Below are 144,179 nucleotides of genomic sequence, written 5' to 3'. Positions count from 1 at the left end.
GACACCTACACTGCAGTACAACTACAAAAAAGACTCATTCAGGAATCTAATGGTTTATGCAAATAGTGGGATGGAGCAATTTCCAAACATTTCCTGAATATAAAATTCACTACCTCTCCTCCCTGTGCTACAATGCTAATACTGCTGTACGCTATAGCTGCTACTATGTGGTGTTGTAACATGAGTAGTGTAAAATAAAAGTGGAAAAGCAAAACAGTTTTAACCCATCATTTATGTCTATTACCATTAACTAGTTAAAGTGTCATGAAGCTTGCATAGTAGAAATTTCTGGAACCTGGAGTGATACCGGCACGTTTTTTGTTCCTCATCGAGCACTGCATATGAGGTTTGAGTAACAACGGTGATTCTTTCTCCACTTCAGTCTGTTCTTGTCCTGTTTGGTGTCTGCTCGAAACCAGAGTATGACAGAGGAGCACAGGACAGACTCAAGGACTGCAGTATAGAACTGGATCAGCAGCTCCTTTGGCTTGAAGAACTGTCGCAGGATGTATATCCTCTGCATAGCCTTTCTGAGGTTAGCTGGATGTGGATACAAAGAGCTGGGAGAGTTCGGAGGATACGATTTCTCAACATGTCAGATATTAATGCTTCCTAAGGCATCAAATTGTTCTGCTTTGTATGTCATTTGTCATATCATATTGATGCCACATGGTACCCTTTGGCGTTTCTATTGGACACTCCAGAAGTCCCACTATTTGACCCCCTGGGAACAACTGCGTGCAGTATTAATGCTGCGGATACACTTTGGCATCTGCATTGAATGACGAGCATCAATGACCAACATTACCTTAAGGGTCACCATGTAACGCAGTAGGTCCTGACAAAAGCACCTACTGACCAGTTTGCTGTGTGGGGGGGGGGGTCCAGGAGAGGGAAGTATGAAGACCTGGCGTGTAAGGGGGGAGGTGGCAGAGGGAGTTCACCTTGAGTGTGTCCTTTGACCTGCCTGTACTTTACATACTACAGTCTTTACAGATTTAAGGTTTTGCTTATAGCTCAGCTGGAGATGAAGCATCCAGTGGTCTGAGTGACCCAGGTTAACATAAGAGTCAGTTAGACTTGTTGACTCGTGTCAATTGGCCACTTTGACTTTTGTACCACAAAACAGCACTTTAAAACAAAAAAGAGAGAAAAAAACAACAGCAAGACAGTAACGGCTTTACTAAACCAATCTACACAGGCAGGCATCGTGTTAGTCCCTCCATCCATGAGCACCTCTGTAATCAGTGATAAGTTACCAAACAGAGGCTGTATTAAAAACTCTCTGGTCTCAGTACCAGTAAAATGTTCCCACTTTAGAAATGACCTCTCTAATTTAGGAATCACTGCACCTGTGCACTCAAATAATTTCACACTCAGATGCTCTGATTTTTACCGGCAAATGTGTGTGAAATGTTCACAAATGTGGAGCCGTGGCTGCAGTGAAGTTCTGGCAAAAAAGAATCTTTAAACACAATGAAAGTGAAACTCTGTTTTAGCATTAGTGCCTATTTCAGGTGTTGTGTTCAATGTCACTTTTGTCAGCAAGAATATTTTATTCACTGCCATTTGGAGTAAAATGATTTGAATACATGACAAAAAAGCTGCTCCAGCTTGCAAACGGACAGACACTGAATTAGAATAGATGCCATTCCTCGTTGGTTTTAGTGTCTTTATGGGATTGTTGAAAATCCGACTAATATAGAAAGGGATTGAAGCAATTTGTGGCTACTGAGGTTGGACCAGGATGCGTCGGACAACTTTTAATAAATCATAATAACAAAAGGATGATAAGTAAACAAAACAAGAGAAAGAACATGAAAGGGCATAATGTGGCGGAAAGGCCAAGCATATGGGAAGATGCAATATCCTAAAGCAAGTCAATTTTGTCCTTGACTTAGCAGCAGCATACGAAGGCTGCAGTAACATATGCTCTACTGTAATGAGAGAAGGACAGATGGTGGTCGTTGTTAAGGGTTTTATCTCAACTTTAGCTCTGGGTTGCTCTTGTGACTTTACAAGAGGGTGGGAATACTAGCCAGGAGTAGTGGAGGGGATGGGGAGGGGCACAATTAATATTGGATTTAATGATTGATATAGAATATTTAACTTTTATTTGATATCATAAAGTGTATACATGCACAGTTTTCATAAAAGTTAGACGTTTCTTCTCTTACAATCTATTGCTTTGTTCTCATCATTTGCAGTTATTTTTAGCGAGCAGGTAACTTACAGGGAGCTTTTTCAGAGTTCTGTCATTTAAAAGCAGCTGGCTGCGACTCAGCTGGCTGCAAAAATGTTGCGCTGTAAAACAAATCGGTTAATAAGAGGGAATTGCAGTCCTCTGCAACTAAACACAACACAATTGTGTTTTTAATCGGAAATGTACTCAGTGGATGGATTATGGGCCATGCAATTTATCAGTGAATGTAGCGTAATATTCATTAACAGAAAGTGACATATTAATAGGTGTAAAAATGTAAATAAAGCCTTAACGCCACCACCCTTTCCTACGACCCACAGAGCCGCTTGTCTAACTAGCACTGCCACTTAAGGATGGATGCTATTTCTTACAATGGCTCTATAATGTGGGGTTAGCTTAATGCTATTTTTCACCATAAATACCCCAAAACAATGCATTACAACTGTGCAAACGTAGAAGTTTAAGGTCAGGCACAAATCCATCAGAGCTTGCTTTAGGTTTAGAGTAGTAAGTAAACATGCAGGGGATAATTTAGACTTTAGGGGACCCCAGGCCCAGATATGCAGTCCCCCGTGCTCCAGCCTCACCAGTTCCCTGGCTGAGAATATTATTGGTAATAAGTAAGTTGCTGGCAGGGTCTCTACATTTTTTGTTATCTTCATTTTTTGTGGAAAAGCCACAAGTGAAGATTCTTCTGTTCTGCATTTATCTTAAATTTAATACACCCCTCTAGAGGAAACTAAAACAAATCTGCCCTTTCACTCAGGGTCTATTTTTCAATTTTTTTCAGTGAGGGTTTATATGATTTCATTATCCATTTACAAGACAATTTCTGTTGCATAATAATGGGACATAATCACTGAATTGGATGCTTTTGCATCTCCTTATTTTGAAAAGTAAAAGAAATATATTTTTCCATCAACATAATATTTAATGCACAGTTGGTACAAATTAAATGTTCAAGGGTGATGGAAATGTTGCATTAAATTAAAACAAATGAATTGACATTTTCATTTTTATTATTTTACTATACATTTTTACTTTTGATGATAAAACATCATTTGTACCAGCTGACTGTGCATTATTGCAATGTTAGATTAATAATATTGTGGTATGCTTATGTTTGCATCCCTCTACATGCAATTCAAATGTTAGCCAGGCCCCTAAACCAGACAACAATCTTCCTAAACCAAGTAAAGTAAGTTTCTATGCTGTTTAAAAAAATTGATTGATTAGTGCAGAAGCAAAACAACAGCCACTTTGGCTAATAGATGAAGTTTAAACTTTAGCAAAATTAGTCAATTAATTTTAAGGCCAATGATTTTAAGTTTTGTAAATAAGTATATCTGATGTACATTATTATGTGTTGATTTAATCACTGCATATTGACATGTGATCAGTATTAATTATGTCTGTGAAGATTCTCACTCGTTGGAATAAGAGTCAGAAGGTCTTCAAGACCTACATGTAGGTTGAACTGCCACTGAACAGCTGTGGCTGGAGTCATTATGTTTTCCGGTTGCCTGTCTGTACATTGTACAGTGTGGCAGTGTCAACTCTTACTACAGATGGACGCTCTAGGTACCATTTGCACGGTGGTCCTTGTACTAGGATAGTTGCTTATATAAAACTCACTGTCCAGGCCTCCTGTGAAGGTCAACTGTGTGCCGGTTGGATCAAACAGAATGTTCACACAATGCACAGACCCCTCATTACTCAATGCCGAGTCACCTGGAGAACAGCAGTGCTAAAACATTTATTATGGCTGCCCTTGACGCTCTACATGGCTGCTATAAAGTCATTGAGCATAATAAAAATGACACTCAGAAACAACAGACACGGCACTTGAGCTTATAGTATAAGCATTGACATTCACAGAACACTTACATATTAGGGGGCACATGAAGGACTTTTGTTCAATTGTGCATAGACAGATGACAGAATCAAACAACCCTGAAGTTACAGGATAGTCAGACTAGTAATGAGGCCACTAGGCTACAACACAGGCAAACCAATGGGCACAATACACACAAGAATAAATAGATTGAGCAATCTGCCGTTAAAGTGCATGGACAGTTACACTGTGTGTGGTTAGCAATTCCCAGTATCTCTGATTAAAAAAAAAAACTGTTGATGAAAAGAAAAAAAGCTTCTGTTCAGCAGCAGTAAGAAAATATTGATAAGAGTAATTTCAGAGTGTCAAGCTGGGAGTGATCTTGAGATTGTAGTGCTATCAGCAGCATTATTTAATCTTTTTGTATCCTCCAGTCAGCTATGGAGAAATGATTTTGTCTTTTAAAAATTGATCTTCAAAATTTATACTTGCTGTAGAAGTGGAAAAGGAGCCACCAAGGTTATATCAAATGTTATTTGGTGCTGGACAAGTTAAATTTGTTTTTCCTCGTGTTGTCAAATAAGGGTTTGAGGTCAAAAGAAAGAAGAAGAAAGTGATAAGCTAAACGCACAAATAAGAGTGACGTGGTACATGAGCATTAGGATTGATATAATATGTAATAACAACAAAAATAAATAGTATGCTGTTAATTAAGAATCTTCAGCATAAGACATTTGATTTAATTACTCTGAATAAACCATAATTATAATTTATTATGTAAAAAATTATGAAAAACCTTGTTCCCTCTGTTCCCCATGTTACGTTATGTAACTAACAGAAAACAAAATCCCAAACTTGTACAAATAGCTTTCGACAACTGAAGGGCCTATAAATACTGTGCTCAACACAACACCAGTTACAGAGCCCGGTTACTTTTTTAACACACTTTAAATGTCTATGTAAGACTTGGCCGAGTAGTGGAGGACACATACACAGGGACTATTCTTCACTCAGAGTGAGATTTATACACAGTAAACCAGACGACCCAATAAAATAAAATATACATATACTAAAATAATAATTAAAATAAACAGCAAAATAAACCCAAAACCTAAACCTCAACAGAAAGGGAAAAACACAACAAAAAACAAGCACAAAGTACCATATATTTTACGAAGTGCGTATTGAAGCTCGTTTCGATGATGTTTGTGATGACGTCTGAAATCAGCGGGACGTACCATGAACAAAAGACACCCCCTATTTTATTATTTCTCCTTCCCTTGTGGCCATTAAGCCTTAAATCTCATAAGAATACACACTAATATTAATATAGGTTCATATTTGCTAACATCATGAAAAGTAGATTTATTTAATTCAGTTCAAAAACTATACACAAGCCATAATACAATGGCCATGAATGAAACCTCCCACTTCCTGTTTGATAGTCTGGACCTGTGACCTGTTGGTGGATGAACTGGAGCACACGTGAACATTTGGCGAGAATAACATTGACAATGGTTATTAGAAAATGTGTCTATGGGATTATCTGGTGCATTCAACTGTATTCTGCTGGCTAGATGGTAAAAACTAAAAGAATAGGAGATAGTAGTATTACATGACAAACCTGCACCTACTCTCTGCAGGGCAATCACAGTCTGCGATTGCATTGATTTGACCATTTTGGAGAATTCTGGGACTATGAAATCATACCACTATTGCCGTGGTTCAGCATTCTTCTAGGATTATGTCCCGTAGGACATTTCTGATGTAACAGTATTTTGGATTAGAAGCTCTACAGTCAAACATATTTGGTCTGTTTTTGGAGAGGAGGGCTGTTGACATTGCTTCTACATTTACTGCCGTTTACATTCCTAGAGGGCCTGTAGCACTCATTAAATCCCATCCTCGCAAAAAGAAAAAGGGCACATAGCCGCAACAATTATTACAAGTACATCTATACCCACTGAAAGGTAAGTGTGATTGCTGCGGGTTCTGCAGCTTTCTTCTCTCCTGGCTTTTCACTGGCTACATTTTTAACACATTTGCCGCTTTAAAGCGTAATATACACAGTGGTTCACTTGCTAAGCAGGACCAATTTTTACTTGATGAATGCACTTGTCGCTGGTAAAATGTTGCTTGCAAAGCTATTGATTTTGGTTTCTGCAGCCTTGGTCCCACAAGCCTCCTGCTCTAAAATCAGGGCAGCAGAACAAACACCCATGGAAGCGTAAAACGGCACAGTCCCACAGGGAAACAAGCATAGTAATAAAGGGTAGCAAACAAAGCAAAAACAACACATCCACATGGCACAATGACACGCATGCAATGCAGCAGCTCCCATTCAATATGCAGTTTCATTTTTCATGCCTGGGAAATAGCTTTTCTAATCTGCATTCTCTTTATGACAAAGTGTTTCCCATTCCCCACTCAGATAATGTAGAAGCTGTTGTAATAATACGAAGCAGAAAAGGAGATCCCAAGGTGAGTGTGGGATAGCCCATGTATCATAGCCCAGCCATTATCTTCACGCCAATTGATGAGCCATCAGGCTCTAGTAAAAATAAATTGCTGCACTTCACAGTTCAGTGGAGGGAGACAGGCCTTTATGTGAAGCAAAAACTCAGCTGGTGACCTAACGTGCTGCTCCATACATCGGAGGGCAAGCCCACACTTATACACACATGAAATACCATGCAGCCCTTTCCCTATGTTTCAACATCAGTACTGCACTGACTCTGCGTCTGTTTTGACTTTTCCAGCGGGTGTTGGTAGTTTGGACTTACAAAGTACATTGCGTGATTTAAAGGATTTTAACTATTTATCTTCTACAACAGGCTGAAAATGGAAAGCAGTTGGAAAATCCGATAGCGAGTGTGAGGCAGTCTGTCCGTCCTGCTCCATCCAGCCCGACCCACCCCCTGCTCAACTCTGGTCTGCTTCACTCATGCTCATTGCCTCAGGTGCTCATCAGTATTAAATTCTAATAATTGGGAATGCACCAATGTCTGGATCTGCATCATTCCACGCAAAGATAAGATGTGGAGCAATTTTCAACATTTTTAAATACTGTAGCTTTAGGGACATTACCCACCAACCAATCAGTCAGCATTAATCACCTCCTTGCCACTGGGGAGTGTCTGCTGGCCTAGTTTTTTTTGGTGTGTCCTGCATCGCTGGCACTAGTCAGCAGCCACATGTGCAGCTTTTTAGCCAATTTAGCATGTTAAATTGGTGGGGGGTCCGTCAAATCAAAGCACGAAAACAACACCGATGTCACTTATAATTTCTTATCAGACAAATCTTCAATCAGAAGCGTGAAAATTGGATGCTAATGTTGCTTTGTATATCCATGGCCCCAGCTCTTGCACCTTCCCCTTTTCTCACACAGTAGCAGAACGTACATGTTAGTTGATGGTAGTCTTTGTGGTGTGTTCAAGTGTCTCTTGTTAACGTAGAAAAAAGAGGATGTGAGGAAACACACCACTTGCTTTTCTTAAACACTTGTTTTTTTCAAGTTGGCTTGATGTGTATCTGCCCTTTATTTCTATTGTCTATACAACAGCTTTCAGAAAATGATCTGAAATGGTAAGATTTCAATTTATATGAATCAGATAAAAGTACCTTGAAATATGACAACAAAGCAAAGTTAAGTTTTATTTGATGAATTGTATGTAGCTTATTTTTTTCCAAACTCTAGCTAAGGATTTTAAACTTGTCCATGACCCCTTCAATGACCCCATGTTTTTCTAGATCCCAACATTAAGTACATACCTACCAGATAACAATCCTAATGTTCAGGATATGCAAATTAGTGCATGCAATCTAGCAACATATAATTTTTAAACCAGGCTTTTTTTTGTTTTGATTTTGTATCCAAAACTTGTCTTATGCCTCAAATAGATTTGTTGTTTTAGAACTGCAATGATGGCCGTGAATATTTATTTCATGGTCTCTTTACTAGAATACAATGTAGTAAATGTGTACACACTATTAAAAAACACAAATATGATAATAAAAGAAACAGCTCTGTGTAGGGTAACATTAATTTCAAGCCAAACCATGACATTTTTTGAAACATAACCAGATTTATTTTACCTAAACATAACCCATGTGTATTTATACTTAGACCCAACCAAGCCCTTATTAGAGTTGTAATCAAAAAGCCACTATGCCAGTGGCCACTTTAATGCCACTGTAAGAGACAGCAGCTGTAATAAATGCATCAAACGGTTGCAAGCTCAACAGATGCCTGCTTGGATGGTGGTCCTCTTTCAAGAAATCCTTTTTGGGGTCCTATGAAATCTTAGCGTATGGTTTAGCGTAGAACGTATGGTTGTTTAATGAGGCAGTAAAATGCTGCATTAGTCCCTCTTTGATCGGCCCTTTTGAAAAGTATGAGAAAATCCATTCTGATTTCTGAGAGAAAACCTGTTTTTATCACCCTTCCTTCTGCAAAGTCGTATGCACTGTGACAAGGCTTCTATCTCCATTTCGGCGTCACTGAATGTTTCCCAGCAGTCATCAGTAAAATTAGCACTGGGTTGATATGGAGGAAAACACCACCTCCACACATTCAAGGGTCTGTGGGAGGTCCTGGGTTTAGTTCTCTTTCCCATTAAGCAATAGCTTAATGCCCAGACTGTTGCTGGACCATTAACCAAATCCATCTCCCCAACATGGATGTCAGGCCTTAAAGACAGCAGGTGCTCGTATCTGAAAACAGCATATTTTTAAAGCCGTCACTGCAGGGCAGAAGGGCTTATGCACACCACCGTAGGGAAGCAGCAGGGTTTTCATGGCAGAGTTAGAAGATCCTTTGGACTGTGTTGTGAAAAATCAAATATGGCCAGAGACAAAAGCCGTCTTTGAAACACATTACTGTGCATTTAAGCCAGATATTTGTCTCTTGTCCTGCATGAAAGCAGAGAAAATCTACTTTCAGCTCTAATATTATTGCATTTGATGGCTTTTATGAGACATCAGCACCTTCATGGAGTACTGCAGTTTATATTTAGAAGGACTCAAGATGCCAAGAGAACAAACAGATGAGGTTGCAGTGACAGCAGTGTCAGCACAAGAGCAAGCGCTATAGCTTTGTTTGCTTGTACAAACGATTCTCATTAAATCACACAGAGAATAAAGCAAATGGTGGAGAGAGGAAGACAACGACGAGAAAACAAGGCACGTCATCCCAGTCTTATATATAAGTGAGCCAGCGACTTAAATTGCTGCTTGTTTTATGAAAAAGAGTAATGACAAGTTGACAGAGCAATCAAAGCGCAGTGTCTCCGATGGAGAAAGCGGCCATTAGTGTGTGTGTTCAACCGACCCAAATTGGTTATTTCAATGGCACAATTCCAGAGGCAGACAAACAAAGTGGAACACAGTATTCAAAATCTAGAAGTTACAAGAGTAAAAAGTTAATAATCTCACACACCTTAAATAACAAGGTTTTGATACTGTCCCCCGTGACTTGCTTGTCAATCGTGTCACAGAAACTCACAGATTAAACTCACTTTGCAGCTTTATGGTTTAGATACTTTAGATTTATTGGAGAATGCACCAAAACTGTAGCCACCTGTCCAGCAGCCCTCTAGGGACACTGAAAGGGACACTGATACGAAACAAAAATGATTACGTAAGGCAAAGCTCCAGTTTGTATTAAAGTTTCACTTCTTATGAGGGATCGCGCCTAATGTCTTTACACTAAGCTCAACATAATGACAACATTACCGCGTCTGTGTCACAGTAAGGTTGGTCGTGCACCAAGCATTTGTTGGTTCGATCCCCGGATCCTCCGGTCACACGTCAAAGTGTCCTTGAGCAAGACACTGAACCCCAACTTAGCTGTGAGCATTGGCCAGCTGCATAGCAGCTCCCCCATCAGGGTGTGAGTGTGTGTGTGTGTGAGTGCGAATGGTTAAAATAAGAAGCAGTGTAAAGCACTTTGAGTGCCAATAGGTCGAAGAGCGTTATATAATTTACCATAGCTTATTTTCCAATGGTTTTATACTGCAGCACCCAACAGAACAATTATTGCTTCTTAATTGTTTATCCCAGAATATAAATTCCTAAGATGTTAATATCTTAAAATGCTAAAATAGTACGGTCCAGCTTTAGTTGCCATGGATCAGAGGGAACAACAGAAATCAGGTTGAAGCTGCATGTGTACTCTATCTGCCTCTCTGTGTGTTTTGAGACACAAGTTTGTTTGTTTTTTGGTTTCAAGATTTGGTTTTCAAATTTGATTTAATTTGATTCAATCTGAAATGAACATTTTTTAAATTGATAAATCAGCAAACAGGAACTGATATTTTGTAAATGTTGTACCATGAAGGCTGGACAACAAGACTGTCAGGATCTTTGTCCTTCTGTTAATTTTGCTCGGTTGGTTATTTGGTTTTGGGCTTGCATGACTTTCTGTTTTAAATTAAACCTACTTCAGCCTTATTTCTGCCATGTGTCTGGGTTTGGGTCATCTTCAGTGGGCCTCAGGCTTTTAGTGTGCCATAACCGTGATAATGGAATTCCGATTAGGAGCAGTATCCTAATGATTTGAGATCACAGCACACTCTGAGCACCTATTATGCAGCTGTCAAACAGCTGTTATCTAGGAATTTGGGTGTGTTACCACATCATATGCGGCACCTTGTAGTACATTTCGAGAAGCAGTAATTGGGTGTGCATGCTGACACCTGCTGACATTAGGCTTTGCCATGGCAAAAGGACATGATGTATGACAAGCAATTTGAATGTTAATATGCTAGTCAGTGGTCAGTTATCAATCATTATCATGGCTGTAATTAAAGTTCAATCAGCCACTACTTACCAGTAGGTTTGTTATCATTAACAATGGGAATTTTAGTGACATCTAGCAGTAAATAATAGGAGAGGATCAAGAGTGGGAGTGAGATACACATGCTGTCAAGAAGTCACCTTTGAACATTCCCTGGTATTTGTCAGCTTTTTAGAATGTTCCTGGGGCTGATGGCCTTGACCAATGATTTTCTCTAACCATAGTTAAGCCAAACTGCTTCATCTCAAGGTCCATCTTATGCAGTAACTAACAAGTCCCGGAGAATGTCAACTACTTCATACCTATGTTGGTAGCTGTTTTCTGCAAGCAGATATTCCTGGTGAATCCATACACACATAAAGACATTTTTTAAATTATAGCTGAAGTTAAAACTAATTAATTTAAAGAAGCTGTTGTGCCGTTTGGTTAAAGCGAGCACTCACAGTCTTATTTACGATTCCCATTCTTCCATACGAATATGATCGTATTAATCAAAAGTGAAGTGTAGTAACAAACTGACATGTCTGAAAATAGTTTTCTAAAAATACCAGAGCCATTGTCTCAGGAATGATAGCTGCACAATACAAGGCTCTTTGCTACTCATTCTCACACTGACAGGCATAAATGAAAGCTTACAGCAGTTGTTTGTAATGCAAATTAAAATATATGAATTTGTTTTAGCACAATGCAAAAATTTAAATCTGTAAAACGATGGGTAGGTTCACTGTCACACTAGAACTAAGGTTTACATCCATATTTAGGCACAGCTTCAATGTCAACCTATACATGCACTGTCTTTAGTCACTGTGAACCTGTGTTAAAGCAGGCCGCAATCTTTCCCTAAGCTTTTTTTTATTGCCCAAACATCAACAAGTCTACCGAGGCTGAAATGGGCTAAATATTCAAATTAGCAACATGTCTCAACATACTAATAAAAGATTTTTTAAAAGTATGTTTGCTTTTTAGTTGTGTCCTAAGCTAATGTGCAGCAGACATGGTTGAATATTTGGTCTGCCTCCGAAATCCAGACTAAACTGTCTTCAGGAATATTGAATGGATTAAGAAATAATTAGTAAGTATTATTAGCGACCTAAAGATGAAGCTGACTTTTTAGATTGTTAAATAATTTTGTGAAAATTCTCAACAGCTGCTAAGAAGGGATGTAGCGATTTAACTTAAATATATTAGTTGGAACCTGATCTTTTTCACCTGTACCTAAAAACCACCACTTTTTAAGAGGACTGTGCACTGGCACCGCAACAAGCTTAAAAAATAACTGATTGAGATTGTTCAAGTCCTTTCAGCAAATACGAAAAAATACGGTCATTTTAAAGCGACGGCACTAATGGCAGCACATTCCTTGAAACCCAACAGGAACAGCTACAGTGTCAGAGACATCCCTGATTAAATTAGCAAAATACTAACAGCTGCAAAAAACAAACACCTATTTACATGGAAGCTTGCTTCCTTGGCATTAAACAAACACTAATTAAATCCATCACCACCAGTCCTGTTGATTGAATCAATGGCTCAGCCCTGATAGTGAATAATTGGATCAGTTTCTTGGGTAGCATTAATTTTCCTTGGAGGCTTGTATTTTTACTGTTTTTCCTTCAGTTGAAACTTTAGTTCCTGAATATATTAGGGACACATCATGTCTACATGTCTAAGGGACATGCGGTCAGATCCACACCATCTGAGCTGTGGATCTGATCAAGGACTAACAACTTGACGACAACAACTCAACGACTAACAACTTTTAAACCCGCTTTGTGAAAAAAGAGGTCATTTCTTAATTAAAAACAGTTGGCATTCCACAAGTCTACAAATGTCGTGAAAAATGTAAACATCAAATGATATGACTGACAACTTGCAACATTTCTAATCATGTAGGCCTAATTATACATGTCCAATATTTGCAAGTTGACATAATTATTTTTTTAGGTTATTCTTCTTACTGTATGTGAGGGTGTTTAAGGCTGCGTTAAATGCACTGGGAGTAAACCCTGCTGCCCCTTTATACAAAACCATCGCAAGTCACACAGGTCTTTAAAATTGCAGCTCTTGTGTCCTTTATGTACTACGTCTACGCGTAATCCTTTCTTTGTTTCTCTTATAATTGTGGTGGTGCTCAGGAACATGTAGAAAGTAGATCATGTCAGACAATATTTTATTAAAATCTTTGATTCGGCTAATTAAATTCCTTTTTATTTTCTTATACATCCCTGATAGAATAGAGAGAATAGAGTGGAAAGGGTTATACAATATCATCAATTCACTTGGGAACCAGTGAGGAAGAGGAGTCAGGGGAGGGAGCACAGGGACAGAATGAAACATGGAGAGCTTTGCATAATGTTTCTGCTGGACTTACCAAACAGAAAGCAGATTTACATCACACCTTTAAACAGAAACGCATCTCTGTCCTCTGTCCTCCTCTTGGGTTCATTATTGAAAATGTCAGCAAATGTCTTTTATGTAAATCAGACTCAAGTTGTACATAAATGAAATGACAACATATGAGACAATATTCATTAGTCTGGTTACAGACACCTTGTACACCTGTACAATTTAATGCGATCCAATACAGCAGTTCTGCCACGAATTCTACTTTTACAATGTTATAATTTCTCAGTTTTAAAGTTAAACCTGTTAGAAAGGTGATAATTCTACTCCCTGTTTATTATGTGGTTGGTTGGCCACACTATTTTAAATTAATGAAGCGGCCAAAACATTAGATGCACATTTTTTTATAATGAACTCCAGTACGACTTCACTGCCCGCTGTTCAATTGAATTCAATTCAACTTCATTAATAAAGTGCCAATTTACAACAAAGTCCTCTCATGGCTCTTTACAGAATAAAGTCAAGACTATAAAGATGTATGGAGAGAACCCAACAATTCCCCCTTGAGCAACAGTGCAGAGGAAAAACTCCCTTTAACGGAAGAAACCTCCAGCAGAACCAGGCTCAGGGTGGGCGGCCATTTGCCTTGAGAACTTATTATTCATGATTGACATTCTACCACACTATACTCATAGCCACAACTTTATCCAGCACAGCTAGTTATGTACAGTTTCAGCCTATCACAGAGGATGTAGGCTACTAACACTGATATGTGAAAGGAGCAATTAGCAATAGACACATCATGATCATATCTCCATGTTTTGTAATTTGAGGCAAAATATCACTTGAATAAATTAAGTGTTGCATTAGGTATCAGTGATTCACGTGGATGGTGGGCCTACAAGTTAGACAACTGTCACATCACTACCTTCAGCTTCAGTCCAGAGTTCATGTGGATAGATTCAGGCAAAACCAGCACTTGGTACAAGGGTTAATAAGCACTTTAATTCTAATGTCACTGTGAAGTTTTTCTGCATTAACCCAGCCCACAATCCTTCTCTAACTTCAACTAATCGCTGCTGCAAGTGCGTAAACACAACTATAAAATTCGGCATCAATGTGTTTGTAACTTGTCATTTATATTACTTAAAAATATATCCCCATTATACCAATATAAATAGTTTGGTCCTTGTTTTGTTCTCAATAGTAATTATACCAAACATTTAACTAAATTGGTTCCCACACATCGAAACATTGCTGAATAAAGCTGCAAGTGATTGAAACAAGATACTTCAATCCTGACAGTACTGAGTATTCATCTGATTTTGTAGAATGCCCTTGTAAGTATCACAAGTAAAAGTATTTCAATTGATTCACGTAAAAATGAATACAAGGAACTTCTTCTCTGACCATAAGCCAGTCATAGTCTGGGGAGTCACCTTTGCTGGCCTATTTTCTGGGCATCACAGGGTTTTGAGGTTGTGATTGGGAATCACACCTCCCAGCTGAGGATTAAAAATAAGGACAGTGTCTATTAATGGCCAACCCAGTTGTCTGGAAACCGAGCAAAACAACCTAAATCTGTACCAGCAGACATCCAAGGGGGATGGGGGTGGGGGGGAGGTTGTCTAGACTGTGACTCAGGTGCTGCACTGACATACATCTTAAGAAGTTCACTGCCTCTAGTCACTGTCCCTCAGAAAAACCTTCGGCCTGGACATATATTTGCGTGACTGACACCTGCCATTGTGGCTCACGTGTTCACTGCTGCCTCAGTGGAAGGTCGGCTGAGGCCTGATGGGGACTCTCCATGTCACTCAAGGACATTTAGGCTGCTTGAGTCCCCCTGAACACAGGCCAGCGCTCCGAGGACGAATGCTGTGCGGTACAGCCAAGCAGCTGCTAACCAAACACACACTCAGTCTGAATGGGAAAAGAATCCATCTCGGAGAATTCTGATCCTTTGAATTTGTGGCTGTAATCTTTTTAATATGTACTTATAGTGTTGAAATGACACCTGAGTGATTTGCTGAAGCAGGAAGCAGTCATTTTAACTTTACCTTAGACTGAGTGTGTGCCGTTGAAGCGTTCAAGCAAGTATTAATATCTCCCGTGTTAAATTACTGTACCCTACAAGCAATATGTTTCAACATGTCCTGTTATTCACTTAGCGTGTTAAATGCTTCTGTCACTGCTGCAGGGGCATTCATTTTAAATGCAAGCAGTTCTTACCATTCCCGTTACCAAATTATAATGCTGACAATGCTTATTACTCAGTATTTGTCATGTCACAGCTCTTTGAACAGAATACTGCAATACTATACTGTTCATTTCAGGCATAAAAAGTGTATTTTAGGTCATGTTTTTTATTAATCTTTCTCTAAATCTTTTGCTACCCACTTCGATGCACTACTGCAATTGAGCAGGCCTTTCAAAAACTCCACTTGGTCATTTATATTTATTTATGTAATTTGCTGGTTTGGTCTTATTGTAATCATGAATATGTTATCGACATAACGACTTGCAGTAAATACAACATTTTCACTAAGTCAAACCATGTTCTTTTATTTGTGCCCAAACCTTCAATAAACACTGTTTGCACAGTTGATATCCAGAATTTTCAGCTGTTTAAGAGACAGGGGGCCTGGTGGCTCAGTGGTGGAACATTGGGCCGGGATGCAGAAGCCAGCGGGCTTGAATCCCAACCCGCCAGGTGTGGCCCTGTACAGCCACTAAGGCCCACCTTGGTGCTGGTCCCGAGCCCGGATAAAAATGGGAGGGTTGCGGCAGGAAGCGCATCCGGCGTAAACATTCGTGACAAATCAATGTGTGGAACACTGTGGCAACCCCTGGAGGGACAAGCCGAAAGCCGTTGATCTAAGAGACTGAGATGGCAACTGGCATTTTTGTGTTTCACAACCCAGTGTTGTCACTAAAGAGGAGGTGTGTCTATCTGATGATTACAGCAAAGATGAACAAGTTAATCCAGGTTAGAGAGACACTAGAGAGATGGAGATTCCCTGTATCTAGAGACAGATAATTGTTTTTGTGTCTGGGGATTGTTAGGTAGTTCCCATTGACTACCCTATATCAAAATATCTGGCTGAAAAATGCCTCCAGATGATATCATTTGATGTCATATGATGCAGTTTGTAATCACGGTCAACCTGCTTTTCCAGAGCTCCCCCAGATGTTATCATCTGAATTCCTAATGATGAAAAAAAGCATTCATGTACATTTACGTCCTTAACTGAACAAGCTGAAGTCTGGTTAAAGCAAGTAGAGAAATATATTAGAGCAAATGCAGTTGACCACAACACTATTTGCAGGGAATTTGCCGGGAATCAAACTAACAACCTTGGGTTTGGTGGACAACTTGCTCTACCTCCTTATCCAGAGTCTCCCCTTCTCCAATTTGTATCTTTGCTTAAAGGGGATGAAAGTTTCAATTGTGACTGACTACGTTGTCATAGCCTCTAACATGACCACCTTTTAAATATGGTAATACTTTTTTTTTTGGTTTGATCCACATTTGTATTCAAGTGTCGCAAGGAATTACCACAGAGACAGGCTGCACCATGCATGAGTTCATGAAAAGTGTTTAAACCCTAGTCATGTATGCATGTGCAATTATTATATATAATCATAATAATAATCATTTGTGTGATATAACTTAAAGTCTATATTTTCTGCTCGTTTCCTTGCTGTTCCATTCTAGATGCACAAAACTGATGCCAGAAAAAGTATTTTACTAAAGTGCAGTACTTGTTATGTGCTCGGCTTCCTAAATACTTATATTATCAATGAGAGTGCCAGTCTTGAGAGAGGTGTCAACTTGAGGTCGCCACCACTCATTTGACCTTTGAACTCAATCCTGCCACGTGTTATTCTCCAGAGAATAAACTAAGTTGGTGGTTGAGCCACATGTAGGTTTCTCCTGTCAATAAATTACTAGACAATGCTCCACTCCTGTATTCACAACTCACTGCACCGGTGGATTTCAACAGCACACTACATCACTCACACTGACCGGCTCCTCGGGGGGCTGTCAGCTGTGTCAGGAGGTTTGATTTAACTGCTTTCAAGATTAGGCAGCTCATGGCTTCCATGCTTTCATTGTATCCAGTTTGATATATATGAACTGTGACATATATTTGTGTCATATAGATAGTCGGGGCGGCTATAGGCTATGTTGGTAAGGCAGTCGTCCACAGACCACGGGGTCAGTGATTCAATCCCCAGTCCTTGCTACATGTCAAAGTGTCCTTGGGCAAGACACTGCACCTTGCATTGCAGTCACTGCCATCGTTGTGTCTGTTAATGGGGATCAACCTTGTAAAGCCCTTTGGATATAAGTGCTATATAAGTGGCCATTAACCATATAGTTAATTACCATCTTGTGAGTTTTCATTTCATTCAACGTCTTGTACCAACATTTTTAGACGCCAAGAAAATGTAAAGAAATTGTAAGCTCCATGTTTGCGTTGCACTTCCATTGTGCATTCACAACAATGTCAATGTGGCAACTTACAAAGTGTGAATGTCCACTTAAAATCGTTATTAACGTAAATACATCGATTGATCTGATATGATATATTGTTATTATTGTAATGCATTTTCAAGTGCCCAGCCCACATGGGCTTACAAGACACTACTTTACAAAAAGAGCCAGATCCTATTTAATATATAAATATTTTTTTTTTTTGCTTAAACAGCTAATATCTAGAAAACTTGGAATAAATACAACCAATAAAAAACTGTCTGGCTCCGTTCTGAATTGCGTTTGACATCTTCTACAAATACTCCTTAAATTCCCATTTTCCCACAGAACAGTTAAGAGGAACACATGGTTTATACAGTTGGGTGTAACTTGATTAACCTGTAAGATCTCTACGTTCTTTTAATTTATCAACCACAGACAATAACTTATTATGGTATATATAACATAATCTAGTGTTAATCTAGCGTTAGAGAAACAAATGTTACTTTGTGGTAGTCACCTACTGAATGTCCTTTACAACAACAGCAGGAAGTTGTTTCACATTAGTATCAATCCTCAGTCACCTGTAGAAACATCATCTACCCCAACCCACCAAGTCTGCAAGCCCGGTAGATACTAGGGAGGGTTGCGTCAGAAAGGGCATCTGGCCTAAAAACTGTGCCAAATCAACATGCGGACAATGATCCAATGATCCCAATCGCCTGTGGCGACTCTGAACTAAGCCGAAAGCACAAAAAAACAAAACACCTGTTTAACTCCTGATGAACCTAAAGCTCTTTGCTGGTAAATGTTCCACTATTGAAACAAGCTAGGCACAATATGCACAATATGTCTGTTGATGGATGGTGGATTGATCAGTTAGTCCCTCTGGGAATTTGTGATATCGTGATTGCAACAATATTGCGATTCAAGATATTATAGAAACATTGCAATATACATCACACTTTTAGGGCGCGACAATCACAAAAATGTAAATGAAATACTGGAAGGACAGATCAGGGCTGCTTTGGCTGACAAGAGTGGCAGGAATGTAAAATCAAACAAAATCAGCTAAAAAAGTGTTAACTAGAGGAGTTTTATTTATTCAGGAAAAAATGAAAATGTTATTGGTTTACTGTATACCTACGAAGATATTTCAAATTTAATATTGACATGTTGCTGAAGCTGAAGATGATTGATGAGTCATTAAAAATCTCTATTCAGTTTTTTATAAAAAGACTTATTTTGGTGCTGTGTGTTTAGTGGTGCAACAATTTTACCTACTGTATGTCAGCAAATGCAGACTTCAGGTGACGTCTCACAGAGTGACCTCGCTCACTGGCTGCTAATCAAGTCTGACTGACCTTGCCTACCTGTAACCCTCGGTTGGCGTCACGCTCTATTTGTCAGCTGACCGAGCCCAATGATTATCGGGTCCCTAACTGTTAGATCCGGCGTTGTGCTGTGCCTCTGTACTGACAAGGCTGGTTTGGTTGCTGGCACAAATCAAGGTGAGGGGAGTGCAGCGGAAGGGGGCTACGATCAAGTTGCCTTCTATTATTAGACAGGGATTAGTATGGAACGAAAAGAGATGACACACAAGTTGAGACTTATTTATAACGAAACAGAAAGCAGTTGATACAAAAAGGAAAAACAAAGAAGTTAAGATCACAGGAAATGTGATGTTGGATGATAATAGGGAAGAATGGGCAGAGGTTTAAGGGGGGGGTCAACAGCTTAATGACCATTTTCACACACCACTGGTCTGGAAGAACAACCTTGGACACCTTGGCAAAGCCCAGGAAAAGCTATTCATATATCTGGCATTTTACAAGGCTTATTAACTAACATATTCAGCTGAATAAACTGCCCGCAGTTGACGTTCATTGGCAGTGATGGCCACCTGCATCAAAAGCCTGAGGCAGGTCCCTCAAACCATACCGCCACGGTAATTAGCAGCTACCAGCTGTCAACCACAAGCTTAACAAGAGACCACTGCTCCCAATTATACACAAGAACAGCCAGTCATAACTACACCATATCCTTGAAAAAAGGTTCAAATCTATGTATGTTAAACGAAACCAATAGGATGGTGTTTTTTTTTTACCAGGTTCCAAAAACTTAAACTCAGTGCAGGAAGTCAGTCTTAATTAGTTATTTTAGTTACTTTCCTATTGATTTATTTCAGAACCTCATAATTCTTCCTTTATTTTTTGCAGGTGATGTAGTTTATTTGGCTTCAGTGGAACTGTGACCTTCAGCATCCAATGGGCCGTTTTGTAGTGTGAAGTGGCCGGGATGAGAGTCAGCACCTCCAAGTCTGAGACCGTAGTCCTCTGCTGGCAAACAGTTCCCTTTGAATTAAAAGTGAGTCAGGAAGAGCTGGAAAAGTTGCTGAGAAGAGTAACGTCTGGATGAACAGCAGAGAATGGATAGATTGATGGACGGATGTCAACATGGCAGGGACCCAAAATAGCTGCCTGTTATCTGATTTTTCCAATGTCCTGAGAATAGAATACCACTAAACCTTATCTCATTTGCTGCTTTTTCTTTAGCTTGAACACTTACTAAATCAACCCATAGTCAGAACTCAGCTATCAGCTGTAATTTGCATCATCGGGGACAAGTCAAGAGCATTGGGTGTTGGATTGCCAGAAGAAAGAAGAGTAAATGTTATGGTGATGGCTAAATAGTGCCCACGTTGTCTCACTCAGAAATAAGACACTTAAGTAAAATTGCAAACAGTAAATATACAGCAGCTCTAGCTTAGCCCGGCTGTCTGGCACACCATCAGGTAACAGCAGGTGCTGGTGTCTCAGAGCTGTGATTGTGTTTTGAACAAGGTATTTCCTGAAGGCTCACCTCCTGCTTCTGTCTCTCACAGCAGCTAGAATCCATGTGGGTCAGATTAAAATAGAAATGACAGTGTTTTTTTGTTTTGTTTTTTGCCTTACTCATATGAAGCTTAGACAATATTTTTCAGATTTTCCCATTGGGAAATTAAACTGATTGTCAGTGACAGGAAAGAACTAACTTCTTTCCTTTATCTTCTATTTTTGATTTCAGATATATACCTTGTCTCAAATAAGATGTAAAGACATATGAAAGCATGAAAGCAGACTGATTTCAGCATGATGACTGTTATCCTTTTATTTCCAGCTCTGCACTTTACAAACTATATTGTGGATCCAGTACATTCAGAGATTTGTTTATTATTACTGTTGGACCCGAGGTGTTATGTAGCATTAAAGGGCTCTTTCCTGTGTTGAGTTTGCCGGGGGGGAAATGTGTTAGGTTGTCCACTGCTTTGTGTAATTTCTGTAAAATATCTAACGTTGGTATAATGAAATCAAGGTTGAAATTGGCTAGAGAAACAAAATACTATTCTAGTAGGTTGCCTCATGAGGAAAAAATTTTTTTTTGCAGAACTGATGTTTTAATAATTTATGGGCTGCATGGTATACGTGGCTTGGAGACTAACTTTGGTGCAGGGCTCTCATATTATATTATTATCTAGCAATAATTTCCAGGTTGCCCCCACCTTAATTCCCACCAACGAGCCAGAGGCCTGTTGATAGGAAGAAAAGTGCTGCTGCTTTATGCTTGGTGCGAGACAACAGTGAGGGAAGTGGGCATGAATGTTGAATGTAAAGAACAGGGGTTCATGTAAAGACTGAGAGCAGATGGAGAAACAATTGAAGCAACATGCAGAGCATAGGACTTATAAAAAGAAAGTCATAGTTTGAAGCTTGATCGCATGACTTGCTTTGATAAGGTACAAATTTCTATTAGCTTGTGTTGGTTGACAAACAATGGGATGGAGGGGATGGAGACGAACAGCATTCAATAAACACAGCAATCAGACCATGATGCTTTAGCCAGGAGTGACGCCCTGAACAAGGTCTCCAAATGTTTAATTAATAAACTAGTAACGGATTGATGCCGTTAGTTACTTTTTTAAATACATGGAAAATTCAACCCAAACTATGTGGCATTAACAGATATGTGTTTTATTTAAAAAAAAAAAACATTTTGAGATTATTATGAAATCACTATTGTACAGAAACCTTAATGATAACCTTTAATTATCATTTCATCACAACATAACTACAACACCTGTACATACGTCCACTGTTTCTGCACATGCACATTAGTACAGAGCATACATTAAAGCATTTTCCATGGACAATAGAGGAACATACAGTATCTCTGGCTTGTTGGAAGTTTTCACCTCACTAAATAGTACATTTGTTTAGTTTTATTGATATCTTATAACTTAGTATAAATAAGCAACCACAAACAAGATTTTCTTGACAACTCAGCGAGAGGCACTGAAGATGACTGCTGCTACTGACCCCAGAGACAAAACTGAATCTATTGAGCTTTACAACACTGGTGTTGACTCATTACTCATGAATATGCATGCTTCATGGTTGTCTGTGTGTTTGTGCTGATGAAGGCATTTACAGTAAGAGGCTCTGGAGATGTCAAGGATGTTGGTAATGTTCTTTCCATCTGTGTGGGAGAACGGGCAAGGAGAATTCACACAAGAGCTGGCATGCACAGAGCAGTTTAAACGCACATACAGTAACCAGAAGCTATCGAACTATTGTTTGTACAAGGGATAAAGGTGGACTAGCTTTTTGCTGCAGCGGCAACTTTTCAAACTTCGTACAACTAAATTCAAACCGTCTCCAATCCTTGCTGCGGGAGAATTATCTCCCAAGCCTGACTTCTTCGTGCAAACAGAGGCTGCAGGAGACTATGAAGAAAAGGTACAACACTGCTGGCTTTTACTGCCTAGTCCTGCTTCAGGAGACTTTAACCATCGTGCAAGCAGCCGTGGTTACTCTGCTGATTGGTGAGATATCATCAACTTCATAAACAAAAACAACAAAAAACTGTTTTGGAGCTTCTAATACAAGTGGGGGAACATCTTGAAGATGTAGGCCCTCAGCCGCAGCAACATTTCCATGCCTACTGAATAAGTCAAAGTGACCTCCTGCTGGAGTTCGATCCTTTTAAGCAATGCAAGAGGTGGTGAGATCGGAGGATCTCGTCTCTGTGCTTGCTGCAATGAGGAACCAGCTCAGAAATCTAGATGTTTGTTCTGTGTCTGGAGGAAATGCTTCTATGAAAACAAGCTGCAGTTTCTTTAAGAAATTCGAAAGGCTGTGCTGCGAGAAATTTTCAAAGAAGTCTAACATCTTCTGTAAATTCTTTAACTGTTACAAGGTAAATGACTCATCAACACATTTGAATGTCACAGGGTCAGCTATAGAGTGAGATTTTAGTAGAAACAAGGTCACTGGAATAGAGGAGACCTATTGATGGAGAAGATGAGGCAGATGTTTATGTAATAGTTGGCATTTCATTATTGTATTTACTGGAATAAGGGCAGCACAGTTGCAGAGGGTCAGAACTCATAGCCTCACAGCTACAAACATTCATTAATTAGATCCAGGTATCTGTGACTTTTGAGTTTGCATGTTCTCCCCCTGCTTGCCTGGGTTTTCTCAGGGTGCTCACCAACTTAGTAACTAAGGGGAAGCAGAAACGAACAAACTGAACATAAAGCGAAGACTGATGAAGGGGACGAATAAACGTGAGGGTCAGGTAGAGCACGGAAGGAGAATGTTCAAAAACACAGAATATCCACATAAATGATCCCAGTTCAGCGAGTAGGAAGGAGAAACAATCAGCCAAGGAACAGTGGGGAGAGCTAGGTATAAATGCACGGGGGCAGAAACCAATCAGGGTTAATGAGCAACAAGAAGCTACAGAAACTGCGTGTAGGTGTGAGTGTGAATGGTTGTCGGGCCTTTGGTAGACTGGTGGTCATTTGTCTGGCTAATCATAATTGGTTTTTATTAAATAAAACAATATGTAACTTTTATTTATACTGGTTTGTCTTCTTCGTGGTGCCATAGTGTATATTAGTGATTTTCCAGTAACATCAACAAAGCACAAACTACATTCTGTGTTCACTTGTGCTGCATTAGGACAAGACCTCAAGTGAAAGGCACAACACTAACACATCTTCTGTTCATTATCCGTGTTGCTGTTTATCTGCCATGTTCTCCATTTACTGCTACACAGATAAAAGGTCAGTGAGCTAATTCTTTGATTACTGTCATCAAAAACCTGAAAACTCCCACTAAGAAACAAAGGCCTATGAGAAAATGAGAACCAAGAAATGCAACTGAGCTCTACATCCCTTACACCATGCACCTGTGTTGGTTCCTCAAGTTCTGTTTGATGATTTGACGATTTTCAGTGAGATATAATATGTGCGTGCGGCAGTGCTCACCAAATGTGCACGGAAGGTAGGAATGTTACTGTAGTCAACATCCTTTGACATCCTAGGCAGCAATGACAACCTTTAGATGTCTTGTGAATGATTCTTTTGGGAGTTTCTTAATATTTGGACGGGGAGTGTAAGTGCCCAGCCATTTTCAGGTCTCTGGAGCAACGCTCTATTGGGGTTCAGGTCTGGACTCTGGCTGGAGTTACATGCTTATTGTTGGCTCTGTAAAATATTTTATATCTCCACACACAGAGACACAAATGCATACATTACCTTTTCTCGTGTCAGTTCAACAGAAAATAGTTCTAAAACCTTCTAAAATGCAAAGCTTTTATTCTGAAAGAGTAACACTAAAGTTAGGTTATAAAATGACATGCACAGTCACGTCATCACAGTGCAACAGAATCTTTTTTCCCTCTAAATCCAGTAATTTAGACCTGCCGCAAAATAGTTTATCAAGTCGCCGCACGGATGTTAGAGAGTAATTAACTACAAAATATGTTCGTGTAGTGAGTCAGAGGGGGGTTGATGCCTGAACTGCCTACCAGAGGCTTTCAATAGCCCACAATACCTATGCAATACATGTTTTTAATATGTTTCCCGTGTATTCGATGCTTTTTTGTGAGCTTACAAAACAGGCAGTAATAAAAAACTGTAAAAGGTGCAACCAGGGTCCAATTCAAGGTCACTCTGTAGTGTGTTCATTCTGGTGTATGAACTTAAACATACATTTTCTGTTGTCATGTAAACAACCATTGTGGTGTATAGTATTTAGACTTTGGATCATTGGTACAAACAGGTTATTTGTCCTGACAGCAGGACAAGTCTTCTTACTTTACACCTCATAGATCGTAGCTTTTGGCTTGTCCCTTCAGGGGTCGTGTTTTCAGGCTGGATGCCCCTCCTGCTGCAACCTTCCCATTAGTTTTTTTCTGGGCTCGGGAGCGGCAGGGTGCACCTTGGTGTATTTGGCGGGATGGGGTGGGATTCGAGCCTGTGGCCTATGGCATCCCAGCTCAATGCTTTACCATTGAATATCACTGACACAATGTGTTTATTGTAAATTTGTGTGAGCTTAATAAAGTTGGATATTAAAGTTGGAAAGTAAAGCTGGATATGTCAAAGCACATAATGTGTGTATTACATAATAAACCAGACTGTATTTAAAATAAATTTGCAATAGATTTATGTTTAAATATTTGGACAGCATCATAGAACAAGCAGAGGGACGTACTGTTAAACTGAGGAATCATGTTGTTTTTCTAAAAGATAATTAATGGGAAACCAGGCTAAAGGTGGTTTATTGTTGATTAAATGTCAGATTAGCTCACGATCTTAGAAATTCAGAGGATTTCAGCTGAATTGAGGTCAATAAACCTGCAGCATGGGATGTCAAAACAGCTCACGTCTAGGAGCAAAAGGTGAAGAGGTCTCTGTGTTTGGCAGCCTGATATTTTCTAGGTGGAAACATTACATACAGTACCTTTTAGTCAAGCTCACCTCATTGTAGGAAATTGTACCAGTTGTTAAAAAAATGCAGAAAGGGAAGGTCTGCCAAATGCCTCCATGTGTGATGTCCTTTTTTTACACAGAGCAAGGAAACCAAAGCAACCAATGCCTTTTTTTTTCATTCAACATGATTTTCAAATTAAGTTTACCATAATAAGAAATGCCTTCAAACTAAGCACTTGAGTTATTTGGGACTTCATTTGCAGATGATCACTTGCAAACAGGATGATATTAGCCACTTGTCTTGGTCGAGACGTTTGGGAAATCCAAACAGACAGTCTCAGGCAGACACACATACACCCACTCAAAGGGTCTCTGAAGACGGCAGGAAGCCTCGACAGCACATGCGGGTCGCAAACCAATTGATTACTGTGTCCTCTCTCTGCGTTCTCTCACTGGGCTGAGGGGCCAGACGGCACAGAATTCCAATATGTGACACGCTGCTGACAATGACAATAATAAGGGTGGATAGCGTGACTGAGGGTTGGAGATAATAGCAGTTAGAAAGTCTGAACTTTATGACAGTCTTAGTATTAGCTCAGAGAAATGACATCTGCATCATTTTTTTTTTTTTTCTTCGTTTCAGCTTATCCCGTGACTTCAGGGTCACCGCAGCAGATCATTCTCTGCATGTTGATTTGGCACAGTTGTTACACCTGACAGTTTTTGCCCTTCATCTCCATCTCCTACATCTCCATCAAATATCCTCCCATTTTTGTCTTTCTGTCCCATTTACTCTCTGTGAGACCGCAGAGACTCAAAAGACATTAAAAGCCGCTTCATGTGCACTATAAGGCTTAATGGATAGTAGGGGTAAGACATGCAATATGCATGCTGTACAATTGGGTTCATGCAAAAAACATGTGACCTAAGGAAGGAGTTTTGCACAGGACAGACAAGCTAGTCGACCTTCATAGACTCGAGGACATTTCTACGCTGAATTAGAAAATGTACACTGTAAAAAAGATAAAAACTTAAAAAACATATATATTTTCCAAGCAGCTTTTATGTATTGGTGGAACTTGTGCATATTTATATTTGGGCAAACTCTTACTTAAGCCCCTCTTCATTCACTCTAAAATATGAAACATGTCACAGCAGATTGGAGAGAGACAGAAAAAAATTGGGAAGATACATGCAACTGATCTACAATGGGAACTGTCTTAATTTTAAAAAATCCACAGAGTAAAGCAACTTATTTAAGACGTCTACTAGGCTCTTTGTGTTAGTAACATTTACTGTTAGACCTTAGGCAGACTTCTAGGTGAACATGGCATATAAACATGCATTCTCTGACAGAAATCTACTTTGGGAAACAAGGTTTAATTCATTCCCTACCCTGATTTTGGAAACCAATTTTCCTGTTTACATGAAGGTTAAAAAAAAATCAGCTTAACCAAGAAAGTTGACTGTAATCTGGTTACTTATTGTAAGTCTACGTAAACACACTCCCTAAACCAGGTATTATTACAGTATTATGATATATACCAAAGTTATGGACGGATTTACACACAGTATTACTAGTCTCATTATAGGTTTATAATTTTGACTTTTGCACGCTGGCTGCAGACAGTGAATGGAATGACGCAGCATTGTACGACACATTCTAAAAACACATTCTACACGACAACTAGAAAATCCTTCTGGAGAAAGCCCTTGCTCACCGCCCAGCTCCTCATACCTCTCAGCCATCGAAGCCATTCTAGAGTCAAGACTCCTTTCTAGCCAGTCACCAGAGCCCATGCAACTTGGGCCGATCTCGCCTCTCTCCCAAGTAAAGGGAGAGACGACTCAAGAAGGGTTTGTGGTTTTATTGCAGCCCATCAGGTCATGAAGCTTCTTCTTGTCCAGCAAAAGTATCGCTCTTTGTCTGAGTCTTTTGACTCACGCTCCCTAACCCACGTTTTGATCGGTGTTGCTCCCTGTCAAGTTCCCATAGCTGCTCTTATAGACTCTGGTGTGGATACCAACTTCATAGACAATCAGATATTTGTCTCAATCTTTAACTCAGCCCACTACCTCAGCCACTCCAGGTCTTTTCACTTAACAACCAGCTCCTCCATAGAGTACAGTTCAAGACTAAGCTGGTTCCCATCTCTATCGCTAATTATTTAGAAAACCTTGTGTTCCATGTCATTGACTCACCTCTTCATCCTTTGGTGCTTGGCATTTCATGGCTAGAACACAGCTTATGTTGACATTGAGGAAGAGGCCACTCAAGCCTTTGCCCGTGCACCAGCATCCTCCCCATTAACAATCCCTAGGAGACCCTGGTCCCACATCACTTTGGACACTACTGGACTTTCCCCTTCAAATGAAATGATGACTATCCTCAAAGGAGTTGACCGCTTCTCAAAAATGGCTCACTTCATACCCCTTCCCAAGCTACCCAGTTCCAAAGAAATTGCTGTCATTCTCCTCACTCATTCCGTCCTCAGTCATTCCGTCTTCATACGGCCTCCCCCGTGATGTAGCCTCAGACAGAGGACCCCCTCTCCCGGTCAATTCTGTTGGGAATCTCAGTCAGCTTGTACTCCGGTTTTCATCTGCAATCGAACAGTCTATCAGAGAGCCTGAACCAGGAATTGGAGAAAAGCCTGCACGTGTTATGTGCCCGGGACCCCTTCTACATGGTCGTTGTGGGGTCGTCTATGGTAAATGGTCATTTATATAGTGCTTTTATCCAAAGCACTTTACAGTGTTGCTTCTCATTCACACATTCACACGCAGATGGTGGTGGCTGCCATACAGGGTGTTCACCTGACCCACCGGGACAAACTTGGGGTTCAGTGTCAAGAGGGACCGGAGATCGAACCACTGGAGTACTGCCTTAGCAGCTGAGCTACAGCCATTGGCATAATCTTTTCTGCTCACTTAAAGGTTCTAGAGTCGTCTGCCTTTTTAATGAAAAGTAAGGGCCAACTAGCCGTAATACATTTGCCACAATATTTATACAATTGAATATACTTTCAGAGTTCAGAGTATACTTTCCATATACAGAATGATATACTTTATTTTGATAAAAAAAAAAAAAAAAATCACATTGTAAATTATTTGTGTGTGTGTGTGTGTGTGTGTGTGTGTGTGTGTGTGTGTGTGTGTGTGTGTGTGTGTGTGTGTGTGTGTGTGTCTCAATGCACTTTAGAGTTTGGCTAGTCAGTGGTTTATTAGTGTGCTCTTGCATATTTCCATTTATGACTCAGCATCACAACTCTGGCTTTTCCCATAAAAAGAAAAATTGCCCGTCAATCAGTTACAGTTTCTTGGAATCACTAAGTAAAAAGCTTCTCTGTGCTGCTGGATGAGTAGCTGATGGCTTTTCAATTGCAGTTTGATCTACCTGTGATTATGTGGAGGGTGCCATTAGGATTGACTTTGTTCCCCAACAGCCAGTGTCCTTGAAACAGATGTCGGCAGTGCCAGGGATGGATAGAGAAAACACACTGCGCAGTGATGAGGTCCACAGTGAATTTACATTTAGATTTTCCAGCTGTGGAAAACCAAAGAAATTGGGTCTTGCTGTGGGAAGGTTGCCAGTTTGTAATCCTCAGTGACTTAAGCAGCTAAGTCACTGAGGCAAAGTGAATGAAGAATGTGCACAGTAAAATGTATCCTAGACCAAGACAATTAACTTCTAACTGTTCAGTACCAAGGATGTAGAATCACATTTCCAGAAAAGTTTGGATGTTGTGTAAAATGGAAGTAAAAACAGAAAACTGATCTGCAAACCATTTAATATTTATACTTGGAAACTTGAAAGTTTTAATTTGGTTTGGAGAACACACAAAAGACTTGACCTTGTTGTGTTCATTTTTTTTTATTCAGTTTTTTTTTACTGAACAGTTGTATTATAACGGACATACAAAGGAATAGATACATTGTTTTTTGTTATTGACACAGTTCAGTCGCCTCTGTGTAAGTGAATACCTGTTACTGTACACTCACGGTACTTACTATTAAATAATAAAATAAAAATACCAAATTTGCCTCTGGATTTTTATTACACAACAACACAATTTGCTTTTGTTTAACCTTCCCCACTTGTGTCTGAGGGTTATTTTTATTTATTTTATTCATTGGTTTATTTGGACAGTCCTAAACTGCTTCAGAATTGCATATAGAGCTACATATAATCACTCAGCTTGTTGAGAGCCAATATGGTCCTATTCAGGCTTGCGACCGAAGCTGCTTTGGCAGGTGATCGTGATCTTGACCATCCTGGACTTAAGGGAGTGAGGGAAATAGAAGACGAAACAGAGGCCAGTTCAGGGAGAGGGATTCACTAAGGGAATGTTAAGGGGTGATGATAAACATGACACTGTTATTATGCATGATAATACAGATTCTGAGACCTTAGATTTCTCTCTTTCATGGCAAAAACACTGCTTTATTCAAAGTGTATTAGGGATAAAACAGACCAGTTTTGTTCTCTTGTCATAAGAAGTGTACTAAGTTGCCCTACCGCCTGATTTTGAGGGAGTTATCCAAATGAGCAGTTTATCTTTCTCACTCATCAAGAACTCTTGCATTCGAGGGGTCAAGAGTGTCCACAGTCAGACTGCATTAAAACCGTTATTTTGCTCTTTTTGTATTTAAAGCAGGATTGTAGTGGATGAAGATTTTATGTAATTAAAACAAGAGATAGAGGAAGTACTCACAGTACTCCTTTAACTTTTAGGGCAGAGACACACCGAGCCAACAGCAAGGAACTAGCAGTGACAAAGGCCGACTGTTCAGTATCCTCACACTGCCTTCGCCTCACACGAGAAGCACTTCAATACACCCCGAAGAATACAGTAAAAATGCCAACTAGTACATATGTCATGTGCCTGGGGGGCCTGGTGGCTCAATGGGTAGAGCATCAGGTTGGGATGGAGAAGGCAGCAGGATTGAATCGCAACCCATCAGGTGGGGCCCCGCCCAGCCACCAAGGACAACCTTGGTGCCGAGCCCAGACCAAATGGGGGAGTTGCGGTGGGAAGGGCTAAGGGCTATCAACCCAAATGAAGGTGCAGAACATATTCGGCTGTGGCAACCCTTTTAGGCACAAGCCGAAAACCTTTGACCTTTTTTTGACATATGTTATGCGCCTGCATGAAAGGTAATACTATAACTCTCCTTATCAGCATGTGGCAGTAGTCTGTATTAGTCATCTCAATGATGGCTCAGCATTGGCTGAACGCTGGCTGTCAGTTTACGAACAGTAAGTGAGATCTCTGCTCACTACAAGTTCTAAGTCATAAGATTTTAATTTCTACATGACTTTCCCACACATGTTGGAATAGAGAAAGAATTAATCACATAGATTGGACTCAAACACATAGTTAAGATACGCAACAGGTTGCCTCAAACATCCAAGCCACCTCGAGTTGGCACGGATGCAGTAACTTTACTACATCCAGTACTGACAGTGTAGCACTAAAACTCCAGCTATCCTACAATGAAAGCGTGGTATAATAAGAGTTACAAACCCCCCAAAATTCAATCCACATTCTTATGTTGGTGAGGAGTTTAACTATATTAATAATTATTGTGTCTTCATTTATGATCTGAAACACAATGGTCATTTGTTAACATGAAATCTTTGCTTCAAGGGGAAAATCCAGCTTAGAGTGGGAAGCAAACTACAAGGACATCACTGAGCACCTGTGATATGAGCTTTTCAACCGCCTGGAGAGAGGAAAATTGAGTATGAGGAGGGGGGAGCATGAGCTGTTGGATGATATTATTTTAATTGGCAAAAGGGAAATAAAAGAAAAGAAAGAGACAAAAGGAGAGTGAAAAGAAATCTGCAGCAGAGAGAAAAACCTGTAGCAACGGGACATTATTGCAGCTGCAGTCTGCAGTGTTGTGCTCTGCAGAGGACACCAGAGCACCACATACATACTGTACACACAGCACACACACAGACATGCTGTTTGCATTTGGGTAAAAGTAAAAGCCAGCATCAGCATTCTGACTGCAATCCAGAGGGTTGAGGTCAGCATGCAGGTCGTAGTTCATTCAAAGGTTTCACACCTGCACTGCTTCTGCTGGACACCTGTGATAAGACGACATGCACAGACACACAGAGACACACACACACACAGAATACAAGAGATTTTAAAGTAAGCTCATGCATTTTATACCCTGCAGCAGATGTCACAGCTTCTGACAGGCACCACACTGGCAAGTTGCAAATGCTAATCTTGCTTCTGCAAGTATTTAAATGTGCACCGTACGCCCTGCTGAGGAAGCTAGTTTACGGTGAGCTAATGTCACACAGACAGCACTACGTAAATGTTTAAGACTTATAAAATAAAATGAGGACGCTTTCAAAAATAGTTTTTATCAATTTGCCTCACACACTGACTACAGAAAAATTATGAAATGAACGTGTGGTGTGATCAAAAAAAAAAATTGAACTGCACCATTTCTCCTCGGTACGGTTGCTCAGTGTTTTGATGTCAGGTGAGAGGTTTTAAACATTTCAGAGAACTTTTCACATTTCTTTTCAATCTCCTCAGTATCTGTAATCTCAAATTGACTTCATGGTGTTGTTGTTGTTGTTGTATGTGCAGGGTCAACAGATTTGAAATATGTTCAAACAAAAGTATCGTCAGGCTTTCAGCTTGTCCCTTGAGGGTTTGCCACAGCAGAAGATGTTTCACATGTTGATTTGGTATGTGTTTTTTGGGCCAGATGCCATCTCTGCTGGAACCCTCCAATTTTTATCCCTGCTCAGGACCAGCACCAAGGTTGCTCACCTGGTGGGGAGGAATTTGAACCTGCTGCTTCTGCATGCCACCCCAAAGCTCTACCACTAAACCACCAGGGCCCCCATGTACAGACAAAACTATAAAGAGTAAATCGTGAAATACATAAAGCATCATCAAATAGTGGCAGGTGATGACATAAGACCTAATGGAACAATAGAATGTGTATGAATGGTTGTCTGTCTGTGTTGGCCCTGAGATGGACAGGATACCTGTCCAAGGTGTACCCCACCTCTCGGCCAATGACAGCTGATAATAGTTAAGATAATGCGTTGATCTATGATAGATAGAAAGATAAACAAATAGATACTTTATTAATCCCAAGGGAAATTCGATTTTCCAAATGCTCAGTTAAATCACTGTAAAAGTCACAGCACCACAATCACACAGTAACAGTAAAGCAATCACGTTAAAACGAATTTAAAAAGAAATACAAGCAATACCAGTAAACAGTGCTGTAATAAGATCTATTTACATCAGTCCAATGCTGCTCTTCCTCCCGTCCTCATTGATGCATTAAAAGGTCTTATGGCTCTGGGCAGGAAAGAGCTGCTGAGGCTTTCAGTGGAGCAGTTCATAGAGAGCAGGAGCTCCTCCGAAAGTCCTTCACAAGGGACCTGTATTCGGCCTCATATCCCCCCTCTGATACACCTGACGATGGCAGTGTCATCTGAAAACTTTTGCACATGACACAGTCCCGTGCTATACTTAAAATAAGCTGTTAAAAAGGTAAAGAGGAGAGGGCTCAGTACAGTCTCCTGTGGCACCTCTGTTCTACTGGTCGTCATGTCAGATGTAATAATTCCTAGCCTGAGATAATCGGTATTCCAGGACACGAGGAGTGGGTGTCGACCTGCATGGCGGTGAGTTTGTTCTTTAGGCAGAGAGGCTACTGTATAGTGTTAAAAGCTCTGGAGAAATCTAAATGTGAGAATTCTCACAGCTCCACTCTCCCTACATTCTACTCTCCACAGTTCATCTTGACATTGAGGAAGAGGCCACTCAAGCCTTTGCCCGTGCACCAGCATCCTCCGCATTAACAATCCCTAGGAGACACTGGTCCCACGTCCCTACGGACACTACTGGACTTTCCCTTCAAATGAAATGATGACTATCGTCACAGGAGTTGACCGCTTCTCAAAAATGGCTCAATTCATACCCCTCATCCCAAGCTACCCAGTTCCAAAGAAATTGCTGTCATTCTCCTCACTCATTCCGTCCTCACTCATTCCGTCTTCATACGGACTCCCCCGTGACGTAGCCTCAGACGGAGGACCCCCCACTCACGGCAAAATCTGTTGGGAATCTCAGTCAGCTTGTACTCCGGTTTTCATTTGCAATGGAACTGTCTATCAGAGAGCCTGAACCAGGAATTGGAGAAAAGCCTGCAGGTGTTATATGGCCGGGACTTTATCCAAAGCACAATGTTGCTTCTCATTCACACATTCACACGCCGATGGCGGTGGCTGCCATACAGGGTGTTCACCTGACCCACCGGGACAAACTTGGGGTTCAGTGTCAAGAGGGACCGGAGATTGAACCACTGGAGTACTGCCTTAGCAGCTGAGCTAAAGCCACTGCCATAATCTTTTCTGCTCACTTAAAGGTTCTGGAGTTGTCTGCCTTTTTAATAAAAAGTAGGGGCAAACTAGCCGTAACACATTTGCCACATTATTTATACAATTGAATATACTTTCAGAGTTCAGAGTATACTTTCCATATACAGAATGATATACTTTATTTTGATAAAAAATAAATAAATAAATAAATCACATTGTAAATTATGTGTGTGTGTGTTTGTGTGTGTGTGTGTGTGTGTCTCAATGCACTTTAGTGTTTGCTCTAGTCAGTGGTTTATTACTGTTCTCTTAAATATTTCTATTTATGACTCAGCTTCACAATGTGCCTTTTCTCATAAAAAGAAAAATTGCCTGTTAATCAGTTATAGTTTCTTGGAATCAAGAAGTCAAAAGCTTTTCTCTGCTGCTAGTCACCACAATGCACATTGTCTGATAACCCCATGGTCCTTGGATTTTCCTGGCTCAAGAAACAGAACCCCCACATAGACTGGTCTTCCCACAAAAAAATAGACTGGGAAACTCCTATCATAACTCTTGTATCCTCTCAGCCCCATTTCCCGGTTGCCACCCTCCTCCCGAAAACAGTTCTCTCACACCAGCGTTGTCTCTCATTCCCCCCACCTATCATGACCTCGCGCCAGCCTTCAACAAGGAGAAGGCACTGGCACTCGCCCCCAATCACCCATACGACTGCGCCATAGCCTTTCAGCCTGGAGCGTCACTACCTGCTGGCCACCTATACAACTCTCTCGCCCCGAGAGGGAAGCCATGGAGAAATACATCTCTTCTGCCTGTCCACCTCCCCAGTCGCTGCTGGCTTCTTTTTCGTCGGCAAAAAGGATAAGACCACCATCACTAAATAATATCACTATCAAAAACAAACACCATCTCCCTCTGCTTAATTCTGCATTTGAGTCTTTACAGGGAGCATCAATCTTTTCCAGACTAGACCCCTGCAATGCCTACCACATGGTCCGGATCCGTGAGGGAGATGAGTGGAAGACCACCTTCAATACACCACTGAGTCAGTTTGAATATCTGATGCTGCCTTTTGGCCTGACTAATGCTCCAGCAACCTTCCAGTCTCTTATCAACCGTCTTCTGCGGGACTTCATTAACAGGTGTGTTTTTGTCTAGATGGTATATTAATGTTCTCACGGAATCTCCATGAACATCAACAACATGTCCAGCAGGTATTACAGATTACTCTTTGTCAAAGCAGATAAGTGTGAGTTCCATGTAAAGACTGTGTCTTTCTTAGGATTTCTCATTGGTGAGGGGAAGGTGAGATCCGATCCAGAACAGAGTGGCCAAGACTGGAAACAAGGAAACAACTGCAACGTTCCCTGGGCTTCGCCAATTTCTACCGACGTTTCATCAAAAACTACAGCACAGTGGCCGCCCCCCTAACCAAACTAATGTCCCCCATCAAGTCGTTTCACTGGACCTAGAGTGCAGAGAGTGCCTTCACCCACCTTAAAGAGCTGTTCACCTCCCCACCAAACCTGACACAGCCTGACATCTCTTGTCAGTTTGTTGTAGAGCTGGATGCCTCAGATGTCAGCACAGGTGCGGTCCTCTCCCAGCGCAGAAAAATGCAACCTTAAACTGCGGCTCTGCGCCTTCTTCTCGCGTCAACTGTGCCTTGCAGAGAGGAACTACTCAGTGGGGGATCGCGAGCTCCTGGCGGTGAAGCTGGCACGGGAGGAGTGGCGTCATTGGTTAGAGGGGGCGACACAACCATTCATTGTCTGGATCGATCACAAGAGCCTCGCTCACCTAACGACTGCCAAACGCCTCAACTCTCATCAAGCCTAATGGTCACTCTTCTTTGACCGTTTCAGCTTTTCCCTCACCTACCACCCCGGGTCTAAAAACATCAACGCTTTGTCCTGCATCCACGCCCCAGAGACATCTTCCCATGACCCTGAACCCATTCTCCCTCCATCGTTTGTTGTGGGGGCCCTCACCTGGGAGATTAAGAGCCCAGCAACAGGAGCCCGACCCCGGCACCGGACCCCCTGGTCTCCTATTTGTCCCATCCCAGGTCTCTCCCAGGTTCCCCAGTGGGCTCACTGCTCCAAGCTCTCCTGTCACCCTGGGGCAGACCGCTCCATAGACCTCCTCCGCACCTGCCATGGTCACACATCGCCCTGGACTTCGTCACTGGACTCCCGCCGTCTCAAGGAAGCACAACTATTCTCTTTAGCGCACCTGGGACTGCAGCGCCGGCCACACCTGCATGCAATCATTCACCTTGAAGACAGCTGTTCATACATCGGTTTCCTGCACGCCACAAGTTGCCAAATCATCTCACTATCCACCTCAAACCTCCGGTCGCCCTGCTGCACCCAGTCATCCCCCCGTGCCCAACTTCTCGTCTACACACCACCTAATTTCCCAGCTTCCACCCGGACTGTCCCTCCCCAGACATCGCTCTCCGCCTGCACTCTATCTGGAATAATAATGCTGGATTTTTCAAATGGCATTGTAGATATCTGAAATTGATGGACCAATACATGTAAATGGCAGTAGTAATGTAATTTGTCCTAGACAAAATGTCATAGTGGAGACCTGAAATGTTCTTATGACCAGGATGAACTGAATTACAGATATCTACAACAGATATTTAGTCTAACAGTTTATTGTTAAATCTACTTGCTGTAGATGAACTAATTCTCGGTCAGGAGCAGTTATCCAGGCAGATTCTTTCCCTGTTTCCTGTCTTTGTACCAAGCTAAGCTTAGACGCTTTTAACCTTATTTAATATATAAACTAAAATGGAAAAAATAAGTTCAAAATATGCAATAAAAGTATAGCATAGACACGGTGAACTTTGTTTATCAGAGCTAATTAGTAAATTCAGATGGTGGAGATGCTGGTATTATCACTATATTAACCTGTCAAACCTACCATTTAGCCCAATGCACTGTTGGGCCTATAGATTACATTCATGTAATTATGAGAGAAGGACACACTGCTGCCTTCAAATATTTTTTCTTGTGGCCATGGTATCGCAATGAAATATTCCCATTGGGGCCCAAAACCCCTTTTCTCAATTAAAGATACTATTCAAAAAAATGCCTGTAAAACTGTTGAAAGGACACCTCAAACTAAAAACAAGGTAATTTTTCCAATTCCATTTTCCATCCATGGAGTTCATTTGTGTACAACTTTCCTAGAGCCCAGAAACCTTTATATTCATGATGTCATCACAGTGTAAAGCACATGAAGCAGGCAACATGTGCACACTGGGTTTGTGCAAAACAAATAACAATGACAACGGTCTGCAGAAAGCCAGAAAACTTGCTTGTCTTATGCACCAGGCGAATACTTTTCAGTCACATTACTGGATCCTATGTTTGCATTCAGTATCCAGCTCTCATAATTCTGTATTCTGCTCTTTCTTTTCATTACACACTTATCGCTGTGTTTTTGTTTGTAAAATATCACGTTCATTTTATTAAATTTGTAAGACCGAACCACTGCACTCTGTAATGTGCAAATTTTCAAGTTCTTAAGATCTGAAGATTTCAATGTAATCTCACAGTAAATGTGCGTATGTGTCTAGGATTTTTGACATGTGCAACTAGGAGTCGACTTATTACTTCACTGAAGCCCAAAAAAATAAATCATTTTGGTGTGTAAATTGGGTATAAATGTTAGGAATAAGACATAAAACCATTTAATGTATAACATTTCATCACCCTGAAATAAATCATGATATAAAAGGGATTAAGGCCAATGCAGAAAGTTAAACACAGATAAGCAGTGACTACTGTGATTACCGTTCAAATGACACTTTCTAATCACCTTGTGATTACAGGGTCGGAGCTGATCCTAAACCGAGTAATAGAAAGATGTGAGAAAATTGTTGGTGGTGATGGTGTATAAGCTGTCAGCGTGTCAGCAGGTGTTTGACCGTGCGTGACAAGCACTGAAATGGCTGCTAATTGATTATGATACGATAGATGGGGAAAATATACAATTGCTGCTTTCACCGCGAGTGGCTAGTTATTTTTAAACAGCAACACATCTGCAACATATGATAGAGAAACGGCAACTCCAAAACAGGCAGAGTGCAAAAATCAAGAAACAGGCAACACTGTCCAAAGACAAACTGGCTGGTATGAACTTTATACTAAGGTGCTACTGATGGAAAAGAGGAAAAAGATGTGCAGGTGGGCATGAGATATCAGCTGACACAAAATGCTGGAAGCATTCGTGAATGTGGAAATTGCAAAGCTTGCCGAGAATGACTAAATGCCTCAGAATGAACTGTGACACTACCACCCCCCCCCCCCCCCCCCCCTCCCCCTTCATTCATAATCACGCATTCCCAAGTGTTTGAAACCTTACTTAACATTGCTAGTGAAGAGCCTCATTAGTGAAATTAGACATGATTAGTTTCCCCATTCAAGTCCTTTCATCAGAGCAGGCTTCCCTCAATTTGGTCAGATTTAATTTCCATTCATCAAAATAAAGTTTATGACAATATCAACATCTGTGCTCTTTGTGCCGCTTTGCAATCAAGTCTGCCTCCTGTGTGCTGGCACAATGGGAGGGAGGAGGTGAACAGATAAAAAACCCAAACAGAGGAACTGAGATGGAGCGGGAAAGTAGACAAACACCCTTTAGAGATCTCTGAAAGGTCAGAGTTTTTCAACAACAATATTTTATATATTTGATTCATATATATTTTACACTACTGTCTTATTTTTGTTCTGTGATGTTTGAGGAATATTGTGAATTTAAATGTTTAAATTCACTGTTTCTTGTTTTTAAACACCATGTGCTACAAAACATAAACTGATTAATAAATTCTCTGTATAATTCTCAAGTACCTATTCACTTTTACAGTCAGGTGGAAGCCACACTAATTATTTGGCTGATCCAAACTTGACTGTGGCTTTTGTGAGTCGCAGTGGCTCCTTGTGTGTCCTTTCTAATATCATGGTTATTCCTCTCTGGCATTTTCATCACGGTACATCATTTATGTCGAAGTTCAGCCCTGAGCCTACATAGCCCTGTCTAGCTCCTCGGACCCCTACTAGTTCTCCATTTATGCCAGCGGTCCTCAATCCTGGTCCTTAAGGACCCCTGCTCTGCTGGTTTTCAAACTATCCCTGTCCCAACCACGTGGTTTAGGAGTGTTTAGTCACTCAGTTCATCTTCCCCCAGGCTTCTACTTAAACGCCCTACTTTCTTGATAAAATATCACTGTAGCATTAACGTTTTACATTTTCCAAACAATTTTACCGAACATCCCTAACTTTTTGTGAGTACTGTTGGTTAATTATTTTCTTTACCTCTCATAAGTGTTGCTTTTTAAAAGATAAAGCTGTGTCAATGTTGCACATTCATATTTCTAGGGCAACTGAAATAAAATGGCAGCTCTGCTCTTTATTTAATGTCTTTATTTAACGTTGAATCGTAGTTGCCAAGAATATCTACAAAAGAAATGTGGAAATGTAATGTACTTTCTCTGTATTGATGTGTGGAAAAAGAAACTTGCAATATTAAGTTCATTTGAAAGTCTGGAACATACTGTATGCTGTATGTGCTTTGGTACTAAAATGCATTTTGATCAAATGGGCCTTTGGACGGTGTGGTATGAACTGCTAGAAGCATACTGCACACTGACACTGTATTCTTTGATATTCTCAGACATGTGAGGCTGCAAATAACACCATACATATGCACTAGGTTCTTGTTTGTTTTCTTTAAAAGCTTCCAGTTGACATTTATAATGTGCAATTTTTTCCAACCTTTAAATTGTTTGTCTTTTTTCAACAGCATAACCTTGGGTTGAAATGTTCCCCTCTGAAATTGATTTAAATCATTAGCTGGCAAAATCAAATTCAAGTATAAAGAAATAACGTAACATATGCTACATACAACTGTATTAAACTAAGATGATCCAATGATTTTCATTTCAACAGGCCAATTAACAAAACAGTTGCCTTCCTGTTTAGTCTTTTTCTTTTTCTTTTATTTTTTAGCTAAAGATTCCCAAAAGGTCCTGAGTAATTTATCACAACCCCATTTTAGGTCTGCCTCTTACTTTGAAAAGCTGTCTAACCTCTGTAACCAACAGTTTCTCCAACATGTAGTAGCAATAACAGGTTTTTGGTTATTCATTAATATGTGTCATACATGCGTTTGCACATACACACACATGTTTCTATACCAGCCTGTATACCGTGTGTGTGTGTGTGCGTGTGTTTGTGTTTGTGTGTGAACCATGAAAAAGAAGATGCAATCTGAACTGTTGATGGGTTTAATGATTTAATTCAGAGCCCACAGTAGTTCGGTGTTCCAGCCCACACGCACGCACACACACACACACACACACACGCATGCACACACACACACTGTTGCTTTGACAGCATGATAAATTGGAGGTGTGTAGAAATACAAAGAGGCACAGACACAATCGGACACCCACACACAAACATTCACACATCCATTTATTCAATCACCTACAGTGAACACAGTGCATATACAGACGCAACTAAACATGCAGTCAGTTGTGTGCACGCTGGACCACTAAGGCTTTGTGTTCATACAGTTATGGGCATATTTCATGGAAAATAGTGTAAGAAACACATTTCTACTAAGATTTTATTTTATTTTATTTGCTTTCATAATTTTGGAGCTAAAATCTAAAATAAATTGGAGCTATCGTAAATCTTGATGAGAGGTCAGTGGAGACTGAGGCAAGACGAGTCAGCAGAATCTGTCTTCTGCAAAAATGCTAAGTGTGAAAGAGATTTTTAGTAAGCAGATGCACTCTTTTGTGTCTTTTTTCTTTTTAAGACTGTCTCTTCTTCTAGAAACCCCTCTAAATGGGACAATCTAGTGTTTATTAGGTGTCTTCCTCTCGACTCACCCACAGATTTATGTTGTTGCAAAACCCAGCAAGGGTTATCCTCTCTGTGGTCGCTCAGTCCTCCTCCTGCACCCCCCACCCCCCCCCCCTCAAGACAATCAAATGACCTTCACCCAGACAGATTGTTCCAGCCGCAATGAGTCACCTTCACCAGAGTGATGATGAGTGTTGGAGGGTTGTTTAATGACACGAGAAAGAGACAGCAAAACAGATGTGAAGGGAAAGTTTGGAATGCTTCAGGGGGCATGAAGTGGGTGTTAAAAAGGTAAAAATGACTGTTTCATTGATATTTGGGATGCGTGCTCCTTTGTTTGCGAAGGTCCATGTATGGATGTTATCAACCTATTCAGTGATTGTGTATTTTTTACCTGCCTTGGGCACAGTATCATGCAATATTATGCTCTTCATTGTCATTGTTCCAATACTAAATACACACCTACAACTTTGTTACAATTAGGCCCAAGAAATACATTTATTGATCAAAAACATCTATATTAGACATATAAACTATAAGCTTAAGGTTGAGAATATTTTTGCATGGGAACATTTAAGATTAGAAGGATAAGGAGGAAAAATCTGGATTTCATTGTTTTCTCAAGTTTCTCTTCCCATAAACAGCTATAGAATGTAAAACAATGTTTTGTTATAATGATGATGATACTGAAGATAATGTGATGAATGTATTTTGGCTTAGGGGTGTGGGAACTGAAACCTTTGAGAGAAGATGGAAATAAAGGAAGAGTGGGAGAGAGGGGATCAAAAGAATGAGTTGTGAGCAGGATACAGGTAAAAACGGTGAAGTGTCATAACATGGGGAAAAAAAACTATATTGCTGCACAGAGGAATCCTCTTTAGCCGGGAGGGCTATGTATTCCCATAAAATGCAATGTCAACATGGTTGTGGGTCGGCTGTGACAAGTGCCGATGATTAATGAGGCTAGGAATGACCGCTTCAATGTCATCAAATGAGTGGCAATATTATTAATTGACAAGGCCACTTTACAGTGCATTTCAGAGGTCGTTAGAATCTCCTGCGTTTACCTCCAGCAAACACAATCACCCCTGCTATCAGTGTCACTGATGCCATTATTAATTGAAAACGGCAGGCAGTGGCAAATCCAGGTGGGTGTTCATAAATCACATATTCAGTTATTGAAGATTCCGTCCCTACAGATTTTCGCTGGTGTTTTTTTATTTTTTTTTTTTTTTTATTGTTCAAAACAAATTGCGATACATGTTGCAGAATGTGCAGAGCTCACGGGGGGGGGGGGGGGGGGGGTTGTTGATTTAATTCAACACTGCAAATTCCTGGGGGGACTGAAAAATATTATAGGGGTACTGCAAATTTTGAAGTTTAGGAAATTCTTAGGGTTGAAGACTAGAATTCAACAAATGCTTCACCTCTATAGTCGACGTCGGTTCAAAACTCAGACAGATTTATGCTTGTGTTGCAATGTATAAAAATTCCTTTTGATGAACATCAATTTAATGAATGATTAATTGCAGCCAGTTATTTTAGCCACTTCTCAAAGATGTCTTGCAGGTTTTGGCATCCTTTTGCTAAAAGTTCATTTTATCTTTATTGGATTTGAAAGGCGACACCTCTGAGTTAGCGGAAAAAAAAATCAGAGGTCTACATGTAAAGTGTAAGCAAATTTTTAACTGCATGAATGTCATGAGAACAGAACCTTTTTTGTGTATCAAAGGGATAGTTTACGGTAACTTTTTCACTCCGCAGATTCCAACTTTGACATTTACATAAATTATACTTATTCTGCAATGTCTCTTGGCAGCATCTATGTTGTTTCCAGACACGATACTATAAATGGCAGTGTCAAAAACTTCAGCTAACCAATGAAGCAGGCTAGATTAAGAGGTGCTACTAAGGCCCTTCAGATTTGAGAAGGCAATCAGCATCAAGGAGGTTTATGTACCTCTTCGCTTTATCTGCCGCTCAGCAGAAAAAACGTTATGCAGAGATCTGGCCTCGGCAACTTTGTTCACTCCTTATAAACCGGCGTAGATCCACATTTGGATTTGAGCAGCGTTATAGTCAAAACAATCCAACAAAAAGTAAAGAAGTCCTCAAAGCCTATAAGCTTAGCACAGCAAAATCTGTGTGACCTTTAAACACTGTACCACAATAAATATCTCATCAGACTATCAAACTGTTTTACTGGTTTTGTGTTAAAAAAAAATGCTCCACAAAACATGATTTGCACATTGTTACAGAAAAAGATTTGCTGCAGTGTCAAAATTAACAAATGTTGTCTCCAAGTTTAAAATGCTTTGCAGATGTAGTCACCTGGAGTCTAGGGCTTATGAATTACTGCTGTAGTTAAACAGCCTGCACTGACTGGGGAACTGTGAGTTAGTGAGGGATGATAGTATTAGTCCCTCTACACCACTTTCACACTTTGACAAAGTCACTTAAACCTTAACTGCTCCATGTTAGTTCCTCAGTAGATCCTAATACACTGTAGTTGTGGTTGTACTGGGCTCTTCCCACGTGGAAACAACATGGCTCTGAATGAAAAAGCCACTGAACATGCCCACAGCCGTGAACCAAGAGATTGAAACGTAATGTACAGTAAAAATGGGTGCACGTGCTGACCGGTGGTTGGTCTGAAGGTGATTTATTGTATGTGTAAGGGGGGTTGGGAGGGGTCAGCACAAGTGTGAAGGTGTGTTAGTTTTCTGCAAAGAACAGACCGAGAGGACGATTGGCGCTTTGGGCTATGACACAGAGGTATGTTTTATCGAGTTGAAAATCCTCTCTGCACAGACTGTATCTGCTACCTGCAAGTCCCACTCTCATAAGGACATTGCTTTCTATTTCCCCCTGCAGGTGCAGTGATGTGTTAGAGCGTCAGTGAAGCTCAGAGGCCAAAAAGATGCTAACTCTGCACAGGGTTTCCTCCATCCCCCACACAGCAGCATTGACTTCTATCATCTACCTTCTCTTTTTTTTTTTGCAACCCCCTTGCTGAGCTGCACTGTCCCTGTGGAATAAAAGCTCTTTTCATGTGGTTGAGTGGTGGAAGAAACCCAGAAGGCTATCTGTGGCTCTCACTCACTCTCTCCTGCGCAACTTTAAATCCAGTGCTTCAGGGGATTGTTATGTACTGCATCTGCAGATTCAGAATACATGCTTGAAGCACAAGCACTACCGAATGTTCATATACTCCTTACATTGATACATTATTATAAAAAAAAAAACGCTCCAGCTTGTTTGCTTAGCGATGCTTTGCTCCAGGAAAAGCGCCTAAATATCGCTTTGGGGTCATTTTTGAGAGGCAGCATGCTGGTGTAGTTTAATGATTAAGTATTAAAATTGGCCTGAGGGTTTCATCAGTTTCTGTTTAATAGATCAAAGTCATTGAAGCCCCATCCTCGGAACCTTGGAACTGAAAAGTTTTTTGGTTGCTTTGGAATATTATATTGGAAAGCCAAATTAACTGCTATGTCTAAATTTCAGTCTCCACAGGGTTTACTGTGCCCACCTCCAGTATTACATGTCCTCTACTGCTACTTCCTCACTAATCCCTGCATTGTCACTAATGTGATATAAACAAACTATGGTTTGCTTTTACTTCCAAGCCCCATATCATCAGTGTACTATCGGTGTAAATAGCCTCTAATTTTATAAGTTTTGTTTGATTTTGATCACAATGCCCATGATGTCTGTGCTACTTTCTCTGTATTTGTGTATTTTGGAAGAGAGACCCTTTGTTTGCATGCTCGCATTCTGGGCTAATAAATCTGATTCTGCTCTCAAATACAATTGTCAGTTCATCCACCATTAATGTTTTGAAAGTGACATGCCTCGTATTAAAGATGTTGAAAATTAAAAAAACTAGGGTTTTAGAAAAGGCAAATACAGTAAGTGTACATTTGTTAAATGAGTCACAAATGGTTCAGTTAGGTACCACAGAAGATCCTTATTGGTCCCAAATGGGGCTCTTTTGATTGTAGACTGACTGATAGATGAATCCTTCATTGAACGAGAATAGGGTGTGATGGTCAGTTAATGGCAGCCAACTTGGGTTAAGTGGCTTTACTATGAACAGTAGAGGACTCATTAGGGTCTGGTCAGTGGGGAACAGTGGACTCGAAGCTGAATCAATAAGTGACATTCACTACCAAACTCTCATTAAGCAAATCCTGTACGTTTTCTTTTCCCCACCGAGTCCCATTAATAAGCAGATAAAAAAGGTTTTTTTGGGTTTTTTTTTTTTTATTAAAGATTTCTGGAGAGTGAATGGCCTGAGAGGCTGCTAAATTTAGCTAAAACAAGATTAGAGGTCATTAGAGGAGATGCTAAAGCAAAGAAGAGCATCAATCCAGGGACAAAGGTCTCTGTTGTTGTTCTGGATATAATTAGACCGAGTCTTTGTGCATCTTAGTGTTTAACTGTCAATCAACTAATAAAGCAAAGACAGTACCCGCTATGAACACCCTGCGGTGCAGCACTGGGTGGATTCAGCAGGTTTAGCTGTGCTGTCGTAGAGGAAGGAGGAGACGTTTATTAACTGTCACTTTTCCCCCAGTGTTATTGATAGAGCAGGGACAGAAATAGAAACATAAAGCCTTATTATGAGCAGGTATATTTGAGGATATAAGCAACACTTTGCTGATGTTCCTTGTGCTGTGAGCTCTTTTCAGAGAAACAGACATGCTTTCTTTTTATGTCAGTGTCAAAATGAGATGCTGGTTTGATGTATCAAATGTAATAAATTAGATCCAGATCAACTTCTTCCAACTTGTAAAACATTTGCTGCTACAATTTCTTTGTGGTACTGAGTTATAGCACACTTGTCTAAATTTATTTGCATATAAGTTTCATAACTTGGCATTTATAGCTCGACAGTTGCACAGTCGGACTTAGCTTTCGTCATTTTACTATAGAAAAAGTAATATCCGAATTATTGTATTCAGCCTCCAAGCTAAGCTAAGAAGCTGACTTCTGGTGACTCTAACACGACGGGACACATCAGGGTGCTCTGCTAATGCTCTGCTAGTTAGCTAAGTTAAGCTAAGCAAAAGAAATAATGTGATACCAACCGTCTCTTCACCACAATTACAGCTACACTAGCAGCATTTAGCTAACGATATTTAATATATTATATTTAATCATTAATATCCCCACTGCTCCACTTACCATTATCTTGCTTTTTTTCTCAGAAAGATACATCCTTCATTTACATCAGCTGGTTTTCGTGGTTTCATTAGACCTGATTGTTTACACTGAAGCATGTGCTACTTGCAGCGACGGAGGGCCGGGGTCCTCTTAGGGAGGTCTGCAACTGATAGTGTAATTGCAAACTTTGTACACAGTCAGTGCTGTACATAGTTTAACTTTTGTCAGCCCTCGACGGGGCCCCCTACCAGCCTGGGGCCCCAAGCAGTTGCCTGCGTTGCCTGCTGACACTCAGCGCCTCTGATTACAGGATGAAAACATGCAGAACCTTGACCCTAGACTATGCTACCATACAATTAGATTTTAAATCTAATGCATCTTAGCGCATTACTTTTTTACATTTCTGAGGTGTGTGAGCCCACTGGTACACGCTACATACTGTAGAGGCAATTCTGTGTTTCCTTCTACAGCACAGCCCAAGCACGGCCCTTTTTTTCTCCAATCTATTTGCTATTGCAGCTACCATGAAATGTTACTGCCACAATGTCAATTTAAAATTCACCACACAGGAAAAAGAAGAAAGACAAAATTAATGATATGCAATAGTGGGCTATAAATGTAAAGACAGGGAGGAGAGGAGATAAGGGGGAAGTAGAGTAGAGTCAGTCTACAGCAGCTTAAAGAACCAATCTTTATCAAAAAGGAACATTTTAAGCCTCGTTGAAAATGTACAGAGGATGTCTGCCTCCCGGATCTAAGCTGGGAGCAAGGGCCACATTACAGAAACATTCTAATGTGCAGGATCTATCCTGTTTGATAACTCTGGTAAATGGAGTTAGGACCTGTTTTAAGGAAAAAGGCCATTACAGAGGAACCGTTCCTCCATCAATATTCTTATCCTATCACAAGCTCCCTACCTCCAAAAATTTAGGAGAGCTCCCTAACGATGTGTTGCAATCTGATGACAATCACCAGACGGCAGTTAGATGAGCGACTACGACCAGCAGCAACATGGATGCAATGCAACTGACAAATGAACTTTTTTCATTGCTAAAAGAGATTTTGTTCATTGGAATCAAGGAAACTTTCTACCACGACTGTCGGATACCCAGTGCAATTAAAATGATTAATGGATTTTTGTTTTCTATCAAAGCCCCCAATAGAGAAGGTGAGACAAAATATATCTTCTAGACACACTTCTCTATATCATGCCAGAACACCTTTAACAGAAGGTAGAATATTATTAGTAGTAATTATCGACAGTATCAGATACAAAGCTCACAAAACATGCAGGATGATACAAATGCATCTTTTTCAGAATCTAGAAGAACAGGTGTCATGAAATAAATACATTTTAAACTGAAAACAGGCCAAATGTCTCAACAAATGAGACTCTGTCTCATATCTTTTCCGTGGTATTCAATGCTGTGATAGAGATTGTAAAGGCAACTACTCCCAATAAGCTTTTCACACATCAGTTCAGATTCTGGTGCCCGCTCATGACATGCAACCCTGTTACACAGGAGTATCAGTGTCACTGGAAAACCACATGAAAACTCCACGTTCCCGACTTAATAAGTGTGCATAAAATGACATTATTTGAGCATCCTAGTACAACATCTGCCTGCTGTTTGTGTGTGTGGAGGTCTTTGTGGAGGCACTGATGAATGGCTCTGATTAGCAGAAAGGACGACAGCGGAGCCTCTGGAGTGCCCTGCAGGATTACAGGACATCACCAGCATTTAGGAAACAACCATTCAGGCAGAAAATCACTTTCAGAAAGGGACGCAGCATCGCAGCATTGGCGCTGTCACAGTTTCAGACACTGAGGAAAAATGTAGAATGTGGCTCTTTTTCTTTGAATGCCAGCAGGACACTTAGCCACCTAATAGGCACCTAATAACTCCAGTGCAAAAAAGAGGTCTAACCATGAAACAACTCATTAACACAGGAGTTACTAGTTGCCCGGGTCCGAGGATATGACAATGATATTTTAACTGCAGTGTTTTGTGAATTCATTAAAAACTAATAAAATTTTAAAAAGTCTTTCATCTGTTAAAAAGGTAGTGGTGGCATTAAAAACTTGAAAAGCCATTAAGATCATGTCATTAAGGTTGACCCTGTTTCCTCACATTACATGATAGACTTTGTTCAGTAGGACCCCCCTCCATTTTAACTTATTAGCATGGTTTACATTATTACTCTCAATGGTTCCATTTTATGAATGACCGGGACTTTGTGTAAATCAGTAGTTACACATCTGAATGTAAAAAATGGCATGTGGAATCCCCCAAGGCTCCATTCTCAGGCCTCATCTACTCAACATCTCCATATATTTTAGGTTATAGCACAGATTCTTGGAAGCATGTTAATGCAGAAGACCAAGTTCTAGATAATGATATCAACAGGTGATTATGATCCTATTTTAATATTAATGTTCTACCTTACATTTTAAATACACAGAAATACATTAAATACAGAGAAAATTTGTATCATTAAATATGTCGAAAAGATGTGACATCTTTGATATGACGTCTTGTTTTTGTACTGAACATTTAAAGCAAAGCAAAGCAAAGCAGCTTTTACAGCATAGCAGCAATTGCAGGTAAATCAAGTGAACGTTTCAACCACTCGAACATGATCATGTGGATAATGGTGACAAAACAAGAAGAGGTCAAGTGTTTGGTGAAAAATGAACCAGACACTGTTAAAGAAAGGGGGGCAAAAATAGGATGTGAGAGATGAAGAGTGACACATTCCCTCAGGAAATTAAACCCTTGTACAGAATGCATTTTACAGTAGCAAGGTCAGGTTATTGAAGAACACGGCACTATGATTCTAATTGATCTCCCAACGTCCAGATATGATACATGCATGTGCAATTATGCCTTCGACTTGATACTTAATACCTTCTGCTTTTATATAACTGCTAACCAACCAAGTATTTCAAATTTTGTGTATCGTTTGACACTTTTCTAGCCTCATTTGTCCTTGGTTTGGCTTGAAACCAGAGCCATGAAAAATTTCAAATTCAGCAACTTGTTTAACAACATCGGCTCTTAATTCCATTAACTCAAAAAGTTTTATGTACAGACAGGTTTAAAGTATCATCCTGTTATTGAGTCACTATAGGTTACTCTCTCCCCACTCACCACAGACTTACATTTCTAAAGGGAATTGCTTGGAGTCCAATCAAGGGCTAAGTGGTCACTGTGGGGCCTTTAATTAAGTCCTTCCAGCGGTGAGGATTTACTGTTCTGGAAAAAGAAAAGAAGGAGTACACAGTATTTTCCTGCCCACTTAGTAGTAATCCATTAAGTAGTTATGTTACCCCCAAACTGTGCGTACATATGACGAGTCACACTTTTGCAATGCATGTAACAGCTGTATCTACAGTGTATCTGAATGTCTGAATTGGAAATGAGCTCCCATAGTGTGTGGCGCCTCAACATTTGATGTATTAAGCGCTTTAAAGAAAAATGGCTTGTGCTGCATTTTTGCCTCTCCATGGCTGTGCCAACCATGAGCCATTTAATAAAACTCTTTTAAATTACGGTAGATAAAGGCCTTCTGCAAATGCTAGTACAGCCTAGCTGATAGTGTGCCACAATAGACAGTTGTTTATCTCAAGTCACAGCAGCAGCAGAGGTTGTTCTGAACATAATTGGAATCATGCAAGCAGACAATAATTGGATTTTTAAGTAACGATTTGTTCAGAAATAGTGCAGGGACACGAATTGTATAGTGGCCTCGGGTCGAAGCTTTGTCATTTGGATCGGCGAGTACTGTGAATCCAGAAAGCTCACAACACTCAAAAGGAGCATCCATTCCATCCCATTATCATGAACTGTTTATCCCGTTCAGGCTCAAATTGGGCTGGTGCCTATCTCAGCTCTTAAAACAAACAAATACTAAAATATAGAAATAGAGTAATCCAGCATGTTTTGCTCAGGGGCCTGTTTGGCAGTGTAGTGAATGAGGTTTTTACTCATGCCAAGAAATTATTCAGGTGCAGAGGTAGTGATTGTACATGCCCTACTTTTTATGCTGCTTCTCCATTTCTGTTCCCCTAACTGTAAGAGGTGCTTAGAAAATCAGGGCTCTACCTAATACGGAAGATAACTTAAGTTCTGGGTCAACAATGACACGTTCTTATGAATAGAAAGACTGCGAGGGGTTTGATGATGTAAACCCAAGACTACACCAATAGTGTCAACCACATGTTAATCCCAATCCTAGGCTGTAATTTATAATTCAGTGATGAGCTATTTACTAAAAGAGGTTGAATTAGGTTTAATCCTTGTGTATCCTTGAAACTAGTCAACAAGCAGCGGGCTGTTGGGCTGGGTAATAAATGCCGTCACACCTAAGAGCATTAGCAGACATATTTAAAAAGTTTTCATTCAGCGAGTGAATTAAAATAAAAAATATTCTATCCAAGACTGGACCGTCAACAAAGTCATCAGTTGCCCCACAGCCCAAACCAAGGAGGTACCAAAGGACAATGAATGGTGCCGTCCATTAAAAAAAGGTTCTCTAGCTTGTGCTCTTTAAAGAGAAATAAAAACAATAGAGAAAATGAAGAAATAGAAAGAGGAAGTAGACAAGGTTTTTCTGTCCATACAGGCATTTAGTCCAGTAATTTGTTCGCACTCAGGTAACTTTACTTTCCACTGTCTGTTTAATTTTACTTCCTAAGAAAATACTGGTTTGCTTAAACGTGACACCGCCCCTGTGTGGACACGTATATCTGCATATCTCCAAACATGCATTTCTTTGTGCACGTGCAGAACACAAAAAAATAATTCTGGCCTAAAGGGTCAAATATATTGAAGCCTAATATGATTTTTTTTTTAAAAAAGGCTTCTGGTCTCTATTATAACGAAGGTCTTTCTTGAAGGGACATCCTCACATTATGAAGAAAAAAGTTTGACTGACTAACAAACTGTTAACTTATCCTATAAAGCCCCTAAAATCTGTCTCATTTTAGGTTTTTAATAATCGGGTTTTGACCAGAGCCATAAGAATTATTTGATAAATACAAATGCTCAACCGACAAATTTAACAATGAAAACAGTTGTTAGTTGCACCTTTAGTTATGCCATAACACTCCATACTTGCAAAGTTAATGGAAAAGAAAGACAAACTGTTTGAAGTGTTTTGAAGCTACAACATGTTTAATAATGGCAGCAATTAAATTTGTGCATCTATTGTTAAATTCCGGGAAAAGAACATTGAACAGATATTATGCAGTAATAGTGACCTTCAAATGGCACCATGCATCCGCTGTTTTGCATTGTTTGCTGGGGGGGACCACATTCTGACGATGGAAGTTTACATTCTTGTGGAATATTGTGCAGCTTTTATAACAGTCTTTATTTTAAAAAAAAGGGGAAAATTATTAGAAATCATTTTTCAAAGGATACAAAATCAAAAGAAAAAATCTGCTGTCTGTAATCAGCAAAGGTATGAGCATCATGACATTATTTATTTATAATTCATTGAACATTGGCATTTGGAAATGTTTATTTCCTTTTTCCAACCATCAGCATAGGCAGCAGTCACACTAACCCAAGCCGCAAATTTTCTCTAACCCTAAAAAAAAAAAACAATTTTGTGCCCAAATCTTAAAACTGTTCCCAACTTATGGTGGGTATCAAACTAGCTGTAGCATGACACTCAAAATAAACGCTCCTAAGGTGCAGTGGTATTCCAAGACTCCAGGCAGGTCTGAGCCAACGAAGCCCATCGGCCAATGGGGCCAAAGATCATCATATCTCTACAAAAAAAGTTGCATAATTGTTGTTTTGCCAATTCAAATGCTTTAATGACTTATTTGAAAATAATTTAATAAATTGTATATTTTGCAGTTTACTTTGAAGGACTTGAAAAATACCCATGTAGCTGAAATTGACAGTGAGAGAGGACTCAAGGTCAGCATGCCTGCCACCAATGTCCTAAATCTTGTCCTTTTAGTCACTGTGCAACATTTTCACAGGGCAACAAAAACAGTCAGATGATCTAGAGCAGCCATTTTCATGCGCCTCTTCTTTTCATTCTTATGGAAGCACAACAGATGGAGAATTAACAAGAACACCAGCTATTTAAAACTAACCAGTGACCAGTAACCAATGAGCAGCTACCAGTGCTACCAGAGCAACCAGTGTGTCTGGCCTGTATTTGCACTCAGCATGAAGCACAAGGCAAAATGTGGGTTTTCCCCATTCATGAAACCAACACTGAGTCATCTCTGCAAGTGCTTTTGGTCACTCAGCCACCTGCAGGAATTCTACAACTCTCATGTTGCCTGTTGCCTCCACTGTTCCTAAAATAACCAGGCATCATAATCATCATTCTCAACCCCAGCAGTCCTCGCCTCTCTTCAACCCCGCCACATGGTTACAGTTAAGAGCATAAATCAGGCGCAGCCGCTGCTGTGGGAGCTGTACAGGCAGACAGGAGGCACACATGCACATCACACCGCCGCGGCTCGTCGCTGCTACTGCAGCCGGTGCAGCGAAGGAGAGTCACGGCTCGTTTTTTCTATCCGAGGGAGGCGGAATGGCTTGAGAAGAGGCACCACACACTCGTGTCGATTGGCTGATGCACCATGGTTTTCTGACTGTCTGCCTGCCCCTGTGTGTGTGTGTGTGTGCGTGTGTGTGTGTGTGTGTGTGTGTTTATGTGTGTGTGTGTGTGTGTGTCCGTCGGTCTTTGCTGCGAATTGCTGCAGTGCTGTTTTTCCAGGTGTGTGTGTGTGTGAGTGAGTAAGTGAATGAGTGTGTGCATGTGCGTGTGAACGTGTATGCATGGTGGTGGTGGTGTTGTAGCCTGGCGTATTCTCTTACGAATTGGACTAAGCCGGGGAACGGAGTCTGATGTCACATGTGCTTCATCGGAGGAGACGGGGCATCTGCAAGCTGGATTTTGTGGAGGATGCTGCGGCAAGTGATATACAGAGGGCTCAAAGCTTCGTTCTACTGGCTGGGCTTATTCGTTAGCAGACATCCCGTTTTCTTCCTCACCGTCCCCGCCGTCCTCACCATCATTTTCGGATCTACCGTGCTCAGCCGATTCAAGCCGGAGACGGATCTGGAGGTGCTGGTCGCCCCGACTCACAGCCTCGCCAAGATCGAGCGGAGTCTCGCCAACAGCCTGTTTCCCATCGACCAGTCGAAGCATAAGCTGTACTCGGATTTGCACACCCCGGGTAGATATGGCAGGCTGATCCTGCTGGCCAAGTCCGGAGGAAACATCCTAGAGCTGGCCGACCAGGTCCTGCAGGTCCACAAGCAGGTGCTGGATTTGCGCGTAAATTACAAGGGGTTCAATTACACGTTCGCGCACCTCTGCGTCTTGAGCCACAGGGACAAGCGCTGCCTCCTGGATGATATCATCACCATCTTCGAAGATATCAGACAGGCGGTGCTTTCCAACAGCACTTTCCACAAGGTGCCCGTGAGCTATCCGAACACAACGTTAAAGGTGAGATTTTGCTGCACACTCGCGTATGCATGTCACCCAGGCCTGTGCACACTCGACCCCCCCCCCCCCCCCCCCCCCCCCACACACACACACACACACCCGCCTCTCTTTTTAAAATGTTTTTTTTTTTATCTCCCCATCTCAGTCGAGGTGACGGTGCAGCAGCAGTCAGCATGTGCATAGCTGGCCCTGGGAGTTTGCCATAATTTCTGAATGAAGTGGGCTTGTTACATATATCAGCCAGTGAGGGAACTCTCTCCATTACACAGAAAGCTTTGCAGCTTTTACCCTCCTATGTTGGTGCAGGTGAATTGATTGGCTACATGTAGCCCCTGACTGCTCTGCTCTATGCTTACACACACTCACTCATATCCGCACACACACACACACACACACACACATTGGGATATCCTCTTTTTTGATGCAGTGTCTCCCTCTTGCTTTCCCCTGGCTGCACATGCAGCATGACATTGCTACAGCAGCTGAAAAACTCAGCCACCCCCCCGCCCCCCCCCCCCCCCCCCCCCCCCCCCCCCCCCCCCCCCCCCCCCACCTCACACGCTTGTCCTCCTGTCTTGTTGAATCATGTCGTGGGATCTGACTGCACACATGCAGCTGCAGCGGTCTCACACACTGGCAGTTCTAAACAGGGAAACATGTCAAGATGCTGCATGCAGACGTACCTACAGCAAATTCACAAGTACACAAGGTGCAGATGTGGTCTGCGGGTGCAGCAGGTGCCATGAGTCGGATCAGGTGTTTGTGAGCGCAGGTGGCCTTTAAATCACTGTCACATGATAAGGTGAAATGTGACAGGGATGAGGTTGTGGAGTTATTGTGCACTACGCGCACTATGTTCTTTGTGAGACAAAATATGGTTTTATTCAAAACAAATCTCTATTGTAGACTTGATGAATAGAATCTAGGCATTTACACACACACATCACTACAATGACCAGCCTATTCAGCACTGCTTGAATAGGTTGCTACTTTAGACTGACTTCTTTCATAATAAGCTCCACTTGCAATGGCATGGAGCACAAGCCTGGTCTCCAGCCGGCGAGGTTGTAACTTCCACTGAGACCTGCCACAGCAGTGTACACCATTCATCGTCCTCTTACACAGCGCTTGGCTTCTAATAGTAAAGTTTAGGTGACACAAAAATTCTTTTATTTGACAAGTGGGAGTTGTCTCGTCAAACTTTAAATTGAGCATTTTTTTTTTTCTGCCTGAGCCAGTTTATTCCATTTTAAGTATTATATCGGTGCCTGAAAAGAGCAATAAACGTTTATTGCCTGACTTCTTATGGAATTCTTTTAGATGAGTCCCTTAACGAGTTGAATACCCCGTAAGCTAAATAAACTCTTTAAAAGCACATGAAAGTGTCTGCAAATACAGTGTCGCAAATCTGAAAATACAGGCCTGTTTCTTTTTAACAATGGACATTTTAAAGATTGCTTCATTGTTTTATTACCCTTGTCATTATCAAAGTATTCAATGGCCCATTATACCCGTGGTTTAGTAGGTCTCTACTCTACTCTGCCTGTACCTATTGTCGGGTCATTATGCACTTTCATGCTCTGGACCTTCCTTATCCTGCTTACAGTACTGAATTTTGTTACTTTTAAGGAACAAAACCTAAAAGGTTTAAGTCATGAAAATGAATTGAGGTAAAATAAACTAACAACATTAACAAAAACTACAATGATTTTAGCATGAAAACAGAAAACAATCCAGTGTCACACAAGGTCGACTGCCACTCTTGCTTTTGTCATATTCACTGCAATCACTTAATGTCTTCAGATTACCACTCTTCTACACATGGTAGGTATCCTCCTAAACCATATCTAAGGACATAATAATGACCATTGAATCACAATATAAAAGTCATTAGTAGTTTTATTTTTTTAGAGAGCTTCATTTCACTGTTTCTGATTTTTGAATATGCCTTTTTGTCATGTGTGTCTAACGGAGCTCTTTCAAACAAGAAACATGAACAGCATCCTTAGAGGTTTTGGCTCATGCGCCCCCTGACCTCTTGGGACCTTGGGACCTCATCGCAATAATTACTCATGAATTAGGTTGGATGTAATCATGAACCCACACTCAGCTTTATGGGGCTTTATAGTGAGTTTCAGCTCACTACATTTACATTTACATTTACATTTCGTCATTTAGCTGACGCTTTTATCCAAAGCGACTTACAAGTGAGGTACAAGGCAGCAAAAATCAAGTCAAGACGAAGACATCAAAGCAAAGTCCTATCAGAAAAGTGTTGCGGAAGAGTTCTGTTTTAAGCAGTTTTTTGAATATTGGGAGAGAGTCTGCTGAGCGTGCAGATTTTGGTAGCTCATTCCACCATCGTGGGATCATTTTGCTTGGTGTCTTCTGTGCGGTGCACTATGTAGTGATGGTAAATGTTCTGCACTTATTTAACGTTTTTCTACCTGTTGCCACTGTCGAGATTGGTGGACAACCCCTCTACCTCCCTGCACCACAGTTGCCCTGTTGACAGTGGTCCAGTCCATAAATTTACAGCTTTTGGTTCACTGTCACCACTGTTGTGATGCCCTTTTTTTTTTTTTTGGCAGGGCAGGAAGCTATTATCTAAACAAACAGACACTTAGTGATTAGCTGCTGAGGTTTGTGGCCTCTCTATAGTGATTCTTGTATAAACTCAACCCACATTATCAGTACAATTTTGTGAACTCTTCTACTCCTACAACTGTAGGGATATCATTAAGTTCGTAGGGCTTGATTGAGTCATTAGAAAAAAAATTGAGTCATGCAGAAAAAAACTGCAAACACGTTGGACAAAACGAGCAACATAACAGCGTAAGCAATGATTGTTAAGGACCAGTGAGATGCTTTAACAGACACAGGAGTCACTGCGATGCAGTAGTCCACTATGCAGCGCTGATGGATGAACAGGGTCTACAAGAAAACCTTACTTGGTCCTTACAACAAAAAGTCCACATCTGAAGTAGCAGAGACATACCAAGAGGTTGAAATAATTCTATTTTCCTTTTTTTTAATGACATAATAATTTGATGTGGGCATCATTCTTTTATCTTTTTGCAGAAGATGAGTTTATGTCTGGTCAAAAAGGGGGTATTGCAAGTACACTGATTTATTTTGGGTCTCTCACTAAAAGTCCTACTTAATCAGAGACTGCTAATCAGGACCTTAGTATCCACCATGATTGTTGGTACTGTACAACTGTCCAGATCCAGATTTTGTCACTAAACCTTAAGCATGTTGATAACACTACCAACAATTCCTTCCCTCAGTTGGGGAGTGGGCTGTTGTTTTCTTTAAGACTTCAATATGATCAGTCATCTCATAAGATGTCAGGACTTTGTCAAGCACAGCCACTAATCTAAATAGTAGTTGGGGTAAATCTGCTAATAAAATTAGCCACTTATGTTTATGTGTCTTTCTACATAAATACATTTATAAATGATCATTAACTTTGCAACTTGGATGACAGTATTTTAATCTCTGATGAGACCCTCCTCAGCATTCCTGTGCTCTCCATATTCCGGACTCCTTCTCTCTGTCTGCCGGTCTAACAAGCTGTCTGGGCTAATTCCTTTGTCTGACTTCTTATTCCTCATCCTGCTCTTTGATGTCACAACCAAGGTTTATTTCTGTGCTTGTTACACAGACATAATCTTGGTTACAAGTCCTAGTTTTTGTTGAGTTGAACTTTAGCTCTCCTCCCAAGAGAAACAGCTTAAAATATATATTCCTTGTTTTGATCCAGCTGCTGTGTCTTCAGTTGTACAATCTTATTTTTCAGCTGCCAAGTAATACAAGAATAAAAATACATTAAAGGACATTAAAGTCTCTAGTAGAAGAAGGAGAAAATAAACCTGATATGGATTTGAACATTATCAATATTTTATAAATAAGCAGAATTCTCAAAAAATGTAAGATGTAACAAATGTAAAACGTTGTATTTACAAGTTCTTGTACATTCTTGTACAAGACATTCAGGGCAGGTCTACAATAGTTTTTTCAGTTGGGGATCCCAGGGCACATACTGAAAGCAGAGTCAAAATACGATAAATATCATATTTAAAACAGAGACAGTATTACTTTAATAGTTTTTTCACTGTAGCATGGGCTAATTTAACTAATGTTAATGTTAAGTACTGCTAATAAATGATTCCTGTTTGTAACTCCAAACAATCATAAACAGGTGGAAGAGGTGCAATAATCATCTGCAACTGCTACACAATGTCAGTGTGCAAAAAAAAAAAAAAAATATATATATATATATATACACCTTGAAAGTACTAAATAAATTACCTAATTACTTAATATTGTTATTGCTATGATGATTATTAATTTCGGCCCAAATTTGCCCAGATTTTCTATTGCTGAATCAGTTATTTAGAAGACAGAGTCTGGCAGTAGAGCACCATGTTTGGCCTATTAAATGTTTGGGGGGGGGTTGTGCCATACTTGACCACCTCTCAAGTCCCACCCCTGCTGCCAACAGTAACCACTCCTCATGCTAATATCCACTCATTGATGGGAGTTTGTTGAGTAGCTGTTGATAGCAACACATCAATAATAGGAAACAGCTAAGACGGGCATGATGTACTGGTATTACAGTAGTATACAGTAGTAGTATGGGTGACTGTGGCGGCAGAGCAGTCGTCCACCAATCCCACAGTGTCATGTCAATGTGTCCTCGAGCAATACACTGAACCCCAAGTGGCTCCCAGGTAGTGTTGGCCAGGTGCATAGATGCTCCCCCATCAGTGTGTGAGTGCCAACGGGTAAATGAGAAGCAGTGTAAAGCCCTTTGAGTAACAGTAGGTAGAAATACACTATTCGCACACCATTTACCATCCAAATCCAATAGGGAGTAAAGTTGGGCTTATCTGCCTTTTGACTAACTTCAGCATCCAGCATTGCCTAGGTTGAAGGACTCATTGATATTAATTTCTATATTTATTTGCTTATTGCATCCTCCCCTAATATAGTTTATGAAATTCTCTGTTTTGCAAATCAAAAAGTCTTGATTGCAAAGGATGTTCAGCCAAATCCAGCATTTACACGCCATTTAATGCGAGCCTGCAGCCATGGTTTGGTAGGTCAGACATGGTAAATTGCATTTGCTTTTTGGCACAGGACTTTGAGATAAGATGAGGTTTGTGTGTCGATCACTTCTCAGTTTTGTAACTTTAGTTACTGCTGTCACTTTAGTGGATGTATGTTTTAACGCACCCTGCAATCTTCCCTTAACCCGAACCTTTACTTTAAATGGGTTTAAATCTGACCAAAAGCATGTCGTTTTTTTCGCCAAAAATAAATGTTAGGTAAAGCAGATATTGCACAATAATGACCTACTGAGTAAGCAGGTGGAGTAGGTCCCTACTGACCCATATCTATGGTGCTGTTAACATCACATGATGGCCATATAATGACAAGATAACATACAAAACAGATGGGAAGTTTCACTCACTTATTCAATCTTATAACTGTGTTTACATTAGTCATTGTATCTCCGTGCGGTTAGTAATTAGCCGTCAGCAGTCTATTTCAGTCAATTTGTTTGCAGTAGCAGTCGATTGGAGTACAAACAAGTATTTATATGCATATTGAGGAGTTGTAATTTTTATAAGACGACTTGCAACGAGAATGGAATCACTTGAGTTTGTGATTTGTCACAATGAAATTTTGTGTTAAATTTTTATTGATGTGATAATTATGGGCATTAAAAACAAGCGACTTTAGAAGTTCTGGACTTTATACCTGAAAGCTGTGGTTGCCAAAATGGATTTATAAACACAGGTAAAGAGACACAGGTGTGCAAATTCTACATTACATTTAATCTAACAGTGATATTAGATAAGAGAGGACAGTGTAATTGAATGCTGAGTTAAATTATTGTGTAGTTGAGTTGTACGCTGCACGGAAATGTCAAGCTAAGGTCGACTTTTTTTTTTTTTTTTACCCCTCATTCTTCATTAAAAATCATAAAACTGGAAATAATAGTTCCAGGAAACCAGCTGATATGCAGAAACATGTTGGTGATAGTTGAAATGCTGCAGTAGAGACAGTGGGATCAGACAATGACAAAAAGACAGGACGATTTACAGGAATTGGCTGATGGGTTCAGGTTTGTGTGGTTTGCCTTATGTTGCATTTGGGTATATGGTGACAACATTTTTTTTTTTTTAACTTGCTTCAGCTTGTTGTCCACAGAAGTCACTTTGTGGTGGCAGCATGTTTAGAAAATAGTCCAGATGTCCCTCTCCTCACATAATTCCTCCAACATGTCCTGGGTCCAGTTTATGGTCTCCTACCAATTGGGTGTAAAGGAAGACCACCAGTGGAAGGCACACATTCTAACCAGGTGCCTCAATGGGGTCCTTTTGATGTGAAGGAGCAGCAGTTTCATTCTATGCTCCTTCTGGATGTCCAAAGACTTTGGATCTTGAGCGGAAACTAATGACCATAGATGGGGGCTGGAACACAGCTCATCTGGTAATTTGAGAGCTCTGTCTTATAGCTCAGCTTCCTCCTCACCACAACAATTTGGTACAGCGTCCACATTACTGGTGAGGCTGCACCAATCCACCTGTCAATCTCGGGCTTTATTATACCCTCACTTGTGTACAAGACCCGCAGTATAGTCAAACTCCTTCCCTTGGTGCAGTGACTCACTCCCAACATGAAGGCAACTAACCAGCATTACCAGCATCACACCCCCTGATGGAGCTAACAAGCATCACAACCCTTTAGCATCATAATCATAAAAAACCTTTAATTTGTTCGGTACTTAGAAATGCCTGTTTTGGTTTACACCTGCTTCAAACTGGACCCTTTCAACTACACCACAGGGTCATTGTGTAAGGTCATTTGTGTTTTGGAAGCTTCACATAAGGCATAAAGCATGAAGCACAAATGTATTGTGAACTGACATGTGGGCTGTGTTGACAGATGGATTAATTGAAATAGGAGCAGAGGTAAAATTAAGAAATGCCACTGTGTTATACTTTTGACATGTAGAATCGCTGGTGTGCTCTTTAACTAAAGGGTTTACATTACATTTACATTTAGTCATTTAGCAGACGCTTTTATCCAAAGCGACTTACAAGTGAGGTTTGCAGGTTTGCGCTATACCTTCAAGAAACATTTAAGAAACAAACAAACAAACAAACAAAACTACCTGGAAACAAATGTCTTTTCTCAGAAAGCTTGAAGTGTTATACCCCCTTGTCCGCCCCCTTTTCACATAGTATGTCAGCTCATGCCATTTGCCTTTTTAAAAGCTGCCACCAACAAAAGAAAGCAGATATCGAGCTTTTTTGCAAAGCAGAACCGAACATTCTGTCGATAGTTTATGAAAAATGTGTTGCTCTGATTGCATCTTATCATCCATTATGTTAGAGCTCGAAAGCGTATGCAGAAGTTTGTAAATTGTTGTTTCGTGGCTGTTGAGTTTCATTGGAAATGCTTCAGCGAAGTTGGAAAGTCAGTGTGGCAGATTAATTTGAGCTGTGCAATTACACAGTCGAAATGGGGGCTAAAGCTTTCCAAGTTCCCTTAGCAATAACTGAGTGATTACATTACATTTGTACTGAAATGACAGATGCGAAGCACTGTGTAGGGTTGTTCTGAAAGTAAAAATGCAGAAGAAAATAATGTTGCTTTATATGTCATATGTTAAAGCCAGTCATTTATAAAGTGTGAGGCTTTGACAGAAAACCTGGCTGTTGACTTATGAACATGATAAGATTCGAAGGAGCAGTGCTCACCACTGCTTATTTATCCTGCTGCCCACATAAAGCCAGCAGCACAATAACTCACCCCTTTTTTTTTTCTTTCTTTCTTTCTTTTGTTTCACTGCAGTAAATAGTTTACAGAAATTGAAACTAAAATCTCTGGGGTTTTATCAAACATGAGACGTACATCAAACTCCCTGCTGAGAAACACAATACGGAAGTTTGACCCTGCTAGATTATCGTGTTCAGAACAAGCCAAATCAGATGTACAATAAGCCACAAAGTTACGCTGACACCGTTCAGGTTGCAGCAATATCAAATATCATGCAGGATGTCTAGGTTTGTTGCAGTGTTCATTAAACGGGCAGAGAACATATAATGTCAGTGAAATATAGAATTATATAGCTTAAGTATAATAGCCAATACTCTTTTGTTTGGCTATAAAGTTATTAAAAATGTTGAGTGGTAAAAGATGAAGAGTAAGAAAAGAGACTTTAGCTTGAGATTAACAACATTCGGAAAATCTAATATATAAATGAGTAAATAAATACATTGTTTTCCAGAGGCTCAGTGCAAAAGTAATGCAACACTTTGTTTAATGACCTACAATGGCAGCAGCACTAAGTTACCATGGGAATGCTTTGCTGAATGACCACAGAAAGGCAGAACACAGCCTCCAACTTACTGACAGCAAGGCAGGGGGAACCTCAGAAGATGCTGCCCATGTCCTCCAAAGGTTTACACACAGTCTGTTGTGTGATTAAAAATATTGGTTGAGAAAATTATGTTTTGTGATTCTGTATAGATTCTCAAAAAATATATATATCAAAATTGTAACCCCCTGTATCAATGTATGTATTGTATCACCAGATTCTTGCCAATACACAGTTGCAGAGTTGAATATATTTATTTCATATGTGATATTAAAAAGTATCAATAGTGCATAAAGGGCCATACTGTGATGGTTCATCAATGCCAATGTCCACCTTAGTCCCAGCTGTCTCACTGAACTCTTCACAACTCTGCAAACTGTTACTGCACACATTATCTCCAAGCTCCTTGCATGTTTAGAATTAAACTAAACCTTACTATGGATCAAGAAAGGAGTTGAACAGTGAATCTGGCACTAGAACAAAACTCTGCTGTCTATGGAACCTTCCTGCATGTTGAAGAGCTGGCTGCCTCCCAGTCATTGATGTCAAAGTGTTCGCTGTCAAAGACAACACGTTGTTTTTGAAATAACTCAAGTGCCGCTGTGCGCACTGACATTGTCCCTTCACCAGAGCTAATTTCAGATATTTCTAAATTTAATATCCCCTGCAGGATGGCCGCGTGTCCTTCATCGGCCACCAGCTTGGCGGCGTGTCCTTCTCGCCCAACAGCAGAGACCAGCAGGTCAAGTACGCCCGTGCTGTCCAGATCACTTACTACCTCCGCAACCATGGCCCCGTGGTGCAGGATGCCATTGCAGAACGCTGGGAGAATGAGTTCTGCGCCCTGGTCAGCCGGCTGTCCACGGCCGAGGTACCCCACGGGCCCGACCAGCTCCACATCAAGTCACTTACCTCCTTCAGCCTGTGGCAGGACTTCCACCAGACTGGTGTGCTGGCAAAGGGGGAGGTGTTGGTCAGCCTGGTGCTGGTGCTCCTTGCTGCCACAATATCCAGCTCCATGCGGGACTGTCTTAGGGGAAAGCCGTTCTTGGGCCTCCTGGGAGTGCTGACGATCTGCATCGCTAACGTTACGGCTGCAGGGATCTTCTTCATATCGGATGGGAAATTCAACTCTACGCTGCTGGGGATCCCTTTCTTTGCCATGGGTGAGTGAGAGTGCGAGTTGTGACTGAGATTGACTTTGTGTTTTGTATCTGTGTGTGTGTGTGTGTGTGTGTGTGTGTGCACGTAGTGGTTGGTTAAGGGGCTTATCAGCAGTTGGCATTGTGTTGATTGAGTACTGGATTAGCAGAACTGCAACGGGCTTTTCCTCAGAGGGGATGCCGACAGTTCATTGTTGTGTAGTTACAAAATAGAATTAACATTTCCGTTTGTCAGGCAATTTAAAATATTCGTCTTTGTGAGCTTTACATTGCAACACATCCAGTTGTTGTGCAGTGTTTTCATTATTCCACTTAGCTTCAGGTGATGTTATCTACACTGTGGAAGTAATAACAATGTGTATTAAACCATGAGAAATAAGTACATGTATTGTAACACAAAGCCATCACACATCAGAATCCCAGAGGTCTGTTAAGGCATTTACAAATGGATTTATTTCTGAATTCCAGTAGAGTTGGTATTGACCCCTTGTTTGCAGAAGCTGGTTGTTAAGAATAGATTTACAGGAGTGAGTGCAGTAAAAATGTCAGGTCGAGCAAAAAACAAAAAACAAAAAAAAAAACCCAGGGTGTAAGTTGGGTTTTGACTTTTGTGGAGATGTTTTATTTGCAGTCGACCTTTATGCACAGTTGGGCATCTTTGAACTTGGCCTCTGGTCTTTTCCGTTCTAAATGCAGAGATGTATTAATCATCCAACTATTTATGTACATTTACGAATGTAAATATAGATTATAACATATTACTAATGTGCTGAAACAGTTTTTGCTTTGTCCGTCTGCCAATCTCATTCTTGTGAGCCTGATTTCCCGAGAAGGCCTCAAAGGAATTTCTTCAATCTTGGCACAAACATCCAGGTGAACTCCAACATTAACTGACTGGATTTAATAGTCAAAGGTCAAGGTCACTTTGAACTGCATCTGTCCCATTCTTTATCAACACAATATCTCAGGATTGCCTTAAAGGAATAGAGATTTTTTTTTTAACCTGGTATTAAAAGAAACTTAATTGCTATTCATACATCTGGAACAGGCTGCAGGTCATTAAAGTTCACTTTGACCTGACCTGTTGCTTTCAGGATCTCTCATGGGGAAATCTTGTCAACCATAGAAAACATTTAATTACAAATATGATTCATGTTGTCTGGCAACACTGAAGAAAGACTTGAGCGAATTACACACATGTAAATAAAATCCAAATGCAGACTGGGAGAAAGTATCATCAAATTATTTGTAACGCAAAACCTCAAACTGCAAAAATACTCCAGCTATTGAATCTACAAAATACAAATATGCTTCCAAGTTATCTCCTTTAAGAACTTGTAAAGAAGGCCGGTCACCAGAACAACAACAAACTGATAAAACTAATTGGAATATGAGCCTGGAAAGACATAATTCTTAACTGGTTTACTGAGGCATACAGCTTTTATTACAGATTTATTATTATTGCCCCTTTTGTTCTGTTTTGTTTGATATGTAAATCTGATTAGCTGTGCATTAGTTTAACTTTGATGTTAAATGAAAGCCAAAGAATGATTTAAAATAACATGGGAGTAAATTTGCAGTGTGACTTAGACATTAGGATTAAGTTAAAAATGTATTCTTTCGTGAATTAACTGATTTCTTTTTTTTTTTTTTTATTTAAAAAGCCTGAAAAAACGTAAATATGTTACGTTACTTATGTAAATCAATACTCGGGTGTGTGGTTTCGTCTAATCAACAAGTCAATCTATGATAAGCCTCGTGTCATGCTAATGAAAATAACTTTTTTATGTTAATAATCAGTTGATATTCAAGCACACACAAAGAAATATAATCATCACAATGTATTTTTTTTTTCTTTCTTTCTCATCCTGTACACTTTAGGTTTTTCCTTTCCTTTTTTTTTCCTCTCTTCACTTCTTCAGTTTGTCCTTTTTTACACAGCAATATATCTTTCATTTCCTCCCTATGCACTCCTAAGGTCACTGGATCCCTGGGGCTTTGGTACAGCTCTGCTGCAGCCTGGCTGACATTGCTGAAGTTTAAGTAAGACTCAGAAACAGGAGCATGGATCTGCTCCCTGTGAAAAAACAGGAGAGGAAAGGAAAGAAGGGAGGGGTGGAAGGCCTTGAAAAGTAAAGTCAAGTAGAAAAAGGACAAGCAAAAAAATGGACAGAGTAAAAAAAAAAAAAGCCAGGGGATAGGCAGAGACAAAGGAGAGTGCAGTGGAGGAAATGGAATGACAGAAGGAGGAGGTGTGGACGGGCAACAGAGATGGAGAAGACTTGATTAAGTCTGTAATTTCATGTGACAAAACCTCCGAGGCAGTAGATGTCCACCCTTCTCTTGGGAAGTCGTGACAGAGACACACCCCTGTCATTATATCAACCCCACATCAGGACACACACCGGCAAATGAAATGGATAGTGATACCCAGACTGTCGCGGGAGTGTGGCGCCCCCTGTTGAGAAGTCTGTGCTGCTCAGACTGTGTTAAGGGGAAAACTCGGATTTTAAATGAATTAACTGTTAAATATTTTTGTAGAATTTATAATTATCATATAAGCAGCACAGAGTCCATCCAGTGCACCATTGTAATTCAACATCTTGTCTTACCTGTCACTCTAGATAATTATTCTATTTCAATAAATTCATGAATTCCAGGCTCTTGTGAAACTAGTTCATGTACACAAACCTCGGACGGTGCTATTCAGAGGTGACTGGACTGACTTGAAGTTCTTGAATATGTTCTGCCTCTTGTCCAAACAGCTACCTCGGTTCTACTTAACTGGTTGGGAGTCCCCAGCATTTTCAACAACCTCAAGGGTAGTTGAGATCACTTGTGGAAAGTTGTTTGACTCGACCCCATCATGCGTGGCCTCAGAGTTTGATTTATTATGAGTGGTTCATAAGTGGGGATGTAAACCACCTCTACTGCTGAGTCGCTACAATTCGAAATATAGATGGTCCTTTTTACTCCTCTTTCAAACTACCGGTCTTCTCTGGGCTGAATATGGGCATTGCTGTTTTTTTTTTGAGGACAATCATGTGCCATTGTTTTGATGACCATGTCAGAACTGAACAAGCCTTTCAGATAAGAAGTAAAATGTCTTCAACAAGTCCAGTTGCCACTGAATAGCATCACTGACATAACTATGACCTGGATGACTAAGAATTTGCAGTCATGTACAGATACGCTTCTCTACAGGGCTGTAGAAAAAAAAACTGTAATTTGCCCTGAATCCATAATGTCGTACTGGGAATTCATTTTGCCTCAAAATATTTTTCCTAGCGCTATTTATTGGCATGTTTGGACCCTGCGTCCTCCTTTTCTGTCACAGCAAAAAGCAGTGCCACGCATTTGGCATTTGAATTCACTTTTCTCTGTTTGTGTTAGTCACGTGAAATCTTGAAATGAAACAGTGGCATGGCAATACCGTGATATACATAACATAAAATATGTTATAAAATGAATCTTTGGTGAATATTTTGCATTTTAACTTTACTGTGGTAGTTTTGAACCAATGACCAAGCCTCCGGATACTAGCTGGCCACAAACTGACAAACATATTTGCTGAAGAGCTGCAGAAACTCCTGAGTCTCCTGCATAGTCCCATGATTCATTTATGCTGGTGATATACACCATGGACCTAATTATCTTATCGGAATATAGTCCCATGGCTTCTTCGTTGATTTTTGCTCGCTTTATCTCCTCTATGGAGACTATATTATCACTTGGGATCATAATGTGCTATTTCAAGCCCCTGTATGTAAAATTATTATGTTACGTTACAGTTACACTTAGTCATTTTGGCAGTTGCTTTTATCCAAAGCTACTCACAAGTGAGGTACAAGCAAGCGATTGAAGTCAAGGAGAAAACATTAAACCAAAGAGCTATGAGAAGACACGTTCCCTTTTTTTGAGATTGAAGTGGAAAGCTAGTTGAGGAAGAGATATGTTTTCAACAGTTTTTGAATATTATGAGTGAGGCTGCTGAGTGTGCAGAGTTTGGTAGCTCGTTCCTTCATTGTGTGACCATTATAGGCTGAAGAGTTTTGCTTGGCATCTTTTGCTGCAAGGTGAACGTACTACCGGATTCCGTTCTTTGACAGAGCTCATTGGATAGGAGCGTTTGGAGACCCGGACGGGCGAGTTCCGTTAGGCAGGGGCTGTTAAATTGACCACTCTGCAGGCGAGTCAGAGCTTTAACGCTGATGTCAGCAGCTACAGGAAGCCAGTGCAGAGATCTGAGGAGTAGTGTGACGTGTCCCTAGAGACAAGAGAGATGTGGTCAGTAAAACCCAGTTGGTCTTCAATGATCACCCCTCATGATTTCTGTTAGACTTTGTGGGAACAATCAATGAGGATCCAAAATTATTATACACATTATGAAACACAATATAGACTCTTTTGTTCGGCTTTGTTTCTTTTAGATGTGATCTATATCAATTTTACTTGATTGACACATTTTAGAAAGGTGCATCTCTGCCTGTTCATGCACATGTTGAGAAAAGATGCCCTGCTCTGTAACATCACAGGAAAATCCACCCTACTTCAATGCTGCCTCCTCAAAATTTAATACAAAAATACAAGAAAACTGCAAACGTGATTAAGTTTTTGTAGCGAGCACAATGACTTATTCATTATGTTCAGATGGAACGTATTTTTGGAACGAATGAAACGGTACCTAAGTTTGGTTCCTAAGTCTTGTGTTTGGTTGGGTTCAGGCAAGAAAACCACTGACATTAGGGCTAGACAACAACTGTGGATGTGTTTAAACATGATAAAGCACGTTTTGTGTCAAATGACCGATATTTGCCAGCCTTCGATCTTCCTCTTCCCCTAACCAGCTGCTGTACCTGCCGAAACACAACGATAAAATTAAATAATGCTGTAGTCCCACAAACTGGACATTGTACCACAGGATTATATAATATGGCAGAAAACGTATTATTTCGCTGCAAGATCTGATATTTTGGGAGAGAAAAAAACATTGTCTGGTAACATTTTGATGTGTTTAGTATCTATGTGTTTGCAACTCACCATTTATGTTAAATGTCAACATATTGTTAACACAAAATGTAATGTGGTTGAACTTTCTGGAAATAGTAGTCACATTTGCAGATTAGTTGTATAAGAACATCATTTTTTGGAGACTGGGTTCCCCAGTGATACATCTTCAGTTTAGGAGTTTTTTGTGTCAGTTTTCACATAAAACTTTGTTAAAATAGAAAATAAACTAGACCATAAGTCTGACATTAAATTTTTTATTTTTTATTTTTATACCCAGCCTTACAAAGCATCTAACAGTATAAGTTTAAGTTCACGTAAGTGCCAACAAAGTGATTTTTGCAGCGTTGTGTCACAGTTTTCCTGGTACACACATTTTTATTGTTTTATTTTGGATTTGATTTATTGAAATGTCAAGAGAGACATTTTCTCTGCTTTGAAGCTGGATTTGGTTTGCTAAATGTAAAGCAGTGTAATGATTTTCCTTTATCTATTTTTATCAAAGCCTCCTCTCACATCATAGTAAAACTAATCCATTATTCTCTCTGAACAACCCAGCTAATGTCATCTCTGGCCTTTGAGTGATGTAAAGGAAGAAACCCTGCACAGAGCAGGTATCACCACGTGTCGGGGGACCTTTGTTTAATATGGAGCAGCTTTTCCTCTTGCTTGTCTCCCCTGTGTCTTTATCTGCCACGTCATCTGTGAGCTGGCCAATTACTGCTCAGCTGAGCTTGTCACTTCCTTCTCTCTCTGGATACGTGATGGCTGTTAGAAGTGTAAAAACAGGCAGGGAGAGCAGTAGAGGAAAGAAAAGCGGAGCAGGATTCCTGATACATGCTGTGACTTTACGGAGGAAGTGAAGGCTCGGCCTCTCCTCATGGTCTGACGGGCTCAAATCAAATCAGTGCATTGACCTTCCCAAAGTGTATGTTATTTACTTAACACAACATGCAGCTACTGTACATCCCACTAGGACATGATGGTACTCCACGGTGCTGAGCTGTAATCCAATCTTTTTCACCTCAGCCTTATTTTACTCACAGTGAGAGCTGAGAGAGTTCCAAATAGCTGCCTTACATGAAGTGTGTTTAGGAATATGTAGCTTAGTCGAGGTGGAAAATAGGACACATTTGCACTTTTACACCAAACATCTAATTTGTAGTCCCATCGGAATTGGAGTTTATGTACCTTAGTGTAGAAAAATCGTATCATCACATAAGATGGAGCATAAAAATACATTTCAGCCTTATGAACATGTATCTGTGAGAAATATTCTCAGCATAAAGTCCACGTATTTTGTTGCTCGTGAGCAATACCACATACTGAAGATGGTCTGGGGATATAACTGAAAGCCCTTCATTGATGATAATTTAAAGTTTCTTCAATTTAATGTAAGTTCGTCTGCAGCAAGTTAACCTAAACTAAATGGTGTATTGTCATGAGTTATGAGTTCTGAAAATGTTGCACTAACTCAATTAGGTTAATTAAACTAGAGAAAACCCATTAAGAAAACTCAAATAAGTGGATTTAACTCTTTAGATACAACTGTTACAAACTGATTTTGGTAATAGCAAAAACAAAAATGTGATTTATTTTTCCCCTGGTTACATAAAATAATAAAACTTCATATATGTCAAATCTGCAAGTAGGAACCAATAGAAATTAAGTAGGAGATACTTCTGAAAATGCCCAATGTTCAAGACACATTAGAGATAACAGCAGTCAAAGTTTATCTCCTAAGTCCCAAGAGTTTGTCTGAATGGCCTTTTCATGACAATAATGTCCCTGGTTGCCACAATATAACTAGTCCTTCAACCTAAATTATCATATATATCATTAGTCCCTGTCCTCTCTTGCAGCTCACAGATGCATTTGGTAAAAGAGGACTCCAATGGCAGCATGCTTCTGTTGGTCTCAGACACCTTTGATGCACCAGGCACCAAAATGGTGGATACTGTTTTTTTTTTTATGATACATTGGCCATTTGGTGCTGCTGATGCATCCTGCATCCATGGGTGTATCCTGCCTCGCCCTATGACAGCTGGGTCAGGCTCCAGAGCCCCCACGACCCTAAAAAGGATAAGCAATTACATTATGAATGAATGCATGTTACTTGTGTTAGTATTTACATACTAGTTACTTAACTAGTATAAATTAGGTTGGTTATAAGTAAGAAGATCGCCAGTCACCAATTGTGACCATCTCTGCTGATACTAAAATGCCTACTGAACACTGGTTTCTGTTTCTACAAGTAAGGCTGGATGATTGATGATTGATCTATAAAAGTTACTGCCGTGAGTGACTGTGGGATGACAGACAGCATCAGGGTCAATATTAGGGTCCGTAGGGAGGCATTAATATAACTCTATGAGGATATGATCCCAAATGGTTAAAGACTTAAAGCAAGTTGGTACGTTTTCCTTGAGGAATTGTAATCTTCCCGTTGGCAACAGACAGGCGGATTTTTCTCTAGGAGCACGAATTATTCCTGCTTCAAATTACAGTATCATGTTTTAGGACTGATTTCTTATTGCTTTTTCCACTCATTTCTTCCATTCACAGTTCATAGCTAAAATGTAAAATAAAATAGGCGTTAAGCAGAATGTGTCACTGCACCTCAAACTGAAGATGGTGAAATTTACAGTTGGGTGTATTTATAGTGCAAGGAACCTCCATTTTTTCATTTTGTCACAAGTACAACTTATTGCAGTTTCTGGAAGGAAAAGTCAAACAACAAGAATGATACAATTTGTGGCTGTGCCATCTCTCTGTGTTCCCATGGCGATCTGGAAATACGTAGGTAAATGCAGTAGGATAGCTAACGCTTTCTGAAAAGAGGAGGTTTCATTCTGCTATGGTTAATGGCCACTTATATGGCACTTTTATCCCAAGCGTTTTACAATGCTGCTTCTCATTCACCCATTCATACACTCACACACTCACACACCAATGGCAGGGGCTGCCATCCAAGGTGCTCACCTGACCCACCTGGAGCAACTCGGTGTTCGATGTCTTGCCCAAGGATACTTTGACATGAAGCCGGGACCGGGGTTTGAGCCACTGACCCCTTGGTCCGGGGATGACTGCCATACCAACCCCTGTTATATTCTACTGCCTGTACTATAAATGTCACACACTGTACCACAGTGGCAGATAGATGGTGATGGTGGTGGTTTTGCTTAAACAAAGCAAATTCTAACCCCATGTGCTTAATATTTGCAGATGTCAAAGCGACTGTCTTGTTTTTAATAATGATTTTACTGAGAAAATCTCCAGATTTGCTTGAAATGAATGTTTTTTTTTTAATAGTCCAATGAATAATTTTTAATAATCTTTTGCAACCAACACACAGTTGTGTGTTTTCTGAACACACTGATTACTGTGGTGTTTGCACATCACCTCCAATTATAGCCACGAAAATTGCATTGCCTTTGCTATAAGAGATGGTCTGAGTACGTTTTGAGTTGGCTCCAAATTGCACTGCGCCACTTAATCAGCAGAAACCCAAGTTAAGCCAAGCAGTAGTCAATAGCATAGTCATTAGTTTCCCAAATATATGGACAGAAACTAAAGGAATGAATAGGCTACAAATTTGACCTAATGATGATAAAACTTAAAGGCATCATCATAGTTATTATACTTCACCAGTAATAAATGTCTTCTGCAATCCTGGTCAATCTGCAGTAGCCATTCAGGTTATCTTACATTGGAATTGAGACTTTAAACAGAAGTTTATGATACAAACCGAGGTGGAGATTATGGGAAGTGTACGATCCAGTGTTGTTTGAGCTTGACCGCAGAGAAAGGCCCAACTGTCAGGATTTTTCACTTACATTATTTTTTGCATTTCCAACCAGAATAAAAATGTGTTGAATTTGTTTCAAATCCCTTTAAGTCCTGTCTCAGTAACATCATTGTTATGTTTGAGTTTTATTTTCCCCCCCCCCCATTGAATTTTGACTTGGGTACAGCTGTTTGCTCCGACGCTTCAGGAGTTGACTTTGATAGCATCTTCTGCATCTTCAAAAAGTCTCCAATTGAGCACAAATTCCCAGCAGATGTCTGCTGCTCAGCCTCTGATTCCAACAGCAGTTACCCAACAGAGACACAACTGATATCTGGCTTTATAGCCATATTAATCAGACCTTTGGTATCATAGATGAGTTATTTGTGTTTCCTACTGCCACCAACCCTGACTCAGTTGACCTAGGATCAATAGGAGGTTCTTTACATGTGTAACAGCTTAAGTGAGTGCTTGTGTCGGGGTGTGTGTATCGTAGATTTAGATGGAAGATGATCAGCCATTATTTTCATTGAGCACATATACATATTACACATAGATGTTACAATCAAATTCTTTTCCCTGCAAGGAGTTTTCCCGGGTAGCTATCGCTGAGCTCGCCTGGAGGATGGGCTGGGATTTGACCCTGCAACTTCTGCATCCCATCCTGCGGCTCTTCCCATTATGCTACCATGCTGCACAAATAAAAAGATTGTATGTGTTAAATAAAAAGATGAGCCATCCAGTCCTTATATAACAGAGTAGTGTCTGTATTCTACTACGAAGACACATTACTTTGTAATTATATGCTGGACTTTTACAGACTTTTCACAATCCAGTTGGGGTTTTCATGGGCAGGATGTCAAGGTGGACTTGGAGGAGAGTCTCTGGCTGGGGACTTCACAAAACCACTTTTCTGCTATTTGCAGATGATGTGGTTCTGTTGGCCCCATCACTTAGAATGCAATCCAGTTTGCAGCCAGGTGTGAAGCGGCTGGAATGAGAGTCACCTACACATCTGAGGCCATGATTCTCTGCCCCAAAATAGTGAATTGTTCCCTTTGGGTTAGGAATAAGTTGCTGCCCCAGGTTAAAGAATTTAAGTATCTATCATGATCAGGCACTCATACTCACTTCCTGTCTTGGACTTTTATTTTGTACCCCTTTCCTCCCCTTCCTGATCCCAGTTTATTTCTCCAGGTTCATCACTCCTCACCCTTCACATACTTTTTTTTACCTGTTCCCCTGCCTGTTTAAACCCAGCTCTCCCCTCTGTTCCCCGTCAGATCCTTTTCTTGGTTTCGTCTTGTTATCCATGCGACACCCTGTCTTCCAGTTCTCCTATTGAGATTCTTAGTATCTATTCACCTGGTTTATGTTCAGGCTTCTGTGTTTGTATTAAGAGTTATATTTGTTAGTTTCACTGTCCCTAGTTTTTTGGCTACCACCCGTTTAATTCATTTTTATCTTCCATTCCGCTTTTTCCGTTTGTCTATTCAGCTTTTGTTACATTCCTTAGTCCTCCTCTTATAGGAATGAGTTTATGTTTTCTTTTAGTTATAATAAATAAATTTTTTCTTACCATATCACCTCTTTTCTAGTTGCACTTGGGTCCACCCTCAATACCAATCTTTGACAGTATCTCCAGGTCTTGTTCACAAATTTGGGTAAAATGAACCATGAGACTGACTGGTAGCTTGTACCATTGTACTGTTGTGGTGAAGAGGAAGCAAAGTCACGAGACAAAGCTCTCAATTTATCAGTCAGTCTACATTTCAACTCGTGTTGTCATGAGCTTTGGATAGTGACAGAAAGTAAGAACGAAAATAGAAGTAAGGAAACGATTTTCCACTGTAGGGTGGCTGGCCGTAGACATTATGGTCCGGAATTAAGAAATCTGGAGGGAGTAGAAACAAAGGAGCCAATTGAGGTGGTTTGAACATCTTTTAAGCGTTCCTCCTTAGGAAGACCCAGAGCACAAGATTATATACAGATCAGCCACAACATTAATACTGGTAGTCTTAAAAATTTTATACACAGCAAAATGTGATACACTGAAAAAGTGCACATACTAAATACTCAAATAAAAGTATTGGCCTGAAAAATTCTCCACTACAAGTACCACTTCAAGTCTATTACTAAGTGAAAATACTAATACTACTATAATACTACTAATTTACCAGACTGCAGTAAATCTGATCAACACAACAGGTATCCTAACTCAGCTTCTTATTATAGATCCCTTCAAGTGTACATCCAATGCAATGAATGAGGTTTCGCTATCATGCCTTATAATATAGGAGACAGGGAGTAATATGGACCTAATGTCACTGCTGCTCATGTCAGGTTTGTGTCATGGTAGAGTGGCTTTCCCATGTTCAAGCTTTGAATGAAAAGACAAATTATGACAAACAATAATGAAAAGTATTTGTCATATTTGGTACCAAGATATCCAACAATGAATTGTTGTTGGCATATAGTTATTTAAATGCAAGAGACCCAAGTTTGGTTATACTTTTTTAATAGGGGGTTAAATTAGCTGGTTACTGAGTAAATAGCTGATTTAAGTGTTATCATGTCCACAGTTATGAAAGAGTAGGTCAACTAATATCTCTGCATTGTTATTATCAGTGAGCTGTGTGATAAATTGGCAACATATAGTGGTCATGGTAAATACAAAAGAGCAAGAATGGTAGTGAGTGATATAAGTCACTTTTACATCATGTTGTATTAACCCGAACCATGACCTCCTCCTAACCCTTTCGTGCTAACCCCAAATGCGATATCAGCACTTAACCTCACAAGATAAAGACCTACTGAGCCTGCTAGCATGTGAAAAATATGCCCAGTGCCCCATTTGTATGCGGGTGATTACAAGATTGGTTTGATAGCATCTAAAGTGAGTAAAATAAAACAGCTTTTATTAAAAATGGAGTGATGTTTATCACCATATCGACTGTACTGTACATAGTATTACTAAGATAAATCAGAATATCCTCGTGCCCCCCGCAGGCACTGCATTAAACAGTTCTATAGTGGAAAACGTTGCTTGGAACTCAGGAACACCTCTTATGAAAACTTGCTTTAGAGTCCGACAAGACTTACAGCTGCAGTATGTGGCTTTTTTTCTATTATTTTCTTATTATATTATATTTCTAATTATATAACCTTGTATATTTTCATAATGTGGAGACGTGCCATTAAAGGCTTCTGAAACCCAGTCTGGCACCAGTGCAGAGATATTTGCTTCTAAAGATTTTCAAATGTAAATCGACCTTTTAACCAATCAGAGCGTCAGAGATCAGAGATTTTTTTCTATTTGACTAGTAAGAATTTCTAGCATTCTCATTTATTGTGGGACTCATACTTGTTGCCTAAGATATGAGTTACATATCTTACCTTTCTTTTTTTATGTATGTTTTTTGTAGATTCAATAGAATATAACCAAACTTTTTTGTTTTGAATCACATTGAGCCATCCTAAACTATTTTAAGCCACCAAATCCAATAAAAAGCAATATAAACAATAAGATAACTAAAATTTGCAATGACATACTTTATTTTCTGCAAATCAGCTTTATGAAATCGTGGTGTACATTTTGTTTATTTACTCATGAAATTTCCCAAAATCTTATAATCAGTATTGTGTTTTGGTTGTGTGTTGTATGAACATAACACAGGAATAATTAACAAGTGACATTATGCCACCTCCTTCATTTCATCCTCATTAGATTTGCCATTTGGGTGCGACTGTGAATATCAACCAGGACGAGAGACATTTTTACTGATGTGAGTCAATAAGCAGGTGTGTTGGGGTTAATAATACATTTCTAATGGATTATTAACCCCATTCAGCAGAAAGGGGGATCTTCAAGCTACCAGCCCTCCAAACAATGCTAAATATAGCATCGAAGAGTCGTCAGGTCTTTAATCTTTAATGGACAGACAGCAAAAACTCTTTTAGTCATCATGCATCAGCCTTCCAGTGAATGCATGTTGTGGTTGTGTTGTGCAGGGCATGTCACTAATTGCTTGTGAAGTAATTTCACACCAGAAAATGAGCCTGTGACAGCAATATTTCTGCAATAATTACCATACTCTTGATGCTACATGTAGGTTTTTTGTTACAGTTACTTAAAATAATAATGACTTGGAACAATTTAGAAACATTAAAAGGCCTTTGTTTAATTCGGTATCTGTGTCACATCTTCTCATCTCGCGTAGTGACAGCAAACTACTCCTGGGTTTATGCTTCGCGAAGCCCTTTTCCACTTCTTATTTTCTGCTATTAGAATTCAGTGAAAATCCTTGAAAACAGCTCAGCACAACCGCAACAAAATGCTAAACAGCAAAAACAGACACTTTAATGCACTATCAAAGAGCAGGATCTCTAGTGAATTAATTAACTCCTAGGATCTGATGTAAAAGACATTTCTGCCTGAGTCAAGGGGAACCACTGCATAAAAAGACCAACATAAACATCTGCACTTTGGTGTTTGAAAGTTTGCAAACCCTTAAGATTTCTGCATAAGTATGAGCTAAAATGTGATCAGGGGCCTATATTTACGAAAGCAACTCAGAATCAGAATCACTCCTAGTGAAACTAAAAGACTAACAACCCTCCTACACGTATCAGCTGGACTGGAAAAATCATTTATGAAGACTCCTACTCTGACTTTCAGAAAACTAGGGCGACAGACGCTCACCAATGGCCCTGCGTTGGCTGACAGCACAATTTGGCTTGTTGTGTCACGGCCCTAAGTAGAAATGGCCTAAAATCCTTCCAAGCTGATGAACAAAGCTAATAAACTATTACTGGAAACATTTATTTAAAGGCATTGCTGCAATTTAATAAATAAATACATGTATTTTTTTTCTCTTTTTTTTTATTAGATATTATTGCATATTTGAAGATATCCTCCAATGAGAGAATCGTTTAATATAAACCATTTCTTTTTTTGCATTCTTTTATCAGTTTGAAGTGCCACATCCAAAGTAATGACATTTTGTCAGGTGGCTTTGATAGTTTGATCGCTCTTAATCAATCTTGCTTTATAGATGTTGCTTTTCATATTGAAAATAATCAGGGTCACTACACTTTTACAAACAGACAGAGAAGCTTCTTTTGATTGTTAAAACAACCGTGCTGATGGAGACTAAGAGACAAACAGAAAGGAAGACAGACAAAAATAAGAAACATGCTTTGCTGGAGAAAAGCATGAGCTAAAGAGGACTTTAAAATGGAAATTACCTGATTTGCTGTTTCACACCGGGGGGGTAGTTTCAGAAAATCGGTTTCAAACCCTGCACGACTTTTTTTCCTCAAAATCCAAGAAACGTTGCCACTAAGTGTGTGCGTTTGTTTGTGTACATCAATGTGTGTGTTATTAAAAAGTATTAAAAGCAGAAGAGCAGTATCAAAATGTTTGCTTGTGATACTGATTTAAATTCATAGAAGTCTGCATCAGTGCACCCCCAGCCTGACCCACAGACTTAAGCCAATTTTCAGACATGCACTGGTATTCAGGACTTTATTCTTGAGCCCCCAGGTGCAATGTCTTTATTATTATGTGCATGAGCTTGCCCGTGCAGCACGCTGCTAAGTCCTGAATTGCTTGTAGAATTGAAAGCGAGCAAATGTGTTGATGACCACGGCTCCTATGTCCCGCAAACAAAACCTTGTTTTCCACAGCCTAAGTTCATGTTCCTAAATCATGCCTCCTGTGGACGCTGATCTGCACTGACATCGAGCAGATTTTCACACAAGAGGGTGGATGTGTGAAATGCAACATTGTCCGCAGTTAATATGCATAACAGGCTTTATACTTCCTGCCACGTAGGTCTTTGTGCACTACTATTTTATATATGATTGAAATTTCTCTATAAATAAATTATTTTTCAAAGAATGTTTAGAAGCCCAAGCCCCTGAGTTTATTATTTTTCATTATTTGCCGGGTGATTCTTTGAATGAGAATGTCCTGGAATCTGTATAATGATTCTGCCTTATAGTTATTACTTCTGGATGTAACCTACTGCTGCAGGGTTAAGTTTCACCTCCAGTGAAGACAGAGTATTAGCAATCCACATCGGGAATATGGGAATGTGTGCTTGAAATTATAACTGTGAAATAGTTGGAATTACCTTCACTGATCATCCAAACATTGATTTTGATGTGAATATTGCTTTTGGGCTCAACCGTGTTGCACCTCATCTTCACTCGCCCCATCGGCCTATTTGGAGATTTCCTCTTTGCGTCATTGGCTCCTCTGTCATATCCACCTGTGTAATGAGAATGCACGGTTGGAAGAATCCACAGTGGGCGGGTGCAGCCAGCACGCTTTCCCACCACGTGATGGATGCGTTTCCCCACAGAAGTATCAGAGCAGTAATTTATTTTAATGACTCAGTGGCTTTTTAGTGTGGGCTAGGGGGAGGAGGGGAGGGCAAATGCAGCCAGGGCCTCCATTATAGAAGTGCCAGGGTCAGGCTGTGAGACTATAAGGCCCCACCCCTCCCCACCCACCTCTCTTCTTGCCAGAAAATAGTCTGCACCTGGTGACAAATTGCCCTCCATTAGGACAGGTACCTATATCTGGGAGAGGCTTGAGATATAATCCCTCATGCCTCTTCATTCTTTTCTTCTGAACTATGGCTTCTAATCTTTCTTTCTTTCTCTTTAGATCCATCTTTCCTTCCTGGGAAGCAGACAGAACAGACAGTCCCCGATCAGAAATGAACAGTCAATTCGATAAACAGTTGCACGGCAGCAAAGTTGTGTTTACACCTGCTCTCCGTGTGCAAAAGTCAAAATTAGAAATTGTTATCACATAAACCAGTATTTATAGTTTTGGAAATAGCAGGAGTCCCTGTACTAAAAGAAACAGCTAGTGCCAGAAAAACTGAGGTCACAAGTCTAAGTGCTTGCTGAGTCTCAAATAAAGTGCATAATTATAGTCAAGCCTGCCGGAAATAAAAGCATGCACAACCTTCTCTGGGTCCGTGAACGAGAGGATCACGACCTGATTTTGGTGATATGCCTCAATTTAATAAATCAAGCCTGCACTGTTCTAGTAACCTGAGCATCACATTACAGCTCAAAGCAAAGAGAAAAGACACCAAGATTACATCCTTCTCATTCACAAAGAGCAACCAGATGACACATTATACAATAGAAACTGGCACTGAAGCCAGGAGTAATATTAAGAAAAGGCTTTAATGTAGAGTCATTCAAATGGACATTCAGCTCTTAATGTACTAATAATGCAATGGAAGTTATAATAGAAGGCAGATTAATAGCAACTAAGTCACCAGCCACTGTGACTAGTAATAAAAGTTACTAGTAACTACTGTCCCTGAACACACCTCACCTGCAAGATGCAGCTGACGTTACATTGGTGTTTCTTTAACGTAAACTTCACACACAAAGAGAAGTAATTCAGTTACAGTCCAGTTACAACTAAATAAGAAGAAATGTCCACACCAACAACCAGGCTGTGTTTAAGGTGCAGATAAATATTCAATCAGCTGTTTGATACACTTACTAGCATCAAGAAGTGGCCAAGCAGCTGGCCAATGCTCACCAGGAGCAACTAAGTTGAGGTTCAGTACCTTGCTCAAGGGCACTTTGACATGTGGCCGGAGGAGCCGGCAATTGAACCAGCCACTGGGCGGATTTGGGGGATGACGGCCCTACTTTGAATGTTGGGACTATGACAGGGAAGGCTAGAGAGCTGATTGACATGATGCAGAGAAGGAAGGTGGGCATACTGTGTGTCCAGAAGACCTGGTGGAAAAGGTAGCAAGGCTAGAAGCTTAGGAGCAGGGTTCAAGTTGTTCTACCATGGGTCAGATAGGAAGACAAATGGAGCAGGAGTTATCCTGAAAGAGGAGTTGGTGAGGAATGTTCTAGAGGTGATTAGAGTATCAGACAGGGTGATGAGCCTGAAGCTGGAAATTTAAGGCGTGATGTCCAATGTTGTTAGTGGTTATGAACCACAGGTAGGATGTGAGTTAGAAGAGAAGGAGAAATTCTGGAGTGAGTTAGATGAAGTGATGCAGAGCATCCCCATCCCCCAACCCCAGAGTATTGGTAGGGGAGAGTGTAGCCAGACAACACAGGTTGGTGGTGTGTAAAATGACTCTAGTGGTGAGGAAGATGAAGAGGACTAAGGCAGAGCAGAGGATGAAGTGGTGGAAGTTGAAAAAGGAAGAATGTTGTGTAGTTTTCAGGGAGGAGTTGAGACAGAGTCTGGGTGGTTTGGAGGTGCTTCCAGATGACTGGACCACTACAGCTAATTTGATCAGGGAGACAGGTAGGAGGGGACTCTGTGTGTCATCTGGAAAGAGGAAAGTGGACAAGGAGACTTGGTGGTGGAACGAGGAAGTTCAGGAGTGTATACAGAGAAAGAGGGTAGCTAAGAAGATGTGGGACACTGAGAGGACTGAAGAGAGTAGACAGGAGCACAGGGAGATACAGCGTAAGGTGAAGGTAGAGGTGGCAAAGGCCAAACAAAGAGCATACGAGGACTTGTATGTTAGGTTGGACACTAAAGAGGGAGAGGTGGATTTGTACAGGTTGGTGAGACAAAGAGATAGAGATGGGAAGGATGTGCAGCAGGTTAGTGTGATTAAAGATAAGGATGCAGTCTGTCTGGATAGAGGTGACAGAGACACTCTCCACCGTCCTAAGCTGCAGAATCCCCGAATCTCCATCTCTCCATTTACTGGAAACATCTAAGAAGTTGATCTTCTCCAAGTTAAATATAAAACCCCAGTACTCATCTCTTAAACAATCACCAAGAAAAGAGTTTTTCAAAACTGGAAATCTAAAACCTCGCTACATATCAGTCACCATAGAGAAACCATTAACTACATACAAAAAATATGCAGCAAACTTCGATGAAGCTTGGAGCCCATTCTCAGAACATTTTAACTGAAACAAAATGCCTGGGACTGAGGCCACGCACATATCCACACACACACCCCGCCACAAACAGGAAAACATTAGACTAGTCATTTTTTAATAAATACCATCACTCTTATTAATATCCATCATTATTACTATTAGCAGTTGTAATTGATTATGATTATAGATATTATTATTTCTTTTTTTTAATCAATATTATTCTTATTTGTATTCTTATTAAGTGGTAGTAGTAGCTTTCCTTTCCCCGCCCCCTTTTTTAATATTGCACCTTTGTGTGTGTTCTCTAAACACTATCATTATATCATCATTATATTATTTAACTATGACATGTTTTGTATCCTATCTATTTATTTGCTAATGTTATTTTCAGCCTATTGGTTAATATTAGTTTTATTTTCATCATTATTATTACTACCATTATTATTGATATTGCTTTGAACTTTATTCATTTAATTCTTTGCTAAATATATTTATATGTGTGTGTCTGTATTTGATTTTATTCTTTGTTCTGTTTTAGCTCATTTATATGAATGTACTATCAGTTTTCTCACTAATAAGTATTATATAATATATATGCTTAGAACATGTTTATATCCCTAGTACTGTATGTATATCTCTACCCCTGTACTTTCCCATCCCCATCCCAATTTCTTTTATGATTATACCCTTTCTGCTCATCCGCACTAGTCCTCCTAACTTCTCCAACCCCGATGCACCAACACAAGCAAACATGCACTGTACATAGGTAACACATGCCTTGTTTTTCTGCCGTATCTCACACTGCTGTCATGCTGTTATGTTTTGTATTGTGCAGTTTTTACTGTTTTTTTTTGGGGGGGGGGGGGGGGGGGGGGGGGATAAAAGGAAAGAAAAAAGGATGAGTATGGAAATGTATTGACAGGTGCCAGGAGTGTGATGGGAAGATGGAAGGAGAACTTTGAAGAGTTGATGAATGAGGAAAATGAAAGAACGAAGAGTAGAAGAGGTGACTGGTGTGGAGCAGGAAGTAGCAAAGATTAGTAAGAGTGAAGTGAGGAGGACGTTGAAGAAGATGAAGAGTGGAAAGGCAGTTGGTCCTGATGACAAACCTGTGCAGGTATGAAGGTGTCTAGGAGAGGTGGCAGTAGAGTTTCTGACTAGTTTGTTTAACAAGATCTTGGAAAGTTAGAGGATGTCAGAGGACTGGGGGAGAAGTGTACTGGTGCCAATTTCTAAGAACTCTTAGGGAGTGACGAGGATGGACAGGATCAGTAATGAGGACATCAGAGGGACAACTCATGTTAGATGTTTCAGAGATAAAGTCAGAGAGGCCAGATTGAGGTGGTTTGGACATGTTCAGAGGAGAAACTGTGAATATATCAGTAGAAGGATGCTGAGGTTGGATCTGCCAGGCAGGAGGTCTAGAGGAAGACCAAAGAGTAGATTTATGGATGTAGTGAGGGAGGACATGAAGTTAGTTGGTGTGAGAGAAGAGGATGCAGAAGACAGAGTTAGATGGAGGCACATGATTCGCTGTGGAGACTCCTGAAAGCGAACAGCAGAAAGGAAAAGAAAAAGATAAATAACATTCCTAGTTATGCTTCAGTAGAACCTACCGGCATTTGCTATGTCATATCCATAGCAAATATGACGAAAGTGTCAATAGGTAGGTAACAAAATAAAGGACTTCGTAATTAAAAGTAGCTGTTTTTCATGTTTTGAAAACTGTAGTCAGTATTGTTACTTTAGTAATTTAAATTATTATTTTTCCCTGAAAGTAAATAAATCAGTTTTTCAATTAAACCTATTAAACTTAACCAAGACATTTTGGGGTCTAAACCTAACCAGTAAGCAGTAATAGTGTCTAAAGTTCGCCATGTTGTAACCATGACAACAAGGATCTGACACATCATAAGAACCTACTGAGCCTACTAGCACATATATAGGTGTAGGGACCAAGTAAACAAACCTTTGGTCCTGATAACAATGAAAAACTGAATCATGTTACAACATTCAGAGCAGGTGGATGCAATGGGAAAACGTGATCAAGTCACAGGCAAAAGGTCAACATCCTAAGCCACTGATTGGCCCTGAAGACAAGTAAAAATAAATATGGCTAGTTAGCCTTGGTATTACCAAGTTCTGTACTGTGCTATAAAAAAACATTAGTTGCTTAATCCATCGCTAATTTATTATGTTAGTATTAATATGTTTTACATTTACACAGCTTGAAAAATACATTTTAATGTTTTTTTGGGTATCTAAAAACAAACTCCAGTCCCTGCATTCAGCTACTCATAGATATTGATTGCCTAGTGCTGAAGTCCTTCACTGAGCTTCCAGGAAGTGTGTTACACCACCTGCAGCCTCATATATAGGAGGACAAGAGGAGAAAAAATGAAGCAGACCTGTTCATTTTCTGCCTCTGCATGTGTTTGTGTGGGTGTCTGTGTGTGGGTGAAGATGGCGAGAGCAACAACAAATGAGAGTCTGGTCTTCCCTGCAGACTCATAGCTGTTACGGTGTGTGTGTGTGTGTGTGTCACAGTGACACTGGTTTAGTTTTATCACTGTAATAATCGTGGCTAATGGGAACGCAGTCTCTCTCACTGCCTCGGTTGCTGTGTAACTGTAACTCATTCTCCCACAGCTCCTACCTTCGTCGTCCTTTCGAATTTCCTCAGAGTCAGAGACCCCGGTAAAACTTGGATGTTCAGTTTTGCAGCTGCTGGCATTCAGACGTTGAGAGAATTGTTGATTTCCTTCAAAGCTGATTAGCATCGAGCTTCGGTCGTGCTTCAGGCCATGTGTTCTTCTCCCTTCTCTTTTTTCACTTTCCCATTGATTACGACTGGCACTCTGGCTTTTGTGGTTTTCCTTATTTCTCATGTGGATGAAGGTTCATGAGCACATGGGTTGCACCAGCTATGATTGTGTGGAAAACAGCCAAATAAATTTTGATTTTAATCCCACTGCCAATCATTACTGTTATATTTACAGTAAAACACTACTTTTTTTGATTAATATATAAAAATGTTCAAGTACATATGGCAATGGTTTTCTTGGGTGGTTTACGGCTATTTTTCTGTTTAACATCAAGTCAATTCATTATCAATTCATTTTATCAAGGTGTCCTGGTTTCCTGAGAGGCACGTGGCTGCAGAAAATGATCAGAGTGCCAACAACATTCAACTTTTGACCTTGGCTAGAAGTTGTTAACCCTTACCAGAAGTCTTTTTAGTTTCAGGTAGGGTTATCATTAAATAGATGCATTTCCCAAACCATAACAATTCGACCTTATTGTCTAAGGACTTTGTATTCATACAACTGGTAAAAACCACTCACCACAAGAGGAGTTAATCATGATAAAAGTTAAGACTACTCCTCTTACCGAACAAAACCCCCAAACTATTAAATGTGGATTATTAAATATCAGATCTCTCTCTTCTAAATCTGTTAGTAAATGAGTTAATAAATGATCATCAATTCGATTTATTTTGTCTTCTTGAAAGTTGGTTGCAGCAGGAAGAATATGTCAATTTAAATGAGTCAAACCCCCCAAGTCATATTAATTATCATGTTCCTAGAAGCACAGGCCGAGGTGGAGGAGTAGCAGCAATCTTCCATTCAAGCTTATCAATAAATCCTAGACCTAAACATAGTTATAACTCATTTGAGAGTCTTACTCTTAGCCTTTCACACTCAAACTGGAAAACTCAAAAACCAATTCTATTTGTTATCGTGTACCGTCCTCCAGTCCCTTATTCAGAGTTTTTGATTGAATTTTCTGATTTTCTATCTGATTTAGTGCTTAGTAGAGATAAAGTCATTATAGTGGGTGACTTTCACATTCATGTAGATGCTGACAGTAACTGGCTCAACCATGCATTTAATTCATAATTAGATTTAATTGCTTTTACCCAAAATGTAAATATGTTAACTCCACTATAGCAGATGCTATAGAAATCTCAGAGACATGATGTCCAACCATATTGTTACTCTAGATGGCATAAGTCTGGCCTCCAGTACTACTTCAAGGAACCTTGGAGTTATTTTTGACCAGGATTTCTCCTTTACCCCACATATAAAACAAATCTGTAGAACAGCCTTCTTCCACCTACGGAACATTGCCAAAATTAGTAGCATCCTGTCTCAAAGTGATGCCGAAAAACTGGTCCATGCATTTGTTACCTCTAGGTTGGACTACTGTAATTCCCTACTTTCAGGATGCCCCAGTAACTCCCTAAAGAGCCTGCAATTAATCCAAAATGCTGCAGTAAGAGTGCTGACTGGAACTAGCAAGAGAGATCATATTTCACCTTCACTAGCTTCAATCCATTGGCTTCCCATTAAATCTAGAATAGAATTTAAAACCCTGCTTCTTACATATAAAGCTCTGAATGGTCAGACTCCATCATATATAGAAGACCTCATAGCACCATATCATCCCAGTAGACCACTTTGCTCTCAGAATGCAGGCCTACTTGTAGTTCCCGGAATTTCCAAAGGTAGAATGGGAAGCAGAGCCTTTAGCTATCAAGCTCCTCTCCTGTGGAACCAGCTCCCAGTTCAGATTCGGGAAGCAGACACCCTCTCTACTTTTAAGTCTAGGTGCTGCTATAGGCTTAGACTGCTGGGGGACCCACCTCCTCTTGTCCCTCTCTCCTCTCCTCTCACCACACAATTGTCACTACTGTATGACATTAACTCTGTTTTATCCCGTAATTGTCTTTCTCCTTATCTGTCCCTCTCTCTGTCCTTCTCTGCAGTTTGCCCCGGCTTTGAAACTGTGTGTTTTCCAGTGCGCAGCTACTGGTCCTACCAACCTGTCCAATGTTTTGTTGTTGGTTTTGTTGCTCTTTTTCTTTTCTCTCTCCACTTTCGACTCACCCCAACCGGTCAAGGCCGATGTCCGCCCACCCTGAGCCTGATTCTACTGGTTTATTCCGTTAAAGGGAGTTTTTCCTCTCCACTGTTGCTCCAGGGGGAATTGTCGGATTCTCTTTATACATCTTTATAGTCTTGACTTATTCTGTAAAGTGCCTTGAGATGACTTTGTTGTGAATTGGCGCTATATAAATAAAGTTGAATTGAACTGAACTGAATTGAAAAGAAATCTAGCCGACTCATAGGCCATAGGCCTAATTCTTTATAGTTAATTAACTTTATTTATTCTGTGTAAAACAAGGGGGAATTTATAATGCTGACTTCCCTGTCCATCTGCTAGATCTGAAAGGAATATTTCAAAGTTGATCTTGGCATCTTGATCTTGAGGACTACACAGATGGGCAAAATCCAGTGTTGAGTTCTTACAGAAATATTTAGGTGGCTGATGACATTAATTCTAGTCTTCCAAAATGTATACTACAACCGATTTCTCCTTCATTAGAAAAGCAGCCCTGGCATTTTACAAGTAAATGAACAGTGTGTGTGAGTGGGCGGGTGTTCTTGTGCAAGAGATTTTGCGCAGTGGAGCATGTGCCTTTTGAAAGTCGTCTAGCTGTGTCTGTATATTTTTGAATGGTGAAAATCCCACATATTTGACTCACATGAATTGGCCTTCTGCAGACAGATTTGGATGCTGCTTGCTGATGCATGGTAGAGAGGACAGAGTACAACTCTATCTCACATTCTGTATGAAGTGTTGCATATAAATTTTCAGCAGCCATCCGAGTGCTAATAAAATACCAACCTCAGAAGGTTGCATATGCTCTTTGAAAGATTTGTATTATAGGGTGTTCAGAACACAGCAGTGTCTAGCCTGCTAATTGGGCTTTAGAATTAGGGGATGTCATTGCTGATTTTATTGGTAATCCTCCAGTAAATATGATCTGGAAAACCAAAAAATATACAGCCTCAATTCCAAAAAAAAAAAAAAAAAACATAAATAAAAACAGAATGCAATGATTTGCAAATCTCATAAACCCATTTTTGATTCACAATAGAACATAAAGAACATATCAGATGTTGAAACTGAGACAGTTTATCATTTCATGGAAAATATGAGCTCATTTTAAATTTGATGGCAGCAACACATCTCAAAAAAGTTGGAACAGGGGCGACAAAAGGCTGAAAAAGTAACTGCTGCAACTCAAAAGCAAATGGAGGTGCATTCAACAACTAATTAGGTTAATTGGCAACAGGTCAGTAACATGACTGGGTATAAAAGGAGCATTTCAGAGAGACAGAGCCTCTCAAATGTAAAAATGGGCAGAGTTTTACCAATCTGTGACAAACTGAGCCACAAAATTTTGGAACAAAAATGTTCCTCAACGTAAAATTGTCAAGATTTTGAAGATCCCATCATCTACAGTATATAAATATCATCAAAAGATACAGAGATTCAGGAGAAATCTCTGTGCTCAAGGGACAAAGCCGAAGGTCAAAACTGGATGCATGTGATCTTCTGGCCCTAAGGCAATGTTGCATTACAAACAGGCCTGATTCTCTACTGGACATCACTGCATGGTCTCAGGAATCACATCCAGAAATCACTGTCTGTGAACACGGTTCACTGTGCAATTCAGAAATGTAAGTTGAAGCTGTATCATGCCGAAGAAGAAGCCATACGAATACGATCCAGAAAGAGCATGTTCCCCGGGTCAAAGCTCATTTAAAATTATCTGAGGCAAAATGGAAAACTACTCTATGATCAGATGAATCCAACTTTGAAACTGTTTTTGGAAACCATGGACACCCTGCTCTGTTGACTAAAGAGAAGAGGGACCATCCAGTTTATTAACGGCACACAGTTCAAGAGCCTGCATCTCTGATGGTATGGGGGGAATAGTGCCTACAACATGGGCAGGTTACACATCTGGAAAGGCTCCATCAATGTAGCATGGCAATCTGCCAAAGGCAATCTGTAGCTTGATTCTAGTATTAACCGGATAATATGTTGTGGCTCTGTTTTGGGCCATTTCCCTTGCAAGTAATGATCGGCCATGTACACAGTGTTAACACCTCTCTTTTTCTTTCTCTAGGTCATGGAACCAAAGGAGTATTCGAGCTACTGGCAGGCTGGAGGAGAACAAGGGAAAACCTACCCTTCAAGGAGCGTGTGGCGGACGCTTTTGCTGATGTGATGGTGTGCTACACCATGACCAGCTCACTTTACATCATCACGTTTGGCATGGGAGCGAGCCCTTTTACCAACATTGAGTCAGTGAAAATCTTCTGCCAGAGCATGTGTGTCGCCATCCTAGTCAACTATTTCTATGTTTTCTCTTTCTATGGCTCCTGCCTTGTGTTTGCTGGACAACTGGAGCAAAACCGCTACCACAGTGTTTTCTGTTGTAAAATCCCCTCAGTGGAGTATCTGGACCGCCAGCCCACGTGGTTTAAAACTATAATGAGCGATGGTCATGATCTGTCCACACATCATGACAGTGTCCCCTACCAGAATCACTTTATCCAGCACTTCCTGCGAGAGCACTACACAGAGTGGATTACCAACACTTATGTGAAACCCTTTGTGGTCATCCTCTATCTCATCTACGCCTCTTTCTCATTCATGGGATGTTTACAAATCAGTGATGGTTCAAACATTGTGAACCTGCTGGCTAGTAACTCTCCAAGTGTTTCATATGCTTTGACCCAACAGAAATACTTCAGTAACTACAGTCCAGTGATTGGGTTTTACATTTATGAGCCCATTGAGTACTGGAACTCCACGGTGCAAGAGCACTTAAAGACTCTGAGTCATGGCTTCAACAAGATCTCCTGGATGGACAACTTTTTCCATTATCTGCGGGTGGTGAATGTGAGTGCATCAAACAAGGGTGACTTCATCAACATACTGAAAGGATCCTTTCTGCGCAGCCCAGAGTACCAGCACTTCACGGAGGACATCATATTCTCCAAAAACCGTGAGACTGACGAGTACGATATAATCGCCTCACGGATGTACTTGGTGGCACGAACCACGGAGAAGAAGCGCGAGGAGGTGGTGGAACTTCTGGAAAAGCTTCGTCCGTTGATGCTAATCAACAGCATTAAGTTCATTGCCTTTAATCCCACATTTGTGTTCATGGACCGCTACAGCTCCTCCGTCATCTCGCCCATCCTGACCTCAGGCTTCAGCGTACTCACTGTCCTCATTCTCACTTTCTTCTTGGTCATCAAGCCTTTGGGGAACTTCTGGCTCATCCTTACGGTTACATCGGTGGAGCTCGGTGTCTTGGGGTTGATGACCCTATGGAACGTTGGCATGGACAGCATCTCAATCCTGTGCCTTATTTATACCCTCAACTTTGCCATGGATCACTGTGCACCACACCTGTACACTTTTGTGCTAGCCACCGAGCACACTAGGACGCAGTGCATCAAGTTGGCACTGGAGGAGCACGGGGCTGCCATCCTGCAGAACACATCTTGCTTTGTAATCGGGATCATGCCCCTGGTGTTTGTGCCTTCCAATCTGACCTACACACTGTTCAAGTGCTCCCTCCTCACCGCAGGCTGCACTGTGCTGCACTGCTTCGTCATCCTGCCCGTCTTCCTGACCTTCTTCCCGCCGTCCAAAAAGAGACACAAGAAAAAGAAACGAGCGAAACGGAAAGAGCGGGAGAGAGAGAGGGAACGGGAAAGGGAGAGAGAAAGAGAACGAGAGGAGATAGAATGCATCGAAGTCAGGGAGAATACTGATCATGTGACAAATGTCTGAGCAGTTGTGATTTTAGCTGCGCATATCAGTGGGTATCCATCAGTTATTGGTGGATGAAACGGGTTCTCCAGTATTGAGGTGCCTCTGTTAAGTGCAGGGGAATCCAATGTGTCTCCTGAGGAGTGGGTACTCATCACTCCCGACCAATAGCAGCCAAGCAGGGCAAAGTAGAGTGCAGCCCCACTGCTCAGTCATTCAGTCCCTAAGTCTGGACAGTGTATCTCATTTGCACAAACTGCAACATGGTCATGGTTCTGAAGGTCTTTCCCAAATATTTGACACAGTATAAAAACAAGGTAGTTGCCAGAACGTATGCTTGCTGAGTCTGTAAGTAATTTTAAACACACACTATGTCTACTTAAATATTACCAATTCAATGTTTATCTCCTGCCGCCCTTATCTTTAAAGGCAGCGAGGAAGGAGCATAGCAGTCTGTTAAGCCAAGGACGCTCAGAGAAATTGGGGAAAATGCTTAAGGTGACCGTACATAAGCGTTCAAATTAAAACTGTGCAGAAGAAGACTGTGCGCACACCCTATTTCTTATTCCTCTCTGATAGCAGCAAAAGACATAAGAACCAAATTCTGGGGAAAGAGGGAAACTATGGATCAAAAGCATACCACATGCTGAATAACATTAGAATTAAGTGAACAGCTGAACTGGGCAGATGGCATACACTGTGTCCATTATGAGGAATTATGTTGCACGTTGCGTAGTGTGAATATAACTGTCGAGGTTTATATAAGCAGAAGGCAACAATTTCTGCCTTATTCTAGAGGCTGTATAAAGTCTAAGGCAATGGCAAAAGGAGCTGGTGTGAGATGCAGCATATAAAGAACATATAATATGTGACTGTCGTGCAGCAGTGTTTTAAAAGGCAGTAGGCCTGAAGAAGTATGACTGAAGTCAATTCTAAACTGCTTTTGCTCCAGTAAAACCAAAAGTCAAGAATGTTTTCAAAGCTTGAAAATGTGAACTTTCTAGTGATCCATTTACAAAAGCTGGTATATATAGATGGTCTGAAAATTATTCAATAGTAGCAGTGGTGCCAAATAGTGTACAGAAGCTGAGATTTCTGTCAACAAGAAACGTTTGACCTTTCACATCCATCAGACATTGAACTTTAACTGTAATTATTCCACCTTTTTTTTTTAAGTTCATCCTAATTCAGCGTTGTTCGGGTTTGTGAAACAGATTACGGAGCAGGCTTTAAATGAAGTTTTGTGAAGCACGCTGGATCTAATTGTGGAGAAGTCAATCGCGAGCCGTAGTGAAAGAAGAAAATTCATTCACAATCACACAGATATTTTTAATAAAAAAAAAAAGATTTTGAGGAGCACGATATTTACTCCATTTGTCAAGAAAAGGTTGTGTTTTTTTTTCACTTTTTAAGCTACAGGATGTAACTTTTTTGTAAGTTTTGTTTCTGTTATGCTCCATAACGTCTTTTATTGTGGAGAGATGCTATGCGCAGAGACATTCCCTTCAAAAATTGGTTATGCAAAAATACATCCACGAGATGACCTGGGCTTTGACACAGCATCAGTATTTGACACCCTGAGTAGACTGATTTTACGTCTCATGCTACAGCTACAGTAGTTTGATCGCCAAAAGTTACAAATTGTAGCCGTAAGCTGCACAAGCTTTATGTTAACGGTTGATCAAATGACCAAGTGAAAGTGGCAATCATAGCAACAAGTTCCCAGAAAATCAGCTGACTGCAGTTTCCTACAGCTCAGCTAAACCTTCAAGCAGCTTTTAGCTCATTGTATTAGTTTTCCACCTGTTTACCTTCACTGCTCTCCTGAAGCTTGTTTTTAGCAGTGAGGAGCATTTTGGAGTGAAAAAGCTTTATCATTGCTCTTTACATTACCCACCCGGCACCAAAGAGCAGAAAAAACAAAGTTAGTGACTATTGGGCAGAGGCAGGGATTAAGCCAGGTAAGGATTTGCTGCCCACCAAAGTGCCAAAAAAAAAAAATTATTCCTTCCTCAATAGGCATCATAGCTTGAGAGGCTGGAAGAATCAAGACATAATTATGTGTAGGACAATTACATAATACTTACATAAAAGATTTTATTTACAATCATAATCATGCTACTGATCTTAGAATGTAGCCATTAAGCCCAGGGAATTGTTTCACATCTTCTGAACAGCCCTCATTGAAAGAATCTATTAAGTAGAACAGCCTGAAAGTGGTTCTCTATTGGTAACTTTTCATAAGTAAAGTTGCAAACCATTTTTTAACACCTATATGACTGTAGCTGGTCATTTTCATAGTGTGTGTAAAACTTCAATTAACGTTTCAACATCAACAATCTGCTTAATATTTAGTCCAAGATATCCATCTTTCTATTGGGTAAACACATTATGAATGTCTGCCAAGGCCTGATAGGAATCGGTTGCAGTCCCAACACAAGCACACTCAAGGTCAGCAGGACAGGGAGGCAGTTCTTAGCTGGTGGCATGTGATATAAAAGGTCCCGTAGTGTATGTGAGCAGATGTGGCTGATTGCAGAGCAGCCAATACCTTCATTGACTGGCTCAGTACCTGAGTGGACGCTGCAGTCTTGTTTCTATGTGCTGCCACCAAGAAAGTAAATGGATCTTACACAGGACACCTGGAGGGAGGTTTGAATGATTATACCGGGCCAAATGTCACAAGCGGGTGTGCACTTCTGGGAAATACAAATTACTTACTATGAGAAAAAACCTATTAAGCCCACTTCCTGTGTACATTTGTATCACAGAACAGAAGAGAAACAAATCTGAGTCAAGCATTTTCTGCTTTTATGGAACTATAAAGTAAACCCCTAAATGTTGAGTTGTCACTGCAAAAGTCTTACGACTGTCATCAATCGAGTATTGTCCTTCTTAGAAATCAGTTTATGGAGCTGGAGTGAATGTACCATTATGTAAAAGCCATGTCATGTGTGTTTATAGCAAGAAGGCATGAGATGTTTGAGAAACGCAAAAGAAATGCAATATTTTAATTGAGCCCACCCTCCCACCAAAAAAAAAGAAAAAAAAAAAAAAAAAAAAACAACAACTGTGTTTGCATGGCATTGTGTTGTATGTAAGCATGTATTTAATTTTTCTGTATGAAGTTTACTTTTTTTTTTGTAGTGACTTATGTTTGTAACACCCTGTAACACCCTGTGCTCCAAAAGAACAAAAGTCATACGTATCTGTTCCAAAACAAAAGCCAGATGATATCCCATGTGTAATATACCTGTAAATTATTCTTTTTTAAATTTTATAAGAAAAGATATATATACTATAGAAAGATTTTAAAGACAGAATTTTCTTAACAAAACTAAATAAATACATGAATAAAAAGGGAAAAATTCTAACACTGGTAATAAATAGTGGAATGTCACCAGTATACTAGATTTCATTCCTTGCCCACTCACGTGTCATTGTTTGTTATTAATTCTCGTTTTTAATGATAGTTTGTTTTTGTGTCTTCTCTTTAACGTGTACTTTGGCCTCACATTTATGGAAATCAATCATTATTTTTACCATTCTTTCAAAACAAAAGCCTACAGACAGTCTACAGTGTTGTAAATACTCTATACTGAATATTCATGTCCAACGTAAGTCATTAGGTCATCACACTAATTTCAATATTCAGCACTACTCCTGACTTATCAGGGACGTCATTCTTTGATAAAGTTCTTCTCCTTTGACTCACAGCTGCCTAGAAAGCCATTGCCTATGTGCCACATGCCACTTTTCCGCTTTCTTACAATTAGTATTCCCAATGATTAGGCTATTGTCTATTTAGGAATAAGTCCGTTGCGGGACCACACTGGCACTTACCAATGTGTTACCGAAACAGCAGGAGACACCCAGTAATTGAAACACGTTTGTACTGTTTTCAGTCTTCTTTTTATTAGTAAGCCGCTGAAGACATGAGCCCACTATTACACATAAAGTTCTTACCCCTAAATCCCTTTAAAAGACCAAAAACTATGGTTTTTAGTTGGCTCATTGAGGCTTTCTGGTTAACCTCTGTGGCCGTCATCGCCAAGCCTTGCGGTTCCCAACTTTGCCGGGAACCAGTCGATACTATATCAGTCAATACCATATCCACCATATTTGTTCCAATTTTAAATGACACGTGGGCCATAAAATGGCTGTTCGAAAGAAAGAAAAGAAATACAGTGCACTGCATTTAACAAATTCTTGATACTATCTTTACATGTTATTTCAGTTTTCTGCTTTATGGTAGTTGGATGGAATTTATGAAAATGAGAAAACAAAGATATACAGGTATTGGCTACAATACAAACTATGCTTGTATTCGTAGATCAATGTATTTTTTTGTCTTTTCAAGGGACAAGTTGGGTCGAATAGGAATTGGTTTGTTCATCTGTACTTCGACACTTTTAAACGTCAGGTGTCTGACTTGCTGAATCCTCTCAAAAAAGGTCAAACCTTTTCAAACCTTTGTAAGCTTTATAGAGATTCCAATGTTACAGTTTCTTTAAATCTTGATCTGCTATTGCCCTTTTGTCTTATCTTGTGATCTCAACATACAACTCAAACATACAGTATGTGCTACTGTGAAATTTAGATGAAATGTGTTCATCAAATGGGATTTTAGGGGAGTTTTATTCTCACTAAAATAATCAGTATAATGCACGATTAATTAAAAAGCAAAAGTAGAATTAGAATAAAAATATTTACGACAGAGCCTTTGCTGGTATTTTGAAACTCAGTGTTTGGGCAGGTGAAGTGTAGTGTAGAGACATGGAGTCCTCTAACCATGCACCAGCACATTTTCAGTTTCTACAAACAGGGACAGCACAATATTTCCACTGTACAGGACAATAAAATTATGCAATCACCACATTGCTTGTTGAATAATGTACACGGTAAATCTGTTTCAACCACAGCCTCGGTGGACAAATTACTTTTTTATTGTAAATCATCTATCTTGTGTGTCAACTACCAAACCCCCACAAAATAGGCTCATGCCTCCCTTATTTATCAAACCTGTTATTTAACGGCATCTACTTCAGAAGTGTCCAGTTTTATGCAAAAAGTAACAAGCTCAAATAGAAGTTATTTGCCATTTGAGTGCTGTTTGTGCCACTGTTTCACTGTGTCCTTGCCCAAAACGTCTGACTAATTGTCTTGTAGAATGTGCTTGATGTGACCTAAACACCTGGAATATGGGTAGCATAGAGTAGTGGGTCAGTCTGAGACTTTGTAAACTGTGTCATAAAAGGGTATACCACCTAATTTAAGAAAATACATATGCAATATGGTTCCTCTGGATTGTCAAATCAGTCTAGACATAGTCAGCTCGCTCCTCAAACCGTGAAATAAACAGAGACACTTCACACATGATTATTACTATTTAATATTCCCCAAACAGATGTCAGAAAATATTTAATCTGTAGAAAGCTTTTCAATAAAAATCTGTCTATTGACTTTTTTAAGAAGGCTAACGCAAAATGCAAAAAAAGTTAAATGACATTTGTTTTTGTGCAACTACATTACATCAGTTTGATTATGGAAACAATATTTTTTACTTTACCTTGAAGTTTTAGTGCCTAACCCATGTTTTTTTCTTAACGTAACTTCAGTTGCTTTTCACTCCCGTGGCATCAAATGGTGGCGATGCTGCAGCATCTAATGGTGACACAAAAGTGTCATGTAAAAACTCTCAAAATGAGAAAGTGTTGGTTTAGCTACAAGGTTTCCAGTGGGTCTAAATATCCGCTATTGAATAAAAGTGGAGTCTAAACCATTTACAGTATCACACAGTCAACAAGTCCAAATCGCTCATAAAACTATACAGCAACATTAGTTGCCAGTTAGCAAGAAAAGGCTGTTTCAACAGAGCCCCTGAGTTTTTTAAAGGACACCAAATCAAAACAGTATGCTTGTAGCATGTGAAGTTATAATACATAACTTTCTGAAGAAAAAATAATTTTAACAAGTACAACAAGTTGAATAGCTTAAGTAAATGAATTTATGTAATTACTTATAAAAACCATGCACCAAGTTAATGTTAGTAAACTTGTAGATGTTGCAAAGAGCAAATTGAGTCATTTTTACCTTATCTGCAACTTGAGGCGCTGTTAGACTATGTTGTGATATTTAAAATGCGCCATATTTACAGGCTCACTTGGGCAAACAGCAAACACTCCTGAATTAAAACATACCTTATTCTCTCTTTAAAGAATATTCTTTAGAATCACATTTTCTATACGCAGGAACAGTTACAAAGATAAGAAAACCAATGGTAAAAGGTTCGGTGGTGATTAGCAAAGGTTACCTTCCCCGAACATCTGCAGAACTTTGTTTAACTCTGAGAAGTACATTGTAAAAATATAAGTTCAGATATTTTTATACAAAAATTTACAGCAGTGGGTTAACACTGATACATTTCCATACCATGTACTGGATATTATACACAAAATACCCAGCAATTAATTTAAAGGAACCATGTCTTAAGGTTACAGGAAGACCAACATAGGCTGCTGCACACTCACTGTATCAATTGCTTCAGTTCTGGTTTTGAGACATTTGTGGTCATGCTGACCTATCAAGACCTTTTAAAACTGAGAAGCAATGTTTCTTAAAAAGGTGGTATTCCTCTTTTAAGTCTGGTAAGCACCTGGTCATTTAGTGTAACACAGTATATAGCTGGTGACTTACAAATGTTCCCCAATATTTCAGTGCAGATGTTGGAATCTTTCAGGTGGAGTATTTTGTACGTTGTGGATGAAAGAGAAATGTGTCATATGCCTTCAGAACCAGGTTCAGTAGAGATACACTGTGAAGAGATGGCGTTGGTTATGCGTCGTGCATAGGAGAGTGGAAGTATTCTGAGTTTCAGGGTAACTTGTCATTTGATATTGTAAAAATACTACGGAATTTTAGGCTTTTACATGCTGTTCATTCATCTATTCCGCTTGGAAAAATCACACGGACTTCTATCTACTTTATTGCTGTGTATCTGAGAGCAGAGCATGCATGTTTGTGCACTGAAATTACGCATCACATGGTGCAATTTCATTTTTTTCCTTTTTTTTTTTTAATTACAGCCTTTTTGTCACGGTTAACTTATGTAAATGCTACTTTCACTCAGCTATTAGTGTACAGTTCTGCATGGCATTGTATCATACACAAACACATGTGCACACATGTTGCCAAGGTATACTCTTCAAAGAAGAACAGGAAATTACCAGCTCAAGCTGTGTGTTGCTTGTTTTGCTGGTTGCCTTCTTGTGGTGTTGGCAGGCTGTGAACTCTGTTTTGTTAATCTATGCCTCTTACCAAGCAGCGGGAAGATTTACCTCATTTGACTGCAGTGGCAGAGGGAGAAAAAAGATGGAGGAAAAGAGTGAGGCAGGGATGATGGTGTTTGGGGGAGGAAGAGATAAAGAGAAAAGGACGTGGGCATCGTTTGAATTGGAAAAAGCCACGAGCAGCAGGGATGACGGACACGTTGCTCCGCTTTGCTGATTTATTGTTAGCGTGGCTTAATTTACCTACAGCAGGTCGACGTTTGGGACAAATACAAACTGGCCTTTTTACAGAGGGTAAAAATGATCTTGAAAAGGAAAGATTTCACCTTGAGGACAATGTCTGTCAATTATTGTCTGGAATATTATGACCTTCCTAACGTACCACTTTAAAGGGGCAGTACACCACATTTTACAATCGATTTTAAAAGATGATGGTAAACAGATACTACACACTACAGAGTTTTAGTTCTTGCTTTGCAGGGTTGGATTAATACATTATTGAGTTATTTAGCCCCCCAAAAACAAATTTTTTCCCAGAAAAAAAGTAGTATTTCAATGTTAAAACCTTTACCTGCTGAGTTTTACCATGTGCCCAGTAGTTTGGAAGTAATTTGTTTAAGTACATTTCTAAAACACATTAGCTAAGCGTGGGAATGTAAAACCATTGTTTATTATATTCTTATGATATAATATAATATCATTTCTTTTGTTGCTTAATTATTCCGATTTTATGTGAGAAACACACCGGGTACACGTACTTTTACTTTTGTGGTTTAATTGTGCCTTAGTGGTGAGTATTCCTAAACTAAAGTGTAATATTGGTTTAGCCAGAGGTTGAGTCGTGTCAACTGGATTTCTTTCTTCTTAGTTGGAAGGTAAATTTGGGGACCCAGTTATGGAGTCAAATTTCCCCTCAGGCTGAGGGAAGAAGCAAGAAGAAAAAGTCCAGATGACATGACTCAACCTTCAAATAACCAGAGCTGGATTATTGAGAACCTTCACAGACATCAGGTTTGTGACTGGATGAATTCGGCCAAAGCCCCTAAACAAACAGTTACTCCCACAATGTTCAGATGATTAAAGAGAAAAGATGAGAGCCTTCTCCTTGTGCTTTCCTGACTTCAACATATAGTTGCTTCCAAATTATCTTCTTCTTCAGTGATTCAATAAGCTGAACAGGCAATCTGAGTGGTCCCTCTGACCAACGGTGTCCACTGCGGGTTCAGTGCTCTGAATTCACTGAAAAGACACCAACAGAGCTCTGGCTATAGTTTCGGCAATCCAGGACACACCACAAAGCCTTTTGCTGAAGACACTCAAGACCTATATACAATTATTAAAAAAGGACATTTTTGGTTTTCTTTCTCCTTCATACTCTTACTTGTATTCACTAAAATATGCTTTTGGGTACAGTACAGGCAAGAAGGGAAGATGGAGGTTCTAGCATTTGTAGGTTTTAAACTACTTGACACTGGAAGTTTTACTGTACATGGCAACATCACAGTGGCTTTTTATAATCCCCCGAACATTTTACTTCCTGAGCTGAAGGAGACTGGCAGCAGGAGTGGCTGCTGTCGTGTTGTGCTGCCTTGCAACATTATTGCGCCAAGTAGCCTTGGCCGGGGATATTTTTGGCTCCCACCTTGTCTTAATCCTGTCGTGATTCTCCAATGGATTATTCATGCTTCCTCCCCAACCCCCAAACCCTCCACTGTCTCCTCACCTTCTCCTTCCTCTTATTACACATTCCCCTCCTCCTGCCCTGATCGTCTTCCTCTAGCACGAACCACATCGTCATCTTATAACTGTATGATCATGCATAGCCCTTAAAGTGTGTGCACCTGCGGAGCAGTTGATTCATTTGTTATAATGTGTGATACAGCTGCAGTTCTGCTTATACTTTCAAAACATATAAATAAATAAATACGAAATCAATAATCCTGTTAACACTCCCTACCTTCTTAATGAATCCCTCCACTCCTTCTCCTTCATTTAGATTGCTTTTCATCCCAACCTATTGAAGAAGTCTGAATTCCCTGCTGTGGGCTGCTCTAATAATTACTTCCATACAATTCGCTCCTTTGCTCTTTATCTCTTCCTAAAGAACGATCCTCGAGACTTTTGACATTGAATTGAGTTGGAAAGTGGATGAATATATATTTCAATAGAGACTTTCACTAGAGTCCAATTGCCTTCACTGAATATGAGAGAACTGTGAGTGGGAGTACTTGGTGAAATCTTTATTTTTTTTTGTCTCTGATTTGTGACTATCACTGTGCAACGTTGCTACAAAATGAAGGAATGATCGTAGAAGGTTGTTTTTGGTGTGTTGAGTGGACAATGTGTGTAGTTGGTTGTCCAGGTAACTCTTGTTCTAATTCTGTATCTTAAAGAGTTTGCACAAACTCTCTGACCGAGTATGCATCCAGCTCAGTTTCATTTTCAGAGAACGTCCACACTAAGCCACCATTTTTCTCTCTGTCCACACTAATCTGCTTCAATTTAAACAACTGCCAATGCTCTGTTTAAGCTGGTGTTTGTCTCACCAGAAATCTGTGGGTGGATACATGTAACACTGATTGTGTCTTGGGGGAAAAGACTGTGTAAAGAGTGTTTTTAGATAATGATGTAAACCAAATTTCAAAGCATTCATGGGGAGCCTTAAATGGCTCTTTACATATCTGCATACATATATAGATATAGATAACTGTCGTGTTGATGGTAGGGCAAAGAATCAAGGACGACTGTGTCAACTTATGACACTTTCATCTGGACCGTGATGACTCATGCTGATCAGTCACTCTTGCTTCCGGATGCCCATGTCACTGTGGAAATATCCTTTTGTTTAAATGTTCAGATGAGAAGAAAATGAAAATTTAACAACAGGCTCCTGTGGGCAGCACCTTCACTTCCTTTTCTCTTCTCGTGTGCTGATTTGCTATAGAGCTGATTATGAATGTGACTTGCTTGCGAGGACTGCTTGGATGTAGTTGGACTAAAGAGGAGCAAGTCTGGATTAGTTTGTGCTTGCGGGCAGCAGAGAAAGCTGTTAAATGTGGGCAATGTTTTAATATTTATGACTGACATTGGAGAAAGGAAAGAGACCTATAGAAGCTACACCTTTACTTGAGGTTTGCTTCATATTACAAAATCACCACCCCAACAGGTGTGTGGCCTTGCCTGGCCGTCAAGGGCCGTGGTTCCGGTCCCAAGAAATTAGTGGAAAGAGTCCTAAAGCGGGAACTGTCAAGTCTTTGAAGTCTGAACTAATTTTTATTTGTGATCCTAGCTTCAGCTGAACAGCCATGATCTCACTCAGGATGTTTCCATTTAACCTCCTGAATGAAAAGCACTGACATAGGTCAGATTAGTGCCAACAATGCGTGACAAATCTAGGACAACAGGTGCTCACCAACAAGCCAACATTGCCCAGTGGCAAAATTCAAAACCCCCAGAACAGTTCAGGAGTCAATACGTGGATAATGTACACACACAGATTTCTGTGCACATATGTATTTCCCATCAAATCCCCCCATTTGGGGCTTAATACTGTACTTTTATGAACAATTGCTCATAGTTTCTAGTTTCTGTCAAATGATGAGGAAAAGAAGGAGTTAGTGCAACATATTGTCATAGTTTGTCAAATTCTACCAGATGCCACTTTAGTTTGGCATTGACCTTTACTAAAATAACCTGAGGAGGCTACTGTGGATTGTCACATCATTTGGATTTGTCTGAAGGGGCCTAACAATCTGTGCAGCCTATGACTCAATATGAAAACAAAATTTAAAACTAAAAAAAAAAGCCATTTCACATTAAAACACAATTTTAAAGGTGGCTCAGTGTGGACTTCTTTAAAGTGTCAGCAGTGTTGTTTAGTTAATTATTTGAGGGTTGTTTTTAAATCTACAACCATGTTGCTAATCAATTGTTGTAATTCATATGTTTAAAAAGTTTGCAAAAAATGCAGACCATTGCGTGGGGATTTGTTGAGTAATTTTTTTTTTTTTTTTTTTGATCAAGCTGCTTTAAATAGTGAATATAGGACAAGTCTTGTTTTATGACAAGTCTGTGTAATAAGTCATGAAAATTAGTTGCAGGACAAAGAGTGTGTGTTATACCAACTTTCTAAAAAAGAGAAATAGCACAAAAAAAAAAAAAAAGCTGTAGAATGTAATTAGGCAGTGTAATTTTAAGCCAGTTAAATATCAAATAGGGTAATAATTATCAGTATAAGTTATTAGATTAAACCTCCAGCTCTTTGCTGTGTTGCATTGTGTATGTCAATATACACAACAGTTAAATTCATCCTAAGTTTTCAGATGCTGTAAGTGGATGAATCGGCCACTGCACTGCCCATGAAAAAGCCCCATGCTGCATGCATAAATAGCTACAACACCAATTCTTCAGCATGCATCGGCCCCGTAATAGAATTTAAGCAAGTACAGTAGTAACTAATGTTGTGATATAACCACACATTACTGAGGAACAGTTAGAACAAAGCAAATACACCATGGAAGCTTGTGTATGTTATTGTGATGTGTGTGTGTGTGACTTCTGTTGCAGTTGTACACTTATGAACTTTCCGCTCAGATGTCAACATCCGCTGTGTGAAGTACCGCAAACCTTTTCAGCAGCAGCAAACCAACAAACAGTCTTCCATAAATGCAGCTTTTCACAGTGACTCATTGAGCAGTGCATTATTTCCGTGTAACTGCCCACTTTTATTTTTTTTTATTTTTTTTCCCAATTCTGGCACTGGCTGCAAATTAAAATGCTCTGGACATACACGTGGAAAGATTTTGGATAGAACTGAAGCCCAGACTCCCATACTGCTATACATTTCTCTTATAGCAAGGAGCTGAACGCCACCAATCAGAACTAGAACCATAGTGAGTTGATGATGTAATGGGAATGTCTCAGTTTTCAGTTTATTAGAAGACGTATGCTTTTGAATGCTCTGAATATTTTAAATGTAAACTCTTTTTCTACTGCCTGCTATGTTGAAGCTATAAATAGTATGCATACGATCAATCTTTTTTACTTGACAGAGAAAAAAACAAAACAAGATTTTCATTAAAAAAAACACTTTTGTCTATGAACTGCCTTTGAGTGACTTCTTTTGTTTTTGTTGTCTCTTTAATTAGAAGCTTTGTAGAAAATGTCCATCAACCAGCTTACGAGACGCTAGTGTGGACAGATTGTGAGATATAGCTGATTTTCTCACCTGCATTCATGTTTTAAATCTGGTTGTTTTGATCATAATATCTGTCTTATTATTCTGGAGGAGTTTTTCGGCTAGAAGCAGGAAATAGTTTGATACAGGTAAGTCAGAGGGAAGTTTGAAAGGGTTAATGTGCATTTACAATCTAAACTAAACATGGAAAGCAAGTTGAAAATGGGTGAAGTTGCCCTTTAACGGTCAGTAAACACAGCAGGTTGGTATCATTGTTGCAGAATGTTCTGACCAGGGTCAGGGAAATGTCATGAATCGGGCTGTAATAAAGCCGCAACGTTGACTGTAGGTTTAAAATGACAAATGACCTGGTGTCTCTCATTTTAAAAAGCTCCATGTTTTATTACCTACCCATCCACACTGAAGTCATTCTAACCCGTCAGAGATGTTCACAAGTCATTTTTTGCAAGTCCAATTCAAGGTTGAAGTCTACAAGTCTCGAGTTTCTTTATGCTGCAATGTACTGCATCATCATCACTACTCTTTTTACTAGCATAAAGTATTAGTTACGTAGGAAATGTCACCAAAGTATAATCACAATGTATAATGTTTATTAAAATAGCTTCCATTTAACTGTAGGTGGGTGACAGCCTGACTATTCCTGTCTGCACACTTAACTCATGCACACACTTTTGTCAGCCCTGATGTGGAAACTTATTCAGTTTATTCAGATCCATTTTACGATCAATGTTTTAACCTTCTACTTAAGTTTTGTTAAGTTTATAAGCTCCTTATTTATTTTGATTTAATAGCTATGCCTATCTTAAAGACAAAGCGAGATGTGTAAGCTGTATCAGAGTCTCACATTAGCACTAGTTTAGGTTGCACACTGCGACTTTAAGCATTTGCTGTTGTAAATATGCTACATACTGTTTTTAATAAATATAATCTCTAGTATAAAATATAGTCTTATATTCAGTTACTCTTTACATGACCTTAGATAAAGGACGACTGCCATTTTTCAAGTTGCTTTCTAAGTAGAAAAATATCCTTCTGCTTGCAGCTGAAAAGCTCCTCCAGGTGACAACATCTGAAGCGGTTTCCCACCTAGAGATTATAGTCATTTGTAATCTCCTCCAGAGGACATTGTCTGCTCTGATGTTGTCGTGGCGAGCGGTTTTTCACAAAGAAGACGATGGCGACAGGGACGTTTAATAAGATCTGTATACTGTACATGCACTCTTGAAACTAGAACCATAAGTTGCATATATTGAAGTTGCCTTTAAATTACTCCAAACTGGCAACACTCTCACGTGTCACATCTTCTGTGCTGAACAGGTGTAGAGTGTTTGGGTTTAACCTAAGTGGTTGCTTACTATATACCAGCAGCGTGTCTATCAGCTTACTGCATGTAAGAAAATCCATCACCAATGAGCTTAAAGACATAATATGTAAAGCATAAACGAAGTTGCTCTTGAAGTTTAGTGTCAAGCATTTTTAGCTGTTGATATAAATGCAATTTCCATGACTTGGATTTATGCCAGACCAAAATGAAACTGTATTTCTGGTCCTTGTGTCTTATTCAAGTGGTTTTCATATAGGTTTTAACACAGAACCAGAAGAAGAAACATTAATCTGTAACCTGGCTGAAAAATCTGAGTGGACTCAGTGATTATGTTGTTCCAACAACTCCAACCTTCAGTTTGTCTTATATTTTTAGATATTTCAGAATAGTTGTGAATCAGGATGCTCAGGATTTGAAGCAAGTGGAAAATCAGGCATCCCGATGTATTTAGGCTGTTAATGTGTAAATACATAATAAATCCAGATTTGATGTTTTACTGCCATGTAAGCAGTATATTTATATTTCTATGAGACCAAATTCAGTTGAAGCCTGTTTCATTTTCAGGCTGTAGTTCCAGGTTGAGAACAATGATTAAGTTGCCACTCAAAGGTGTCTCCTCAGCCTACATATTTTTGACTTATGCATAACAGTTAAAATAAACATGCTCACAAAGAGGACTGAAAACCAATTTAGCAAATCCAATACCGGTTTCAGGTTGGATGAATAAACCTGACCCAATTTCTTTTTCTTTTTTTAGGAACATTTGTGCTCTAGTAATAAATGCAACTGCTTCTGTTGACAACTGCTGACCAACAAATATTGTATTTTACTACAATCAACTTAAGGTAGACATTACAACCTCTACCACTTAGTTAATTAGCCACTGCCACTTTAATTAATTCCTGCTCAGATTGCAGGGAAATGAAGTTTGTCATCTTGAGATAACTGAAGCGAAACAAAACCTACTGTCAACAGCTGTTCCCAACTTCCCTATTGATCGAATTACACATCCATCAAAATGTCCTTTAGCAAATTAACTCACTGCTCCAGTGGTGCTGCTCTTTGACAAATGAAGGGAAATGGTGGTTTTTTAAGGGCGGCTTCGATGTGTGAAACTGTGAAGTGATTACAGTGGCAAGTTATGGTGCTGGAATGAGTTTTTTGTGCTCAGCTAAGCCTCCTACAATTAATCAAGGTTAATGGCATTTAAAGTATTGGCCTGGTTATGGTGAAAACTAAAGCTCATATGCTACAGGAGCAGTAGCAGCTACACTTTTTTACAGCAAGTGTAAAAAAGTAAATCATGAACATGATCATTGCATGTTTTAAAACCTTTTTTCAATCAGAGAGAAGAGTCTTTAACATTGAACGTTTTAAACAAAAAAAATTCAATGCATAAAAGATAATTAGGATTATAGTAGTGAATAAGAATGACAATAGACAATATTTGATTCCCTACAATTTCAGAAACAGGACCAGTCTAATTGAAACAGGAGGATCAATTAGTGATAATATGTAAAACCTTTAGGAGGAAGTCAACAATCAATGGTGGGGGAAAAATTCTAAAGAACAATTAGTATTAGCATCAAGTAAACGCATGATAACCCTAAAATTTATACATAAAACTTTAGCTATAGTCTGCTATATATATAGATATATAGATATAAATATAGATAGATATAGATAGATGGGAACTCTTTCTATATTGTCCAGATATTGATTGTATCTGGATTAGGTTTTTTATTAACATAATGAGGATATGTTTTTATTAAAATAAGATAATTTTCTGCCTTTTATATTTAGACTCTAAAAAGTTTTGGTGCTGTTAAGAACCTACCAGAACTAGTAAGAACTCTGGCATAAGAACTTAAACAAAATGTTCTTTGTTAACTATATTAAAAAAAAAACACACAATCTTTCTCTAACCTTAACCAATGTGCTTGTGTTGCCTCACTCTATCCATAATTGAGTCTCTTGAGTCAAAGTACGCAGTCGTGTGCTTTGTGTGCCCACTGTCCACCCGAACCACCCCCTCCGAGAAACTCAGTTTTTATGTTAATAAATGTAGCATATCATTGATTCAAAGAAATGCTGCATTGAGACATATTAACAGCCACTGATTATATTCCCTGAAAACCCTAATCACTGTTGTATTTGCAAAAGAATTTAATTTGCAAGACACCTAAGTGCACTTTTCTCTATCATCGTGAAAAAATTCATACGGCTTTTTACATGTTCCAGTCTGCATGCGTGTTTGAGAATTTCTGACCTTCAGTGATTCAGAGAAACAAATGAAATGTCCACATCTGTTTGTAAATTCATTATGGCAAAGAGTACTGATCAATCTGATAGTGAACAGTCCATCTGGCACGATGCGAGGCAATAAGAGGAGAGGAGTGAGAAGGAGGACTTACCTGAATCTCTCCAGAAATGAAATATTCATGGAAGCCCTGAATTTCATCTGCTGCTTATCATGCTGCTACTCTCCTGCTCTGCCACTGCTGCTGTGATCACGGCTGCAGCCGTGAGGCCGCAGCTGCTGCCTGCATCCCCACCGATACCTACTGGAAAGGTGACTCTATGTAATAGAAGAGTTGGGATATATATGCAAGGACAATATCTTCAGCTGCAGTTCAAACCAGACTCACTTTCTTTCTTCTTACCACCTTTAGAGGAAAACAGGAATAAAAGCACAATGGTGCATGTATAGTGTAACCGGTGGTGTAACGATTGGACATATTTCTGGGTGCAAACATGACAGAAATGTGAAGGAGCGAGGAGATAAAGGAAAACAGACTGGAGAATAAGGAACAAATGGCGGTTAAAGTGCAGTGTGGTGCAGTTTGAAGAGCACTATCCCTAAAGAAGCCTGTGGTATCAGCAATGGTTCATCCCTTGGAGCAAATACGGAAAAATAAGATATATATCACTGGAGAGTGAAAAAGATCCATTTTCAAACAGGTGTAAAATAATTTCACAGATTTGTTATCATTCATGCTTGTGACACTGAAGCCTCAGAGTTTTAAACAAAGAGCGACGGCTCCACCTAGAGGCTTTCCTGCACTCAGCCGCATGCAACGTCAGCTCATATTTCAGTTGATGCTCTAAGGTATAAGTCATCTGTTATTTGCTTTATGTATGTGTATTTGAATACTGTACACTGATACGGATAATTTTATTTATTGAATCTACTTTTAATGTAACAAATACAACTTTTTCAGCAATGTGAAATTGGTTCTTAACAAGCAAACTACACATAGATCAAATACAGTTCTAGAAGAGATCAACAAAAGCGATCAGGTAAAAGGTGAGGGAAACAGAAAATTAATGTACAAACACCTCGCACCAAAGTGAACCTTTGCAGATGCGGGAAGTCATACATAAAATATCTAAAGACAAACTTCTCCTCTCCATCAGAGCCTGTTAGGAAAGTACAGGTCAAAATTAGCACGAGAGAGAGGTGAGAACATGAAGTCTTGTTTAGGTCTGGTTTACTAAAACACAATTAGATGACCCTGAAACCTTTTGGGAGAATGTTTTATGGGCTGACGACTTAACCACTTTGGGAGACACTGGTCCTCCTACATTTGGTGCAAACCAAATCCAGAATTTCATGAAAAACAACACCACACCTAGTGGTGATTGTGTGCTAATGTTTTGATGCATCAGGGCGACTGGAATTCTTGCTTCATGGCAAGTTTTTCGGAGGGAAAATGTCTGGTCATTTGTCACTGACTTGATGCTCAGGTGCAGGTGGGTTGTGCAGAAAGACACCGATCCCAAACACGAGAGCAATGGACACCTGGGACTCAAAAGAAGTAAGGTATTAGTGAAAAAAAACAAAAACAGTTTGTGTTGGTCACTAGAGGGCAGTGTACATTTTGTATTTTGCAAAAAAATAAAAATAAAAGCCAAAAACCGAATTAGTATTGGTTTGAATTTGAAACTGAGAAATCTGACCAAGTTCTGACAAATACGAGACATTTCTGGAAGAATTGGAAGTATCTCCTTATCCCAGCCATACTTTCTTAGAGTCTGTGGCACCGCAAGACAAAGTGACCTTTTGAAAGCAAAAGGACTATTGATTTTCACAATGACTTATCAAATTGTTTTCCTGTCCAACATGCAGCTGAAAATGCACCTGATGTTGACGTAAATGCGAGTTTCACACAAACACGCTGGAAACTGACCACAACCTGGTTTCTTTTGGGAAACAGAAACCCAACACTGCCTCGGGTCACAAGTCTGTTTTGTTGTTATAAAAGCTCACATCCACATAAGGCAATTACATTTAAATGCAGTTCATTTGCTCTTTTCAATTATGTTTAAAGGTTTTCTTTTCAGTTTCAACGTGAGGTATATTAATCTGGTTCTGCCTGATTAATTACTTCACCAGGAGCCTTCGGGTTTTAGAAAGATTTATCTTTTTCAATCTTGTTGCTGGGATGTCAGACGTCATCCCGTTCCATCATCCATCACAGTTTCTGTTTAGCAGTTGCAACTCATGGATTTTATGCTCAATAAACTGCTTCTTTGCATCAGATTTGAGTGTGTGGTCCTGACTCGTGAAACATATTATTGTTTTTCTTGCAATTGCGTCACATACTTAGTTTTCACATACTCAGTGAAAAATCAACCTAGTTTGGAACAATATCACAGTGGCATGAATATGTTTTCACTTTTTTCTATCAGTTTACTGATATGACTGTCTGTTTAACTACATTTTGATGTGTTTTTTATTTTGATATACAAAACAAATATTGCTGCACATTTGCACACTTTTGCTGTTGTAACATAGATATTTCCCACTGTGGGACAAATAAAGGTTTATCTTATGAAAATGGTCACACATGTTACTTGTTTACAATATTCTTTGCATGTGACATTCAAATTACATATTGTCATATGTAGAAACAATTAACTGCTTCCAGGGAGGAACAAAAAGCTAAAACGTATATATATATATATATATATATATATATATATATATATATATGTGTGTGTGTTTTTTGTTTTTCGACATAAAGACTCAACTGTGACCAAACTTTCAAAGAGGAAAAACACATTGTAATTATTAAAAGGAGGTATCAAAGATCTCTATTACCACGGCAACTCAGTGGAACAATAACATCAGCCGTCAAGTGACAGGAAGTAAAAATATTTTATTTACCATCCTGTGTTTATGACTGTACTGTGGATGAAGTATCTTTTATTTAGCTTATCTTTTACTTTTCTATCTTTCTTTTATCTTTCTTTCTATCTTTTATTCATCTTTTATTTTCTTGAAAACTCCTGGTCTGGAGTAGCAATGTAAAGGTATTACAATTAAATACACGTAAGTTAAGTGCCAAAATGACTTCATTATGTATGACATTATAATTATTGATGCATTAAACACCACTTATGTGGGAGCAGGCACTGCCAGAGGGTTATTCTATCATAATAATAATACATTCTAATTTATCCTTATATTATTTTTCTCTAAAAAGCAACTGGGTTTGTTGGACCTTTAAAAGTCACATTGTGCTCAGAACTAAGCCTAAACTAAACTACTACTGCACTGCAATAGCACTTTTCGAATGGAAACCATGTCAGCTACTTAACTCTTAAAGCTGAATAATTATTGTGATCATTTATTCATTAATGAAGTGGAAAGACTTGATTAGTAGGGTTTGGACTCGAGGGAACAGTGTAGAAATGTGCAGTGAAGCTGGTGTGAAATAAGAAGAGGAAAATCATGCTTTGTTTAAATATGTGTGCAGTGTTGCACCTTTATTTGCATATTACATATGTCACAGCAATATATGGTTCCAATACAAAAAAGTAATTAAACATTGCAGTCGGTGTGCTACTGTACGTGATACTGTGAACTGACAACACCACTGACGACATCACAGGATGATACAGGATGATATTTCTGCTGCCCATCAACGTCACAGTCCGTAATGAATTCATGGTGATTACAAGCTGCCAAAAAGCTGTTTTGTATGCAAAATATTTTTGAAGTGAGCTGTTTTGTTTCTGCATTAAAGTGTGAACAAAGACAAATACATCAGTTTTCTTTATTGAAACCTACAGACACCAAGTCACTTTTGGGATAATGCAAAATAAAGGAAATTGCAACAGCACGTTGTGAGATATAAATGTAACATTAGCATAAGATTTTTTATCAGATTTCTCATGAACACAGCTGCTGACACATTCTTTCCTTCTATCATTCATTCTTCTCCTCATTGTGCATCGAGCAGTGAAAGTACAGTACAAACTTTTCTCCCACAGACAGTAGATCCCAGTTCTGATCAATGTTGCCATATGGCAAATCATCACAGATTTTCCACAATCAACAGCAAATTTTATAACAAAGATATAGATATTAGCCATGGCATCAGTGATACAGTGTGAGGGTCTAATTGATCCTTTCAATCCGACATTTTTATAAAATGTGTTGTTGTCATATGCATGGTTTTAAAATGAGGACACACTGAATATATATATATATATATATATATATATATATATATATATATATATATATATATCCTAACAGAAATGTTTTGAACATGAATTTCCAAATTTAAAAAAGGAAAATAAACCTTTTCAAAAGAAAGGCAGCGAAGTTTAAACCTGGCCAAAGTAGACAATAATCCCAAAAAATATATTATATATAATGAATATAAAAAACAGCTAGCTGTTAATCTTTTTATTACAAATGGCAGATCCCATAATGTTATAAGACCACAGACTCTAACCTGAGTTGGCATGTGACATCAGTGAGCTATATATCTTTATAAAATGTAAATGATTTTATCTGTGCATGTTCAAGGATTAAGGTAAATTAAAGACAGAATGCACTGTATGTCAAATAATCACAATAAATAATAAGATGAACCAGTGTTTCCGTTTGTGTAGCTGAATCTAAAGTGAGGGACTGAGTAGAAGACAAAGTTTGTACAAAGTCAGTTTAAGTACAGGAGAAACTACATGTGTAAACATATGTGACAAGGACTATTTATGTTTCTGTTGTTGCTTTTTGTTGCTCTTTTTCTTTTCCCTCTCTTCACTTTCCACTCACCCCAACCGGTCGAGGCAGATGGCCGTCCACCCTGAGCCTGGTTCTGCTGGAGGTTTCTTCCCTTTAAGGGAGGTTTTCCTCTCCCCTGTTGCCTATGGCTTGCTCCAGGGGGAATTGTTGGCTTTTCTTTATATATCTGTATAGTCTTGACTTTATTCTGTAAAGTGCTTTGAGATGGGGAATTGGTGATATATACATAAAGTTAAATTGAATTGAACACATTTTTGGCGCAAACATTGACCTACAGGCTAGAAACAGACTAACAACAAATACCTGAGATTGCATTTGGCACCAACCAATGATATTGTTTTTTATAATCAGCTCATATTTTGTATTTATTTATTTAACAATTAAATTCTAACTTTTATTACTAATAAACCTTTTTACTTTATGTAAAGCAAACACACCCAGGCAATGCTTGTCATTGTGCTTAAACATTACCCATACAGTCCTGGTTCGGTATATATTTTCTGGAAAACTAAAATCTGCTTCTACCTTGACATCTGCCTAATGGTGGGTCAAATATATAATGTGATTTCAGTCATGTCTGTACAACAGGAAACAAGACATAAAACAATATTCTTAAACATGGACATTAAAAATTGTAGACAAAAGATTTCAAACGCAAGTAGCAAGTTACAAAGGTCCAAGCAGAAACTGGCACAATGCTGAACTGAAGCAGCACTGAGCTAGTGTGGAACTTGGCGCAGCAGTAGTTCAGATTAGGTAGAAGACAAAAACCAAGCACATGAAAATCTACTTGACTTATAAGACATTTACAGTGGCCAAAATAACAACAACACCTGTACTATGCAACATAATGTAGTGCAGTCTAGTGGAAAACAGTGCAATGGAAAACATAACTCTATGTGGCATGTTTACAACTGACACACATTTCAATAGAAACTCATTTTAAAAAGTTTGCTGCTTGTAATAAAAGGTTCATTGGTTCTACAGCATCAATATGTTTACTATAGAATAATCTGCAATATTGCACTGCGTTCTTCTCATCGCACTGGATGTGTAAGTTAGCCAAAGGGCCAGAATAGAAGATATAAATTCTGGCTCAGGATGAGAGCTACAACTTTATGCCGTGTATTAGTGTAACAATGACTGACTGCTTATTACAGTGGCTGAGGTAGATCCAGATAGTTTGGGGCATTATATTTAAACGTGCTGTCACACACCCCTAATGTGCCCCATAAATGTCCTTGCTAGGACACACATACAATGAATTGATTAATGAAATCATATTAACATTTTGCACATTGGTATTTATGTCCAGTGAATCTGACACTCAGCACTACTACAAGACGTGCTGCACCTCTTCTGCATGTTGCAGCATGTATTTAAGACTGTAACACATTTTCCAAATTCTGAATGAATTAATATTGCTTTGGCATTTCAACCCAGAAGTTCAAACCCTGGCTCCGCTGAACAAGCAAGCCATGAAGTAGTTGCTAATTTCAGATTTTCAAATTCAGAATGTTTTAGAAACAATCTCACTAACCTGATTTCAGAAAGGTCTCAGGTTAAGGGGGTGGGAGCATTTTAACCTTTACCACGCATTAACCAAAATCACAGTTTAACCCTTATCTTTCTCTGGCCTTAGCTATGGCGATGTTTTTACATATTTTTTGAAAATATGTCAGAAAAATAGCTATTTTTAAATCTTTAGTTAAATGTTAACTGTTGGCATTGGACACAATCTTAAGTATGATATTCAAACATCAATGTTCTAGTGTGATTATATAGTTGCATATTCAAAGCAGGCTTCATCCAACCAGGAATCGCTAGAAGTCAGAAATGTTCATACCCCTCAGGTCGTGTAAAAGAATCTCAGACATGGCACCAACACTTCTGCAAACAAATTAACACAGATGAGTCACTCTGCTGTAATGAAGGACTTTCCTCAGACACAACACTGGAGTCATTTAACAAGTACTACGTCCTGCACGTTTTACATGTTCGCAGCACCTTCCGATTTATCCTGATGCAAGATTCTTCAAGATAATCCTGCTGCCCAACGATCTAATCACACTTGAACTTAGGTAACCAAGGAATTCGTAGCTTTTGTGTGTGTGTTGGGTCTCAACAGAATAGGAATCCTCTTAATCACAAAGACGAGGAAAAGCTCAGTGCCATGGCTTAGTTGCTCTGATGCAGCCTAACTTACAAGTCATAGCAGTCGTAACTTAAATAACTATAAAAAGGTGAAACATTTTATAGATTGAAAATGGGTTTTATCCTATTGCATTTGTATTTTCATGTATTGTATTTGTTTTTTGTTTTTTTATTTCTCTACTTTTACAATGTTTTATGCATGGAAGCACACTAACTTGCCCAGCGTATGAAAGGTTTTATTCAAATAAATAGGTCTCGCTTGGCCCGTACACAAACGGGATGTCACTTCATCTTTCTGATGGTGATTAAAAGTTACAACTGGTTACAGGATGTAACATCCTGAAAAACAACCTGTACAGTAAAAAACTAGTCAACAAAGATGCAGTATAGTGTCCTAATCCATAATCTTTTTTACTTTTTCAAATATAACTTTTTACAATTTACTACAGACGTAGACAATATATTTGCAGTGGTGTGTTGGCGAGCTCACAGAGCACAGCACTGTAATTCCAGAGATTTGGGTTTGACTCAGACACTACGCCAGGAGGCACAAAGTTTTTACTACTAAGCCATAACCAGCGATCAAATCAGTATTTACTTGATGAATTTTTTTTTTTCTCAGCTCCTGCAGCAGTAACCATCCTGGTCGTCCGTGTCTTGTTTCATGAACTACACACATAGGAAATGATCTGCACTTAGATAGTGAAATCATATGCACTTAAATTTAAAGCGCTTCGAGTGCCAATAGGTAGAAAAGCGCTTCACACTGCTTCTTATTCACACTCACAATCACACACACTGATTGGGGAGCAGCTGGCCAACACTCACCTGAAGCAATTAAGTTGGGGTTCAGTGGCTCGAGGACACTTTGACATGTGACCGGAGGAGCCGGGGGTCGAACCAACAACTGCCAAATTGGTGGACGACCGCTCTAAAAGTAGACGGCCCTACATGCTTGCAAGTGGAAATTGTGCACACTAGAGCACATTGCATGTAAATATTGTTCAATGTTACATGAATTACTTGGGTTTGCCGACTGATGAGTTTTAGATATGTGCTACAATATAGAAGATTATACAGACATCAAAAAATGTATAGGTGACAAGATTTACCAATTACCCAGTTGGTATAAAAATACTGTACTTCAAATAGCTCAACTAAGTTCACTTTTTTTACAAATCACAGTTTACACTCACAGTAAACTTCATTTCAGTAGTAGGTTTCAGGTGGTTTGGTCGCTTACAGATGTTATCACACACCAATGCTGCAGCACAAATGAGCAGCGGTGGCATAATTGGCCAATTGTCACCCAAGTGACCCTTTTTAATGCTTTATGGAAGATGTTCCATAAAGGAATTATTTTTAGCTGTCAAAAACCAAAAAAAAAAAAAAACCCAGCTTAAAAATGGCCCCTGAATTGATCTTAATTTGCACCGTAGGCTTTTTAAATAGTGATAATGACAGAAATGTTTGAAGCTTTTCCTTGAATAGATATTCTCTGCATCTCTGCAAAGCATCCATGAAATTGATGGATGGTGACATCAGCAGCAATTATCAGCACATACTAAATGGCTTTGGGAGTAAAGTGCTCTCATCCTGTGTGTGCTTTCTTCTTTTAAAGCATAAAACCTTGAGCTGTTTAAATCACTTGCAAGCACAGTATGTCAGGGACAGACAAAAATCACAATACCCTGCAAATGCATGTCCAGTCACGTGTGTCCTTGTGTGCGGTTGAACAACGAATGTGATTCAGTGCATTATGATATATATTTGCTAGCTACAAGCCACAGGAGTGCAAAGGACCACAGCCTGTATAAATTACAACTTCAAGCTTGACTTTAACATTGAAATCTGATTCATAAAGATTTTGCTTTATGCAAGCTTTGAATTCATAACATTGTCAGTTCACCTTGTTTGAATTTGCTGTGTTATGGGATGAGCACCGTAGCTAGTAAATATGGTTTCCACTTTTCAGAGCATGACAAATAATGCATCTAATTAAAAAAAAAAAAAAAAAAAAAAAATAGTCAGAAATCTCACACAATAAAGTCACTTTTATGTTGGAACCACTGTATAGATAACGCAACTCCACAGATGAAGGGAAAAAGATGCTTCCAAGGAGGAGGAGGTGGGGTGCTGAAGAAAGAACACACCCAGATCCAGTATGGGTGTAAAAAAAACAAGCAGCGAGTCTTGAGAGCTACTGCCAACACTGTTGAGAGGTTGATGACGTTACAGCAGGTGACTGGGTAAGTGCGGGGTACACAGTGTGAGGAACAAGGCAAAGTCCAAAAGGTAGGAGGGTTACACAGTTTGAAATGTCTGTCTCACATCTCAATGTGAGATTCTCTGGTTGGTGGTATGTCCTTTAATGAGCCAGAAATGGTGTAGAACCTGCAGTCGACATGAATGGAGGAAAGGAAATGGGCGTCAGTAAGAAGATTTGTTGTCATTGTTTTTTCAACACCAGAAACACGCTGATAATCTCCAAGACAATGTTTGCCAATATGAGGAAACAAAGAAAATATAAAACATAACACATACAACTGGTGTTACTCTCTGAAGGGTCGCATATGCTGTTAAGTCTAACAGTTATGCACATGTGACAGGTGTAAATGTCAGACAAGGTTGAGAAAGGACACTGAAGTGCAGAAATTAATTAAAGCTCTGAAAGGTGTTTCAGATGAGCTCAGCATCACAGGGCTACATGGGTTGAATGTTAGAGTTTTTTTTTTTTTTTTTTTAATCATTTTATTCTTCCAGAACAGCCCTGTTTGCGCCATTTATTTTTTTCCAGTGAAGTTGTACAGCATAGAGTTATGGTATAAAAACACAATTATATGTCGTACAAAGATTTATATGAAACTATTAGTTAGAGTCACGTCTGTATATAAATATTATAGTGATACACTTTTGATCATTTTAGCTCTGTGTGCTTCAACAGGGGATTTAGCATAAGAAAACAATCAAGATGTGCTTCAAGCACCGACTGTCAGCTTTAATTTAATGGTTTAAAATGTTAGATTTATTGGGATTAGAGTCATGTATATTTATAAGTAGTGTATATTATTAACTCAACCTTTAGGACAATCAACAAATTAAATTGTGAATCGAATTGGAAAATTGCTAATTATTTTATAGTTGATGACTGCATTAAGTCTGCTTTATAGTTTTTTTCCAATATAAATAACTAAACCCTTAAATTAAAGCTGACTGGTTACACCGTCAGCTCAGCCTAAATGTTTCATATTAAATCCACTATTGTAATGTACAGAGAGAAAATGATGAAAACGGTGTCACTGTCCAAATATATATGGACCTGGCCAAATAAATATTATGACAATGGGTTAGTGGAAGCCTATACTCACTTTGTAATGTACTAATATTGCATAAATCTTCACCGTCTTTTATATTGTTTTTATATGTTCTAGCTACCTACAATTCCCATCATGCTTTGGGAAAACGGACACAAGAAGCATAATGTTTAGTTCACTTAAGCAGCTACAATGAATATATCAAAAGGTAACAATAAATCTGTTGCTACATATGGAATCTCTGGCATGTGCCTGCTATGGTAATGTATTATTATTTGGGTTTTAGTTGTAAACGATCTGCACTTATATAGCACTTCTACCTGTTGGTAGTCAAAGCGCTTTACACTGCTTCTTATTCACCCATTTGAACTCACAATCACACTGATGGGGGAGCTGCTCCTCAGCGGAGGAGCCGGGGATTGAACCAACAACTGTGAGATTGGTGGACAACCGCTCTACCTTCCTGCGCCGAAAGTACCAAATGATTAACGAGTTGATTGAGGTTTCCCTTAGCTTTTATTTTATCTCCCAGTCAAACTGGAAGACTCCATCAGCCTGGGTTACCAACAAAGAGCCATAAGATGCAGATTGGGTGGGAAACGCTGTGAGAAGAACGAAGTTTAACCAGGGAGAACCAATTCCCCTTGATGATCACGTTTCTTTAATCACCAACAACACCAAAAGCTTAGCATATAAAAAGAGGCTTAGTGGGTTGCAGATAGCAAACAGCACGTGCAAAGTAACGGCGGGAAGCATCAGGCTATAATGGCCTGCGTTTGCATCGTGTCAGCTGACAGCCACTGAAACATAACTGAGCCACTGATTATGAAGCATTACGAGTGACTAATGCCAATCAGCTAATGCAAGTGCAGCTCAAGGGTGCTGCTCAAACTACCACTGCGTGCATCCACAACAATTAATCAGCAGCAATATAAGAACATCGCAATGGGTTTTACCTTGACTTTCTGAAATGTCTGCTTTTCTTCTGGGCCTTAAAACAGGAGGAGTTTGCACAGGATTTTTGGAGGTTCACGAGCTGGTAGATGATGGGGTTGTACATGGCAGAGGACTTGGCCAGCAGTGTGGGAATGACAGACACAGGGATGGGGACTGAGTCTGGCTCACCAAACGCAGATACCACTGACACCACCGCATAAGGGATCCAGGCTATCAAGAAGCCTGCACAGATCAGCACTGCCACCTGACACAATAAATATTTACTGAATATAAGTATCACACATTTGGCCAGAACAGTGAACATGCAGTACTAAAATGTCTTCCCTCCAACTTCTGCCCCACCTTGGTGAGTTTCATCTCCAGAATGTTGCTGTTTTTGATGCGGGTGTCAAAGTGTGAGACCTCCTTTGCAGAGGACTTCACCTTGAAGATGATCATGGTGTAGGAGAAGACAATGAGGCCGGTGGGAAAGACGAGACAGAAGAACAGGATGGTTAAGACGAAGCTCTGGCCAGACACGGAGGCCTGGGCCAGCCACCAGTCCAGTGTGCAGGAGGTCCCAAAAGGCTCCGGGGCATAGTTCCCCCAGCCCACCAGGGGCATGGTGGCCCAGAAGGCTGCATACCCCCACACAAAGACCAGGCTAAGGAAGACATGATGGCGTTTTAGCCATGTGCCTGAGAGTGAAAGAAAAATAATTGAGAATTATTCTGTAAATGACATGTGTGGGATAATTCTGAGAGGGCTTTAAAATGGTCTTTTGCAGCTCTTCCGTGCTTAAACTAACTAATTGCAAATTATATACAGAAAATTGACAAATTGTTAAATGGCAAAAACATTTTATTTATTGGCATTCTGTTATATATTTTTCTGTTTTATGTACCATTGTATTTTTTTCTCATTTATACCAATTTCAGACAGAATACAACTACTAATTATTTTATCAAGAATAACTTGATTTAAAAAAGGACAACTTTCTGTTGCTTACTGTAACCAGTCATGTGACAAACAAAAATGTCTTGAAAAATACACATTTATCAAACAAATGTTTAAATAAAATCCCACCGTACCGTATCTGAGATGGCAGATCTTGAGATATCGATCCAGGCTGACCATGGTCATCGTGATGAGGCTCCCACAACCAAAGAAAAACCCTGCCCAGCCATAGAAACGACAGCCCTCCCAGCCGAACAGCCAGCGGTGGGAGAAACTAGACACAATGAAAAAGGGCTTTCCTGTCACTGCAAGGACACAAGAAGGGGGACGACACAAATGAGAGGGAGGAAGATAAAACGACATAAATTCAGCCTGATGCCAGGTTCTGTTGACTAATACATTATCACATAGCAAAGCTAAAAACAAAAAAAAAAAGATAAGTAAAATTTTTTTTGTTTTAAATGAATTAAATAACCACAACAAATGGCTTCACGCGTAAACTTCATCAGTTTTTTCCCCCACCTCTAACCAGTGCCATTCCTCCACGACAAAATGAGCGTCTGCTTCAAATCCATGCATAGGCCTTTGCTACCCAGTGAGATGTTTTTGGTGAATGGAATTCTGAATGAATATTACTGTGTCATGCATAAAAGTTCTGTGTGCTTAGCCTGCACATGACTCATATCCCAATTTCCCCTAAATCACACAGACCCAATCCTGTTTTCCTCCTGATTGGTTTGGAATTTTCCAGCATCAATAGTCAGACATACTGAAGATCTGTGATGGAAATGCGATCATTTTAACCTTCTTGAAGTATTTTTGTTTATCAACCTCTTACATGTTTGCTAGTATCATGCTTAGAATATTTTCTTTTACTGTTATCTTTCAGAAATAGAGACGGAGTAATATGATTGTAATCCCATGTCATGGTGCAAATCTTTAACAGTCGTTTATGGGGTAATGAATAGTAGGTTCTTTCTTTTTTATGTACGTTAAGCACATGAATGTTGATCTGATCTTATAAAATTATCTTATGTTTAACACCGTCTTTAAATGTTTGCTTTAACCAGCCGAACCCAGAAAAGGAGACTTGACCGAATACAAGCACCTTGTACACCCAGAGTCTAATGACTAGGATACTCACAAAAATAACCACAAGCAATAAAACACATGAGAAAATTGCAATTCACCACAGTGTTTTATACAAACAGTGTACAGTTTAAAACGCCCAGATCACATCCTTCCCCCGAGTCACTCTGTCAGGCTTTATAATAGAGTTCAGGAATTCTCTAATTTGAGACTTTTTTTCTTGTAAGTGTCTCTGGGGCATCGAGCACATTTTGACCAATTGCCAAACCTCACATCCAGGAGGAGCAAAGTAGATTCCATTCTAGTTGTTCGACAGTGGTGCAAATCTTTAGCCTTGAAAAATTACTGGAGGGGTCATGGAAACGTACTCTATGCATCGGGTCTTTTGTGGATCTGAAGAAGGTCTTTGTGACAGGAAATGATGTAGACCTACAGAGGATGCTATGAGCCATACAGTCTTTAAATACCCAGGATAAAAGTTTTGTCTCTCTCTGCCATGTATCATTTTTTGTCCTTTTGGCCTACACCGTGAGTTCAGGCCACAGCGGATCATCATCTGCATGTGGATTTGGCACAGTTGCCCTTCCTGACGCAACCCTCCCCAATTTCTACCAGGCTTGGACCATCTATCATCAGTACATTACTTGGTTAAAATAAGGCAAACTCCTCTTCGTTTTCTGTAGATTAGCCGATGATTTTATGGTCCTTTAAATGCAATTTAGCAAATTGGTTGCTTGCATCTAACCATTCTATCTTAAAGACCCGATTGATTCCCCCATCTGTTAGCATGACAGTTGGGTTCTTGGTAACCACCCTGACTGAGTTGGCTCAGACAAGCCAACTCTAGAAAGAGTTCTGGCAGTTCTTGAGTCCACTTGAATACTCAAAGCTTTAGAAAAGGTTTTATACATTCACACTGATCTATGCCTTATCACTTTTTGAAAACAACAAAGTATTTGAGTACTATGCCCTGAGCCCCACAGAAACCAGTCTAGCCAAGACTTTAAACTGGGACAGATACTACAGTATTTGCTTAGAATAACAACTTGACTTTCACTTAGTTCTGATCCTATGTTTTCTGTGATCACAAAGCTACTTGGTTGAAACAGTCAAAATGCGCTATGTCACAAAAGTTTATATACTCAACTTGTGTTTTTTATTGAAGGTACAGTAAATAGAAACTTGATTACAGTAAGTTCTGTACCTGAAGTACACGCACAGTATATAGTCTCCATCATAATGTAAACCTGCATTAATGTTAATACAAGAATCCGTTGAGATGATGTAAAAATTACCAATGCTAGATCTCTAGTAAGACATAGAGTGAACACGACTGTCACTATCTTGCAGTGTTAAAGACAAATGTGCCCCTTACTCCATTTACACTATTTCAGATTTAAAGGATAAAAAGCGGGAATGTTGTGACACCTCCTGTGACGACTTGTGACAGGACTGCATCATAACTGAACAGCAATAAAGAGGAATGACAAAGGACACGAGCAGATAGTTGGTACATGTGCAATGAAATGATATAGTACTAAATCTTGCAGTTAACTATGCTTAAAAGTTAATAGTCCTAAAAATGTGAATGCTATGGTAGTTATGGTGTTTTTAAGGATTTGTGCCAGCTTTACCCCTCCACACATAATAAGAGTTATTGAGCGCAACACAAGGCTTCAGTGTGGTGTATCAGATGTGGGCCCTCTTCCTGGAGAGCTAGACAGGCCACGAGCAATTTATCAAGTCAAGGCCATGTGGCACAAAAGGGATAAACACCAAAACCTCTCAAGGCAAGATGCATGAGCCATGACAGCCAAATGTTTTCTTGGAATCACTGAAAATGCAGTGGCTCACAAAGTCCATCACATGTTTAGAGGTTTAATAGCAATTACACATTCTGGAGTCACAGCAAAGAAACAGCTCTGCAAAGCAGTCAGCGGCCTTGTTTTCCCTTTGGCTTGCCTAGCCAGGAACCAGTGATCATGGCTGCTATTTGTCCTCTACTTCATGTGGAAGTTACTACATCAAGGAGAGTTTACAGACCTGATCATGACTGTGACTCCAGAAAGAATGGGGGGGAGGGGGTGAAAAACTAAAACAATGCTCCTCACCACTTTACGTAAGATGGATTTATGAACCGTTATGTGAATGACATAACACATCTGTTTATTAGCTAAGTATGAGACGATTCAGAGAAGTTACTACGAGAGAAATGGGTGAAAATCAGTTAAATAACTAAGTGAAAGAACAGTTGCTGATACACCAGCACATGCATTTTCCCGATAGATACGGTTCAAACAGTCACTGGGTGAGTCCAACACGTGCTCATCTTACAGCGTCAGATAATGACACTTCCTAAGGCATCAGATTATATCACTTTGTCGTATTATACTGATGATACCCTTTGGCATTACTACTGGATGCTCCAGCTCCCCTTTGTGATGCCCTGGGAACAACTGTATCCGGAATTAGTCAAACCCCAGTCTCCTGTAGAAAAGTCCATCCACTTCCCCTTTTTAGTTTATATTCAATGTCATTGATTTAAGCGTCAAATATTGAAATGTCTGAGTTTCCATTTAACTACACTGAAAGCTCCAAGCGACGCAAATGGGTATCCTCAGCACCAGCATGCAATCCAGAATGGACTAGACAAAGCAGCGCTTTTTGACACTTCGGGATTGTGTGGTGGGTGAGAAGTGAACTTGCAGGCATGTTGCTTGCTGTTGATGTAGCAGATCAATGCGGGGAATTTTTTCAGCCAAACGACCGTCTAAGCTGAGCGGATGATGCACGGTCTTCTTTGGCTGCTGGGATGTACCATACAAGTTTTGGATTATAGACACTGCCGGTGGCAAGTTGAGCTTCGTCAGAGGGCTCAGGAAGCACGTCCTGTTGGGCCTTTTTTTAAATAACTCCAAGTGTGAATGTGCTGCAGTGGAGTAGTGTCAGGGGCTCTCCTGGGGGGGGGGGGGGTCGCTGCTGCATCTGGATGTTAGCCAACCTATGTTCACCCTTGACAGGATGACTCCAGTGACGGTTGTGCAGTCACGCACTGCATCCCGTCTGTCAGGAAGCTTGTGATCAACGGACAGGAAGCTTTGGGCACAGTCAGCTGTGCGAGGTCCAGCACAGTGGTGTCGAAATTTAAAGCTGAAGTCCACAAACAAGTTCCTGGTACAGGTTCCAAACCTGTCCAGGTCCTGAAGGATGCAGTGCAGTGTTAAGAAGGTGGAAATGCATATTGCATCTCCACTTGGCTTTTTTTTACTCATTGGAGTCAGGCCAGAGATATACATACATAACTTTATTCTTGACGTACTAAAGAGCTTAGTTGCAGTAGATTAAAGTTTGGATAACATGAATGACCTCATCATAGAAGGTCCTGGAGGGCAAAAAGCAATATTGGTAATGGAGAATATTCATAATGTTGATGCATTTGACCTATTTTGTCCAGCAAGAGCCTGTTCTGGATTGTTCTCTGCAATAATAGGCAAAGATTTACTGAGTTATATCTACCAATCCCTTAAATAATCATTTTAATTCTTTAAAAGTTCCTCAAATGAAAAAATAAATAAATAAATACATAAATACATAAAATAAAAAACAACATGAACACACCTTAAGATACTAGTTAGGTTGGGAACATGATTCCATGATTATCAGTGAGAGCACACCATGTCTGTATAAGCACCACTAAAGAGCTTAATGAGATAACAGGTCAACCAGAGAAGGATTAGTGAGGATTACAGCACCAAGGATGACATGACATATTATGCAAAGGAAAAAAAATATGTATATAACTGCTGGGTCAGTAAATAAGATTTTTAAAACCAATTTTGTTTCTTTGTATGTAAAATTGCTTCCAATTTGAATTATTTAACAAATATCTGTTTTACTTTACCATACAGTATGTTTATATGATGTTTTTTTTTAATTAAATTACAACAGTCTTCATTTCCATAAACGCTGTGGCTGTTTTGTCTAAAAAATAAACCCCAGTGCATCAACACAGACACTGCATTATTTACCAGATCTAATTTCTCTGTCTTTATACTGTCAGACTCTCTCTTTGATTTTCTTCCATTTATTCTAACAGCACGTCGGTCAGATTTGACACTTCACAATCAATACACTGTAAATTTGTACTGTATGTTTTTGAGATCCTGGCGTGATGTTTCCCCTGAGGGTTATAAGTAGCATCCGTGTGTGTGTGTGTGTGTGTGTGTGTGTTTGTGTGTAAAGCGCATATTGTTTTGAAGAAGGAGCTTTTATTGTTATAGTTGAGTACATGTAACTTTTATACATACATGTCACTTCTGATTTTAATTAGTTAACGCTTTCCCCCCAGGGGGGGAAGCAGCCGCAGCAGGTACCCAGGTTGCTGCCACTGGAAATACCATGGGCTAAGATTGGAACCAGTCTGTATCCCAGGAGGATGCTTTACCCACTGAACCAGCACAGCTTTCCACTATGTGTTATTGGTGTTGTCATAATCAATATATGACCAATTCTGAATCACATTAATCAAATTCTTATCAGTAAATGTATTATAATACATACAAGTAATGATAAAATACACATTTCTTTCTTACCTACTTTTAATCATGTGAGCACAGTGGCTGTGTTTTTTTGTGTTTTTTTTTTTTTTTTTTGAATGTCAGTATCAGATGGAGACATTATTGTAATGACTCTATTAATATAATGACTAAAACCTAAAGGGCTGTGCAAAGTGTGGTGAAGCCATAAAAGCAAAGCAGAGCCAGGGGGCTGGCATGAACTGGGTGGACTGATCCCGGGTCTTATATTACAGCAAGCTTAAGATACATATTCCCGCTAATGTCATTGCATTGTGGTAAGTCCCTCACCTATTCCACATATTTAAATATCAAAATTGTTATCAAAGGACACAGGCCTAAGGATACTTAAGAAATTACAATAATGCTCCCATATAGGAATATTTAGATATATGGCTGTTTGCCATCGTTGTGTTGTCCAAGAGGAACTTTAGTACTTTACATGATTAGTGGGAATCTTGCATCTAGTTGTGGTAATGTTAAACTTAATTTTAATACTGTCCTATAAAGTCTCGTCTCTGTTAGCGTTTATACTGTCAAATATAGAGCTTTGTGAACTAATATTAATAAAAATATGTTTTTATTTTTGTGAATGGCTGAAATTTAAGAAGAGATTTGAAGAGTTTAAAATGCCAAATGTTCTGAGTTCATTCTCCCTTGTGTTTAAATTACTGATCAAAATAAAAAAGAAATAAAACTAAAAAATGAAATAGCACTGTGGCACTATGCAGACTTCTTAAAACTGTACTGTGTGGCCTGTAAAATAAACAGCAATGATGTGAATGATTTGAACATCTATCCATTATCTGTAACCTCTTATCCTGTTCAGGGTTGCGGGGGGGCCGGAGCCTATCCCAGCTGTCACTGGGACCCTGGACAGGTCTCCAGTCTATTTCAGGGCCAACACAGAGATACATGCACACAGACAGACAACCATTCACACTCACATTTACACCTATGGGCAATTAAGAGTCACCAATTAACCCAACATGCATGTGTTTGGACTGTGGGAGGAAGCCAGAGCACCCAGAAAAAGAAGACCCAGAAACACATCCTATTGCTGATTTCATTGCTGAACTCTGCCAGCTGACAAAACACACTGCAGAACTCCAGCAAATACTTGCAGAGTGAAGAAAATACCAGTCTGTTTTATTTTTAAACCACAGTACACAGTACGATCATTAATGAAAATTAGTCAGATCTCTGCACCACAGAGAGGAGATCATGTGCCTCAGGTTGTTTGGACGTCACTACACACACTGATGTAATACCACCTAGTGGTTTTCATACAAAAATACAATGTGTTTTAATACGAATATTATGAACTAATAAATGCTGATGTATTATTTTCCACCTTTACTAACGGTGACCTTTGCCTTAAAATGTAGACACTGCTTAGTACTAATAGAGGTTCTTAGGCCAATACTTGAAGTTTGTGTACTGTTACCACCCATTTTGCTGTGTATAGTGCTGTGTTGCTGCAGACTGCTCAGAGTGGACCGTTGTGCTTTATAACATTGTTAAGACCACCGGTGATAATCTTGCGGCTAGTGGGTGTGTGCTGGCTGTTTGGGTCCGGTTATGTAAGTCTCTTGTTCTTAGGGCTCTCTTCAAATTAGATCTCAATCTTACATCTTAAAAAGGATTAAATATGATTTACAAACTGCCAGTTATATTTTCACCAGACTCAGTAAAGAGGCAGGACCACAGGTTGCGTTTTAACAATTTCAGAGCGATGATTCCGGGGGTCTCACAAAAAAAACGTCTGACATCAAATGTGACTTTAAAGTAAAGTAAACATGGATGCAAACTGTCTTCATCAGCTAGTAGCCACCTTGCTGGTAGCATTTGTGTGTACTATGTTTTGACCGGAGAGCAGTAAGAGGAGAACAAAAACGGTGAGAGAAAACAAAGTCGGCATTGAATCTACATTTTACAGCATGAGCTGGAAGTGAGTTGAAAATAACGTTTTTTTTTATAGTCTCAGTCAAGGTTTGCGCAAGTTACTGCTACAAGTACAAGTACACAGTGTGCAGTTGGTGGTGCTTCCTAGTTGCCTCGCTCTCATTGGCTGTTGCTATTTCCTGCTCAAGGTTTGCATCACCCAGTACCTTTAACACTACAGGATATCAAACATATTTTGATATTTATCCAAATGATTGCATACTACGGTGTCTCTGAGTCAGTTGGAAGCATTAAAATTGCTGCATGTCTGTAACCTCTTTCACTACAGGATCATGTGGGTAGATAATCAATTCTGTTGACGCTTGAGGAATCAGGCCTAAAATCTGCTAAAGTGATCCCTGCATTTCTATTCCAATTTGGGCAGAAGTTTAACTGAAGTCATCACACCTCTGTGATATAGAACATGAAACTGTGCCAAGAGGTCATCAGTGTTCTGACCTGCCCGCCTTCATGAATAAAACTCTTATCTGAGTTTTTCTATTAATATGCTGAAGTCAACAGTCAAATCATAAGGCATGAGAGGAGACCTGACTTGCTTAATAACAGGATTACTGCATAACTAGCTAAGGGGCAAGCACATGGGTTGATAACCCAACTTTGTTCGCTTTCAGGACACACACGGTCTCAGTTAACTGGGACTGTCTCTGCACAGCGCGGGGCACACACAGGTCAGTTTAACACAGTGATCAATAAAGAGTGGAGACACAGCGTCAAATGTCTCCGATGGATTGGAGTCAACACAATCGCCCCCCCGATTCAAATACTCCTAGTCCTGACTGAAAAACAATGACATTTATACTTTTATAAACTTTAATAACATTTTTGTCCTTTTTGTGGGGAGGTGCTATGAAAGACTCATGGCAGATGTAGCTCAGTTGGTAAGGCAGTTGAGCATGGACCACAGGGTCAGTGGTTCAATCCCTGCTCCCAGCTACAAGTCGAAGTGTCCTTGGGCAAAACACTGACCCCCCAAGTTGCTCCCGGTGGGTCAGGTGAGCACCTTGCATGGCAGCCGCCGCCATCGGTGTTTGAGTGTGTGCGTGAATGGGTGAATGGGAAGCAACAATGGAAAGTGCTTTGGATAAAAGCGCTGTGTATGTATATATATATATATATATATAAGCGACTATTTACCCAAATGAAGTTTTTTACAATATTAATGTATTGTAATGACTAATTCATTAATGGTTGTGACTGAGACTGTATAGGAGCATAGGCTAACGGGGGTGGGGGTGCTAGAAGTGCTAGAAAACAGCAGATTGGATTAAATAATAAGATTTAAATATGGGTTCGCATTTTTGTTCTATTGTGTTAAAACATCAGTCAGGTTTCCATGAGCACTGAAACTATTGAAACTATTATACAGGCCATCGTGGGAGTCAGCACTGAGTGGGTAGGATCAACAGCTTTCAGCTTGTCCCTACAGGCGTCGCCACGGCAGAATGTGTTCTGCGTGTTGATCAAACGTAATGGAATTTTATGATTTACTGCATAGATTGAAAGATCTGATGTGTGATGTGTGAAATGCGATCACGCCCGATGTCCTAAGACAGGTCCAGCTGAAGCAGTTCTGTATTGAAGAAAGGTCTAAAAGTCGTCCTGAAGGTTGTGCAGGTCTAATCCACTGTTTACAGGTGGTGCTTGATTGAGGTTATCGGTGCCAAAGATGTTTCAATCAGTTATTAAAATACAATTTTAATAAAACGCCCACCCCCCGATGCACTGAGCTCCTTTCCTCCTCTTGACCCTCTCTCCTCTCCTCTCACCCCACAATTGTCACCACTGTATGACATTAACTCTGTGTGTTTTCTCCCGTAATTGTCTTTGTCCTTCTATGTCCCCCTCTCTCTGTCCTTCTCTGCAGGTGTCCCCCGGCTTTGAAGCTGTGTTTTCCAGTGCACAGCTACTGGTCCTACCAATCTGCCCGATGTTTTGTTGTTGCTTTTGTTGCTCTTTTTTTTTTTCTCTCTTCACTTTCCACTCACCCCAACAGGTCGAGGCAGATGGTCGTCCACCCTGAGCCTGGTTCTGCTGGTTTCTTCTGTTAAAGGGAGTTTTTCCTCTCCACTGTCGCCTATGTCTTGTTCAAGGGGGAATAGTTGGGTTTGTCTTTATACATCTTTATAGTGTTTACTTTATTCTGTAAAGTGCCTTAGGGGGCCTTTGTTGTGAATTGCCGCTATATAATTAAAGTTGAATTGAATTGAATTATTGCGATTATCTTTCCACCATCGCTTTGTATGTTCAATGACTGCGTTCAGCAAAGCTACTAAAGATTACAGCTGTTTCTGTTTTATCGGCTCAGAAATATTGTGTATGTTGACTGGACTTTGTTGAAGATAAGCTCACATTTCATGACCAACTGATCCAGAAAACCAGGAAATTGCAAACAGGGCAATTATATTTTCTTGTGACCTCATGCCAAGACCTCAAGCAGGGTTGTGGTGAAGTGTGTTGCACCTGTCTGGAAAATAATAAAGCACAAAAGGTATGTGCTCTGTTGATGAATGTGGCATATTACTCAACCAGAAGACATTATCAGAAAGTGCGAGTATGCACTCGTGAGGAAATACCACAATATTTACTGAGCAAATGACAAAAATTAGGATAAAAGGATTTTTTTTATTCAAACTTTTTTTAACCCAAACTAGATTATGACTAAATTAAATAAATAAAAGTATTACTTCCGCTTCCATAACTGGGCTGAGCTGGAATAAAACAAGCCCCCTCTTCTAGTGTAACAAGGAAATTAGCCACAGTGTTAAAACACAGGAGCTGTCTCCCTGTGATAACAGCAGCAAATCATAATAAAATCACACATGAAATAGCTATTGTGGTCCTTCCCGAATTGATTTAAGCAACAGGGAAAGAACAGCTCAGGCAAATACAAAAGGTACCCCAAACTGCCCATCATGCACACGTCACACTGATTTATGTGTGAAGACAGGCAATGTCACTGAGAGCCCAAAAAGACTTTGTTAAAGTTGTGCTCCATAAAGAAGATTCATCAGCATGTCTACAACAGTAAAGGAAGCAATTATCAGAAGGCTAAAAGAGGTTTGTGTATACGGTTTAGTGTGAGCAGCCGTCTAGTAAAACAGTTTTCTAAATGTAAATATGTCTTATTACTAAAAGAAAAATCAGGCCTCATGTTATTAGAAATAAACACACTAATACTGTTTTTTTCCTGCAAGTAGCACTAATACTTCAGTGCTGTTTACAACGACCACACTTTGCTTATTAAATGGGTTTCAGTACCTGATATGCCAAAGTCGAAGATGGCTAGATTAACAGTCATGAGCTCGGGAGGCTTCAACTTGGTCTTGCGTTTGATGGACATATAAATGACGTAGCCATTTCCTGTTGCGGACAATATTCCTGTAAGAGAGGAAGAAACTTTTAGAAAATGCCATTCGCCCTTCTGAGACAGGGTCAATATACTTTTGAATGGTTTGTTCATAAATAAGCATTTGTGAATTTGTTTATATGAATAACAGGAACTTTGAGCAACATGTCAATGTTTAATTAGTGTATTGTTTGTTTCCAGTGGACATGTAAACTCTTGAGTTTGGTCTTTTTTTTTTTTTGTCAGCCTGTCAGTTGACAAGTCCTGATGCCTGTGTTCTTTGGAGAAACTTCCTGCTTCCTCCAGTTAGATTGTAGTTACACATCTTTTCAAGCCTACTAGAGTTTTTCACTTTCATTTGATGTGTTGACTTTTATTTTCTTTTTCTGACACACCGACAAGTTGGTCTATTAAATTTGCGATTAAGGTACACACAAACGCACTTGCTACATTCATTTCTGTGGTGAAAATAGTAATCGCCAAATTAGCAATAGTCACATTTACCACTTGGAGTCACCATAGCCACTTTGAGGGGGAGGTACAGCAGGTTCAAAATACACAAGTAACTAGTCTGGAAACAAAACTGCTGTAATCAGCTTTTACTGTGATTACTTTTAAATGTATTCATGTGGGGAAGGGTACGGCCTCTGATTTGGCTTCTACTGTAATCAAGACAATCCTCAGTGGCTCTTGCCTGGCTGTCCCTGAACTATGTCACAGCACAATTGGATAAAGTTCAGCTTTCTCTAATGTTTCCAGTGGAGTTGCTGGGCTATGCTTTACACAAATTGCTGCTAATGTGTATGCCCCAATGCATCCGAAAAGCCTCACAGATACAGTTCATGTCCATCCCTCCAAAAACTATCACCACTTTACTGTGATGTCTGCATGCTTTGTCTGAAATTAGCCACTTACACGGTCTGCACCCTGTAATAAAGGCAGCTGAAATGGTAGAGAAATTACAAGAAAATTAGCAATTATACTCTACTACTGTGTCTGAAACCACTGGCTCTTTCACAACCTCCCTTTCAATGGGTTTTTCCTTCTAAAGGTAGCACACATTTAACAGAAAATCTGCAAGTGGAAACGGTAACAAATACACGCTTCCATCCACTACTCTGACATTATGTGATTATTAGGAGTTGGAATATACTGTAAGCACTAAATTAAGTTCATTGGATCACTAAAAAGTGTAGGGAGTGATTTTAGACTTAGACTTTGTCTTAATAAGCTCCAGAAATTCAGAGCCTTGTCTCACATGTCAATTTCCTCAGTTAGATTTGTTGTTTAGAGAAATGACACTTTTACCTTTCTTAATAGTAGATATGAGTCTAGTGACATGATGTAATGACATGATGTTTATGCCACACGTGTTGCCATTGCAACAAAATACCTAAAAATACTAGAAAAGTTATGCAGAATTTTTAAACAACAGTTTTAATAAATATACAATTAGTCATGTGTCTTGTTTTGGTTTGCCGTCGTGGACATTATGCACAAAAACAGATATGTAGAGGTGGACTGATGGTGATTCCACATGTTCATAGTGCAACACGTGCTCATTCCATTTACATAAAAACAAACAAAACACTGCAAAATGTGAAAACAGAGCACACGTGCTTCCTTAATATAGTAACGACATTGCGAAACAATGATCAATGAAGCGAATAACATCTTGCACTAAAGCCTTACCCCGGGTCTCCTGTTGAAAAGTCCACCCTGTCCTCCTCCCTATGAGACTTTTTCTCTTCTTATTTTACGTCATCGATTTTACCGTCAAAGCTCTTGGCTTCCTAATTAACTACACTGAAAGCTCTGAGCGTCAATCACTGATGCAAACGGGCACCTTCAGCGTCACCATTTAACGCAGAAGGTCTTGACAAAGCAGCGTTTCTTTAATGCCTCGGGAATGAGAACGGGCTGCAATGAAGCTACAATATAAAAATTGCTCGTCAATACTAATGTTTTACCTGCAGGAGTTACTGCACATACTGTGTACAGCTGAAATGTACAATATTATGCACTATTATGAACAATATAAATTCTGAATAAAAAAAAACACACAGTCTGTGTATTGTAAAAATAACCACAGCAAGTTAAAACATGCTGTTAATCACCTGTATCTGTTTCTACTGCAGATTTGCTCCTCTTCCAGCACAGATGTTATCTGAGAGAAGGAACAATGCCACCAATGCCATCTGAATCTTGAGAATACATCAATTCTCATGTTCTATGATTGCAGTTCTCTCTTGTTAGCATTGGGTTAACAGCCAATAACCTTTCAGTCATAACCCTCCTGCCCTCTCGGCTGCTTTCCATTCAGCATGTTTGATCGGCACAAACATGCTTTTCTCTGCTGAATAAACCTGACTCACTCCAGTTATTTATGGGGGGTCAATTGAAGTAAAATGGCAAATCAAATTAAAAAACAAATAAAACAATGAGCGCACTATAGTCTCTTCATTTCCACGTACTCATATGATGCAGTTCACTCAGAAAAAAAAAAAGAAAAAAAAAGAATAACAGCAGATAGAGGCTCTTAGCCACAATTCAGCTGCAGAAGAGTTCCCACACAGAGCTGTGTGGGAAAATTGATTTTAAAAATTGGAAAACCACACAGAGAATCTGAATTCAAAATGAGCTGCATATCCCCTGAAGCACATCGTGTTGTCGCCATCTGTTTCTGTCCTCATATTTGAGGAGAGTAATTGCTTATTTCTATGTTATATATATATATATAAGCATTTAGTCATTAAGCATATATTGTATTCTTCAACACTAGCTAACAACGTGCACTCAACAGTGCTGTGTAATCCTGTGCTTCAGCCCATCATTCAGTGTTGGGATGCATGTATTACTGACTGGCTGCCTGCTTGGCTACATCAGCATCATTTCTCTACATCCTGTACATTCAACGACACTATGCAGGTGTATGTCGTTACAAATGAAGCTGTTTATAACATGAGTTGAGTGAATCTAAGATAATGTTCTCTAAAAGTAGCTGACGGTACCACTGTCACTGTAACTGTTCCTATAACTAGAACTTTGTCATATGATACATGTCAAGACTTATTGCATCGCAATGTCACCGATGTCCCCAGGCAGCAGCAGATCTAACAGGTGAAATTCATTATTATTATCTGATGAAACCAGATCATGGTGGACATAACAGGATACAGTGAAACCTTTGATACTTTGACCTTCTGCTGTTTTTCTAAAGATAGTAAGACACACAATATTATTAAGCTGGTTAAAAGACACCATTTGCACAAAAAAAAAAAAAAAAAAGTAGTTTGGGGACAAATCTTGTTTTTACATTCAGTGTACATAGCAACTATTTTTTGTTTTTTTACAGAGAAGATGAGAAGTTGAAAAGGATTTGTCAAAATCAATTATTTTGGGCCGTATAAATTAAATGTAATTACATCAATGCAAACTGCTACTTTAACAGGCATTGCTGAAGTCAACCATGACACACTCATGTGAATCCACAACATTATTGCAGTATTAATGACCATTTTGTTGTTGAACAACAACACAGGAGCAACCATCTGCTCAGGAGAGTCAGCAGTCAATGGCCTGACAACATATCACGGACTTACAAGCAGTTCTTTCATCGCTTTCAAGGGGGAAGCCGTTGCTTAGTACTTCTACACCTAAGGCAGCACTGCTGCCTGGAGAGTGAGGCATGCTAAAGAGCATACCAACGAACCAAATGAGATGTGGAATGATATCATGTGGTCTGTTCAGACCAAAGAACACCAATCCCAGAGTCAAACATGGTGGAGACTGTATACAGAAGAATGAATGCAGTCCAGTTTTGGAAGATTTTGGAACTAGTGTCAGTAGGCAAACCACACTGGCAGGACACTAAAGTGGCCATTACTGGTGTCACTTTGTGTTTATTATTTTTTGCTTGGATAGAAGCAAATCCTAGGGGTCAGTTACACAACATAAGATGCTTAAAAATGCTGACCATCATTTATATTCTTCATTATCACTCCCATACACGGGAGGACATCAAAGGGCAACAGATTATTAACAAACTTCCATTAGTTTTAATGTTAAGTGTCATATTTTCTCCTTTTTATTTAGCCAAAAATTGTATTTCATTTCTTTCACAAATATAATGTGTACTTTCCCTTTCCCTGTTATATCAAAGCCATAACAGAATGTGGTCAGGGTTAAAAAAAGAATGAAGTAACTTGACATATGCTTACAAGTCAACGCTGAATTTAATCAAGAATGATCTCGACAATGCTCCCCTTTGTAATCCTGCCTGCCTAAAGCTGTATCAAGAAGAATTCTATTTCCCAGAAATGTTAGTTATTTGATTTGCTGTTGAAAACCAGTAATTGTAGACAGTCATCTGGACATTAGGAAAATTAACCTTTCGTTAGATTTTACTTTATATTTCTCAAAAGAAATGAAAAGACATGCAAAAGAAAACATAGGCCTTGGATGAAAATCATGTGCCGCAGTCATTTTTTTTTTTTTTTACATCATGTGCAAAGCCTTTCCTACTTTTCCTAGAAAGCATGATTTACTTCCATAGCAGTCAGCCAATGTAAACTCGAAGGTAAAATTGAACTGCTTCACAGTGACGTCAACAAAGCTTAGATGTTTTCTGATATCAGAAATGCAGTTCAAGTATTTAGTCCAAGTCACAGACCAGGTCGGTAAAAGTACTGTATAGCTACAGTAATTACCTGGACCGAGAGCTGCAAAATGCATATTTATGCATATGCATATTTGCACTATTTATTTCTACTCACTTTCATGGAAATATTTGTTTTGATAACAACATGTGACACGAGAGCTCCCCAGAAAACCTTTTTTTTTAAATGATTTATTTTTGAGTCTTTACAATAAATCAACATTGCTTATGCATATTATTGCATCTTTGTACAATTTAAAGTCAGTGTTTTACTATATGATACTTTATCTCCTCTCAAATGAGACAGAAAGAGAGTAGGCTAAAGCCAAAGCTTATTCATAACTCGACCTTTTTGTTGTCCCTATAGATACATGTATTTATTTATTGCATTATTATAAACATCTTCCTAAACCCATTGAGAGTTTTACGTGTTTTTAATGAATCCTCAAGTTTGTAGTCTGAGACAAGAGATCAACATTTCAGCTTTTATTCCCAGGTATTTACATCTGGACTGTATGCATCGTCTCTGTCGTCTCATATTCATCTTTGGATGTCAAAGCCAAATGTTTTCAGCCTACAGCAAAAATAAAGGAGTAGGCCTCAGTGTTCCAATACTTTTGGAGGGGAGTTTCTATGTAAATCGGTTGACCACACAACTGATACTACTCCTGAGTACTTTTAATGATATCAGTCTGCTCTCACAATCTTCTCCTCACAATCCTTTGCACATCTTTCAGGGATTCTAAGCCATGGTAGCAGTATTGGTCACAAACCCTGCCCCCTCAATGTTTTTACATAAATATTACCCCCTATTATCGTGGTACTAAATTATTGACCCCTATCACATCATTAAGCCATATTTACGCCATTAATTAGTTACTAACTAGATATTACCGCATATTACCTTGTTATTTCCAAAGCATCACCCCACTATTATCCTCGTCATACCAAGCTGTAAAGAAAAGTGTTAAGACACATAGTTAAATACACATTAACAAAGAAATGAGGGAGCATCTTTCACCGACCTATGATGCAGATGTAAAAAGCTGCTACAATATCTGCCTCTCTGGAGAGTTTTGATGCAAAAGGGTCATCACGGAGAAGATAGTGAGGGAGGTATGAAGAGTGCGGCCGTGTCACATTGTCCATTACTGCTATCAGAGGGGAAGTGTCCTGCGAAGTGGAGCAAAAAGGATGAAATATTGAAGCTGCTTGCACCAAATGAAAACACTCTGTGTACACACATACAGACATCAGGTTAACAGGATACATGAGAGTGGAAATACATTGATCCTACAGAGATGCAAACACACTTCGATGTGAAGGTTTTGAGAGAAATGGAAAGGAATCCACAATTTGCCGTTTTCAAAGAAGAGGTTAAACAATGTCACAGTACAACGAACCCTAAACCTAAATAAAAAAAAAATAAATCAATCTAGCTGCTTCAGTTTTAAGGTCCTGGTAGTAGCAAATAAATGAAGACGGCAGTGATTCCCTGTATCAGTCAAATCACTGATTCAGACTAATTGTTGACCTGGCTGACTGTTACGAACTGGTTCAAACTGGCATTAATTGATGAACCTGCTGATTTTAGAACTAAATCTAGTTTTACAGTAACCCACTTAATGCAGATTGAAATTTAAACGTTTTGTTCTGGCAACGTTTGTGCAATGCAGCTGATTCATGCTCCTCCCAACTCAAAAGCCTAGTTTGTCTCCCATGGGAAGGAAGACAAATCATCCCACATTTGGCTTTTGATTTATGTAGGGCTCTGAAAGGTCTGGAGTTCCACTGGAATAGAACTCAGTGGAGGCTGTGCTACTGTATATCACCAGAGAAAATGCAACTGCTAATGTCTCTGAAGTACACACTTCAGTGATTGCATGCAAACCTGACTACTTCTACACTGTTGATGCCCACAAACAAAGATACTATGTGTACACAATTGTGTTATTCCTAAATGAAAAAAACTAAATGTCCAAACATTCTCCTAAATATATTCTGACACTGTGCTTAAGCCATGTTTTTTATTTATTTATTACTATTACTACAGGCTCAAATTGTGTAGAAGAGAACCAAACAGATAAATGATGCATCTTTGTCTTTGCCATCAACTCAATGTGGACAAGGTCTCAATGCATCATCAGAACGTCATCAGGAATTAGCAAAACCGAAATCAAGCAATACACCATCTGCACATGCACCATCTCACTATGGTGAATGTTTCAGGGCAATGAAAGTTGTGGTCATTGTTGCGGAAGAAAAGCAACGATTACTCATCAATGTCACATGCACTTCACAGTCCTTCTGCAGCCTGGCCTCCAAATACTGTTTACTCCTCTTTGTATAAAAGGACAAACTTCTTCCTCCATTGCCACAGAACATTAGCACTTACATGATGTGCATGCTGAACTGTCCAACTAGAAAATTCTATGAGGCCTGGACTGAGGCATTAGTGTTTTCATACTGATTATGGTTTAGAAGTCATTAGATGTGTGTGACTGTCTATTCACATAATGTGGGATTTATTGTCACTATAATAAATAGAAAAGGCTCTCGGTGCCTATAAACCGGCCGGTTTACCATGTTAGTTTATAGGGGATAATACGTTTTCCCTCTATAGTTTATTGCCGATTTCCAGGATAACTTCAATCATTTTGTAAATGGCAACACAGAGACACACCTCGGCCATTAGTTGAAGCGATTCATTGCTGGTTTTAGTGCCTGTATGTCAATTTAGTGTCTGATGGTTGAAAATAGGATTAATGAGTACAATAGGATATTGATACTATTGATCAGTTGAACGATTTTTGTTTTCGTCAAGACGGCAAACTGATAATCAAGTACGACCTGTCCGTGGTGAGACTTGCACAGCTGAATGATCAAAATCGTGCAAAAGTCAGTTACCGACTACCTAATTGTCTAACGCACATTTGATTTGATTTTGTTCGTTTTGAGCCACTTAGGAGCAAAACAAAGTAAATAGACAACACTGTAGGTTTAACTGGCAAACGTCTTAGCAATGAAATAGCTGTTCACACGCCAGGCAGGCATGAAGCATCCTGAAGTGCTGGAGTCCTTTTCCTGTTTTTCCACTCTACAAAAGAGCTGCTGAACGTTACATAATGTTGACTGACTAGTGGCTGTGTTTGTGCGTCTGTCGTTTGGTGCTCAGCAGGTAGCACACAATGGTTAGATCAGAGATTGTCTGCTGAAAATTAGGCTTATTAAAGCACCGCAAATAGACCAACACAGTAGTTGAAGGGTTATTCTACGTGGCCATTTTTCATTGCTGGATTTGGCATCCAATACAAATTTGTTTGTAGAAATAGTGGCTTGAGGTTCGTGTTAAAAAAAAAAAAAAAAAATGCAGAATTGAGCTTTAATGGAGGACTAACTGAAAAATGATAAAGCATGAGACATGAAATCCTGTGCATCCAGGACTAAATTAAGCTATCACAAGACCAAGACCAGCTCACTTCATTATTTCACTTTATTCGACTGTGCGCGGCCAGTTTCAGCTCAGTTCGTGGCTCCACCCTGATGTCTGATTAGTTGGCATAGCCCCCCAGAGCCATCTGAGCTCTCTTACATTGTCTGCCCATTCTCCTCAGTCTTCTCTAAATCCAGTGATTGACTAGGTTTCCCACTTGTTTGATCAGAAAGCATTCAGTATAAAGCATATGTGAGTGTTCCAAACTGCTTTCTAGGATGTGGGTGAAGTGTGTTTATTGTTAGACATAAACTATTTTTTTCAATGTCAGTACAGATGAAGAATAAAACGTATATCAATAACCCATCACATCTAAAGGCCTGTATTTTCTAATTTATGTTAATGTAATTTGTTTTCGTTGCAGGGGCAGCACTGACTCCACTGTTGGGGATTTTAGTATGCAGGCCTTTGCTTTGGTCACTCTAAAGAGAAAACTGTTTTAAAAAGTCGAGAGGTGGAGTCTCCACGGATGGGATTCCCTTAGTGCATCTTATTCCCCAGGTAAAAGACGCATCTGGCTGTGATTCAGCAAACCAGGCACCATCCACCTATTGTGGTCCAGGTCTGACCCTCATGTGCCCATTGTAGGAATTCAGTGTTGACAGGGGTCAGCATGGGCACTCGAAATGGTCTGGGGCTACACCACCTTTTGCTGAGCAAGCTGTGTTTCCGTCTTTGTTTCAAAATTACAGATCATTGTCAGCGTTACATGTTTCAGCAGCTCTTCTGTGCGATTGGCAAGGACCAGCGACTGTTCACACTGCACATGCATCAATAAAACTTTGGTACCCGTGAAGCTGTGGCCAGTTCTGGTTGTGCTCCCATGAAGCACGTTTGGTAGATACTGTCCACTGCATAGCTGAAACACCCCCAACACCTGCGGTGAGACATCCTCTGACTCAGTCATCTAGCCATCACAGTTTGGCTCTTGTCAAGCTTGTTCAGATCTCTAAGGTTACATTTATCCCGCTTTGAACACATGAACTGTTGACTGTAGACCACCGGAATTCAGGGTTAGATATCAACAGAGATGGTGAGCAACTAGGTACATTTACTTTACACTTAATTATGGGACTAATTACTGTATTTACTGTAAGATGCAGAGCCTGTTCTAGCTATTTTGGTGCCCTAGGCGAGATTAGAGTTTGGTGCCCCCACACCCCTTCTTGAATGCCCTTTTCATGATGACAATATCAACATGACAAATATGACTTGTTGTTGACGTCTGTCAATAGGAACCAGGAGCCTGGTATTTCTATTTTGTGTTACTTGGAATTTAGTGGGAAGTACTGTACTTTCACTAATTGCATACAGGTTTAGTTACTAGTTGCATTTTGCAAATGATGACGTGATGATAATGATGATGCAATGATAATGAGGACGATGATAATACAATCTAATATATTTTATTTACAAGGATCAAGCCCCTCTCAGTACAGAAGGCAGTTTCATATTAGCTCCACTTTTGGCAGCAGTTTGTTCCACACTCTGTCGCTATCGTAACACATACACTTGGCCTTATGTCCTCACAACGCAAATGTGAATAGATTTCACAATTCTGTAATTATTTTAGTGGGGTTTCACTAGCTTCCAACAATTTCATTTTTATTTCTTCTTACTAAAGGGTTGATGATTTTCCACATTAAATTTTTATCTGGTTCTCTCCTTACATCTGTGAATAAAACTTAACCAGTACTAAAAACTTTAGATTTCAGCAGAAATCCTTACTTGAGCCACATGTGGAACACATCTGGGCTACAGTTGTACATTTTTGTTAAAAACAGCTTCGAGTTTATTTATCAGTTGAACTAATACAACCCCGATTCAAAGAAGTTGGTAGGATATAAATAAAAACAGAACGTAATGTTTTGCAAATCTCATCAACCCGTATTTTATTTACAATAAAACATAAACAACATATCAGATGTTGAAACTTTGTAATTGTACCATTTCATGGAAAATATTAAATCATTATGAATTTGATGGCAGCAACACATCTCAAAAGAGTTTGAAAAGGGGCTATGACAAAGGCTGGAAAACTAATTTCTGCAAATCAAAAACAAATGGAGGAGCATTCAACAACTAATTAGGTTAATTGGCTACAGGTCAGTAACATGACTGTGTATTAAATGAGCATTTCAGAGCTGCAGAGCCTCTCAAATGTCAAGATAGGCAGAGGGTCACCAATCTGTGACAAACTGTGCCAAAATGTTGTGTAACAATTTCAGAAAAATCTTCCTGAATGTAAAATTGTGAAGACTTTGAAGATCCCACCATCTACAGTATAAAATATCATCAAAAGATTCAAAGAATCAGGAGGAATCTCTGTGCGCAAGGGACAAAGCCGAAGGTCAAAACTGGATGCATGTGATCTTCTGGCCCTAAGGCAACACTGCATTACAAACAGGCCTGATTCTCTACTGGACATCACTGCATGGGCTCAGCAATCTCTTGCAGAAATCACTGTCTGTGAACACGGTTCACTGTGCAATTCAGAAATGTAAGTTAATGCTGTATCATGCAAAGAAGAAGCCATATGAGCACGATCCAGAAACGCTGTCCTGTCCTCTGGGCAAAAGCTCATTTAAAATGTTCTGATGTCAGATGAATCAAAATTTTAAATTCTTTTTGAAATCATGGACGCCCTGTTCTGTGGACTAAAGAGGGACCATCCAGCTTGTTATCAGCAGACAGTTTAAAAGCCTGCATCTCTGATGGTATGGGGGGGGGCATTAGTGCCTATGGTGTGGGCAGCTTACACATCTGGAAAGGCTCCATCATTGGTGAAAAGTACAATATAGAGATAGAGATATAGAGCAACATATGCTCCCATCCAGACAACGTCTCTTTGAGGAAAGGCCTTGCATATTTCAGCAAGACAATGCTAAACCACATACGGCAACAGCATGGCTTTGCAGGAGAAGAGTCCAGGTGCGGAACTGCCCTTCCTGCAGTCCAGAGCTTTGACCAATAGAAAACATCATCGGTGCATAATAAAACTAAAACTCCAGCAACAAAGACCCAGGACTGTTGAGCAGCTGGAATCCTGCATCAGACAAGAATGGGACAACGTTCCTCTTCTAAAACTCCAGCAAATGGTCTCCTTACCTCCCAGACATTTACAGACAGTTGTTAAAAGAAGGGGGGGGATGTTACACAATGGTAAACATCACCCTGTTCCAACTTTTTTGAGATGTGTTGCTGTCATCCAACTGACTTGTAAAGGAGTACTTTTTTTAAAAGAAGTACTTTTACTTTTTACTTTTGAGTATTGAGGTTATGTACATCTGCTGGCTCTGGAAGTCCACCCCCACCCACCACACCATAGTAAGATTCCACACCGTTTTCCAATTACGAGACAAGATTTTTCCCTACAGTTTTCTATGTAGTGAAACATTATACCTATATTAATATTAGGTTAACAAACTAAGCTGTACACTACTTGCTAAATCACTGATCATGAAACATTATTGTGTGTATTTGTGTGTGGAAACCTATCCTACATGACGTAGGACTTTCTGCTCATTTGTCCTTTTAGCTGCAGTGTGGTAAAGCTTAATTCTCTTAATTGCACACAATGCCTGGTCATAATGATAAATGATTGAACAGTAGCCATAATGTTGTCCAGTCCAAGTCAAGTTAACCACAATGCAGCTACAGTATGATGCGTGATACAGACAAACACTCCACTTAAAATATAATTTGCATCGCATATTGATTCAATGCGTATGCAGGTTTTGGCTTTGACAAAGTGTATACGTTAATGTTTTTCACGGACTATGGAAGATTAGGAAGATGAAGAAGTATATTTTATTTATTGTATAAAGCATAGCAAACATTTACTCGCATTTACTTATGTGCCTCGGGATCTAACACAAACCAGTGAGCGAAATTGGTACAAGCACCACAAGGCCAGTAAACCTGCTACAGACTTTGTATTTAGCAATGAGGGCAGAGCAAGAACTGATCTAACAGTATATGGGGAAAATGGCAGAATGGTCACAATTGAAGAGAAGCTATTAAATTATTAAAAAAGGAAATAATAAAAAATAATTAAAAGGAAAATGCTTGTTTTTAACTTTAGAGCAAATTATTATTATTATTATTATTATTATTATTATTGAGCAAACAATTTCTTCAATGTGTAGGATGAAATCTTTGGTCCTAAAAATGACAAAGATGTACAATTTCTTTCTTTGTGCTTTAATGCAGTGTGAGCAGTATTGATTGGCAGACACAAAATTTTAAAAGAAGAACTGTATACAGGCCTCATTTTAACAGTTATGGTTAAAAACAACACACATATGTGCAACATCTCAGCTACAAGCTCGTAAAATATATATATACTTAGGTTAGTAGCTATTTTTGAAATTTCATTAATTAATGTAGTGAAGTAAAGTATTTGGTTGTGAAATGTGGTGAAGTTTAGGTATAATGTATTATAGTAGAATTATAGTAGAGTAGAAAGTTGTATTAAAGTACAGTACATGAATAAATTTACTTATAATGTCAAGTTGGGGTTATCTGAAATTTGATAAAATGGAAAAACCGCAAATAATTAAGTGAATCAATGTGTATTAATCCAAAGATGAAAATATTCTAAGAATGATATCTATGGCTTTGGTGAGACTCCACTTCCCTGCTGTTTTTATAGGCCCTTTTTAATAAAATAAAAAAACTTATGATTGTTTTTTTTAGCAAATGTAAGGTGAAAAGAAAGGCTGATTTTAGGCAATAGGTGACTCAAAATTTACTTTGTATATGTGGACTTTTGTAGACTTTGAGGCAAATACTGACTGGCTTCAAAGCTTAAGGCACCTTAGAAAGAAACTTTACAATGCAGCAACATTTCATTCATGCAACTTGTCACTCAGACTAACCAGGTATAGTATATTAAGCCTAGGGGACTGTTTCACCCTGCTCGTGTACTGGCATTCGGCATGTTGGTAAGGAAACAGCACAGCTGTCTGTAGTCACAGATTGTCTGTGAGGGTGGAGGTAGAACCTGACACTTTTATCCAAAGCACAATCAGACCGAACAAATGTGACCACATCATCGGAATATAAACACATTCGACTTTACTCACTGAGACACCTCATCAAAGAGCGCGAAAGAAAAAACACAACCCCCCAATCACCTTTTACTCCGTCCAATCACAGAGACCTGTGCTGCTAGATTGCTGCACACTGGACATACTAATACTTAACCATCCACATGGGCCAAGTTCTGAAAATCATCTATAGGAGTGAAGGGCCTGAAAAAAAAAAAAACAGGTAAAAACAAAAAGTTGAGTATTAATACGCTCGGGGGGGGGGGGGGGGGGCAGTGCACCACACTGAAGCTCAGCCATTGTAATACAGCCGTCCTATAATAAATCCTCCAGTTATTGAGGTCATGATGTTCAGTTTTTGCTGAAACTATTTTAAAGAGGAGTTGATTCAACTGGTCATTTTTAGACGATGTAGTTTGTCCTGTTGTTGCTCAATCACTTATACAAGAGTTTCTCTTTTGTGTGTGTGTGTGTATTTAAAGGACTAGGCTCCTTTCTCCTCACTGCTTTCTCCTCTCTTAGCTTTGACTGATGTCAGCATATTTTTTAATTAAATGAACCCAATTAAACAGCTTGAAAAACAAACTTTTGTATTATTTTATGAACTTAATTCCTGACTTTTTTTTTTTTTTTTTAACTGGAATTAAAGGTTTATTCTGTTTGGGTTTACAGACTTAAGCTGAAAACATTTAACAACATTAACATGTTGTTAAAGACATTTAGCCAAAAATCAATAAGTATTTCTTAATACATAACCAATAAACATAAACCACATAATTTCCTGTTTGTTTTCATACCAAATGTTAATAATATTTTCTGTATTTGATTTGTTCATTAAATATACGGGAACAATAAAGGAAAAGACCTGTGCATCCCCCCACCCCAGGGAATTTTTTACATGTTTGTTGGATTTATTGTAGCTTTTTCTACATCAGTCAAAATACAAGACATTGCATCTAAATTAGTTTCAAATATGAAAGAAAATTAAGTAGAGTGTATCTTTTGCAGCGGTTCCAGCATTGAGCCTGTGTGAAGATGTCTCACTTAGCTTTGAACATCTGTCCAGATTCTGACTGAGCTACTCCACCTCATTGATCTTAATGCTGTGTCACTCTCCCATGAATCTTCAAGAATCCAGGTAACACTTGTTGATTCACCAGTAACTGGACCTTCCAGATACACGTGTATTTACATTTATTTATATATTTATATATAATAATAATTTATATATTATATATTTATATACTACAATCCTTCAAACACATTTGCTGCATTCTGGTGATCTCTACTTAACTAACCGTGCGACTTCTCCAACCAACCGGCTGCAACAGTGATGATTTGAGGCAATGGACACTTATGCAAGAGAAGAGAAGTCAAACTCGGAGAAAACAAACCCAGAAACACGCCACAAGTGAACGCGGGTGATTTTCCTCGCAGCTGCGTTTTTTCTTTTTTTTTTTCTTTTTTCTGAGTGGACAAGAAAACAATGAACGTATTTGTAGAGGAAACTTTTAATAAGGAACTTCACAAGGAAGAGGGTGATTTAGTAAATTAAAGAAAAAAAAGCCCCCGGACGCCTGTTTTAAGATGATTGTAGCGCACATTCGTTTAAAAACAGTTTTTATTTTTTTTTTAATAAGATTAATGAAGTAAAGAAAAGTGTCTCTAAGTGAAGCCAAACAGACATTACTTCGGTTTAAATTGGAAAATGTCCTCGCACACAGAGACAAAGACAAAGAGGGAAAAAAACTGAGAAGATGTGGAGGTTTAGTAATCACTAACCTTCGGGCATCAGTCATCCGAGCCGAGTTTAAATTCCCACCATGAACTGGTCCTCAGAAGCCGAGGAAGCTGAAAGAAATCCGTCTTTTCGGGTCCTGGTTCCGAACACAAGCAGTCTGGGAAATATTCCCGTGGTTCAGCTTCTCTGAGGCGCAGAGACGCTGAACCTCCACCTGTGAGTGCTGCATCAAGTCCGTTAGTCCGGCTTTAAGAATCCTCCTGCTACATACACTCAGCCAGACACCGACAAGCTAAACACAGCTAACAACAACACGGCTTCCGGTCACACCTTCAAAAATAAAACCCTCCTAATGCTGGTAATATTAAAGAACATTACAATATTTTTACAAGCTTAACAAAATGATGGACTTGCATTAGTTTGTGTTTGTGATCTTAAATAAAAAAAATATATATTATTTTATAATTGCAGGGCTGGATTACTCCTTATCAATGAGCCCAATGGCAAAAATACAGCTTCCTGTCCCCCAGATTGCAATGTAAACATGGTTCCTCTTGCCTGGCCCTAGATTTGTTGTGAATTATCAACAGTAAACAATTTTTTTTATGGTCATTATAGTCATTTGTAATTCCATAAGGTTCCATTATAATGCAGTACTTTATTACATCACTTTACTTTGCAGTACTTGATTACATTTTGTCTGACTATTCAGAATCTATTCAGTAACATGAATCTACCATTGTGAGTGGAAAATTATAATTACTGCCCTCAGATTACTTATATACAGTTTGCTAAAGATGCCAAAAACTTTCTTGGATTTTCTGGGA

At 39.5% G+C, this 144,179-nt stretch overlaps 2 protein-coding genes across 3 annotated transcripts; one reads left to right on the top strand and one right to left on the bottom strand.

The window, feature by feature from the left end:
* Positions 1-52,715: 52,715 nt before the first annotated feature.
* ptchd4 (patched domain containing 4) lies at positions 52,716-102,185 on the top strand. Its single transcript, XM_067482569.1, has 3 exons — positions 52,716-53,324; positions 62,393-62,888; positions 87,563-102,185. The coding sequence occupies exons 1-3, from the start codon at positions 52,725-52,727 to the stop codon at positions 89,242-89,244; spliced, it is 2,778 nt and encodes a 925-aa protein (XP_067338670.1). The 5' UTR covers positions 52,716-52,724; the 3' UTR covers positions 89,245-102,185.
* Positions 102,186-109,561: 7,376 nt separating this feature from the next.
* opn5 (opsin 5) lies at positions 109,562-143,617 on the bottom strand. Of its 2 annotated transcripts, XM_067483041.1 has the most exons (7): positions 143,394-143,617; positions 134,093-134,240; positions 128,323-128,442; positions 117,571-117,741; positions 116,843-117,177; positions 116,500-116,744; positions 109,563-114,623 (listed from the first exon to the last, which is right to left on the bottom strand). In XM_067483041.1, exons 2-7 carry the CDS (start codon positions 134,214-134,216, stop codon positions 114,557-114,559), a joined length of 1,062 nt encoding a protein of 353 aa, XP_067339142.1. In that variant the 5' UTR covers positions 134,217-134,240; positions 143,394-143,617; the 3' UTR covers positions 109,563-114,556. The 2 variants fall into 2 exon arrangements, with proteins under 2 accessions (XP_067339143.1, XP_067339142.1); XM_067483042.1 differs by lacking the exon at positions 143,394-143,617 and having other exon boundaries at positions 109,562-114,623; positions 134,093-134,239.
* Positions 143,618-144,179: the final 562 nt, after the last annotated feature.

Source organism: Channa argus, chromosome 17 (assembly GCF_033026475.1).
Source record: "Channa argus isolate prfri chromosome 17, Channa argus male v1.0, whole genome shotgun sequence".
Lineage (NCBI taxonomy): Eukaryota > Metazoa > Chordata > Actinopteri > Anabantiformes > Channidae > Channa > Channa argus.
This window is presented reverse-complemented; position numbering and strand designations above follow the sequence as displayed.

Bases quoted from the DNA above. Each gene is read 5' to 3' on its own strand.
- ptchd4 (XM_067482569.1), top strand. From the start codon at position 52,725: ATGTGCTTCATCGGAGGAGACGGGGCATCTGCAAGCTGGATTTTGTGG. The intron at 53,325-62,392 runs GTGAGATTTTGC...TATCCCCTGCAG, and splicing joins ATCCGAACACAACGTTAAAG to GATGGCCGCGTGTCCTTCAT. The intron at 62,889-87,562 runs GTGAGTGAGAGT...TTCTTTCTCTAG, and splicing joins GATCCCTTTCTTTGCCATGG to GTCATGGAACCAAAGGAGTA.
- opn5 (XM_067483041.1), bottom strand. From the start codon at position 134,216: ATGGACAATGTGACACGGCCGCACTCTTCATACCTCCCTCACTATCTT. The intron at 128,443-134,092 runs GTCGGTGAAAGA...CCTCTCTTACAG, and splicing joins TTTTTACATCTGCATCATAG to GAATATTGTCCGCAACAGGA. The intron at 117,178-117,570 runs GTACGGTGGGAT...TTTCACTCTCAG, and splicing joins GATCTGCCATCTCAGATACG to GCACATGGCTAAAACGCCAT.